We start from the raw sequence: 144,179 nt of genomic DNA on the forward strand, positions 1-144,179 counted from the left end.
CGTGAATTCATGATGAGAAGGCTAATTACAATTAGCTAGAGTGGTCAATTAGTTGTCACACGGACAATTAATTGCTCCCGAGACGTATCTCACTCAAGCTCAACACTGTTCTCTCATAACAGCCCTCACTCACTCCACAATACTAAGTGTGCACCCCTTATCCAGTTAATTACCCCTTACTTAATTAACTCACTGAATCCTTAAGTCCTCAACACAACTCAAAGAAACAAATTAACCCCAGCGTTACATAGGTCACACTACAATGGCATGCAACATCATAAAAGCATTGCCCACATATGGTTGTGGCTACTGCAACTCGCTAATTACTGTGCCCACACAATAATGACACACGGTTGTGCAACACACAAGAGTATACGAATATTACTGCCCCCCCCCCCTCTTTTCTTGCACCCGTTGCAAAGGACTACTGTGAACACACTTACCTCAGCAAGGCAATTAACCCATCAATTGCCTGTTCTCATTAAACACTGTGAATTCCCCTGAATAATCCTAGAGGTCCCTTAAACCCTCAACACAGTTCCTGGGGCAATAATATCGTATAAACTGATAACAATACTGCACAAACCTGCAACATAATGATGCCGTCAGCATACCCCACATGCTAATGACATCATTAGGCAGTCAGTCAGCCATCACATCTATTGACTCACCACACAACACAGTACATAGAGCATGCAAATGAACATATAGAAATGACATTCACATAATCAATGAAAATTATATCATCAAGTAAATGTAACTACACAGACCTCAGGGGCCCCCCATTGACATCCCTGCAACCGGGCCTGCTTACCTCTAATGATTATAATTTTACGGTACTCTATGGCATTAACCCAGTCTGAACGATTATATAGAATCGACAGGCTGGATCACTTATATGGTAAATCTCTACACTGACCGGTTACATACTCTAGTCAGTCTACTATATATACATTATGATACTACAGTGTGGTCCCGTGTATAATATCTATCTCCAGGTACCGCCCTATCAATCACCTGGACCCTACTGACAGCTGTCACTCAGCTGCTTCTCTAGCCTGGCGAGGCTCTGAGACAACTCTTACCGTGAATTTCCACCGGTACCCATCACACTGTACACAATGATAATAGTCCTATCACAACCCTTATTTTTTTCACAACTACCACACTAGCTGTCAACACTTAGCTTGCTTGCTCCTCATGCGTCGACAAGATGTGGCCCTAGGCTGTCCCGGGAAAGTGGCCAAGGCATGTGGCCACCGCGTGGCCTACAGCGCTCCCGAGCTGAGAGGGGGGGGATGGGGTGGTGGTAGCCGGCGCGCGGGCAGGCGGCTGGGTGGCCTGGGGGTGGCCACGGGTAGCGCATGACGTCATAGCACCCCACCCGGCTGAGCGGGCGCGCGGGGTGGGGTTGGGTTTGGCCGCGCGGGTGGCCCCCCCAAGCAGCTGGCCAAGGTGGGCGGCGCGGGTGGCCGCGGGCGGGCGCGCACATGGGTGCCTCAGGCTGGCAGGCTGCCGCCCACAGGAGTACCGATGCGGCTGGGGAATCACTAACAACCCCATCAAACCAGAGCCTGCCTTGCTCTACACTGGGGTGACAATGGCCGGCGGCGTCCCCACACAGACGCAGCCTGGCGGAATGCAAAGTCCAACATGGGCCTGTAATATCACACTCACTTACACTGCCCAACACCAATTGTCCATTGCCACTAGACAGGATACTCGACCCACCTGTTACACCATGAGGGTCGGCCAGCTGCCTCATGGGTGAACACTGTCAACTGTCTCTTTAGCATTTTACTGTTCCTTCCGTAAATCCTTGGCCCCAATGCACCTAATTGGGCCTTGACACAACCCCTGATGGCAGGAGTGCCATATTCGATGAGTAATTTGGACGACAGAAGCGATTAACGGGAGGTGGAGGTGGCCAGCCCGCCACCTCCACCAGGCACTTCTTCCTCCGCTGGCCGCCCAATTCAAACTGACTCCCTGGCGGGCAGGGAAACTCAAATACCCATACCTCCTCCCTACTTTGTCTTGACCAATCAGCTCGAAGCCGGCACGGCTCCTCGTGCCTAAACCAATCACAGGCCTCCGTCACCCTTGGGCGTCCTGTGACGTCACAAGGAGGGGGGAGGCCTAAAACAAAGGTGCCATGTCTCCCATGGGGGGGGGGGGGCAACGTTCACTCCACTCTCCCCCCCCCCCTAACGGTTTTAGTCAAGTACCTCCTCGTCCTATTTCACAGAAACAGGAAAATTTCTGTAATTCTCTCTACAGAGCAATCACAGACCTCTAACTACTCACAAATGATAGTCCATAACATAAGCTTTCATTCAACACCCAACAAGCATATGTTATTTTGAAAGCTTCAGTTTCTAGAGTGACTAGCCTAATCTAGAAACTAGGAAAACTAGATGAGGGATCTAGATCTCTCACAAGTGCCAATAACGGTTCTGCCACTGTTACTAACAGTGATGAGGTATGTAAGGTTCAGGGAGGACATCGTAATCAAAGAAGATATCATGGCAAACCTAACAGTAAATTGAGCCGAGAACCACATCACAACTGGGGTCAAGGAACAAGATTCAAGCAGTCACAACGATTCACATCAGAGGGTGTCAACAATAAATGTTACAATTGTGGAGGAGACTACCCACACCAAGATAATGTTTGTCCTGCTCAAGGTAAGAAGTGCTATGAGTGTGGAAAACTAGGTCATTTTGGTGCTATGTGTCGTTCCGCACTAAAGAAACCACAGTCAATGAATAAAAGCACTGTACGAGGATCAGGTCATAGGGGTCGAGGTGGTAAACACAATATTGCACCTCATATCCAGAATGTTAATAATGTACAAGACAACATTTCATTACAACCAGTCTCAGATGACAGTGAATGTGATTATACTTATGGAGTACAAGCAATCACAGAATGGAATGATCTTCCAAACAACCCAGAGACTATAGTATACATTGCTGGTATTTGTCTCAAAGTTCTCATTGACACTGGATCAAACATTGACACCATTGCTGAGTGCCACTATGAAAAATTTAAAAAACAGTTCCCAAAGCTTGAGAACTATAATGGCAAAGCCACTGCCTATGCTTCAAAGGTAGCCTTGCCAGTGATTGGAACTTTCACTGCAGAGATTAAGTCAAAGAATGCAATGCTCATTACTACATTCCATGTTGTTAGGAATGCAAAGGATTCTTTACTCAGTTACAAGACTTCAACCAAATTGGGGCTACTTCAGCTTTCTAATGCTGTAGCAGTGGAATCTGCAAACAATGTTGATGGTATTGTTGCTGAATTTTCTGATCGATTTAAATCCATACTGATAGCAAAGTACATCTGCATATCAACCCAGATGTAATTCCAGTTGCCCAACCACATCGCCGACAACCATTCCATACTCGTAAGAAAGTCGATGCCTAACTGGATAGGCTGATGGAACTAGATATCATTGAACCAGTAACAGGCCCAACACCATGGGTAAGCCCAATTGTCACTCCACCAAAGCCGAAGAATCCAGATGAGATACGCATTTGTGTGGACATGCGTGTTCCCAACAAGGCAATAATGCGTGAACGCCATCCTACACCGACAGTAGATGATATGATCTACCGCTTGAATGGTGCAACTGTATTCAGCAAGTTAGATTTAAACAAGGGCTATCATCAGCTTGAACTTGATGATGAGAGTCGCTTCATCACAACGTTTACGACACATCGAGGTCTGTATAGGTACAAGCGCCTGAGTTTTGGTATTAACAGTGCTGCCGAGGTATTCCAGCACATCATCAGCCAGGTATTGCAAGATATACCTAATGCTGACAACATGTCTGATGACATCATTGTTTATGGTCGTACCCAAGCTGAACACGACAAAGCTCTTCGTGCAACATTGCAACGCTTACGAGAAAAGAATTTGACGCTAAGCCGAGCAAAGTGTGAGTTCAATCAACATAAAATTGAATTCTTTGGACATGTACTTAGTGACAAAGGTCTGTCTCCAGATCCTAAGAAAGTTGCAGATATCAAGAATGCTGCACCTCCTTCAACGTCCACTGAAGTACATAGTTTTCTGGGAATGGCAAACTACTGTTCTCGCTTCATTCCAGATTTTGCTACCATTATGAAGCCTCTACGTGAGCTCCTGAAGAAAAATGCATCATGGTACTGGAGCGACATCGAGCAAAATGCATTTGATGCTGTGAAAGATGCACTAGTAGAGAATGCGACTGCTGCGTATTTTGATCCATCAATGGACATTGAGTTAACAGTGGATGCTAGTCCTGTTGGTTTAGGTGCTGTTTTAGCCCAACACAAACCTGGTCAACCAGATTCCAGAGTAGTAATTGCCTACGCCAGCCGTTCTCTCACAGATGTTGAGCAACGATACAGTCAGACAGAGAAGGAAGCTCTTGCTCTTGTATGGGGCTGTGAACACTTCAATGTGTATCTGCTTGGTGCACCCTTCACCACGATAGTCACTGACCACAAACCGTTGGAGACCATCTTCAATAATCCAAAGTCCAAACCACCAGCTCCATTGAGAGATGGGCTCTTCGTCTGCAACCATACAACTTTACGGTGAAATACAAGCCGGGTGCAGGCAATCCCGCTGATTACATCAGTCGACATCCTGCCAACAGTTTCACCATCACCAAGCATCAGCAAGTTGCCGAGGAATATGTACACTCTGTAACCTGTGATGCAGTCCCTAAGGCTCTCACTCTTGATGAAATCCGTACTGCAACCCTAGAGGACCCAACTCTGCAAGCAACAGTGGATGCATTGACTAAGAAAAAGTTTCCACGCATCCCACCCTCAGGAGTTGACCAAGATGCATTCAAAGCGCTTGAACGCATCCAGACAGAATTAAGTGTTACGCAACAACGCGACACCGTGCTGCGAGGTACTCGTATCGTCATTCCAGCTGTTCTCCAGCAACGTGCTCTGAAGCTTGCACATCAAGGACACCAAGGTCTTGTTAGGACCAAACAGCTGCAACGAGAAAAGGTGTGGTTTCCTGGCATTGATCGTCAAGCAAAGAACATGCATGATGCCTGTGTCCCTTGCCAAGCTGCAGTGGATACTTCAAGACCAACACCTCTACAACCTTCACCACTACCTGCTGCACCATGGACGGAAGTATCGATGGACTTCCGCGGACCACTACCAACTGGAGAGTACTTGATGGTAGTCATTGATGATCACTCACGTTATCCAGAAGTGGAAATCATCACTTCCACATCTGCAAAGGCCGTCATCCCGAAACTCGACAAGATCTTTTCAAATTTTGGCATTCCTGAAGTTGTCAAGACGGACAATGGACCGCCATTCAATGGACAAGACTTCGTCAACTTTGCTGAGCATATTGGATTCAAACACCGCCGTGTGATGCCACTACATCCTCAAGCAAATGGAGAAGTTGAGAGATTCATGCAACCTCTCATGAAAGCGGTACGCTGTGCTCATGCCGAAGGACGATCCTGGAAACAAGCTATGTATGCTTTTCTCAGGAACTACCGTGCAACACCGCATGGAACACTGGGCAAGTCACCTGGTGAACTTTTATTTGGACGTCCTATGAGGATCGCACTACCAGTCATGCAAGCCGAGGTAACGGATAATCGTCTCGCTCAGAAGGATGCACTAGCCAAGGGCAAAATGAAAATTGCTCATGATCAACGTGCAAAGGAACAAGTCATAAAGGTTGGAGACACTGTTCTCGTTAAAAAGAAAAATGAGGGAAAGTTAGATATGCCGTATGATACAAAACCATATAAAGTGTTAGTGTAAAAGGAACTATGGTAACAGCTAGTAATAGAGATCATAGTATAACACGTAATATGGCTTATTTCAAAGTGATTCCAACTAGTGTAGAAAATGATGAAGTGCAAAGTCGTATTTATTTGTATTAAAAAAAAAAAAAAGTATTTACCTATTATGCTAAACTAAATTTAATATTGTTTGAATAATGCAGATATCTCATTCAATATTTTGTAACTTTGTATTACAGTTTCTTTCATGTTTATTTAACATTGCATATGTATTTTTAACATTGAAATCCTTTGTGGTAAAGATTAAGTTGTTTAAATTCTTTGTGTGCTTAATTAATGTTAAATGTATGTAATATCTCTTGATATGTTAATAACTTACTTTGTGTCAATAACTTTGCTTTGTGCTACAAGCATGGTAGACATCCTGTATTCATTCTTTTTAAAGAAAAGGAGGGATGTCATGTTCACAAAAAATGGTACCATCCGTTTTCTATGTGTGGCGGAGCAGACACGAGAGAAGGTAAACAAGAGCGTACAGGACGCCCGCCAAGCTTGGTAGCTACTAGTCATGTATCAGTTTAACTATTAAAGTCAGTAACCAAGCGATGGCTTTATATCAACCCCATAACCACGACTTCCTCAGTAACACACAAACACCACAGGCATAATAGGCGTAGCTGCCTCAGGATTGGCTATACTCCAACCGTCTTACAATTTGAAAGCTAACACCGCTCAGACACGCTACCAAGTTGACGTCTCAAGTCTACAAAACTCTGACAAGCTTAATACAATGATTCTCAAGGACCTTGGTGGCATACAATAATAGTTAACATGTAAAATATAAGATTACACATTAAAATATGGATCAGGTGTGCGTTATGTTATGATCCCAGGCAGCCGAAAAAGGAGTCTCCCCCTTTGAGAATTATTCTATCAAGCCTGACCTGATTAGAAGGTCTAGGAAATATAGAGGTTAAGACACAGATGTAAAATAGTTGGTTGGATTTGATAAACAATTTGAGATTATGGGCAGTGAATAAGAAATTAGATAAATGACTGGTTATGAGATGTGGATAATTTGCTGGAGGTGTGAGGCTCGCTTAGAGAGGAGCTTAAGTCACTTGAGTACCAGACATCGCAAGGGGAAGCTGTGCTCCGTTTGAGCTCCCATTAGAAAGGAACCCGTGTGATATACCTTCAAGAGGAGGGAAGTGTGCAGACGTTCCAGCTGTGGAATCGAGCTGGGAACGTTTGGTCTCAAGTCCTGGACGGCGAGGAGAGTTTTTTAAGCCGCCCAGAGACATTATCGTAGGCCGTGGGAGCGCCCTGATCAAACGCCGTCAGAGGGATAGCGCCCTCGACTAGACAATTTGTGGTAAGCACGATTTAAGCCAGTTTATAGTGATTGCTTGTAGTTGGTCGTGTGCCCAGCGACAGTAGCGAATGTTTATTGATAAGTTAGACATGTTTTGGTAAGGCAGGAAGCCTAAATAAGAGGACAGAGATGAGAGAGACAGCTGGAGGGACGAGCAGCACGTCCTCTCCCGTCGACCGCCTGAAGCCAACTGACTGGCAGCAGGTCCCTCCCAGAGTGAGGAGGACCGCCTGGCCGGGTTTAGCATGGACCAGCCCAAACGGGGAAGTCCACTCTCACAGCATGTAGAGAGCAGATCTCTTCAGGTTCAATATGTTGGATGCAAACATATTGTGTGGATTATTTCGTCTATGTGTTTATAAGGAAATGTTTTTATTGGTGTGTCAATGGGTTGCAGGTTAGTCTTTAGAAGACGTTGCTGAGAACTTCGAGCCAGTAGAGTGAGCTAGTGGAAGAGACTCCAAGACTGTGGAAGGAGTAGTGTACTCCGAGGAAGAGTAGCCCCCACAGTGAAGAGTAGGACCTCGAGCTGTGAGGAGAAGCAGTGAAGAGGAGTGTCACGTGCTTCTGAAATACCAGTGGCGAAACTCCAGTTCTGTTCGAGGAAACTTCATGGTGTGGCAGCCAGGAGAGCGATGGAGGACCCTAGTAGAAGTGGTGAAGCACCATAGTTGCTCAAGGAAGACTTCATGGTGTAGCAGCCTGGAGGAGCTGCGGAGGATCCTGGTAGATAAACCCGGAAGAACCTGAAGAGATCAGGGTAGTGAGCTTACAGATGTGGAAGGGAAGTTCTGGTTGATTACTTGTAAGGAGTTGGTAGAGTGTTTGGTTGTCATTAGCGTGCAAGACGCAGTGAAAGGTGAGTGATTGTTTGCCTTTTTTGTGCCAAGGAGTACTTATACTGAAGTATAGAGTTACAGTCGTAGGCTGAATTACCTACAGATGTATGTGTTCTAGGACTGATAGGGTGATCGACTGATCATTGTTGTATATCAAGGAACATTTATACTAATATTTATGTTATTGCATTCATACGCTGATTTTCCTTGCACATGTTTATAGATATATATTATCTTGCTGATAGTACAACATTGTGTTATAAGACTTGACCTACTTGAGGAGGTTGGTAGCATTAGGTGGTGAATCAGGAGATAGGATACCACTTGATAAGCAGATGATAGAGTTCTGATGGTGTTGGAGTGCAACCTGACTGAAATAGTATAGAGTGTGGGATTCATTATTATTATTATTATTATATGTGTGTATGTATTGTGTATGTGCTTTGTCCAGTAAATGTATTCAAATTTGCTGGTGTTTGCCCTTGTCCTAGTGAGGCTTCCCAGGAAGTAGAAAAGAAGGAGGGAGAGAGAAAGAACCAAGAACCACAGCTGTGGACAGGATAGAACGGAAAACTAATATAACAAAGGAGGTTGAGGAGATCATATCACATAAGGAGAGAGTGGGGAGTCACAGCGGCTCAAGTGGGTGTGTGCACGTGACAACGAGGCTGAGTGTTGGAGCCGCATCCCCTAAACGTGTGACGTTGAGCCCCTCTCCAAGAGCCAGAAGCGCCCAGAGTGATCTCCTGGTAAAGTATAAGCATTCTACCGAATTTTGGGTTGGGTTGTCCGTAAAGAAGAATCAACGACAACACCCAACCCGCAATATAATAAGTTGGGGGGCCTGTGTCCGGGAGAGTGAACTGACACACCCACACCCTGTCCAAGAGTGGATTTGTACACCCCTGGTTGAAATATACACTGTGTGACTGCAGGTGTATATTCTCTCTCTTGGGAAGACTCACAGGACAAGATGGATAAGGTGCAAGCATTTGGTGAGTCAGGCAAGCCTAAGGACCTGGAAGGTTGCACGAGGGATCAATTAAAACAAATAGCAGAAAAATGTGGCATTAGGTTGAAAGCATCTAAAGTAGCTGGGATGAAGGATGAGATCCTGAGGCAGTTGAGAACCAAAAGTGAAGCGGCAGAACAAGGAGCCCAGAAAGAAGCTGAAAGTGGAAAGGAGGATGATGGGCAGGATGAAGTGAGATCCCAGGGATCGAGTAGAAGCAGTAAGAGTAGCCCCAGTAGCAGGAGTAGCCGAAATAGGAGCTTGGAGAGATTTCAGTTAGAGCTCCAGATGCAGCGTGAGGAGAGACAGTTCCAGCTGGAAAAGATGAAATTAGAACTCCAGATGAAAAAGGAAGCCGAGAAGGAAAAAGAGAAAGCCAGACTTGAAGTAGAAAAAGAGAAGACCAGGCTGGAAGTAGAAAAAGAGAAAACTAGACTGGAGGTAGAAAAAGAGAAAGCAAGACTAGAGATGGAGAAAGAAAAAGAGAAAGCAAGACAAGAGGTCGAAAAAGAAAAAGCCCAGGTCGAAAAAGAAAAAGAGAGAACAAAACAAATGCAGGTAGAAGCGAAATATTGAACATGGGTTGCCAGAGAGCACCACCAAGGTATTACACTCACCAGATGGGTTAGGGAGAAGGACATTCCCTTGTTTGTGCCCGAAGAGGCGGAGAGCTTTTTTTAGCACTTTGAAAAGGTAGCCAGCATCAAGGAGTGACCACAGGAGGAATGGGCCCAGCTGGTCCAGTTAAGATTGACCGGTGCAGCCAGGGAGGCATACACCCAATTGTCACTGGAAGAGTGCCAGGATTATGCCACAGTAAAGAGCAGCATACTACGCTCGTTTCAGCTAACCCCAGAAGCTTATAGGAAGCGCTTCAGAGAGATGATCAAAGTTGGAGCGTGTACTTTTGCTGAGACAGCAAGAGATCTGGAAAAACTATTCCAGAAATGGATTGAGGCTGCTGGAGTTGGATCTTACGCTGACCTGAAGCAATTGATGGTCATGAAAAAGTTCTTAGAAATGATGCATCCCGAAACAAAGTTCAAGATCCAAGAAGCGGGGGTAAAGGAGGTGAAAGATGCCACAGATAGAGCAAATATGATTACTGAAGCATACAAGAGCTTGAGGGAGAACAGAGTGAGAAGCGAGGCGAGACGCAGCAATAGAAGACCCGGTGGAGTCTGGGGAGGAAGAAGTTTTGGGGGGCAGACAAGCTAGTTTTAAGCCCCAGGAAGGAAAGTTGCCGAGTCTGCCTGCTGGAGGTAAGCAGGAAAATAAAAATGTGCAGAGGAGACAAGAGTCCAATAAAGCTCCACAGAGTACGAGTAGTACGTCTGGCCCAAGGAACTCCAATATGAGTGGGCAGAGTCAGAGCCATTCGCGGGCATATAGGAGAGATTTCTCCCACATGAGATGCTACAAGTGCAACAGATCGGGTCACATGATGCGAGATTGTCGGCAGGGCAAGAGAGTCGTGACCCTGACCACGTGTGATCCCGGAAGAAGGACGTTGATGTACAACAAGACAAACCACAGAAGGTACATTTGATGAACGAGCGGTATAGGCCGTTCATTAGTAAAGGTTGGGTCGGCATAGAAGGTCAACCCGAGGTGGAGGTTAGTATCCTCAGGGATACTGGAGCCAACCAGAGCTTGATTCTGAGAGGCCTAATAAGAAATGATCGACTGTTAGCTGGCAGTAGGAGGAAAAAGGTACATGGGTTGTTGTCTAAGAGTGACATGCCCGTGTGTGCTGTCAAGTTGAGGTCAGATTATTTGTAGGCGGAGGTGATGTTGGGAGTGTGCCCCAACATACCTGTTCCAGGAGTCCAAGTGATACTGGGTAACGACTTGTGTGGGTCCAAGGTGTTGCCAGAGCTGATAGTAAAAGCTGTGCCGGAGGAGTACCAGAAGGACCGCGGTACAAGTGGAACACCGGACAAGGTATATCTAGCCAGCATCCTCGAAGATGAAACAGAGGACAGTCAAGTCATTGTATACCCGGCCTGTGTAGTGACAGAGTCGGAAGTAGCCGCCGAGGTCGACACAGGAGATGATATGGCAGTGTCGACTCCACTAAGGGTCGACATGGACATGTCTGGCCTGTTCGGTGAAGATCCAGCTCAGAAGAATGAGGATTCGAGGAGACAGGAAGTGAAGATGACCCTACCTGAAAGGTTCAGCATGAACCGAGCGGACCTGATTAGGGCTCAGAAAGAGGAGTTTATAGATCTAATCAGGGAGGCAAAAGGGGGAAACTCATGTCCGGAGTCCCCCGTGTATTATTACTTGGACGATGACGTACTAATGAGGAAGTGGCAACCAAACAAAGCCGGCGCAGATAAGGTATGGTTGGAGAAGCACCAAGTGTTAGTGCCGAAGGAGTTTAGGGCGGCTGTGTTAGAACTAGCCCACTCCGTAGATATGGCAGGGCACTTAGGGGTGAAGAAGACCTTAAATAAGGTGCAGGAGCACTTCTACTGGCCGAACGTGTGGAAGGATGTAAAGAAGTATTGTAGGACATGTTTGGCATGCCAACGTGCAGGTAAGCCGGCTCCAGCTATACCGAAGGCACCTTTAAAGCCCATACCGGCATTTGGCGAACCTTTTGAGAGAGTCTTGATAGACTGTGTAGGTTTGTTGCCAAGGACCAGAAGAGGCCACGAGTATTTACTGACCATAATGTGCACAGCCACCCGTTTCCCCGAAGCGATCCCCCTGAGAAGAGTGACATCGAGAGCCGTTCTGGATAGAATACAGAACTACGTTGCATGGGTAGGAATGCCCAAGGTTATTCAGACGGACCAGGTGAGTGTCTTCCAGTCGAAGTTGTTTAGGGAAACTGTGAAAGGATGGAGGGTAGAGCAAGTGCGCTCGTCACCGTATCACCTTCAGTCGCAGGGAGCATTGGAACGTTTCCATGGAACGCTAAAGAGTTTGTTGAGGATATACTGCACTATGGAAGGGAGTAGTTGGGACGAGGCTTTACCATCTGTGTTGTTCGCCATCAGGGATGTGGTAGTAGAATCACTCGGATTCACCCCATTTCAACTGGTGTACGGACACTCCGTGAGGAGCCTAGTGGGCGCGCTGAAGGAGCAGCTCACCGTGGATAGGCCTAAGGTGGATGTGGGACAATATGTGAAAACTTTTAGGGTGCGACTCTCTAGGGGCAGAGATTTGCCCAAGGAAATTTTGAGAACGTCCCAGACAGAGATGGTAAGATATCACAACAGGAAGGCGAAGAGCAGGAGATTTCAAGATCAGGTGTTAGTCCTACTGCCGATGAAAGGAAGTATATCCGAGTCGAGATTTTGTGGACCATATACCATCCAGAAGGCGTTAGGGGATGTGAATTATGTAATCCACATGCCAGATCGTCCGAGGAAGTCACAGATTTGCCACGTGAACATGATGAAGAGGTACTATGACAGAGATAAGCCTCTAGGCGAGGAAGAACAGATGGAAACCCCGTCACTTACGTCTGTGCTTTGTGTGGGAGATGGCAAAGGAATAGAAAAGGAGAACTGTAAGTTAGAGAGGGCTTATGGCGCGAAGATATCGAATACGGAAAGCCTGGCCAAGATAGGTGAGCGTCTGGGTCATTTGGAGGATGACCAACGCCAGGAACTAGTGGAGATCCTATGGAGGAATAAGTCGTTATTCACGGACGTGCCCAGAAGACACCGCGGAATGGTGCATGAAGTAAATGTAGGGAGTGCTGACCCCATCAAGCAGTACCCATACAGAGTTAACCCGGAGAAAGCAGCGGCGATGAGAGCAGAAGTAAAGTATCTGCTAGATAACGACTTGGCAGAGGTTAACGACAGTGACTGGAGTTCGCCGTGCCTGTTCGTGAAGAAGAGTGATGACACATACCGGTTCTGCACCGATTATAGGAAAGTGAATGCCGTCACAGTCGCAGACTCGTTCCCAATACCACGCATAGATGATTGCATAGATCGGATTGGGAGTGCACGGTATGTCTCGAAAATAGACCTGCTGAAGGGATACTACCAGATAACCCTGTCCGAGGAGGCCAAGAGGATCTCAGCGTTCGTTACACCCGACGGCTTGTACCAATATAAAGTGGTGCCGTTCGGAATGAAGAATAGTGGTAGCTGTTTCCAACGAGTAATGAATCAGGTATTACAAGGCGCGACTGGATGTGCAGTGTACATCGATGATATTGTAGTGTTCGCTGATTCCTGGAAGGATCACGTGGATCGACTTTTAGATTTGTTCGATCGACTGGAGAAGTCCAACATGACGATCAACTTAGCAAAAAGCGAGTTTGGGAGAGTCCGCCTGGAGTACCTTGGATATATAGTAGGGCAAGGCGAGGTTGCTCCGGTAAGAACAATTCTCGCGTAGAGCAAAAGAGGCTATAACGTTAACGGGGAATCAGGGTTCGATTCCGGAGAGGGAGCCTGAGAATTCCAAGCCTGCACTAAAGAGGGACCCTTCGTGAGCCCAGATAGCTCTTTTGCTCTACGCGAGATTTCTGTCCACGCTGAGCTGGCCTTAGGACACCTGCGTTATCATTTGACAGATGTACCGCCCCAGTCAAACTCCCCACCTGATAATGTCCTCGGAGCGGATCGGGCCTTCTCGGTCCAGTCCTTGTAAATATCTTGTAAATATTATACAATATTTTTTTTGTTATCTAATTATAAATTCATTGTAATTGTTAGGTTATAACTCTTGTTCCATTAATTCACATAATTGTCTTGAATTATTTCCAAGCACATGTCATTGACACATGATGTTGATAATTTTGTTTTAAGCATTACTTTTTAAGTATGTATTGTTCTTATCTGATACTTAGAAATGCATATGTTCTTCATGCTCTGCTGCTATCTTAGTGATAGCAGTCAGGAATCACTGGCCTCAGTGTCGTTGCTAGAACACAAATAGAACTCTTGTTGGTATGCATTGTAAAAATGCAATTGGCACAGCAGACTTCACAATGGCATATGTTTACGAAACAAAACTAAGTTGAAATAAGTAGATGCATTGCATAATACAGTAATAATAGGACACATGGTAAAGCTACTAGGAAGTAACGAAAAAAACAAAAGAACTCATTTATCAAGGGGACAATAGTTTTCTTGCTTGACCTAAAAAACATGATGATAACTGAAAAATGCACTTAGTTATAGATTTTGCGAATGTCAACACCTAGTTCTTCAAGAGCACTATACAACACTTTCTCTGACTGAAGGTCAAGAACAGATGAAACTGCATGTGACCAGCTCTCATCGGGGTAGTTAATGTCATTAACATCAAGCCAGTAGAATTGTGGTGAGTGCATAGTTGAGACTAAAGGTCTAGATCTAAGATTATAGGTTCAGGCATGGGGTAGCTCTACGTCAAGTGGTCTGACAACCACAGTAGGAGGCGTTCCAGAATAAGAATCATTCTGGGAAGCTTCGTTGTCATCTTCTGCATCAGTCTCGTCAGCAGTCATTTTAGCTAACTTCATGTGGTCTAAATGTTAATTTAAAACTCTTCTGTTAAAAAATTCTTAAATTTCTACTTGTTACCCTTGATAAGCTCTATTACCTTACATGGACCCAAAAATTTCTTAGCTTGTACATAGGGCCAGACCTGTGTTGGTTAGGTACCATTAATACAGATCTGACAGTTATCTTACTGGGCTTCGCTCATGCATTCCTTGGTCGAGTAAAGTTCGCTGTTACCTTAGACAAGTGTTCTCGTATTTTCTTGAAACTAGTTGAATTGTCTATACTTGAACAAAATCCTCTAGCTTATACAAAAAAGCAAGAGGTACATTAATCAGTTCATTAGGAAGAATCTTATTTGTACCATAAAGAATAGCATGAGGAGTGTCTCCTGTAGAGGCATTAATGGAAGAATTTATGGCACACTGTACTAATGATATGAATTCATCCCAATTACTGTTATCAAAATTCAAAGTGACTCTCAAGGCATCTAACACTTTTCTGTTAGTATGCTCTGCTAACCCATTACTTGCTGGATTATATGGCATAATACTACATCTGTTAATGTTATATAAATCACACAAACTAGTTAAGATGCTATCACTGAATTCGAGGTCATTATCTGAGAGAATAACTTTTGGCATGCTGTATCTAAAAATTATTTGGTCATGGAATACACTGGCTATAGTTTCTGCTGTTTTGTTCGGGATAGGAACTAGTTCGCAATAGTGTGAAAAATTGTCAACCATTACAAGCAAGTGTTTGTTCCCATTTTCTGTTTCTGTAAAATTTGTCAGCAAATCCATTAATACTCATTCCCAAGGTACTTTAGTCGCTGGGTACACATGAATTGGGTTAGGTCCCAAGACATGTCCCTTGTGCTGTAAACAGGTTAAACATCTGTCAACATGATGAGCAATCTCTTTAGCCATCTTGGGCCAAAAATACTTCACTTGACCTTGCTGGAGTGTATGATTCTTTCCTGAATGTGCACCTGCATGGACTATTTTTAACACAGTTGGTACCAAAATAGCTGGAACGACTAACTGACAACACTTCCTAGGCAGTTCCCTAGCTTTACTACTCTACACAGTAAATTGTCTACCACCACTAACTCTTTCAATGGAACTGGGGGTTTGTGAATTGGCCGAGTATCTTGTTTATTCTGCAACTTAATGACAGGCATCAATATGAGGTCTTGTCTCTGTGCTGTCTCGACTTCTGTAGCATCTATTACTAGGTAATTTACATGAATTAAAGCTAAGTGTCGGGAAAAAGCATAAGCTACTATATTTTGCTTTCCTGGAATATAACCAAATGTGGGATTGAACTCTTGAATTGTGAGCAGATATCTAGCAAATTTTCCGATGGTGTTCTTATTTTTGAACAAAGGGGATAAAAGGTTGATAATCTGTAAGAACGTGAACAGGATAATTGTAAAATTTATCCCTGAAATGTTTTAGAACCCACACAACTGCTAAAGCTTCATGTTCTGTCACACTATAATTTTTATCTTCTTTAGAAAATATACGGCTAGCATAAGCTATTGTGTGATTTGTGTCCTTCTGTTTGGAGTAATCCAGCACCCAAGCTTCCATAACTAGCATCTGTGACCAACACAAAATGTTTAGACAAACCTGGGTACCTAAGGACAGGTGACAAGATCAATGCAGCTTTGAACTTATTGAATGACTGTTCTTGGGCTTCTTCCCAAACAAAGTGTTCATCTTTTCTTTGCAACTTGTAAAGTGGTGCGGCTATGATAGAGAATCCAGAAATAAATGAACAATAAAAATCCTACAAGACCTGTGAACTGTCTCACGGCTTCCGCGTTAGTGGCTTTGAAAAATCACAGGCAGCGATAATTTTTTATTCATTCAATATGTTTCCTGAAGGGGTAACTGTATGACTAAAAAAAATTATATTTTCCTTTAAAAATGAGCCCTTTGATAGTTTTATTGTTATATTTACTTCTGCAAGCTTTGCAAGTACTTCTGAAGGTTCTGGAAGTGAGTCTGAACATCTTGCGATATAATTATGAGATTATCAAGGTACACTAGAAGAGTACTACCTATCACTCTATGAAAGCGATTCATCATGAGCCTTGAAAACGTTATTGGACTACTCCATAGCCCAAACAACAATCTTTTGAAAAGAAAATGACCATTGGGAGTACTAAAGGCTGACAACTGTTTACTTTCCTCATCGAGTGGGATTTGCCAGAATCATTGCAACAAAGCTATAGTTGAGAATACTTTGTTTTGGCCTATACTTTGCAGCAAATTATTTAGGACTGGAAGTGGGAAAAGGTCACGACTGGGAGAGGGAAAATTATGTCCCTTCTCGTTTTAGTACGAGAATCAATGGATCATTCCATAATGATTTACTGGACTCGATCACATCACCCTGTAACACTTCCTCTATAAGTCTATCAGCTTCTGCTCTCTGCGAATGTGGTAAACGGTAAGCTGGTACATATATTGGTCTATTTCCTTGCACAAAGTAATTTTATGCATAAATATGAGGAATGGGACCTAACTTTTCTCCAGGTAGAGCTACAACTGCTCTATTTTTATTCAAAATTTCCAAACGTTAAACTATGGAGTCAGGGAAATCAGTAGGACTGAAGTGTTTTACGGAAACATCATCCACCACTCGCACCGGAAACCAGTAATGGGCAAAATCTACAACGTGGGCGCCAGACTGGAGATGGATTTCGGCAATGCTTGTGTTTGCAACATACAATGAAACGGTACCATCTTGCACTACTTATCAGGAGAATTCAACAAACGTACCTTTTACTTTACACGTTCTACTTTCTGCAATGACATCTGATAACTCAGGCATTCCCTGAGCCTTAACTCTTACTCTTGTAAGAGAATGAGAGTGCAGCTCATTGTCAGCAACTGTAGAACCACTGACCTCAGAGATGGAAGCCACTAGGCAAGCAACATAACAAGAATTCGTTAGTGCGCCCTCCCCCCTCCAGAAAGTTTTGATACTCACTCTCCTGAGCAACTGCATAACTACGATCCTTCAACTGAGTGCCTGTTTTCTCGGGTATGCGACTACGACAAGGAAGTCAGCAGCGCTTTTGTTGACGCTGCAAGTCAGCTGTCAACATGTATAACTGTATAACTGTGTCCTTTATACTGATATGCCAACGATGGGGAAAGTAACGCAATATTTTCATCCATTATACTGCACAAACTTAGGGGAATGTCACCAGGAAAATGGATACTGTACTCACCTAATTTTGCTTGCGGGGGTTGATCTCTGCCTCTTTGGTCCCGCCTCTCAACTGTAACTGTAAACTGCTAGGCATGTTACAGACAGAATGATGTCCTTTTACTTGAGTGGGAAGTCGATTTCCCGCTTGACTTTTACTTTATTTTCTAAAACACCACTCAGAAAAGATACGGGTGACTTTCTTACTGTGACAGAGTGCTTAATTGAAATGTCTCTATGAGCTGAAGGCTTGACTATATTTATTTTAGCACCTGAATCAACAAAGACTTTTAACCTCTACCATGTACAATGGCAGATACTAGAGGACCATTACTTGAAACTGTACAATTTACTGCCTGTGACCTATATTGCCTAGGATGTCTGCCTGGGTTAAATTCACTCAGGTTCCATCAACATCTACAATCGGTCTAGTGTCAGTGTCCTCCTTTGTCAGGTGTCCAAATCTATTTTGGGTAACCACTGAATACACAGAGACGGCACTAGAACTGGCTAACTTGAATTGGTTAGAAGGTTGCATTGGGATTCCCTGACAACATGGGGTGAACATTCTGAGCTCCATTGTTTTGTGACCGGATATTGTAATTCGATTGATTATTGTAATTACGGGAGTGCTGATACTGTGTTGGATGCTGTGCACCTCACCAAGACTGACCAAAGGAGCTACGAGGTGGGGATAACCTTTGCTGAGCTCTACAATCTGCAGTGTGGTGGCCAACTTTTTTATGATACTTGTGATATGGAAGCCTAGAGTTATTGAAATGATGAGAAGATCGAGAAAATTGTCTAGGGGTGATGACCTAGCAGTGGGCCAGCAATACTTTGCTAGGTAGTTGTTCTTACCACAGTGCCAACACGAGGCAGTGGTTGGTCGTGGACTATAGCATCTCAGCAACTTATGAGGATGAGAATTTGACTGTGGGTTTCTACCATTAGTGCTGTTCTGAGACCAAGAATTTTGTTAGTTTGTGAAAGGCAGCTTCCCTGTGGGTGGCAGCGCATACCAACTGCTTGCCATTCTTCCAGGGATTCACTGTGATACCATCCGGGCGACCAATAAGAGCATCAGAGTTACGGGGCGTTAGGTAACGGGGCTCTCTTTCAGCTGGGCATCCAGCTGTGGTGAGGCTCCTCTTGATGATGTCGTTAACTTCACTGTGCCTCGAGTGCCATCCCCCTGTGCTTTGGCAGAGTAGGCCATGGTGGCCGTACCTGTCAGCCACCACCTCGCCGCAAATACACATATACCCAGGCACTCTGCAGCAACTTGGTCTACAATGGGGCCATCCCAGCTGGATTGCTTGTGGGCTTTTGGGGATGGTGGTTGAGGTGATTGGCCTGCACGAGAGGTCCACTCTGTGGCACAGCGTGTAAAATTGGGATCATGTACACCTGCCAGCTGATGTAAGTGGGCAGGTAAAATTTCCTTCACAAGGTCGTCGGAAACTGATAAAGAGGACAGGAAGGCTGGAACAGCGATTTGCGTTGCTGTTCGAACTCCGAGGCCCCCAAGTCTTACGGGAAGAGAGGCTTGTTTCCACTGTAGGGCATCAAGAGAGAAGTTAAGGGCTTTTTCTAGCATTGATTTCAGTAACCGGTCATACTCACTTATATATATATATATATATATATATATATATATATATATATATATATATATATATATATATATATATATATATATATTAGTATATTTTGGTAGCAGTCTTTCCTGTAGACATATATTATTAAATATGACCGAAAAAGTAAGATCAATAATTCTAACACGAATTTTCTCAATCTTTCGTGCATTTCTTTTCACTGTTGGTGGTAATTGAAAAATCTATTCTCCAAAATTCACTATTATTTCTAGTCTGACGTGACACTTGAACGCGTTTCATAAAACTTATTACATTTTCAAAGACTTTAGTTTACACACACACAACTATAACTGAACAGAGTTTAAACATCTTCGATTTTATACCTGCATTTGGGTGAGGTGATATGTTACAACAATTTTGGATGAAGTGAAAACAAACTTTCAACACAAGACAGAACACAAAACAATGGGTATAATATTTTATAAGTTAAAGGAAAGAATGGAAGTAACTGCAGAGGGCCTATTGGCCCATATTTCTTGATGCTTCTATATTGGTGCAGAGTCTTGAAGTGGGTAGAATATAGTTGTGCATTAATTGGCTGTTGATTGCTGGTGTCGACTTCTTAATATGTAGTGCCTCACAGATATCAAGTCGCCTGCTATCGCTGTATCTATCGATGATTTCCGTGTTTTTTGTTAAGACTTCTCTGTTTGCGAACTTCTACATGGGTACCATCGAACAAAAGGTCTTAGTCGACATGAACTTGAAACCGGCCATATACTGCAGGTATGTTGATGACATTTTTACACAGGTACCTGATGTCAGATATCTGCAGGAGCTGAAGGAGGCATTTGAGCGGTATTCTGTGTTGCGTTTACTTACGAGATGGAGAAGGATGGGAAGCTGCCCTTTCTGGATGTAACAGTCATGGAAAGGAGCGGAGGTTTTCACACTGCAGTCTACACTAAGGAAACAAACATAGGAATGTGCCTCAATGCCAACAGTGACTGCCCAGACAGGTACAAGAGGAGTGTCGTTAACGCTTATGTCGACCATGCTCTCAGCCACAGCTCGGGAAAGAAGCAAGTCGATGAAGAACTCTGTAGGGTATGGCAGGTCCTAGTCAACAACGGCTTCTCCAATGGTTTCGGTGAAGACATCATAAGAAGGAAGGTGAAACGCCATGCAACCTCTGAAGAGACAACTAACACAACACCTGTACCCCCTATTAGACTGTTTTACAGGAACTACTTTTCCACAGCTCATAAAACGGAGGAAAGGGTCCTGAAAGATATTGTTAATAGAAACGTTATGCCTACAGACAAAAATCAGAAGATACAATTGACGATCTAATATAAAACCAAGAAAACGGCCAACCTACTCATGAGAAACTCTCCAGACACAAAGCAGAACGCTTTAAAAGAGACCAATGTCGTCTATGCCTTCAAATGCCCACTTGGGGACTGTAAACCTCAAAGAATTCAGTATATAGGCAAGACAACAACATCTCTTTCCAGGCGATTAACGATGCATAAGCAACAGGGCTCCATTAAGGAACATATAATCTCTTCCCATAACCAGACCATCACCAGAGAAGTCTTAACAAAAAACACGGAAATCATCGATAGATACAGCGATAGCAGGCGGCTAGATATCTGCGAGGCCCTACACATTAAGAAGTCGACACCAGCAATCAACAGCCAATTAATGCACAACTATATTCTACCCACTTCAAGACTCCGCACCAATATAGAAGCATCAAGAAATATTGGCCAATAGGCCCTCTGCAGTTACTTCCATTCTTCCCTTTCCTTCAAAATATTATACCCATTGTTTCGTGTTTTGTCTTGTGTTGAAAGTTTGTTTTCACCTCATCCAAAACTGTTGTAACATATCACCTCACCCAAATGCAGGCTGACTCCATACACAGTTTCAAGTGTAGATATGATAGAGCCCAATAGGCTCAGGAATCTGTACACCTGTTGATTGACGGTTGAGAGGCGGGACCAAAGAGCCAGAGCTCAACCCCCGCAAACACAACTAGGTGAGAACTAGGTGAGTACAGCGTCCCCAACAACACAGTTCAGTTCAGCCAGCCATGCGAGGGTCGAGGGTCGAGGGTCGCAGGGGTCATGCGCTACAATAAACACCAATATTTTTGGGTTAATTAAGGCTACAGTGACAGATCACAGATCTTGGGGTATCACAAAGCGTATAACTGCCACGAATAGGAAAGAAAAAATACAGTGCTATCACTAGAACTTTGTGTTAAACAGTGAATTCACCAGACAGGCCACGTGGGAGGGCCCACGAGGCCTTTGTTTACATATTGGGGCAAGTGATCAGTGGTACAGTGAATTGGTGGACTGTAACACAACAGACACACCGATACAGTGACTGACTCCAGAGATTTGTGTTAGATAGAGAAGAACCGCCATCATCAATCTACTGGATTAGTGAATCACCACGTGGGAGGCGACGACGGATCACTTCGTCATCCAGCATCGTAATTATTCACCTGGTTGTGTGAGCGGGAGGCTGACAGGTAGGTACACCTCTCTGGTCAATTCTTCAGGTGTACAGAGGTAAAATATTACCAAATTCTTGTTTAGTATATCAGATACATTTAAAATATCAAAGTGGTGCATTTTGGGTTGAGGTTGACATTTTAAGGGATCCCCATAACACACGCACACACACACGTTCTCTCTGTTCTCTCTCTCTCTCTCTCTCTCTCTCTCTTGCTCTCTCTCTCTCTCTTTCTCTCTCTCTCTTGTTCTCTCTTGTTCTCTCTCTCTTGCCCTCTCTCTCGCGCTCTCTGTCTCTTGCTCTCTCTTTCTCTCTCTCTCTTACTCTCTCTCTTGACAAGGGGCAAAATGGCAGGAGGCCGCAACAGGGACACAGGAAACAGCCAGAGTGACCAGACGAAGGAAATGTTAACCCAAGTTCTGGAGGAGTTCAGGAGGGAGATGCATGAAATGAGGATTACAATTAACAATCTGCAAAGTGAGCTAGCATCAGCAAGGGAGGAGATCAAATCTCTCACCGAGAAAAATAAAGAGACCGAGCATCAGATTATCATCCAAAGGGAAGGTGGGAATGTTACATTGGAAGGAAATGCCCCTGTACCTGAAACATTTGTGGAAAGACTGAAAAAGAGCTCAGACGCAATGGACACAGTGGGGGAAGTAGCGATGCAAGCAGCTACCTTACAGGAAGCAGCAAGGTGCACCACTCAGCTGCTGGAGAGAAAAAGATCAGTGGTAGTTGTAGGCATCAAAGAACAGGAAGGATCCAACAGGCAAGGATAAAGAGGCAGTACATGGGCTACTGAAGGGGTTACAGATGGAAGGGGCTGAACAAAACATTGAGAAGGTTTTTAGGTTGGGCTGGTACAACAAGGACAGAAACCGACTTGTAAAGGTGGTGTTTACAAACGAAACCATGAAGGAGGATATTCTTGAAAGGAAGAGTCGTCTGCAGCATGTGGAGGGATGCAAAAAAGTATTCCTGCAGAGGGACAGGACAAAGGAGGAGAGAGCCAGGGCAGCAGAGGCAAGGAGGAAGCACAGGGAAATCAGAGCCCCCAACACAACAGTCTCAGAGACAAGAGGGGAACCCAAAACCAGCATTCCAGCAACACCAGGGAGGGCAACATCACCACCCCCCTCTGCAAAGAAACCCTCCCTTCCCCTCACCCTACCTGCCCCCACCCAAAACCCACCCCATTCTGACCCTGTCACCCCTTCCCCATTCCCATCATGTCCCCCCCTCCTACCTTCCCCCCCTTCATCCCAAATCCCTCCTCCCCCCTCACCCCGTATCCTCCATGTCCCCCTTATCTCCTTAACCCACACCCTACCTGTCCCCCCTTCTCTTAAACCCCCTCCCCCTCACCCCAAAATCCTCTGAGACCCTGCAAACTACCTCACAGATCTTCTCACCCATGGAACAGCTTCCCACACCAGCAGAATGCTCGCCAAGAAAGGGACAAGAAAATGAACAGAAGAAAGTGAGCTTCAAGGCGATGTACACTAACATAGATGGGATTACAAATAAAACAAGTGAATTCAGAGAATAGGTACTAGAAGAAAACCCAGACATAATAGCACTCACAGAAACAAAGCTAACGAAAATCATACCAACCTTGAGGTTACCTTGAGGTGCTTCCGGGGCTTAGTGTCCCCGCGGCCCGGTCGTCGACCAGGCCTCCTGGTTGCTGGACTGATCAACCAGGCTGTTAGACGCGGCTGCTCACAGCCTGACGTATGAGTCACAGCCTGGTTGATCAGGTATCCTTTGGAGGTGCTTATCCAGTTCTCTCTTGAGCACTGTGAGGGGTCTGCCAGTTATGCCCCTTACGTGTAGTGGAAGCGTGTTGAACAGTCTCGGGCCTCTGATGTTGATAGAGTTCTCTCTCAGAGTACCTGTTGCACCTCTGCTTTTCAACGGGGGTATTCTGCACATCCTGCCATGTCTTCTGGTCTCATGAGATGTTATTTCTGTGTGCAGGTTTGGGACCAGCCCCTCAATTATTTTCCACGTGTAAATTATTATGTATCTCTCCCGCCTACGCTCAAGGGAGTACAGATTTAGGCTCTTTAGTCGGTCCCAGTAATTTAGATGTTTTACTGAGTGGATTCTAGCAGTAAAGGATCTCTGCACGCTCTCCAGGTCAGCAATTTCTCCAGCTTTGAAAGGGGCTGTCATTGTGCAGCAGTACTCCACTCTAGAGAGCACAAGCGTTTTGAAAAGTATCATCATCGGTATAGCATCTCTAGTGTGAAAAGTTCTTGTTATCCAACCTGTCATTTTTCTTGCAGTTGTGACGGCTACTTTATTGTTCTTTAAAGGTAAGGTCTTCCGACATGAGTACACCCAGATCCTTTACATTGCCTTTTCGTTCTATGTTATGATTTGCCTGAGTTTTGTACGTGGTTTCTGTTTATATATTTTCAATTTTTCCGTAGCGCATGAGCTGGAACTTATCCTCGTTAAACACTATATTATTTTCTGTAGCCCATAGAAAGACCTGATCTACATCTGATTGGAGGTTTGCCGTGTCCTCTATGTTGCCAACTCTCATGAAAATCCTAGTGGCATCTGCAAAGGATGATACAGTGCTATAGGTTGTGTTCTTGTCTATGTCCGATATGAGGATGAGAAAAAGTACTGGAGCAAGCACAGTACCCTGGGGGACTGAGCTCTTCACGGTTGATGGGCTGGATTTTATTTTATTGACTATTACACATTGGGTTCTGTTAGTCAGGAAATTGTAGATCCATCTGCCTATTTTCCCGGTAATTCCTTTTGAACGCATTTTATGTGCAATAACACCATGGTCACATTTATCAAATGCTTTTGCGAAATCTGTGTAAATTACATCAGCGTTTTGTTTGTCTTCCATAGCATCTAATGCCATATCATAGTGGTCCAGCAACTGCGACAGGCAAGAGCACCTTGTTCTGAAACCATGTTGTCCGGGGTTATGGAGATGCTGTGATTCCATGTATTTTGTGATCTTACTTCTTAGCACTGTCTCCAAATTTTTTATGATGTGCGATGTTAGTGCTATCGGTCTGTAATTTTTTGCCTCTGCCTTATTTCCTCCTTTATGGAGTGGTGCTATCTTGATTCTTGTAGCTTGAGTTCAATTGTTTCTATTTCTCTACCTAACCTTCTTCGCCGTTCTTGAGATAGGGTGCGACTCTCAAGTTGTTCTGCGATTCGTTTTCTTCGTCTATATAGGGAACGATGTTCCCGTTCTTGAGATAGGGTGCGACTCTCAAGTTGTTCTGCGATTCGTTTTCTTCGTCTATATAGGGAACGATGTTCCCGTTCCAATCTGCATCTCTTTCTCTTTTTTCTTAGGAGTATGCGGTTTGAACATATTTCTAGTGCTACTGAGCTTATTTTTTCCAAGCACTGGTTCAGGTTTGCATTTTCTAGCTGTTCTTCCCAGTTTATTTCTGTGAAGTCCTGGTTTATTTGCTCCCAGTTTATCTGTTTATTATTGAAGTTGAATTTGATGAAATCTCCTCCACCGGAAATCTGAACTGGTTTTGAAGGTCCATTCCCCATGGTTGTCAGAACTTCAATTAAGTTGTGATCTGAGTAACAGGTATTTGTAATCATTATGTTCCCGATCAACTCATCATTATTAGTGAAAATGAGGTCCAGCGTGTTCTCCTTCCTAGTTGGTTCTACTATTTGCTGGTTTAAGGCAAACCTATCGCACACACGTAGCAGGTCATTTGCATGTGCCTGTTCATTTAGGCTACTTCCTGGTATTCTTTCTGATATTACTGTATTAGCCAGGTGCTTCCATTTCAGGTGCCGTAGGTTGAAGTCCCCAAGCAGGATGATGTTCGGAGCTGGATTTGTGAGGTTTTTCCAAGCAGTGTTCTATTTTCATTAGTTGGTCTTTAAACTGCTGAGGGTTTGCCTCCGGTGACTTATATACAAGGACAACAACTACGTTTAGGATCTCTATTTTGACTATCAGCACTTCCACCATATCATTTGAGGTGTTTAGCAGCTCAGTACAGATGAGTGTGTCTTTGATGTAGAGGCTGACCCCACCCCTGAAGCCGGTGTTTCCTATCACATCTGAAGAGATTGTACTCTGAGATGCATATTTCGCCATCAAGGTAGTCCTTTGTGTGAGTTTCCGTTAGGGCTGCAAACACTGCATTTGCCTCATGAAGGAGACCATCTATAAAGTGAACTTTGTTGGATTTGCGTGTTTTTATACCCTGGATGTTGGCAAATATAAATGATGTTATCGTGTTAGTGGAAGTGCTGGATGCTTTACTTGGTGTTAATATCTGAGGCTCTGGTAAGGAGGCCACTGTGTTTGGGTCCTCTCTAGCATTTGACCGAGTTGGTGGTAGAGTCTGGTCATTTTTAGCCATTCTTCTCCTCCTCTTGCTAAAAAATTATCCAGGTCGATGGAGTAGGGGCTGTTTTCATAGTGGTAGTCTGTCGGTTTTATTCGCCTGGTACCTCTTATATGAAAAGCTGGACATTCAGCATTGAAGCACTCTTTCCTGTCCAAAGAGTTCTTGCAAATTTCTGGGTGAAAGAATTCACAGCTTTTGGTACATTTACCTGAATTGAGGAGGTGTCTGCACTTTCTAGGGTGATCGTATTTACATGTTCCATTTGTTCTTCCCGATTCCCCATGCTTACAGGTAGCCCATCTGTAATACCAACAGATTTTGAGGCCTTGTTTTGTTTCCCTTTGCCAAGGACCGCACTCTGCTGCGGCGTCCCCGACACTGTGCTCTGCTCCGGTGCCTGTGACACCGCGCTCTGCTCCGGGGCCTGTGACACCGCGCTCCGCTCAGGCGTCCTCGACTCCGTGCTCCGCGCCCTGCTCAAGCGTCCTCGACTCCGCACTCCGTTCAGGCGTCCTCGACTCCGCGCTCCGCTCAGGCGTCCTCGACTCCGCGCTCCGCTCAGGCGTCCCCGACTCCGCGCCCTGCTCAGGCGTCCCCGACCTCGCACCCTGCTCAGGCATCCCCGACTCCGCGCCCTGCTCAGGCGCCGCTGCCACCGAGCTCTGTGCCACAGCTGGTTGTACCTTGGTGTCATGTACAGTTTGTTTGAAGACATTAGAAATTGCTATGCAGGCATTAATTAGTAATTCTTTGTTTTCGGCGGGAGTTTTATCCAGGATTTCCATCAACTTCAAAAAAGTTACAACATCCTTTTTGCAGAGCCAGTACACAGAGTGGTCACTGGGACCATTTCTCCTTGAATTATTAGTCATGTTGGCACATTTTTTGTGTATGGCTGCTGAACAGAGTTGGCATTGAAAGCTCTGTTGGTAATCAACCTTCATGTTGCATTTTATGCACGTTTTCATCAAAGCCATTTTTTGAACACTTCTGTTCAGTGGTGATGATCTTACGAGGTCTTACAAGGTGGGGTGTTGACCGGTGGGGGGGTTGACCGTGGGTGCTGGCAGTGGGTGCTGGCAGTGGGTGCTGGCCGTGTGTGCTGGCCGTGGGTGTTGATCGTGGGTGTTTACTAACTTGAGACAGGCCCGGAGGGGCAGTATGGACGGCCAGTGTTGCTACCAAGTGTCGCACTCTTAATTTGTTTTGTTCACTTGTTAGATTACATTACTTGCATTTTCCCACTAGTTATCTTACAGCGGAGGCGTCTAGTTTCTGTGTCTGGGCACTAATTACCTGAGCCAAACCTTACCTGAGTCTGAGCCTAACCAAATGCAGTGTTTCCACAGGGCTACTATTTAGTGAGGAAAGAGAGAGAAGGGAGAGGAGGAGGTGGTGTAGCTTTGCTACTAAGAGAAGGTTGGATTTTCGAAGAGATGGTAATTCAGAACTGTGAAGGTTTCAGTGACTACATATCAGGAACCATAGCAACTGGAGGACAGAAAATTATAGTAGTAGTCATATATAACCCCCCACCGAATGACAGAAGATCCAGACAGGATTATGATAGAAACAACTTGGCTACCATCAATATAATAGAGAGAGCAGCTTCTGTGGCTAGCAGGAACGGATCCAGACTACTAATCATGGCGACTTCAACCATGGGAAGATAGATTAGGGGAACAGAGACCCACATGGAGGCCCAGACACATGGAAAGCTAAGCTGCTGGATGTGAAAACAAGGAACTTTCTAAGTCAACAAGTCAAAGGACCGACAAGAATGAGAGGAGGGAATGAACCAGCCTTGCTTGATCTGATATTTACCCTAAATGAATCGGATATAAGGGAAGTTAAGTTGGAAGCCCCCTTGGGAATGAGTGATCACAGTGTATTGAGCTTTGAGTACCTGGTTGAGCTGGGAATTATCACCCCCAAAAAAGAACTGGGAACCAAAGGGCTGGCGTACCGAAAGGGAAACTATGAGGAAATGAATAAATTCCTATGGGATATACATTGGGACACAGAACTCGGAACCAAGTCCGTACAAGACATGATGGACTATGTCACCCAAAAATGTCAGGAGGCTGTAAGCAGGTTTGTCCCAGCCCCACAGGAAAAAACAGAGAAGCAAAGGAAGAATCCGTGGTTTAATAGGGAATGTATGAAAGCAAAGGAGCTGAACAAAAGGGCATGGAGGAACTTCCGTAATAACAGAACACTAGAAAGTAGAGAGAGATACCAGAGAACCAGGAACGAGTATGTTAGTGTGAAAAGAGCAGCTGAAAAAAGGTATGAAAAGGATATAGCTAATAAAGCCAAGACCGAACTAAAGCTACTACAGTCACATCAGGAGGAAGACAACAGTGAAGGAACAGGTGATGAAACTTAGGGTGGGCGAGGACAGGTACACAGAGAATGACAAAGAGGTGTGTGAAGAACTCAACAAAAGGTTCCAGGAGGTCTTTACAATAGAACAGGAAGAAGTCACGGCGCTACGAGAGGTGGCAGCAAACCAGGTGACCTTGGATATGTTCGAAATTACAAGAGATGAGGTCAAGAAGCACCTATTGGAGCTGGATGTGAGAAAAGCTGTTGGGTCGAACGGAATCTCACCATTGGTATTGAAAGAGTGTGCAGGAACACTTTGCTTGCCACTCTCCATAGTGTATAGTAGGTCACTGGAAACGGGAGACCTACCAGAAGTATGGAAGACTGCTAATGTAATACCAATATACAAAAAGGGTGACAGACAAGAGGCACTGAACTACAGGCCAGTGTCCTTAACTTGTATACCATGCAAGGTGATGGAGAAGATTGTGAGAAAAAACCTAGTAACACATCTGGAGAGAAGAGACTTCGTGACAACCCATCAACATGGGTTCAGGGAGGGTAAATCTTGCCTTACAGGCTTCATAGAATTCTACGATCAGGTGACAAAGATTAAGCAAGAAAGAGAAGGATGGGCGGACTGCATTTTTTTGGACTGTCGGAGAGCCTTTGACACAGTACCCCATAAAAGGTCGATGCATAAGCTGGAGAAACAGCCAGGAGTAACTCTCACTGGAGTAGCGCTCCAGTGGATAAGGGAGTACCTAAGCAATAGGAAGCAGAGAGTTACAGTGAGGGGTGAGACCTCAGAATGGCGTGAAGTCACCAGTGGAGTCCCACAGGGCTCTGTTCTTGGACCTATCCTGTTTCTGATATACGTAAATGATCTCCTAGAGGGAATAGACTCATTCCTCTCAATGTTTGCTGAAGACGCCAAAATTATTAGAAGGATTAAGACAGAGGAGGACAGCTTGAGGCTTCAAGAAGACCTGGACAAGCTGCAGGAATCGTCGAATAAATGGCTGTTAGAGTTTAACCCAAGCAAATGTAATGTAATGAAGATAGGGGTAGGAAGCAGGAGACCAGATACAAGGTATCATTTGGGAGATAAAATACTTCAAGAGTCAGAGAGAGAAAAAGACCTGGAGGTTGATATCACGCCAGACCTGTCCACTGAAGCTCATATCAAGAGGATAACATCAGCAGCATATGCCAGGTTGGCTAACATAAGAACGGCCTTTAGAAACTTGTGTAAGGAATCTTTCAGAACATTATATACCACATATGTCAGACCAATCCTGGAGTATGCGGCTCCAGCATGGAGTCCATATCTAGTCAAGAATAAGACAAAACTGGAAAAGGTTGAAAGGTTTGCCACCAGACTAGTACCCGAGCTAAGAGGTATGAGCTACGAGGAGAGACTACGGGAATTAAACCTCACTTCGTTGGAAGACAGAAGAGTTAGGGGGGACATAATCACCACATTCAAGATTCTAAAGGGAATTGATAGGGTAGATAAAGACAGGCTATTTAACACAAGGGGCACACACACAAGGGGACACAGGTGGAAACTGAGTGCCCAAATGAGCCACAGAGATATTAGAAAGAACTTTTTTAGTGTCAGAGTGGTTGACAAATGTAATGCATTAGGAAGTAATGTGGTGGAGGCTGACTCCATACACAGTTTCAAGTGTAGATATGATAGAGCCCGATAGGCTTAGGAATCTGTACACCTGTTGATTGACGGTTGAGAGGCGGGACCAAAGAGACGGAGCTCAACCACCGCAAACACAACTAGGTGAGTACAGCGTCACCAACGCCCTCAACACCAGACAGCGTCACCAACACCCTCAACACCACACAGCGTCACCAACACCCTCAACAACACACGGCGTCACCAACGCCCTCAACACCACACAGCGTCACCAACACCCTCAACAACACACAGCGTCACCAACGCCCTCAACACCACACAGCGTCACCAACACCCTCAACAACACACAGCGTCACCAACGCCCTCAACACCAGACAGCGTCACCAACGCCCTCAACACCAGACAGCGTCACCAACACCCTCAACACCAGACAGCGTCACCAACACCCTCAACACCACACAGCGTCACCAACACCCTCAACAACACACAGCGTCACCAACACCCTCAACACCAGACAGCGTCACCAACGCCCTCAACACCAGACAGCGTCACCAACACCCTCAACACCAGACAGCGTCACCAACACCCTCAACAACACACAGCGTCACCAACACCCTCAACACCAGACAGCGTCACCAACACCCTCAACACCAGACAGCGTCACCAACACCCTCAACACCAGACAGCGTCACCAACACCCTCAACACCAGACAGCGTCACCAACACCCTCAACAACACACAGCGTCACCAACACCCTCAACACCACACAGCGTCACCAACGCCCTCAACAACACACAGCGTCACCAACACCCTCAACACCAGACAGCGTCACCAACACCCTCAACAACACACAGCGTCACCAACACCCTCAACACCAGACAGCGTCACCAACACCCTCAACACCACACAGCGTCACCAACACCCTCAACAACACACAGCGTCACCAACACCCTCAACAACACACAGCGTCACCAACACCCTCAACACCACACAGCGTCACCAACACCCTCAACACCACACAGCGTCACCAACACCCTCAACACCACACAGCGTCACCAACACCCTCAACACCACACAGCGTCACCAACACCCTCAACAACACACAGCGTCACCAACACCCTCAACACCACACAGCGTCACCAACACCCTCAACAACACACAGCGTCACCAACACCCTCAACAACACACAGCGTCACCAACACCCTCAACACCAGACAGCGTCACCAACACCCTCAACAACACACAGCGTCACCAACACCCTCAACAACACACAGCGTCACCAACACCCTCAACAACACACAGCGTCACCAACACCCTCAACACCAGACAGCGTCACCAACGCCCTCAACACCAGACAGCGTCACCAACACCCTCAACACCAGACAGCGTCACCAACACCCTCAACAACACACAGCGTCACCAACACCCTCAACACCAGACAGCGTCACCAACGCCCTCAACACCACTCAGCGTCACCAACACCCTCAACACCACTCAGCGTCACCAACGCCCTCAACACCACACAGCGTCACCAACACCCTCAACACCACTCAGCGTCACCAACGCCCTCAACAACCCACGGCGTCCCCAACGCCTTCAACATATTTAAGTATTTGATCTAAGTATGCGGAAACCTTTTCAGAGTGTCTGTGATGGTGGTTGCACACAACTCATTATCCTACGCGTCAATGTCTCGTCTCCTTCCTCTGTCCTGATCTTAATCCCTTTGTTTCTTATTTTATCTCAATTTGTGAAATTCCTTAAAACTACGTCTTCGTTTTCTGTGAAAATGTCTCAGTGAACAAATCCTCCCTAACTTTCAACAGTGCACTTTAACTATGAGATGCCGCTTGTTATCCAGAATAGTGCATGAGAAAAATATCAATTCACTTAAATTTGGAGTTCCTGAATGTTATAATGTGTTCAACAGATGTAAGTATGCTTTACCTCCTGAATGGAACCGCTCAATGATGGATTACTGTCATACAGCTATGAGGTCAGCCTGCAGGGACTATGAGGTCAACCTGCAGGGACTATGAGGTCAGCCTGCAGGGACTATGAGGTCAACCTGCAGGGACTATGAGGTCAGCCTGCAGGGACTATGAGGTCAACCTGCAGGGACTATGAGGTCAACCTGCAGGGACTATGAGGTCAACCTGCAGGGATTATGAGGTCAACCTGCAGGGACTATGAGGTCAGCCTGCAGGGACTATGAGGTCAGCCTGCAGGGACTATGAGGTCAGCCTGCAGGGACTATGAGGTCAACCTGCAGGGACTATGAGGTCAACCTGCAGGGACTATGAGGTCAACCTGCAGGGATTATGAGGTCAACCTGCAGGGATTATGAGGTCAGCCTGCAGGGACTATGAGGTCAGCCTGCAGGGACTATGAGGTCAACCTGCAGGGACTATGAGGTCAGCCTGCAGGGACTATGAGGTCAACCTGCAGGGACTATGAGGTCAACCTGCAGGGATTATGAGGTCAACCTGCAGGGATTATGAGGTCAGCCTGCAGGGACTATGAGGTCAACCTGCAGGGATTATGAGGTCAACCTGCAGGGATTATGAGGTCAGCCTGCAGGGACTATGAGGTCAGCCTGCAGGGATTATGAGGTCAGCCTGCAGGGACTATGAGGTCAACCTGCAGGGATTATGAGGTCAACCTGCAGGGATTATGAGGTCAGCCTGCAGGGACTATGAGGTCAGCCTGCAGGGATTATGAGGTCAGCCTGCAGGGATTATGAGGTCAGCCTGCAGGGATTATGAGGTCAGCCTGCAGGGATTATGAGGTCAGCCTGCAGGGACTATGAGGTCAGCCTGCAGGGATTATGAGGTCAGCCTGCAGGGATTATGAGGTCAGCCTGCAGGGATTATGAGGTCAGCCTGCAGGGACTATGAGGTCAGCCTGCAGGGATTATGAGGTCAGCCTGCAGGGACTATGAGGTCAGCCTGCAGGAACTATGAGGTCAGCCTGCAGGGATTATGAGGTCAGCCTGCAGGGACTATGAGGTCAGCCTGCAGGGATTATGAGGTCAGCCTGCAGGAACTATGAGGTCAGCCTGCAGGGACTATGAGGTCAGCCTGCAGGGATTATGAGGTCAGCCTGCAGGGATTATGAGGTCAGCCTGCAGGAACTATGAGGTCAGCCTGCAGGGACTATGAGGTCAACCTGCAGGGATTATGAGGTCAGCCTGCAGGGATTATGAGGTCAGCCTGCAGGAACTATGAGGTCAGCCTGCAGGAACTATGAGGTCAGCCTGCAGGGACTATGAGGTCAGCCTGCAGGGATTATGAGGTCAGCCTGCAGGAACTATGAGGTCAGCCTGCAGGGACTATGAGGTCAGCCTGCAGGGATTATGAGGTCAGCCTGCAGGGATTATGAGGTCAGCCTGCAGGGATTATGAGGTCAGCCTGCAGGGACTATGAGGTCAGCCTGCAGGGATTATGAGGTCAGCCTGCAGGGATTATGAGGTCAGCCTGCAGGGATTATGAGGCCAGCCTGCAGGGATTATGAGGTCAGCCTGCAGGAACTATGAGGTCAGCCTGCAGGGATTATGAGGTCAGCCTGCAGGAACTATGAGGTCAACCTGCAGGGATTATGAGGTCAGCCTGCAGGGACTATGAGGTCAGCCTGCAGGGATTATGAGGTCAGCCTGCAGGGACTATGAGGTCAGCCTGCAGGAACTATGAGGTCAGCCTGCAGGGACTATGAGGTCAGCCTGCAGTGTTAGGTAATATAAGCACTTACTATAGTCAAAGTTAGGTAATATAAGCACTTACTATAGTCAAAGTTAGGTAATATAGGCACTTACTATAGTCAAAGTTGGGTAATATAAGCACTTACTGAAGACACTGACAGATAAGAGACACAGCTACACTGAGGGTGAGGTCTCAGACTGGCGGGGCGTCACCAGTGGAGACTCACAGGCTCCACTATATTTATATCCACAGGATATAAATATATCCTTCATATATAGCCTATGGTACTCCACTGGTGACGCCACTCTGGACCTCACCCCTCACAGTCCTTGGACCTCTCCTGGTGCTGATTTATGTAAATGATCTGCTAGAAGAAGCAAGGAACAATAAGTTCCACTTAATGATTGCTGTTGATGCAAACATTTTGGAGGCGATTAAGACCGAGGAAGATAGCAAGAGTTTGCAAGATGTCCTAGACATACTGAAGGAAGTGTCCAACACAAGGCTACTAATGTTCAACCCAAGTAAATGTAAGGTAATTAAACTACGCGGAGGGAACAGGAGGACAGACACTGGATTCCGAATGGGAACGAAGTCCTGGACGAAACGGACAGAGAGATTGATTGATTGATGAAGATTAAGCAACCCAAAAGGTGGTACGGGCATGAATAGCCCGTAAGTGGTGGCCCTTTTGAGCCTTTACCAGTATCACGAGCTGATACTGGAGATCTGTGGAGGTGCAACTGCACCCTGCGTGACGGGAGATGTCTCCTGTGGACAGAGAGAAAGATCTGGGGATAGATATCACGGCGAACCTGTCTCCAGAAACCCACACCAAGAGTATAACATCAGCAGCTGTTGAATGGCTGCCTAACATCAGAACTGCTTTTAAAAACTTGTGTAAGGAATCATTCAGGAGCTTGTATCCTTGTATACTACATATGTAAGTCTTAAAGGCCTGGAGTATGTGGCTTAAACATTGAGTCGATATCTTGTCAAGCACAAGACGAAGCAGGAGGAGGTTCAAAGGTATGTCACTAGACTAGTTCCGAAACTAAGAGGCAAGAGTTACGAGGCTGTGTGAATTGCACCGCACGTCGCTGGAAGACAGCAGAGTTCGGAGAGACATGATCACAATGTACAAAGTTCCCAAGGCAATTGACAGGGTAGATGCAGACAGATTATTTAACACGGGAGGTACACGAACAAGGTGACAGGTGGAAGCTGAGTACCCAAATGAGACATTGGAAAGAACTTTTTAAGTTTCAGAGTAGTTAACAGATGGGATACATTAGGCAGTGATGTGGTGGAGGCTGACTCCATTCATAGTTATAAATGTAGATATGATAGAGCCCAATAGGCTCAGGAATCTGTACACCAGATGATTGACAATTGAGAGGCGGGACCAAAGAGCCGAAGCTTAACCCCCGCAAGCACAAATAGGTGAGTTTTTAATATAGACACTGTTAGGTAAGCACTGTGAGGTAAGATAAGCAATTATCATAGACATAAAAGATAGGTAAGATAAACACCGTAAACACTGTTAGGTAAGCACATTGATTTAATATAAACACATCCTGTAGATGCCGTTTGGTAAGCACTGTGAGGTAAGCACTGTGAGGTAAGCACTGTGAGGTAAGCACTGTGAGGTAAGCACTGTGAGGCAAGCACTGTGAGGTAAGCACTGTGAGGTAAGGTGAGCACTCACTGGATAATAAACACCACCGTTCTGGGAACTCCAGTATTGTCAGAGGTCACCTTGGGGAGTCATGGGGGTGGGGGGAAGCGGCCGGGAAGTTTTGGGGGGTAGGGGGGCGTTGTTTGGGGGGGGGGAGTAAGGATATATGTGTCTCCCAACGCCAGCCGCTGGTCAGTCATCTCCACCTCCACCACCCCAGCTGTCGTCTCCACCTCCACCACCCCAGCAGTCGTCTCCACCTCCACCACCCCAGCTGTCGTCTCCACCTCCACCACCCCAGCAGTCGTCTCCACCTCCACCACCCCAGCAGTCATCTCCACCTCCACCACCCCAGCAGTCGTCTCCACCTCCACCACCCCAGCAGTCGTCTCCACCTCCACCACCCCAGCAGTCGTCTCCACCTCCACCACCCCAGCTGTCGTCTCCACCTCCACCACCCCAGCAGTCGTCTCCACCTCCACCACCCCAGCAGTCATCTCCACCTCCACCACCCCAGCAGTCGCCTCCACCTCCACCACCCCAGCTGTCGTCTCCACCTCCACCACCCCAGCTGTCGTCTCCACCTCCACCACCCCAGCTGTCGTCTCCACCTCCACCACCCCAGCTGTCGTCTCCACCTCCACCACCCCAGCTGTCGTCTCCACCTCCACCACCCCAGCAGTCGCCTCCACCTCCACCACCCCAGCTGTCATCTCCACCTCCACCACCCCAGCTGTCATCTCCACCTCCACCACCCCAGCAGTCGCCTCCACCTCCATCTCTGCATCAGAAGCCATGATGAAGCTGCTGCAGTTGACAGCTGTGTTGTTTGGGGTGAGTAATTGCCCTTTAATTTTGAATACGTATGGGTGTTCACTTCTCCTACCATCCCCCTTTTTATGTTGTACACTTTATTATACAAGGTTATAACGGTTAAATATATGATTGTTTACAAAAAATGAACATTAAGAGGACATTAGGGGAAGTTTGTTTCCTAGAGGCTGTAGATTTCTTCGAACTCCTCCGACGCCGTGCAGGAACCGAGGACGCAGCGGGCATTCCCCATCTGGATCACTACACTGAGGCGCTAGAAGAGAAAACTTGCCGATCTAGGGGTCTCTTGTAGTGTAAATGAGCCTGGAACAAAGATCTTGGTTCTGGAAGCAAGAAACCTTTTTGCACTCTCTCCCCATGGGCCAAGGGTCTCAGATCCTATTGGAACGAAGTTGTACCGGTGATCTAATTCCCTGTACTTGGTTGATTTGTATCTTTCTCTGTGTGTCGCCGCAGGACCTACTTGGCCAGCAGAGAGGTTGATGCATGTGGTTGCCAGGGGTGGATATGCAAGTATAGTCCCATGCCAATTGACTGCCACCCCTCCAAGGGTGCAGCGTGATTCCGTCTGTTTGGCCGGCAAAGCTAACAGAGTCACGGTTCAATAGATAGCGGGGCTCTCTCTCCGCTGGACACTGGGCAGAGGCAAGCCTACTCCTAATGATGTCATTGACTTCGTGTGTTTAGAGTGTGTTTAAAGAACTCAGTATATAGGCAAGACAACAACATCTCTTTCTAGGCGATTAACAATGCATAAGCAACAGGGCTCCATCAAGGAACATATAATCTCTTCCCACAACCAGACCATCACCAGAGAAGTCTTAACAAAAAACACAGAAATCATCGATAGATACAGAGATAGCAAGCCGCTTGATATCTGCGAGGCACTGCACATCAAGAAGTCAACACCAGCAATCAACAGCCACCAATCAATCAACATATTCTACCCACTTCAAGACTCCGTACCAATATAGAAGCAACAAGAGGAAGTATGGGACCAATAGGCCCTTTGCAGTTACTTCCATTCTTCCCTCTCATTTATCCAATTAATACCCAATGTTCCGTGTTCTGCCTTGTTCTTGTATTGGTCAAAAGGTTTGTTCACCTCATCCAAAACTGTTGCAACAAATCACCTCACCCAAATGCGAGTATATAAGACAAGCTGTTTAAGTGTTTAGCATAAGTAAAACTCTGTTTAGTGTTTTCAGGTTACAGTTGTGTGTGTGTAAACTAAAGTCTTTGAAAATGTAATAAGCTATTACGAAACGCGTTCAAGCATCGCGTCAGACTAGAAATAAAAATGCACTTTTTATTATTATGATGGTAACTGATTTTTCAATTACCATCGACAGTAAAAAGAAACATAAGAAATAATGAGAAAATTCGTGTTAGAATTATTAATCATCCTTTTTCGGTCATATCTAAGAACATATGTTTACAAGAAAAACTGCTACCAAAATATACTAATATATGTATATACACACACACACACACACACACACACACACACATATATATATATATATATATATATATATATATATATATATATATATATATATATATATATATATATGAGGCACAACTCTCCTAAACACAAGAGTGAAGTTATACAACTTTAGAACACTTTCCCACCAGGAGACTCGAACCCTAGCCAGCACAGAAGCCTTCCAGCTTCCATATTAACAGGGACTTGATGAAAAACGTAAAATGACCCCTCACTTGCTCTAGTGCTCTTGGGAGATGGTGGTCATTGGTGTGTATAAATACTCCGAAATTACCATCTCTTTTAAGGGTCTGAGCGGTGGTGCAGTGGGTTAAGGCGTACCTGTTATGCCAGTTGCTGGAAGGCTTCTGTGCTGGCTAGAGTTCGAGTCTCCTGGTGGGAAAGTGTTCTAAAGTTGTATATATATATATATATATATATATATATATATATATATATATATATATATATATATATATATATATATATATATATATATATATATATATATATATGTCATACCTAGTAGCCAGAACGCACTTCTCAGCCTACTATGCAAGGCCCGATTTGCCTAATAAGCCAAGTTTTCCTGAATTAATATATTTTCTCTAATTTTTGTCTTATGAAATGATAAAGCTACCCATTTCATTATGTATGAGGTCAATTTTTTTTTATTGGAGTTAAAATTAACGTAGATATATGACCGAACCTAACCTAACCTAACCTATCTTTATAGGTTAGGTTAGGTTAGGTAGCCGAAAAAGTTAGGTTAGGTTAGGTTAGGTAGGTTAGGTAGTCGAAAAACAATTAATTCATGAAAACTTGGCTTATTAGACAAATCGGGCCTTGCATAGTAGGCTGAGAAGCGCGTTCTGGCTACTAGGTACAACATATATATATATATATATATATATATATATATATATATATATATATATATATATATATATATATATATATATATATATATATATATATATATGTCGTACCTAGTAGCCAGAATGCACTTCTCAGCCTACAATGCAAGGCCCGATTTGCCTAATAAGCCAAGTTTTCCTGAATTAATATATTTTCTCTAAATTTTTTCTTATGAAATGATAAAGCTACCCATTTCATTATGTATGAGGTCAATTTTTTTTTATTAGAGTTAAAATTAACGTAGATATATGATCGAACCTAACCAACCCTACCTAACCTAACCTAACCTATCTTTATAGGTTAGGTTAGGTTAGGTAGCCGAAAAACAATTAATTCATGAAAACTTGGCTTTTATATATATATATATATATATATATATATATATATATATATATATATATATATATATATATATATATATATATATATATATATATATATATATATATATATATATATATATGTATATATATGTCGTACCTAATAGCCAGAACGCACTTCTCAGCCTACTATGCAAGGCCCGATTTGTCTAATAAGCCAAGTTTTCATGAATTAATTGCTTTTCGACTACCTAACCTACCTAACCTAACCTAACCTAACTTTTTCGGCTACCTAACCTAACCTAACCTATAAAGATAGGTTAGGTAGGGTTGGTTAGGTTCGGTCATATATGTACGTTAATTTTAACTCCAATAAAAAAAAAATTGACCTTATACATAATGAAATGGGTAGCTTTTTCATTGCATAAGAAAAAAAATAGAGAAAATATATTAATTCAGGAAAACTTGGCTTATTAGGCAAATCGGGCCTTGCATAGTAGGCCGAGAAGTGCGTTCTGGCTACTAGGTACGACATATATATATATATATATATATATATATATATATATATATATATATATATATATATATATATATATATATATATATATATATATATATATATATATATATAATAGATAGATAGCAGCAACCAAGAAAGCACAGTTGCTTTCCATCAACTGTCATAACTAGTACGCCTTAACCCACTACACCAAACTCAGACCCTTAAAAGAAATGGAAATTTCGAGGTATACCCCATATATCTCCCCCCCCCCCCCAAGAGCACCAGAGAGGTGAGAGGCACTCCGGGAGAGGTTCCAGGAGAGTCATTAACCTTTTTCAAGAGGCTGGATAGTTTGGCTGCTGCTTGAGAGCGAGCAGCTTTGGGAAAGTGCTGCAAGGTTCCAACTGATATCGCTTTGATGGCTTCTAGTAGGTTCTCAGTCGAAATGAATCTGTTGAAGGTGGTTTCCCTGACTGCTGGCGTGGGGCGCTGATTGATACTGTCTTTGGGAGGGCGCCAACTACCCGGACATTGGGCTCCATTGTGGGAATGTTTGCGCACATCCCCGTTGGTCTTGAGACCACACACCTTATTGTTTTACACTGGACATGTGCCGTCCCTGTCACTGATTGATGGCTTCTCTTGGCTGAGAGAAGCCTGGCTGTCAGTTGTGACCTTCGACATCGGCGGACGCTGGGTGGACGCTGGGCAGGCGCTGGGTGGACGCTGGGCAGGCGCTGGGTGGACGCTGGGCAGGCGCTGGGTGGACGCTGGGCAGGCGCTGGGTGGACGCTGGGCAGGCGCTGGGTAGGGGCTTGGCGGGCGCTGGGCGAGCACTGGGGCCAGTGCTGGGTGGGCGCTGGGCGGGCACTGGGCGGGTGATGGGTGGATTCTGGGTGGGTGCTGGGCGGACGTAGCGTGTGGGTGGACACAGAGGGGTGGGGGTCGCGGTGTGGTTGGGCAGGGGGGAAGGAGACAGGCACCTTTCGACTCGTGGGTTGGGTGACGGTACACACTTGAGGGCATAGGGGGGGGCGGGTCAGAAGGGTGACACTAACACATATGTATAATTTCGTGGTAAGTCACTGCATACACTTGTAATCTGGTTCACTGTGGGCTCGATGCACTTAAAACACGATATCTGTTACTCGAGAGACGAGGTATCTATTTTTCAAGGATATTTTCATAAACACTTACACACGGGTCACCCCCCTCGACTGACCACACAACAACACCCCATCCCCCACCCCCATAACCGAGGGAGCCCCTCAGGGCGCCCTTGTTAGCCCTCACTGCAGTTCAGACGATTCCACACTGCCAATCCACTTGTTTGATTGCTTTTGGTTGCGATAGTTCACCCTGGACACTTCCCGCCACTCTCACACCTTCCCAGGATGTTCACACTGCACACTGTTGAGTTTGGGCCCCGGTGGGGTCAGGATATCACTAGATAATGGCAGAGTTGCTGGCAGAGCCTCCTCCCTGCCTCCCGTTTCCTGTGGCGTCCTCAGAATATATATATATATATATATATATATATATATATATATATATATATATATATATATATATATATATATATAACTGAAAACTCACACCCCAGAAGTGACTCGAACCCATACTCCCAGGAGCAACGCAACTGGTATGTACAAGACGCCTTAATCCACTTGACCATCACGACCGGACATAATGAGGTGATAGCCGAGGCTATTTGAACCACCCCACCGCCGGCACTCGGATAGTAATCTTGGGCATAGCATTTTACCAAATCACCTCATTCTTTGGGGCACACGTGAGGAACACAAATGCGAACAAGCCTGAATGGTCCCCAGGACAATATGCAACTGAAAACTCAGTTGACATATGCAACAGTGATGGTCAAGTGGATTAAGGCGTCTTGTACATACCAGTTGCGTTGCTCCTGGGAGTATGGGTTCGAGTCACTTCTGGGGTGTGAGTTTCTGGGGTGTGATTCCTAGGAATCACATGAGACAAGCCCATGACATTACTCTAACAAGAGAAATGTTGAACAAGAATACTTGCATAATAGACAAAACCCAAGGTTCAAGAAGATTACAAATTCTTGAGGCAATTCACATAAGAATAGAGCGACCAACCATGAACACCCAAATCACGGAACTATTTACTCTACCCACCATGAGAGTAAGGACAAGACAAGAACATATCGATGCCAACACAGAAGACAATGTCCAACATAACAGGCCAATTACACTGGATTAATCTTTGTGTTTAGATAGGAGATGCCTCGTATGGGCCAATAAGACTTCTGCAGCCTCTATGTTTCACCTCACATTTATCCCTTATGTATCCCCCCATGTTTTCACCTTCATTGTATTATCACCTGACCTAATGCGGGTATAAAATCAACTAGTATTGTAAGATCTGTTCACTTGAGAATGAACCATGGAGGTTCGAAACGTCGTGCAAATTATACAAATAAGTGTAATACACTCTATAGTAAATCACTTCTTTTCTTCACCTTAAAAGTACGAAAATGAGTTTTGGAGAACTCCTATTTCAATTAAGCCCTGATGCTAAGAAAATAGTTAGAGGGATAGAAGCCCTAAACCAGAAAATAATAAATACAGAATATGCGGTCATATTCAATGAAACATGTTTGAAAGAAAACCTGCTGCCAGTATACACCAATATATATATATATATATATATATATATATATATATATATATATATATATATATATATATATATATATATATATATATATATATATATATATATATATATATATGTCGTACCTAGTAGCCAGAACGCACTTCTCAGCCTACTATGCAAGGCCCGATTTGCCTAATAAGCCAAGTTTTCCTGAATTAATATATTTTCTCTATTTTTTTTTCTTATGAAATGATAAAGCCACCCATTTCATTATGTATGAGGTCACTTTTTTTTAATGGAGTTAGAATTAACGTAGATATATGACCGAACCTAACCAACCCTACCTAACCTAACCTAACCTATCTTTATAGGTTAGGTTAGGTTAGGTAGCCGAAAAAGTTAGGTTAGGTTAGGTTAGGTAGGTTAGGTAGTCGAAAAACAATTAATTCTTGAAAACTTGGCTTATTAGGCAAATCGGGCCTTGCATAGTAGGCTGAGAAGTGAGTTCTGGCTACTAGGTACGACATATATATATATATATATATATATATATATATATATATATATATATATGTCGTACCTAATAGCCAGAACGCACTTCTCAGCCTACTATTCAAGGCCCGATTTGCCTAATAAGCCAAGTTTTCATGAATTAATGTTTTTTCGTCTACCTAACCTACCTAACCTAACCTAACCTAGCTTTTTTTGGCTACCTAACCTAACCTTACCTATAAATATAGGTTAGGTTAGGTTAGGTAAGGTTGGTTAGGTTCGGTCATATATCTACGTTAATTTTAACTCCAATAAAAAAAAATTGACCTCATACATAGAGAAAAGGGTTGCTTTATCATTTCATAAGAAAAAAATTATAGTAAATATATTAATTCAGGAAAACTTGGCTTATTAGGCAAATCGGGCCTTGAATAGTAGGCTGAGAAGTGAGTTCTGGCTACTAGGTACGACATATATATATATATATATATATATATGTCGTACCTAGTAGCCAGAACACACTTCTCAGCCTACTATGCAAGGCCCGATTTGCCTAATAAGCCACGTTTTCATGAATTAATTGTTTTTCGACTACCTAATCTACCTAACCTAACCTAACCTAACTTTTTCTGCTACCTAACCTAACCTAACCTATAAAGATAGGTTAGGTTAGGTTAGGTAGGGTTGGTTAGGTTCGGTCATATATCTACGTTAATTTTAATTCCAATAAAAAAAAATGACCTCATATATAATGAAATGGGTAGCTTTATCATTTCATATGAAAAATATTAGAGAAAATATATTAATTCAGGAAAACTTGGCTTATTAGGCAATTCGGGCCTTGCATAGTAGGCTGAGAAGTGCGTTCTGGCTACTAGGTACGACATATATATATATATATATATATATATATATATATATATATATATATATATACATATATATATATATATATATATATATATATATATATATATATATATATATATATATACATATATATATATATGTATGTTGTACCTAGTAGCCAGAACGTCGTACTCGGCCTGCTATGCAAGGCCCGATTTGCCTAATTAGCCAGTTTTCCTGAATTAATATATTTTCTCTATTTTTTTTCTTATGAAATGATAAAGCTACCCATTTCATTATGTATGAGGTCAATATTTTTTTATTGGAGTTTAAATTAACGTAGATATATGACCGAATATATATATATATATATATATATATATATATATATATATATATATATATATATATATATATATATATATATATATATATATATATATATATATATATATATATATATATATATATATATATATATATATATATATATATATATATATATATATATATATATATATATATATATATATATATATTGTGGAACTCCACTTGCGTTTCAACTTTACATTGAAGGGACTCCTGTTCTCTCGAGTACAGTGTTGTAGGTGACGTGGTGTTTCCACATGATGTCAAGGATGCGTCTCAGGTTCCGCATGTGAAAGGTAGTGAGCCGTCTCTCCTGGCGAGAGCGCAGGGTCCAGGAATCCGAGCCGTAGAGGAGTGTACTCACCACACATGCCATGTTGACTTGTTCCTTGGTGTGTACTGTTAGTTCGACATTTTCCCAAACGCGCTTTGTGAGCCTGGCTAGTGTTGTTGCGGCCTTCATGATGCGCCTGTTGAGCTCAGTGTCCTGAGAAAGTGTGTCTGAGGTTGTGGAGCCCAGGTACACAAACTCGTGAACTGCCTCCAGCACAAAGACTGCGATGTTCATACAGGGTAGCTCAATGGCGTCTTGTCCCATTACCTGGGTCTTCTTCAGGCTGATTGTCAGGCCGAATGCTTAACAGGCTGCGGCAAAGCTTTTGTGTAGCTGCTGTAGGCCACCTGCTGTTTGTGTGGTGATCGCTGTGTCGTCGGCGAAGAGGAACTCCCTGAGGATTCGCATCTGTACTTTCATCTTTGCTCGGAGTCTGGATAGATTATAAAGCTTTCCATCAGATCTTGTACGGGGATAGATGCCCTCTGTGGTTGTTCCAAAGGCATGCTTGACGAGGATCGCAAAGAAGATGCCGAACAGGGTTGAAGCAAGAACACACCCCTGTTTAACACCACTCTTGATGTTGAATGGTTCAGAAGTTGAGCTGTTGCACGCGACTGTTCTCTTCATGGCCTTGTGGAACGATTGTATCATGCTGAGTAGGCTGGGTTGGCCGGCAATTTGGCCAAGATCTTGAAGAGTCCGTCCCTGCTCACGAGGTCGAAGGATTTTGTAAGGTCAATGAAAGCGATGTACAAGGCTTTTCTCTGCTCCCTGCACTTTTCTTGAAGCTGTCTCAGGGTGAACACCATGTCAGTGGTCGACCTCTCTGCTCGGAAACCACACTGTGATTCAGGGCTCACTCTTACAGCAAGAATCTGATGCCTCACCAAGACGACCCTAGCAGAGTTGGCCGACTACGCTGAGGAGGGAGATGTCGTGATAGTTGTTGACATCGCTTCTGTTACCATTATTTTTGTTAATTGATGATGTTTGCATCTCTCATGTCTTGTGGCACCGAGCCCTCCCTCCAGCACTGGCACAGAAGTTCATGAAGCTCAGTTTTAAGTGTTCCACGAGCGCACTTGAGAACTTCAGGCGGAATTCCGTTGTCTCTTGGGGCCTTCCCTGAGGAAAGTGAATCTAGTGCTTTCTCAACTTCTTCCACAGTTGGTTCAAGATCAAGTTCTTCCATGACCAAGTTCTCTCTGGAGTACAGTTCGGAGTAATGTTCCACCCAGTGAATCATCTGTTGATCACAGTCTTTCATGATCTCTCCAGTTGCTGACTTCAGAGGAGCCGTCCTGTTTTGTGTAGGGCTTGTTGCCTGTTTGATCCTTTCGTGCATGCCTCCTATGTTGCCGACAGTGGCCGCGGTCTGGATGATGGAGCAGAGTCGGAGCCAGTAATCGTTACCACAGCACCTCACAGTTTGTTGAACTCTACTGTGAGCAGTATGGAGGGCCTGTAGGTTCCTTTCTGAGGGCAGGTTCTTGTAGGATGTGATAGCTTGTCTCTTTTCCTCTATGAGGGGTAGCAGTTCCTCTGCACTAGCCTCGAACCAATCTGCTGACTTGTTCTGCCTCTTACCGAAGGTGGACATGGCAGTGTTGAAAATAGTGCCCCTGAGATGTGACCACCTTTCACTTGCGCTATCGCAGGGTGGTACAGGAAGGTCATTTACTAGCGCAGCAGTGACTTCTTCCACCTTGTGAAGGTCATGGGCCTTGTTTACGTTAATGCTTGGTCTTCCCTCCATCTATGCTCTGTGGATTTTCCCCGGGGCGGGAACTTTACTCGACGAGAGAGTGGTCTTTGAACTTTGCATACGACGAGAGAATGGTCAGTGTCACAATCTGTGCTCTGAAAGCTATTGGTCAGGTTGATGCTTTTCAGATTGCTATGCCCCGTAAGCACCAGGTCGAGTTGGTGCCAATGCTTAGACCTCGGGTGTCTCCAGGAAACCTTATGCTGGGGCTTGGTGTCGAAGAAGGTATTGATGATGCAGAGATCATGACGACAGCAGAACTCCAGGAGGCGCTGCCCACTCTCATTCACCTTCCCAAATCCAAACTGGCCCAGGAAGGAAGGCCAAGAGCTGTGATCAGAACCAAATCTTGCAATAAAGTCTCCCAGGAAGAAGACTGGCTCTTGTTGAGGCATGTCTCTGAGAGTTAGGCCGAGGTCATCATAGAACTCGTCCTTTGCTTCGGTAGAGAAGGTCAGTATGGTGTGTAGGTATTGATGAGGCTGACCATTCCTGCTGCTGCATGAACCTGAAGTTTGATCATCCTTGCAGACTTCTTCGTGGGCGGTACTATGGACCCTAACAATCTGTTCCTGATAGCAAAGCCAACGCCATGCTCCCTTACCTCTTCTGGTTGTTTGCCCTGCCAGAAGAAGGTAAAGTCCATCTCCCGTATGCTGCCGGTTGTGGGCAGACGTGTCTCCTGCAGGGCGACTATGTCCATCTGCAGCCAGCGCAGTTCATTGTTGATCACAGCTGTCTTGTGGGCATCGTTCACTTCCAGTAGATCATCCGAGAGACCCGGTGTCATTGTCCATACAAAATCACTTGCCTGGTTTGAGAGCTGGGTGGCTCTGTGTTTGTTTTCTTTTGCCTGGTGTATGGTTGATGATCCGCTTGTTGGATTGTGGCCTAAGCCCCATGCACCCAGTGGAGCAAGTGGACCGTGGTGGGACAGCACACTATTGGCTGGGGGCTGCCCAGCTTGAGGCGGGCGGTAGCTGTCCCATGAAATTGGATGATTTCTCCCACCGACGGAAGCAACCCCTGGCGCCTCACAGATCCATGCTAATTGAGTGGTAGGCTTATCACCGGTAACTGTCACTTCCCGTGTTGAGCCATCGCCAAGGCGATGCTGGAGTGTTCTCTCCAGGGCACAGGCTTGGGCAGTAATTACGGAGAACCGGTTGTTGCCCATGTAGCAGATCCACCCTCTCCACGCCACCGATGTGATCCAAGGGAAGGGCAGGCGCCGATACGCTTGGCACCAGTGTCGTCGCAGGAGTTGCCAGAATGTAGCTGTAAACAGCAGCAAGCTGCTTTAGGGACTCCAACCCTGATTTTCCCTCGGGGTTGACTCCCAAAGTCAAGTTTTCCTGAATTTGAATATTTTTCAATTTTTTTTCTTTTGAAATGATAAAGCTATCCATTTCGTTATGTATGAATTATTATTTTTAACTTGAATTAAAACTAATGTAGATATATGACCGAACCTAACCAACCCTACTTAGCCTAACCTAACCTATCATAACCTAACCTAAACTTACATAACTAATTCATTAATTTATGTTCTTAATATAATATAATAATAATTCAAATAAACCGATTGGAAATTTTGTTGGTTCCAATTAGTTCATTTGGAATTATTCATTCTTTATTTCAGTCGTCAGACCAGAAATAAAGAATGAATTTTGGAGAGTTAATTTATCAATTACCCTTGACAGTGAAGAAACCGTAAGAAATATTGAGAAGATTCGTGTTAAAATTATTAATCTTACCCTTTCGGTCATATTCAACAACATATGTTTACAAGAAAGACTGCTACCAAAATATATTAATATTAAAATGCACGACGCAGCAGCAAGAAACCAAGCCTTCACGATAAAATATCGCCAAGATCTGATTCAAAATCAGATACACAAGGCAGAAAATGAGATCAACGACAGAAAAACGCAACTACTTCATGCTACAGACCAGTGGAGAAACAGCAACATCGACGAAAACCTCCGTACTCGAATCGACCAGCACCTCGACATCTTTACAGATTGACATCGCCACAGCACCGAAACCAGGATCATCAATAAAATGACAGCATTATTTGGAGGACCCATGGCGATCCCACGACCCAGAGATGGTTTCTTAAACCTTGCTGGAATCAACCTCACTGAGGACTAAATCACTCTTTTAAATCTGGGTATAAACTGTAACGTTATGCCCAGATCAAGTGAGATGGCCCGGAAAGTGGAGTTGGAGATCCTATTGGACGACATATTCGACCTCGAGACGCAAAAGAAGATTACCATTAAAGTCACCTTGCATGTGATACTTATTGCAGAAGGAGGAAAGACTCGAGGCAACTACAGAAGCACCATACTGTCCCCCGAGCTCAAAGCGGCAGCTAACAGCTTTCGTGAGAATAAAGAGATCGTCAGGAAAGGTGACAAGTCGCCAATATATGCTATTCTTAAAAAAGACGAATAGCTGGCATAAATGAACCTCATACTCCCCGACCAAACTAAATTCCAAAGGTTAACGAAGGACACTACAGCCGAATTGAAAACGAAGGTAAACAGATTGATCGAAACTGTGAGCACCAAGAAATCCGGATTCCATCTGCGAAAGGTTATTGGGGAATACAAACCTGGTATGGCATATGGGAATGTCAAGACCCAGAAGCCTGGAAACCCACTTCGGCCAATCATCAGCCAGATACCCACACCCACGTACAAACTGGCTAAGCGACTCAACTGCTTGCTGACTCTTATGTACCTTGCACTTTCAGCCTGAAGTCTCCAAAGGAATTTGTCGACCGACTGCAGGGAGCACGGGCCACGGGGGATAAGAGCCTCGTTGGATGTAGAGTCACAGTTTACCAACGCACCTGTGGTTGAAACAATCGGGAGGATAGCGGATAGAGTGTATCGTGATCCAGTTTGTACTCCTCTTGACATACTAGAAAGCATACTAAGGAAGCTACCCCCAAGTCTGCACTAAAGAGGCACCCTTCTTGAGCCCGGATGGGCACATGTATAAGCAAGTAGATGGGGTCGCCAGGGGTTCTCTCCTAGGTGTCCTGTTTGCGAACTTCTACATGGGTACCATGGAGCAGAGGGTCTTAGTTGACATGGACTTGAAACCCATCATATACTGCAGGTATGTTGACAACATTTTTATGCAGGTACCTGATGTCAGACATCTGCAGCAGCTGAAGGAGGCATTCGAGCAGAATTCTGTGTTGAGTTTCATGCACGCGATGGAGAATGATGGGAAGTTGCCCTTTCTGGATGTAACAGTCACGGAAAGGAACGGAGGCTTCTACACTGCAGTCTACACTAAGGAAACAAACATAGAAATGTGCCTCAATACTAATAGTGACTGCCCAGACAGGTACAAGAGGAGTGTTGTCAACGCTTACATCGACTGGGCTCTCAGCCACTGCTCAGGATGAAAGCAAGTCGATGAAGAACTCTGTAGGGTACGGCAGGTCCTAGTTAACAATGGCTTCTTTAACGGCTTTGTTGAAAACATCATAAAAAGAAAGGTGAAATGCCATGTAACCTTTGAAGAGTCAACTAACACAACACTCGTACCCCTATTAGACTGTTTTACAGAAACTTTTTTCAACGACTCATAAAACAGAGTAAAGGGTTCAGAAAGACATTATTGATAGGAACGTTATCTCTACAGACAAAAATCGGAAAATACAATTGACAATTTACTACAAAAACAGAACAACGGCCAACCTATTCATGAAAAACTCCCAAGACACCAAACAGAACGCTCTGAATGAAACTATCGTCTTCTATGCCTTCAAATGCCCACTTGGGGACTGTAAGCCCCAAAGAACTCAGTATATAGGCAAGACAACAACGTCTCTTTCTAGGCGATTAACTATGCACAAACAGAGCTCCATCAAGGAGCATATAATCTCTTCTCACAACCAGACCATCACCAGAGAAATATTAACAAGTAACACAGAAATCATCGATAGATACAGAGATAGCAGGAGACACGACATCAGCGAGGCACTACACGTCAAAAAGTCAACACCAGCAATCAACAGCCAATTAACGCACAACTATATTCTACCCACTTCAAGACCCCGAACCAACGTAGAAGCAACAAGAGGAAGTATGGGACAATAGGACTTCTGCAGTTACTTCCATTCTTATGTTTTCATACCCATTAATTCATGTTCTGGCATAGCTCAGTCACCTCACCCAAAGCTTTTGTGCCATATCACCTCACCCAGAACGAGTATAGGTATGAATTTTTTGTGTAAACTAAGTGTTTGAAAATGTAATAAGCATTACGAAACGCATTTAGGTGACAGACCAGAAATAAAGAATTAATTTTGTAGAGTTAATTTATTAATTACCCTCGACAGTGAAGAAGAACGTAAGTAATATTGAGAAGATTCATGTTAGAATTATTAATCCTACCCTTTTGGTCATATTCAACAACATATACTTACCTGGCACAGGAGCGGGGCAAGTAGCACAAGCTATGGTGAGCCCGTAGTGGACTTACCTGGCACAGGAGCGGGGCAAGTAGCACAAGCTATGGTGAGCCCGTAGTGGACTTACCTGGCACAGGAGCTGTGCTATGTGAAACACACTAATCCGTCATACTTATACTCGCATTTGGGTGAGGTGATATGGTGCAACAGTTTTGGATGAGGTGAACAAATTTGTGACAAACACAAGACACAACACGAAACTATGGGTATTGTGACGGTAACGCGTTGGTGTTCGGCTGTTCAAAGCTAGGGGTATGGCCTCGTCACATAGTATAAAAAAAAATAGAAAATCTGGAACTTCGTCTGTGGTAAGGTAAGGAGAAGACACACAAAACACAAGTAAACTTTAACAATGAAATTTTAATTACGTTAAATAAATCAAAACATGAATAAAATGGACTTACAAATTCGTATAATAAAATCAATCAATCAAAATAATGAGAATAATTAAATGACACAATGAAAAGTTACGTTAAGACAAAATAACAAGAAGTGCAATATAAAAGTAAATGAAAGGTGCTGGAATATTGGCTTTAAGCTATCACCTCTCTCAGTATACGTACGCTAAAGCTTACGTCTAGCAGGGAGAAGTGTTAACTGTGAAAGCACGGAATATTCTGAGGACTGAGGTCGTGGCGGCCCCAGACATCAAGTAGTATGGGGGGTGGAGTGCAGTTGCAGCCCGACCGGCGACCAATCAGAGGAGCCGGCAGCAAGACGGGTAGTTTGGCGGTTTGAGTCTGAGCAGGTGTCCCTGGCTGCATACGTTTTGCTCTCTGGCAAACCTTGCTGGTGTTGTTGTCGTTGTTGGACATTTCTTCCATAGTAGTTTTATATAGTTGTATCGACGTAATTGTGGAGGGAAGAGCAGGCTCAATCTCTTGAAGGAGATTATCGTCACAGTATTAATTGGATATGGGAGCATAAGAATGGAAGTAACTGCAGAGGGCCTAATGGCCCATACTTCCTCTTGATGCTTCTATATTGGTGCGGAGTCTTGAAGTGGGTAGAATATAGTTGTGCATTAATTGGCTGCCAATTAATGCACATGCCCTTTACTTATCTGGAAGCTTTATATTTATAGTGACCGATCGATTTTTCGTTTATTAATCGAAAAAGGATCGTTTATTGAGCATAGGAATGGATGAAAATTTCTATCTTCCATTCGTATGAAACAAGGGGAGCAACACAGAGCATGAACTAACTTGTATCTACTTGCGTCAGCGTTCAACCCTGTTACCGAGCCAGTATATATCCGGGTATTTTTCCTAAATCTAAAACTTATCCAATTTATACCAATTGTGTCGTGTTCTGTCTCGTGTTAATACTTTTAATAGCCAATTAATATTTCCTTTGTTGTGTACAATCATCCACTTGAACACCTCTATCATGTCACCCCCTAACTATTCACATTTCTATAGAATGTAATTTAAAATGTGTCAATCTTTCTTCATATGACATTTTTTAAATTTAGGCCGATTAACTTTGCCATCCTAAATAGGAATACTACTGAAACCTCTCCAAGTACATGTTGGAGTCTCCAAGTACATGCGAATATGATATATAATTTTCAAAACCGAAGCTATAACAGCACTCAGACATTTTCATTTATTACACACAGAAATCACAATAGTGTTATGCATCAAATGAACAAATCAACAAGGGCCGTGACGAGGGTAGCCAACCTGGCATATGCCGCTGATGCTATTCTCTTGATATGGGCTTTGGGGACAGGTCTGGCTTGATATCCACCCCCAGGTCTTTCTCTCTCTCTGACTCTTGAAGAATTTCATCTCCAAAATAATACCTTGTATCTGGCCTCCTGATCCCTACACCTAGCTTCATTACATTACAATTGCTTCGGTTGAACTCTAACAACCATTTGTTCGACCATTCCTTCAGTTTGTCCAGCTCTTCTTGAAGCCTCAGGCAGTCCTCATCTGTCTTATTCTTTCTCATAATTTTGGCGTCGTCAGCAAACATTGAGAGGAATGAGTCTATACCCTCTGGGAGATCATTTACTTATATCAGAAACAGGGTAGGTCTGAGTACAGAGCCCTGTGGGACTCCACTGGTGACTTCACGCCAATCTGAGGTCTCACCTCTCAATGTAACTCTCTGCTTTCTATTGCTTATGTACTCCCTTATCCACTGGAGCGCCCTACCAGTTATTCCTGCCTGTTTCTCCAGCTTATTTACCAGCCTCTTATGTGTCAAAGGCTTTCCAACTGTCCAAGAAAATGCAGTTCGCCCAACCTTCTTTTTCTTGCTTAATCTTTGTCACCTGATCGTAGAATTCTATTAAGCCAATGAGTCAAGATTTATCCTCCTTGAACCCATGTTGGGGGTTTGTAACGACGTCCCTTCTCTCCAGATGTGTTACTAGGTTCTGTGTGTAGATTCTTTAAAAATGAAGTGTGAGGAATGTCGAGAAATCATTCTCGAGGACTGAGTACAGAATCAATGTGGTCTCTCTAGCTTTCAAAGTCACATCCCCCCTGACTAGTCATAGTTACTGGACTCCAGGATATTCAACTAACTACTCCAGTTAATCAACTCCCGAGATGGAGGGGTTGAAACTTCAGTGGTGAAGATGAGTTACCTTAGCAGTGAGCTCATTCACGATGGCGGGAAGAGTGACTATACATTCACACGCATGTGAAAGTATAGTCAGCCATGACTATACATATATATCCATGTGAATGTTAATGTGTGACTGTTATCTGTTTTCTGTTGAATAAGTACTTTCAATTTGCATATGCATATTTTATCACAGTAGTGGTGCTCAAGTGGAACCCAGTAGAGACTGGAGGAGTGCTTGACTCAGTACTGGTGGAGCCATATTCAGCAAGTTAATGTATCTGGTTTATTTCATGCACTTGTCAGACTTCATGTGTGTGCAATTTTCTCCCGAGAATCAATGGATCTCTTATAATTGTCCTTTGACCAATACCATAGTGGTGTTAGGCAGCTGTGATTTTTAGAAGTGTATCACAGTCAACGTGTTCAGCTTAGGGAGTGACGACTACGGGTGTTGTCGTGTATGTTGCTTCATAACGTAATGACAATTATCACCAATCATGTGTAAATATTGTCTACATGTTTAAGTTTAATACACTAGTTGTTGTATGAAATATATGATTTTATCAGTGAATCCCTTCTCCCTCATATATAAATCTATCGACCCTATAAACACGATCCATATTATACTAGCAAACATTATCAATGTTGATGGAGCGACCATACGAGTCATAAATACTCATACTCCGCCCAAGTAAAACAGAAACAAGCAACACTTAGTGGGCCAGCCAGAGGCTTAGGGCCCGCGCAGTGGGCCAGCCAGAGGCTTAGGGCCCGCGCAGGAATATCCCTGCAAAAAAAAAAAAAATGTTGATGGAACCGATTCTCAGACTGCTTGCCTCACCATATTGAGACCGACACGGCCAGTAATCTGACAGGTTTCACTTTGATTGTTATGCTGATTCTCTTGGCAGTTGTCAATTGTTGATAACCGCTGTGAGCAGCTTGCCCTTATGCTTTGGCACCGCTGCTCACAGAGGTGCTCCAAACAAAGTCATATTCGATATCTGTAATGCTTCCAGTACGACTATTGTTCTATCATTGGGGCTATCTTTGGTGCTAGTAGTGTGGTGACTGACTGTTGTAATGTTTGTTCCGCTGCCTCTTGTGGTAACTTTGGGACCGTCTGGTGTTACCAGCTGGACCATCTGTGGTGTTACCAGCTGGACCATCTGTGGTGTTACCAGCTGGACCGTCTGTGGTGTTACCAGCTGGACCATCTGTGGTGTTACCAGCTGGACCATCTGTGGTGTTACCAGCTGGACCATCTGTGGTGTTACCAGCTGGACCATCTGTGGTGTTACCAGCTGGACCATCTGTGGTGTTACCAGCTGGACCGTCTGTGGTGTTACCAGCTGGACCATCTGTGGTGTTACCAGCTGGACCATCTGTGGTGTTACCAGCTGGACCATCTGTGGTGTTACCAGCTGGACCATCTGTGGTGTTACCAGCTGGACCGTCTGTGGTGTTACCAGCTGGACCATCTGTGGTGTTACCAGCTGGACCATCTGTGGTGTTACCAGCTGGACCATCTGTGGTGTTACCAGCTGGACCATCTGTGGTGTTACCAGCTGGACCGTCTGTGGTGTTACCAGCTGGACCATCTGTGGTGTTACCAGCTGGACCGTCTGTGGTGTTACCAGCTGGACCGTCTGTGGTGTTACCAGCTGGACCATCTGTGGTGTTACCAGCTGGACCATCTGTGGTGTTACCAGCTGGACCATCTGTGGTGTTACCAGCTGGACCGTCTGTGGTGTTACCAGCTGGACCATCTGTGGTGTTACCAGCTGGACCATCTGTGGTGTTACCAGCTGGACCATCTGTGGTGTTACCAGCTGGACCGTCTGTGGTGTTACCAGCTGGACCATCTGTGGTGTTACCAGCTGGACCGTCTGTGGTGTTACCAGCTGGACCGTCTGTGGTGTTACCAGCTGGACCATCTGTGGTGTTACCAGCTGGACCATCTGTGGTGTTACCAGCTGGACCATCTGTGGTGTTACCAGCTGGACCATCTGTGGTGTTACCAGCTGGACCGTCTGTGGTGTTACCAGCTGGACCGTCTGTGGTGTTACCAGCTGGACCATCTGTGGTGTTACCAGCTGGACCATCTGTGGTGTTACCAGCTGGACCGTCTGTGGTGTTACCAGCTGGACCGTCTGTGGTGTTACCAGCTGGACCATCTGTGGTGTTACCAGCTGGACCATCTGTGGTGTTACCAGCTGGACCGTCTGTGGTGTTACCAGCTGGACAGTCTGTGGTGTTACCAGCTGGACCGTCTGTGGTGTTACCAGCTGGACCATCTGTGGTGTTACCAGCTGGACCGTCTGTGGTGTTACCAGCTGGACCGTCTGTGGTGTTACCAGCTGGACCATCTGTGGTGTTACCAGCTGGACCATCTGTGGTGTTACCAGCTGGACCGTCTGTGGTGTTACCAGCTGGACCGTCTGTGGTGTTACCAGCTGGACCATCTGTGGTGTTACCAGCTGGACCGTCTGTGGTGTTACCAGCTGGACCGTCTGTGGTGTTACCAACTGGACCGTCTGTGGTGTTACCAGCTGGACCGTCTGTGGTGTTACCAGCTGGACCATCTGTGGTGTTACCAGCTGGACCGTCTGTGGTGTTACCAGCTGGACCGTCTGTGGTGTTACCAGCTGGACCGTCTGTGGTGTTACCAGCTGGACCATCTGTGGTGTTACCAGCTGGACCGTCTGTGGTGTTACCAGCTGGACCATCTGTGGTGTTACCAGCTGGACCGTCTGTGGTGTTACCAGCTGGACCGTCTGGTGTTACCAGCTGGACCGTCTGTGGTGTTACCAGCTGGACCATCTGTGGTGTTACCAGCTGGACCATCTGTGGTGTTACCAGCTGGACCATCTGTGGTGTTACCAGCTGGACCGTCTGGTGTTACCAGCTGGACCGTGTGTGGTGTTACCAGCTGGACCGTCTGGTGTTACCAGCTGGACCATCTGTGGTGTTACCAGCTGGACCGTCTGGTTTTACCAGCTGGACCATCTGTGGTGTTACCAGCTGGACCGTCTGTGGTGTTACCAGCTGGACCGTCTGTGGTGTTACCAGCTGGACCGTCTGTGGTGTTACCAGCTGGACCATCTGTGGTGTTACCAGCTGGACCATCTGTGGTGTTACCAGCTGGACCGTCTGTGGTGTTACCAGCTGGACCATCTGTGGTGTTACCAGCTGGACCGTCTGTGGTGTTACCAGCTGGACCATCTGTGGTGTTACCAGCTGGACCGTCTGTGGTGTTACCAGCTGGACCGTCTGGTGTTACCAGCTGGACCGTCTGTGGTGTTACCAGCTGGACCATCTGTGGTGTTACCAGCTGGACCATCTGTGGTGTTACCAGCTGGACCATCTGTGGTGTTACCAGCTGGACCGTCTGGTGTTACCAGCTGGACCGTGTGTGGTGTTACCAGCTGGACCGTCTGGTGTTACCAGCTGGACCATCTGTGGTGTTACCAGCTGGACCGTCTGGTTTTACCAGCTGGACCATCTGTGGTGTTACCAGCTGGACCGTCTGTGGTGTTACCAGCTGGACCGTCTGTGGTGTTACCAGCTGGACCGTCTGTGGTGTTACCAGCTGGACCATCTGTGGTGTTACCAGCTGGACCATCTGTGGTGTTACCAGCTGGACCGTCTGTGGTGTTACCAGCTGGACCATCTGTGGTGTTACCAGCTGGACCATCTGTGGTGTTACCAGCTGGACCGTCTGTGGTGTTACCAGCTGGACCATCTGTGGTGTTACCAGCTGGACCGTCTGTGGTGTTACCAGCTGGACCGTCTGTGGTGTTACCAGCTGGACCATCTGTGGTGTTACCAGCTGGACCGTCTGTGGTGTTACCAGCTGGACCGTCTGTGGTGTTACCAGCTGGACCATCTGTGGTGTTACCAGCTGGACCGTCTGTGGTGTTACCAGCTGGACCGTCTGTGGTGTTACCAGCTGGACCGTCTGTGGTGTTACCAGCTGGACCATCTGTGGTGTTACCAGCTGGACCATCTGTGGTGTTACCAGCTGGACCGTCTGTGGTGTTACCAGCTGGACCGTCTGTGGTGTTACCAGCTGGACCATCTGTGGTGTTACCAGCTGGACCGTCTGTGGTGTTACCAGCTGGACCGTCTGGTGTTACCAGCTGGACCGTCTGTGCTGCTATCAGTCGTGCTGTCTGTGGTGCTACAAGAGAGACTGTCTGTGCTGCTACAAGAGAGACTGTCTGTGCTGCTACAAGAGAGAATGTCTGTGGTGCTACAAGAGAGACTGTCTGTGCTGCTACAAGAGAGACTGTCTGTGCTGCTACAAGAGAGACTGTCTGTGCTGCTACAAGAGAGACTGTCTGTGCTGCTACAAGAGAGACTGTCTGTGCTGCTACAAGAGAGACTGTCTGTGCTGCTACAAGAGAGACTGTCTGTGCTGCTACAAGAGAGACTGTCTGTGCTGCTACAAGAGAGACTGTCTGTGCTGCTACAAGAGAGACTGTCTGTGCTGCTACAAGAGAGACTGTCTGTGCTGCTACAAGAGAGACTATCTGTGCTGCTACAAGAGAGACTGTCTGTGCTGCTACAAGAGAGACTGTCTGTGCTGCTACAAGAGAGACTGTCTGTGGTAGCTATCAGTCGTGCTGTCTGTGCTGCTACAAGAGAGACTGTCTGTGCTGCTACAAGAGAGACTGTCTGTGCTGCTACAAGAGAGACTGTCTGTGCTGCTACAAGAGAGACTGTCTGTGCTGCTACAAGAGAGACTGTCTGTGCTGCTACAAGAGAGACTGTCTGTGCTGCTACAAGAGAGACTATCTGTGCTGCTACAAGAGAGACTGTCTGTGCTGCTACAAGAGAGACTGTCTGTGCTGCTACAAGAGAGACTGTCTGTGGTAGCTATCAGTCGTGCTGTCTGTGCTGCTACAAGAGAGACTGTCTGTGCTGCTACAAGAGAGACTGTCTGTGCTGCTACAAGAGAGACTGTCTGTGCTGCTACAAGAGAGACTGTCTGTGGTATCTATCAGTCGTGCTGGTCGGAACTGTAAACACGAACTACGACTTGGAACGAGAGACAGCGGGCATGAGCTAAACTTTGTAAATATTTCATTTGTAGTTAACGTGACTGAAATAATTATACTATAAATTTCAGGAAAATTTAATAGTTAATAATGAAATAATTTGAGGCCACTAATTCTGGGGACGGACACGGGAGACACTAAGGCCGCACCGACGACTTTTTTATTTATTGATGTATATGTACAAGAGTTCTTGCACTCTTATACAGCCACAAGTAAGCATAGCGTGTCGGGCGAGTCCCTCATCCTGTTTTTCCCGGAATACGACCCGCCTAATTGCTTTAAAAAACAGCTGGTTCCCTCTTTGCTGTTGGGTAACCAGAGGCTACAATTAGGGATTTACTGCCGGTAAATCCTTCCCGACTAGGATACGAACCAAGGACAAAGCGCTCTCCAAACTCCTGGCGAGTGTCTTGCCACTAATACAGATTTTTTCTCCATAACAATTCCTTACAAACGCAGTGACGATTTTTCGTCACTGGTGTGTTCTGAACGTGTCTGTCTGTATAGTGGCCATAGGACGTGTTCTGAACGTGTCTGTCTGTATAGTGGCCATAGGACGTGTTCTGAACGTGTCTGTCTGTATAGTGGCCATAGGACGTGTTCTGAACGTGTCTGTCTGTATAGTGGCCATAGGACGTGTTCTGAACGTGTCTGTCTGTATAGTGGCCACAGGACGTGTTCTGAACGTGTCTGTCTGTATAGTGGCCACAGGACGTGTTCTGAACGTGTCTGTCTGTATAGGGGCCACAGGACGTGTTCTGAACGTGTCTGACTGTATAGGGGCCATAGGACGTGTTCTGAACGTGTCTGTCTGTGTAGGGGCCACAGGACGTGTTCTGAACGTGTCTGTCTGTATAGGGGCCACAGGACGCGTTCTGAACGTGTCTGACTGTATAGTGGCCACAGGACTTGTTCTGAACGTGTCTGTCTGTATAGTGGCCACAGGACGTGTTCTGAACGTGTCTGTCTGTATAGTGGCCACAGGACGTGTTCTGAACGTGTCTGTCTGTATAGGGGCCACAGGACGTGTTCTGAACGTGTCTGTCTGTATAGTGGCCACAGGACGTGTTCTGAACGTGTCTGTCTGTATAGTGGCCACAGGACGTGTTCTGAACGTGTCTGTCTGTATAGGGGCCACAGGACGCGTTCTGAACGTGTCTGACTGTATAGTGGCCACAGGACTTGTTCTGAACGTGTCTGTCTGTATAGTGGCCACAGGACGTGTTCTGAACGTGTCTGTCTGTATAGTGGCCACAGGACGTGTTCTGAACGTGTCTGTCTGTATAGGGGCCACAGGACGTGTTCTGAACGTGTCTGACTGTATAGTGGCCACAGGACGTGTTCTGAACGTGTCTGTCTGTGTAGGGGCCACAGGACGTGTTCTGAACGTGTCTGTCTGTGTAGGGGCCACAGGACGTGTTCTGAATGGTGTCTGACTGTATAGTGGCCACAGGACGTGTTCTGAACGTGTCTGTCCGTATAGTGGCCACAGGACGTGTTCTGAACGTGTCTGTCTGTATAGGGGCCACAGGACGTGTTCTGAACGTGTCTGACTGTATAGTGGCCACAGGACGTGTTCTGAACGTGTCTGTCTGTATAGTGGCCACAGGACGTGTTCTGAACGTGTCTGTCTGTATAGTGGCCACAGGACGTGTTCTGAACGTGTCTGTCTGTATAGGGGCCACAGGACGTGTTCTGAATGATAATGATGTTACGAAAAAAAATTCTGATATTGTTTATGATTTTTTTTTAACAAACCGTTAAAACGTTTTGGTGAAGCTGAAGCTGTAAACTGTGTCAGGGTGAAGGTTGGTGCTGTAAACTGTGTCAGGGTGAAGGTTGGTGCTGTAAACTGTCAGGGTGAAGGTTGGTGCTGTAAACTGTGTCAGGGTGAAGGTTGGTGCTGTAAACTGTGTCAGGGTGAAGGTTGGTGCTGTAAACTGTGTCAGGGTGAAGGTTGGTGCTGTAAACTGTGTCAGGGTGAAGGTTGGTGCTGTAAACTGTGTCAGGGTGAAGGTTGGGGCTGTAAACTGTGTCAGGGTGAAGGTTGGTGCTGTAAACTGTGTCAGGGTGAAGGTTGGGGCTGTAAACTGTGTCAGGGTGAAGGTTGGTGCTGTAAACTGTGTCAGGGTGAAGGTTGGTGCTGTAAACTGTGTCAGGGTGAAGGTTGGTGCTGTAAACTGTGTCAGGGTGAAGGTTGGGGCTGTAAACTGTGTCAGGGTGAAGGTTGGGGCTGTAAACTGTGTCAGGGTGAAGGTTGGTGCTGTAAACTGTGTCAGGGTGAAGGTTGGTGCTGTAAACTGTGTCAGGGTGAAGGTTGGTGCTGTAAACTGTGTCAGGGTGAAGGTTGGTGCTGTAAACTGTGTCAGGGTGAAGGTTGGGGCTGTAAACTGTGTCAGGGTGAAGGTTGGTGCTGTAAACTGTGTCAGGGTGAAGGTTGGTGCTGTAAACTGTGTCAGGGTGAAGGTTGGTGCTGTAAACTGTGTCAGGGTGAAGGTTGGTGCTGTAAACTGTGTCAGGGTGAAGGTTGGTGCTGTAAACTGTGTCAGGGTGAAGGTTGGTGCTGTAAACTGTGTCAGGGTGAAGGTAGGGGCTGTAAACTGTGTCAGGGTGAAGGTTGGGGCTATAAACTGTGTCAGGGTGAAGGTTGGTGCTGTAAACTGTGTCAGGGTGAAGGTTGGTGCTGTAAACTGTGTCAGGGTGAAGGTTGGGGCTGTAAACTGTGTCAGGGTGAAGGTTGGTGCTGTAAACTGTGTCAGGGTGAAGGTTGGTGCTGTAAACTGTGTCAGGGTGAAGGTTGGTGCTGTAAACTGTGTCAGGGTGAAGGTTGGTGCTGTAAACTGTGTCAGGGTGAAGGTTGGTGCTGTAAACTGTGTCAGGGTAAAGGTTGGTGCTGTAAACTGTGTCAGGGTGAAGGTTGGTGCTGTAAACTGTGTCAGGGTGAAGGTTGGTGCTGTAAACTGTGTCAGGGTGAAGGTTGGTGCTGTAAACTGTGTCAGGGTGAAGGTTGGTGCTGTAAACTGTGTCAGGGTGAAGGTTGGGGCTGTAAACTGTGTCAGGGTGAAGGTTGGTGCTGTAAACTGTGTCAGGGTGAAGGTTGGTGCTGTAAACTGTGTCAGGGTGAAGGTTGGTGCTGTAAACTGTGTCAGGGTGAAGGTTGGTGCTGTAAACTGTGTCAGGGTGAAGGTTGGTGCTGTAAACTGTGTCAGGGTGAAGGTTGGTGCTGTAAACTGTGTCAGGGTGAAGGTTGGGGCTGTAAACTGTGTCAGGGTGAAGGTTGGGACTGTAAACTGTGTCAGGGTGAAGGTTGGTGCTGTAAACTGTGTCAGGGTGAAGGTTGGTGCTGTAAACTGTGTCAGGGTGAAGGTTGGTGCTGTAAACTGTGTCAGGGTGAAGATTGGTGCTGTAAACTGTGTCAGGGTGAAGGTTGGTGCTGTAAACTGTGTCAGGGTGAAGGTTGGTGCTGTAAACTGTGTCAGGGTGAAGGTTGGTGCTGTAAACTGTGTCAGGGTGAAGGTTGGTGCTGTAAACTGTGTCAGGGTGAAGGTTGGGGCTGTAAACTGTGTCAGGGTGAAGGTTGGTGCTGTAAACTGTGTCAGGGTGAAGGTTGGGGCTGTAAACTGTGTCAGGGTGAAGGTTGGGGCTGTAAACTGTGTCAGGGTGAAGGTTGGTGCTGTAAACTGTGTCAGGGTGAAGGTTGGTGCTGTAAACTGTGTCAGGGTGAAGGTTGGTGCTGTAAACTGTGTCAGGGTGAAGATTGGTGCTGTAAACTGTGTCAGGGTGAAGGTTGGTGCTGTAAACTGTTTCAGGGTGAAGGTTGGTGCTGTAAACTGTGTCAGGGTGAAGGTTGGGGCTGTAAACTGTGTCAGGGTGAAGGTTGGTGCTGTAAACTGTGTCAGGGTGAAGGTTGGTGCTGTAAACTGTGTCAGGGTGAAGGTTGGTGCTGTAAACTGTGTCAGGGTGAAGGTTGGGGCTGTAAACTGTGTCAGGGTGAAGGTTGGGGCTGTAAACTGTGTCAGGGTGAAGGTTGGTGCTGTAAACTGTGTCAGGGTGAAGGTTGGTGCTGTAAACTGTGTCAGGGTGAAGGTTGGTGCTGTAAACTGTGTCAGGGTGAAGGTTGGTGCTGTAAACTGTGTCAGGGTGAAGGTTGGTGCTGTAAACTGTGTCAGGGTGAAGGTTGGGGCTGTAAACTGTGTCAGGGTGAAGGTTGGGGCTGTAAACTGTGTCAGGGTGAAGGTTGGGGCTGTAAACTGTGTCAGGGTGAAGGTTGGTGCTGTAAACTGTGTCAGGGTGAAGGTTGGTGCTGTAAACTGTGTCAGGGTGAAGGTTGGGGCTGTAAACTGTGTCAGGGTGAAGGTTGGGGCTGTAAACTGTGTCAGGGTGAAGGTTGGGGCTGTAAACTGTGTCAGGGTGAAGGTTGGTGCTGTAAACTGTGTCAGGGTGAAGGTTGGTGCTGTAAACTGTGTCAGGGTGAAGGTTGGTGCTGTAAACTGTGTCAGGGTGAAGGTTGGTGCTGTAAACTGTGTCAGGGTGAAGGTTGGTGCTGTAAACTGTGTCAGGGTGAAGGTTGGGGCTGTAAACTGTGTCAGGGTGAAGGTTGGTGCTGTAAACTGTGTCAGGGTGAAGGTTGGTGCTGTAAACTGTGTCAGGGTGAAGGTTGGTGCTGTAAACTGTGTCAGGGTGAAGGTTGGGGCTGTAAACTGTGTCAGGGTGAAGGTTGGGGCTGTAAACTGTGTCACGGTGAAGGTTGGGGCTGTAAACTGTGTCAGGGTGAAGGTTGGGGCTGTAAACTGTGTCAGGGTGAAGGATGGTGCTGTAAACTGTGTCAGGGTGAAGGTTGGGGCTGTTAACAATAATATTTAAAACAAAATTTGTTTACAAATAATTGTAAATTATTTACTCCTGTGTCGACACTAATTTGAATGTTCCTCACAGGTTGTCGTCATCACAGGAGCAGATCCTTCACCCAACACACAGCTCCCACCGTGAGTACCTGGTTCACACTCACCTTCACACTGGTCCCTCAGTGAGTACCTGGTTCACACTCACCTCACACTGGTCCCTCAGTGAGTACCTGGTTCACACTCACCTTCACACTGGTCCCTCAGTGAGTACCTGGTTCACACTCAACCTCACACTGGTCCCTCAGTGAGTACCTGGTTCACACTCAACCTCACACTGGTCCCTCAGTGAGTACCTGGTTCATACTCAACCTCACACTGGTCCCTCAGTGAGTACCTGGTTCACACTCACCTTCACACTGGTCCCTCAGTGAGTACCTGGTTCACACTCAACCTCACACTGGCCCCTCAGTGAGTACCTGGTTCACACTCACCTCACACTGGTCCCTCAGTGAGTACCTGGTTCACACTCACCTCACACTGGTCCCTCAGTGAGTACCTGGTTCACACTCATCTTCACACTGGTCCCTCAGTGAGTACCTGGTTCACACTCAACCTCACACTGGTCCCTCAGTGAGTACCTGGTTCACACTCAACCTCACACTGGTCCCTCAGTGAGTACCTGGTTCACACTCACCTTCACACTGGTCCCTCAGTGAGTACCTGGTTCACACTCACCTCACACTGGTCCCTCAGTGAGTACCTGGTTCACACTCACCTTTACACTGGTCCCTCAGTGAGTACCTGGTTCACACTCACCTCACACTGGTCCCTCAGTGAGTACCTGGTTCACACTCACCTTCACACTGGTCCCTCAGTGAGTACCTGGTTCACACTCACCTTCACACTGGTCCCTCAGTGAGTACCTGGTTCACACTCACCTTCACACTGGTCCCTCAGTGAGTACCTGGTTCACACTCACCTTTACACTGGTCCCTCAGTGAGTACCTGGTTCACACTCACCTCACACTGGTCCCTCAGTGAGTACCTGGTTCACACTCACCTTCACACTGGTCCCTCAGTGAGTACCTGGTTCACACTCACCTTCACACTGGTCCCTCAGTGAGTACCTGGTTCACACTCACCTTCACACTGGTCCCTCAGTGAGTACCTGGTTCACACTCACCTTCACACTGGTCCCTCAGTGAGTACCTGGTTCACACTCACCTTCACACTGGTCCCTCAGTGAGTACCTGGTTCACACTCACCTTCACACTGGTCCATCAGTGAGTACCTGGTTCACACTCACCTTCACACTGGTCCCTCAGTGAGTACCTGGTTCACACTCACCTCACACTGGTCCCTCAGTGAGTACCTGGTTCACACTGATGACAGTAGGGGTTTTGGTGGTTGTAGCACCCATCAAATGTACTCAGTAATTATGGGGTGAAAGTGGGATAATGATGGGTATTGAGGCCATCAGAGGCGGGGATGCCGGCAACGACCACCAAAGAGTAGATGGGATGACAGTAGATGCCACTAGGGAGTACCGTGAGGAAGTGGGGGGGGGGGGGTCTGTTCATGGATATCCTCCCCTTGGGGTATATATATATATATGTATATATATGCATATATATATATATATATATATATATATATATATATATATATATATATATATATGTATATATATATATATATATATATATATATATATATATATATATATGTCGTACCTAGTAGCCAGAACACACTTCTCAGCCTACTATGCAAGGCCCAATTTGCCTAATAAGCCAAGTTTTCATGAATTAATGTTTTTTCGTCTACCTAACCTACCTAACCTAACCTAACCTAGCTTTTTTTGGCTACCTAACCTAACATTACCTATAAAGATAGGTTAGGTTAGGTTAGGTAGGGTTGGTTAGGTTCGATCATATATCTACGTTAATTTTAAATCCAATAAAAAAAAATTACCTCATACATAATGAAATGGGTAGCTTTATCATTTCATAAGAAAAAAATAGAGAAAATATATTAATTCAGGAAAACTTGGCTTATTAGGCAAATCGGGCCTTGCATAGTAGGCTGAGAAGTGAGTTCTGGCTACTAGGTACGACATATATATATATATATATATATATATATATATATATACCGCCCGCCCGCCCGTAAGGCAAAACACCTCCCAGACCTTCATTCCCACAGAAAATTTATTAGAAGCTATCAAAGCAACATCGGCCAGAACCTTGCAACACATCCCTAAAGCAGCCCGCCCCCATGCAGCAGCCAAATTATCTGCCCTCCTGAGAAAGGTCAACGACTCTCCTGGAACGACCCAAGCATGGCACAACCTCCTAATGTTTGGCAACATATGTCTAGCCACCCCTGCAAGGAGAGACAAAACCTTAGCTGCCTCAGTCATCAAAGCTATAAATGATTTTCCCAGGGAGGACAACCAGGTGCGCCTTCCCACTCGCGCGAGAAACACCCACGGCAGGAAGAGCAACAGTGGCATATCCGAGACATCAAAAATCAGAACATCAGTCACCAAGAAAATAGAAGAAGGAAACACTATTGGCGCAATACGAGTCATCACCAGTGAGGACTCAATTGCCGACAGAGATGCCACAACAGCTCAAGCCCTAAGGGAATAACACCCACCCAAGGCTCCGCGTGAGGACGACATTGTACAAGTGGGGGCTACCGGAGCAGAACCTCTCTGGGTGGCTGAATCTGTGGTCCATAAAGCAGCCATGTCCTTCCCTACAGGATCAGCAGGTGGGTTCACAGGACTAAAACCCAACCACCTCAAGCAAATGCTCAACCCTGCACTGGGTGACATTGCAAAGAACCTCTTGGTGGAACTAACCAGATTCACCAACACATGTCTAGCTGGCAACATACCAGCGTCCATAAGACCTATCTTTTTTGGAGCATCTCTCTGTGCTCTAAAGAAAAAGGATGGAGGGATCAGGCCAATAGCTGTGGGCAATTCTCTCCGGCGTCTCGTCGCAAAGGCAGCTGCAAGAACAGTTAGTGATGCAGCGGCCAACATGCTGAAGCCAAAACAGCTCGGGTCCGGCATTCCACAAGGGTGTGAGGCGGCAGCCCATGCAGCTCGAGCCTTCATCGCCAACATCACAGACGAAAAGGCCCTTATCAAGCTAGATTTCAAAAATGCCTTCAATTTGGTGCGGAGGGATGCTGTACTCCGTGCGGTTCATAGTCATTTCCCTTCCCTCTACCCTTTTGTACATTCATGCTACAGTATGGATCTTAAGCTACTTTTTGGCGAACATGAAATTGACTCGCGAGAAGGCGTCCAACAGGGTGACCCTCTCGCTCCTCTCCTTTTCTGCTTAGTCATCAAACAAGTCACAGAGGTCCTGTCCAGCGAGCTTAACATCTGGTTCTTGGATGATGGTACCCTAGCTGGTTCCCAAGACTCCCTCCTGGAGGACATCAGAAAAATCCAGGAGCAAGGTGCAGTTTTAGGCCTCACCCTGAACCCTTCTAAATGTGAAATAATATGTTCCAACCAGGGCATCGTAGAGAGAATAGAGGTTCTTCTGCCAAATATCCATAAAACTAAACCTGAAGACAGCACACTCCTAGGAGCTCCCCTGGGGTTGAAAGCCATCGATGAGGTCCTTGATAAGAAAATCGCCGACCTTAAGAGGATGGATGGGAGGATTGAGGATATTGATGCTCATGATGCACTCTACCTCATCACCAGATGTCTGTCCCTCCCCAGGTTAACCTACTTTCTGAGGTGTTCACCATCTTACAGTAGCAAAAAACTAAGTGAGTATGACCGGTTACTGAAATCAATGCTAGAAAAAGCCCTTAACCTCTCTCTCGATGACCTACAGTGGAAACAAGCCTCTCTTCCCGTAAGACTTGGGGGCCTCGGAGTTCGAACAGCAACGCAAATCGCTGTTCCAGCCTTCCTGTCCTCCTTATCAGCATCCGACGACCTTGTGAAGGAAATTCTACCTGCCCACTTACATCAGCTGGCAGGTGTACATGATCCCAATTTTACACGCTGTGCCACAGAGTGGGCCTCTCGTGCAGGCCAATCACCTCAACCACCATCCCCAAAATCCCACAAGCAATCCAGCTGGGATGGTCCCATTGTAGACCAAGTTGCTGCAGAGTGCCTGGGTGCTGCAACAACACAACACGACATTGCTCGCCTTACAGCAGTAGCAGCACCACATGCAGGGGATTTCCTGTTAGCAACCCCAATGTCGGCAACTGGCACGCGTCTCACACCACACGCCCTCCGAATTGCTGTGGCCCTCCGCCTTGCTGCCCCAATCCACACCAGATATAGGTGTATTTGCGGCGAGGTGGTGGCTGACAGGTACGGTCACCATGGCCTACTCTGCCAAAGCACAGGGGGATGGCACTCGAGGCACAGTGAAGTTAACGACATCATCAAGAGGAGCCTCACCACAGCTGGATGCCCAGCTGAAAGAGAGCCCCGTTACCTAACGCCCCGTAACTCTGATGCTCTTATTGGTCGCCCGGATGGTATCACAGTGAACCCCTGGAAGAATGGCAAGCAGTTGGTATGGGACTACACGTGCGTATCAACCCTGGCTAACACCTACATTAACCTCAGTGTTGCACAACCAGGTGGCGCTGCCACCCACAGGGAAGCAGCCAAATCCCGTAAGTATAGAGAACTGGATCACCACTACAATTTTGTCCCCATTGCTTCTGAGACGCTCGGCGCCTGGGGTAAAAGTGCTACTAGTTTTTTGAAGGAACTGGGTTCTAGGCTCATTGAAACAACAAGGGACCCGAGAGCTGCAAGCTTTCTTTTCCAGCGCCTCAGTGTGGCGATACAGAGGGGAAATGCGCACTGCATCCAGGGTTCCTGCCCGCCATCTGAGGAGCTGGAGGAACTCGACAACCTATGACAACCATCTTTGTAACACATATGTAACTCCTTTTTTGTAACAAAGTTCAAATAAAGTAAATATATATGTGTACATACAAAAGAATGGGGGTGGTAGGAGAAGATAATATTAGTGTTCAGTGAGAAACCACAAGGTCTCCTCTGAATACTTTTTATTTTCTTCTCCGAGGCTATGGGTCCCCACATTGGCACCAGAGGTGGTACCCTCACAAACTTTATTAAAAAAATATATATATATATATATATATATATATATATATATATATATATATATATATATATATATATATATATATATATATATATATATATATATACATATGTCGTGCCTAGCAGCCAGAACGCACTTCTCAGCCTACTATGCAAGGCCAAATTTGCATAATAAGCCAAGTTTTCATGAATTATTTGTTTTTCGACTACCTAACCTACCTAACCTAACTTTTTCGGCTACCTAACCAAACCTAACCTATAAAGATAGGTTAGGTTAGGTTAGGCAAGGTTGGTTAGGTTCAGTCATATATCTACGTTAATTTTAACTCCAATAAAAAAAATTGACCTCATACATAATGAAATTAGAGAAAATATATTAATTCAGGAAAACTTGGCTTACTAGGCAAATCGGGCCTTGCATTGTAGGCTGAGAAGTGAGTTCTGGCTACTAGGTACGACACATATATATATATATATATATATATTATTAATATATATATATATATATATATATATATCTACAGGAAAGACTGCTACCAAAATAAACATATATATATATGTAGTACCTAGTAGCCAGAACGCAATTTTCAGCCTACTATGTAAGGCCCGATTTGCCTAATAAGCCAAGTTTTCATGAATTAATTGTTTTTCGACTACCTAACCTACGTAACCTAACCTAACCTATCTTTTTCGGCTACCTAACCTAACCTAACATATAAAGATAGGTTAGGTTAGGTTAGGTAGGGATGGTTAGGTTCGGTCATATATCTACGTTAATTTTAACTCAAATAAAAAAAAATTGACCTCATACATAATGAAATGGGTAGCTTTATCATTTCATAAGAAAAAAAATTGAGAAAATATATTAATTCAGGAAAACTTGGCTTATTAGGTAAATCGGGCCTTGCATAGTAGGCCGAGAAGTGCATTCTGGCTACTAGGTACGATATATGTATATATATATATATATATATATATATATATATATATATATATATATATATATATATATATATATATATATATATATATGTCGTACCTAGTAGCCAGAACGCACTTCTCGGCCTACTATGCAAAGCCCGATTTGCCTAATAAGCCAAGTTTTCCTGAATTAATATATTTTCTCTAATTTTTTCCTTATGAAATGATAAAGCTACCCATTTCATTATGCATGAGGTCATTTATTTTTTATTGGAGTTAAAATTAACGTAGATATATGACCGAACCTAACCAACCCTACCTAACCTAACCTAACCTAGCCTATCTTTATAGGCTAGATTAGGTTAGGTAGCCGAAAAAGTTAAGTTAGGTTAGGTTAGGTAGGTTAGGTAGTCGAAAACCAATTAATTCATGAAAACTTGGCTTATTAGGCAAATCGGGCCTTGCATAGTAGGCTGAGAAGTGCGTTCTGGCTACTAGGTACGACATATATATATATATATATAATATATATATATATATACATATATATATATATCTATATATATATATATATATATATATATATATATATATATATATATATATATATATATATATATATATATATATATATATATATATATATAAGATATATGTATCAGCATCCTTGGGCAGTATAAAGCTCTAAATGATGGTTTTAACTAATTGTAATTATCCCCAGGGGGAAGATATCCTTGAACGGACACCCTGCACTTCCTCACGGTACTCCCTAGTGGCATCTACTGTCATCCCATCTACTCTTTGGTGGTCGTTGCCGGCATCCCCGCCTCTGATGGCCTCAATACCCATCATTATCCCACTTTCACCCCATAATTACTGAGTACATTTGATGGGTGCTACAACCACCAAAACCCCTACTGATGACGTCTGAACACTTCCGGAACAAGTTATTTGCTCATGTACTCTGTTCAAACCACAATTCTATAAATGGTTCACACATGTAATTTACATTATCTAACACAGTGCACAGTTACAAACCCATTAAGATTTCAACTTAGATTCAACAGAGCAGAAGAAGTTGTTAAACACATATGGCAAAATCTTACTGAAGAGACCATACGAGTCATAAATACTCATACTCCGCCCAAGTAAAACAGAAACAAGCAACACTTAGTGGGCCAGCCAGAGGCTTAGGGCCCGCCCAGTGGGCCAGCCAGAGACTTAGGGCCCGCCCAGTGGGCCAGCCAGAGACTTAGGGCCCGCCCAGTGGGCCAGCCAGAGACTTAGGGCCCGCCCAGTGGGCCAGCCAGAGACTTAGGGCCCGCCCAGTGGGCCAGCCAGAGACTTAGGGCCCGCCCCGTGGGCCAGCCAGAGACTTAGGGCCCGCCCAGTGGGCCAGCCAGAGACTTAGGGCCCGCCCAGTGGGCCAGCCAGAGACTTAGGGCCCGCCCAGTGGGCCAGCCAGAGACTTAGGGCCCGCCCAGTGGGCCAGCCAGAGACTTAGGGCCCGCCCAGTGGGCCAGCCAGAGACTTAGGGCCCGCCCAGTGGGCCAGCCAGAGACTTAGGGCCCGCCCAGTGGGCCAGCCAGAGACTTAGGGCCCGCCCAGTGGGCCAGCCAGAGACTTAGGGCCCGCCCAGTGGGCCAGCCAGAGACTTAGGGCCCGCCCAGTGGGCCAGCCAGAGACTTAGGGCCCGCCCAGTGGGCCAGCCAGAGACTTAGGGCCCGCCCAGTGGGCCAGCCAGAGACTTAGGGCCCGCCCAGTGGGCCAGCCAGAGACTTAGGGCCTTCCCAGTGGGCCAGCCAGAGACTTAGGGCCCGCCCAGTGGGCCAGCCAGAGACTTAGGGCCCGCCCAGTGGGCCAGCCAGAGACTTAGGGCCCGCCCAGTGGGCCAGCCAGAGACTTAGGGCCCGCCCAGTGGGCCAGCCAGAGACTTAGGGCCCGCCTAGTGGGCCAGCCAGAGACTTAGGGCCCGCCCAGTGGGCCAGCCAGAGACTTAGAGCCCGCCCAGTGGGCCAGCCAGAGACTTAGGGCCCGCCCAGTGGGCCAGCCAGAGACTTAGGGCCCGCCCAGTGGGCCAGCCAGAGACTTAGGGCCCGCCCAGTGGGCCAGCCAGAGACTTAGGGCCCGCCCAGTGGGCCAGCCAGAGACTTAGGGCCCGCCCAGTGGGCCAGCCAGAGACTTAGGGCCCGCCCAGTGGGCCAGCCAGAGACTTAGGGCCCGCCCAGTGGGCCAGCCAGAGACTTAGGGCCCGCCCAGTGGGCCAGCCAGAGACTTAGGGCCCGCCCAGTGGGCCAGCCAGAGACTTAGGGCCCGCCCAGTGGGCCAGCCAGAGACTTAGGGCCCGCCCAGTGGGCCAGCCAGAGACTTAGGGCCCGCCCAGTGGGCCAGCCAGAGACTTAGGGCCCGCCCAGTGGGCCAGCCAGAGACTTAGGGCCCGCCCAGTGGGCCAGCCAGAGGCTTAGGGCCCGCCCAGTGGGCCAGCCAGAGGCTTAGGGCCCGCCCAGTGGGCCAGCCAGAGACTTAGGGCCCGCCCAGTGGGCCAGCCAGAGACTTAGGGCCCGTCCAGTGGGCCAGCCAGAGACTTAGGGCCCGCCCAGTGGGCCAGCCAGAGACTTAGGGCCCGCCCAGTGGGCCAGCCAGAGACTTAGGGCCCGCCCAGTGGGCCAGCCAGAGACTTAGGGCCCGCCCAGTGGGCCAGCCAGAGACTTAGGGCCCGCCCAGTGGGCCAGCCAGAGACTTAGGGCCCGCCCAGTGGGCCAGCCAGAGACTTAGGGCCCGCCCAGTGGGCCAGCCAGAGACTTAGGGCCCGCCCAGTGGGCCAGCCAGAGGCTTAGGGCCCGCCCAGTGGGCCAGCCAGAGACTTAGGGCCCGCCCAGTGGGCCAGCCAGAGGCTTAGGGCCCGCCCAGTGGGCCAGCCAGAGGCTTACGGCCCGCCCAGTGGGCCAGCCAGAGACTTAGGGCCCGCCCAGTGGGCCAGCCAGAGACTTAGGGCCCGCCCAGTGGGCCAGCCAGAGACTTAGGGCCCGCCCAGTGGGCCAGCCAGAGGCTTAGGGCCCGCCCAGTGGGCCAGCCAGAGGCTTAGGGCCCGCCCAGTGGGCCAGCCAGAGACTTAGGGCCCGCCCAGTGGGCCAGCCAGAGACTTAGGGCCCGCCCAGTGGGCCAGCCAGAGACTTAGGGCCCGCCCAGTGGGCCAGCCAGAGACTTAGGGCCCGCCCAGTGGGCCAGCCAGAGGCTTAGGGCCCGCCCAGTGGGCCAGCCAGAGACTTAGGGCCCGCCCAGTGGGCCAGCCAGAGGCTTAGGGCCCGCCCAGTGGGCCAGCCAGAGGCTTAGGGCCCGCCCAGTGGGCCAGCCAGAGACTTAGGGCCCGCCCAGTGGGCCAGCCAGAGGCTTAGGGCCCGCCCAGTGGGCCAGCCAGAGACTTAGGGCCCGCCCAGTGGGCCAGCCAGAGGCTTAGGGCCCGCCCAGTGGGCCAGCCAGAGGCTTAGGGCCCGCCCAGTGGGCCAGCCAGAGACTTAGGGCCCGCCCAGTGGGCCAGCCAGAGGCTTAGGGCCCGCCCAGTGGGCCAGCCAGAGGCTTAGGGCCCGCCCAGTGGGCCAGCCAGAGGCTTAGGGCCCGCCCAGTGGGCCAGCCAGAGACTTAGGGCCCGCCCAGTGGGCCAGCCAGAGGCTTAGGGCCCGCCCAGTGGGCCAGCCAGAGGCTTAGGGCCAGCGCAGTGGGCCAGCCAGAGGCTTAGGGTCAGCGCAGTGGGCCAGCCAGAGGCTTAGGGCCCGCCCAGTGGGCCAGCCAGAGGCTTAGGGTCCGCCCAGTGGGCCAGCCAGAGGCTTAGGGCCAGCGCAGTGGGCCAGCCAGAGGCTTAGGGCCCGCCCAGTGGGCCAGCCAGAGGCTTAGGGCCCGCCCAGTGGGCCAGCCAGAGGCTTAGGGCCCGCCCAGTGGGCCAGTTAGAGGCTTAGGGCCCGCCCAGTGGGCCAGCCAGAGGCTTAGGGCCCGCCTAGTGGGCCAGCCAGAGGCTTAGGGCCCGCCCAGTGGGCCAGCCAGAGGCTTAGGGCCCGCCGTGTGGGCCAGCCAGAGGCTTAGGGCCCGCCCAGTGGGCCAGCCAGAGGCTTAGGGCCAGTGCAGTGGGCCAGCCAGAGGCTTAGGGCCCGCCCAGTGGGCCAGCCAGAGGCTTAGGGCCCGCCCAGTGGGCCAGCCAGAGGCTTAGGGCCCGCCCAGTGGGCCAGCCAGAGGCTTAGGGCCCGCCCAGTTGGCCAGCCAGAAGCTTAGGGCCCGCCCAGTGGGCCAGCCAGAGGCTTAGGGCCAGCGCAGTGGGCCAGCCAGAGGCTTAGGGCCCGCCCAGTGGGCCAGCCAGAGACTTAGGGCCAGCGCAGTGGGCCAGCCAGAGGCTTAGGGCCCGCCCAGTGGGCCAGCCAGAGACTTAGGGCCCGCCCAGTGGGCCAGCCAGAGACTTAGGGCCCGCCCAGTGGGCCAGCCAGAGACTTAGGGCCAGCGCAGTGGGCCAGCCAGAGGCTTAGGGCCCGCCCAGTGGGCCAGCCAGAGACTTAGGGCCCGCCCAGTGGGCCAGCCAGAGACTTAGGGCCCGCCCAGTGGGCCTGCCAGAGACTTAGGGCCCGCCCAGTGGGCCAGCCAGAGACTTAGGGCCCGCCCAGTGGGCCAGCCAGAGACTTAGGGCCCGCCCAGTGGGCCAGCCAGAGACTTAGGGCCCGCCCAGTGGGCCAGCCAGAGACTTAGGGCCCGCCCAGTGGGCCAGCCAGAGACTTAGGGCCCGCCCAGTGGGCCAGCCAGAGACTTAGGGCCCGCCCAGTGGGCCAGCCAGAGACTTAGGGCCCGCCCAGTGGGCCAGCCAGAGACTTAGGGCCCGCCCAGTGGGCCAGCCAGAGACTTAGGGCCCGCCCAGTGGGCCAGCCAGAGACTTAGGGCCAGCCCAGTGGGCCAGCCAGAGACTTAGGGCCCGCCCAGTGGGCCAGCCAGAGACTTAGGGCCCGCCCAGTGGGCCAGCCAGAGACTTAGGGCCCGCCCAGTGGGCCAGCCAGAGACTTAGGGCCCGCCCAGTTGGCCAGCCAGAGACTTAGGGCCCGCCCAGTGGGCCAGCCAGAGACTTAGGGCCCGCCCAGTGGGCCAGCCAGAGACTTAGGGCCCGCCCAGTGGGCCAGCCAGAGACTTAGGGCCCGCCCAGTGGGCCAGCCAGAGACTTAGGGCCCGCCCAGTGGGCCAGCCAGAGGCTTAGGGCCCGCCCAGTGGGCCAGCCAGAGACTTAGGGCCCGCCCAGTGGGCCAGCCAGAGACTTAGGGCCCGCCCAGTGGGCCAGCCAGAGACTTAGGGCCCGCCCAGTGGGCCAGCCAGAGACTTAGGGCCCGCCCAGTGGGCCAGCCAGAGACTTAGGGCCCGCCCAGTGGGCCAGCCAGAGACTTAGGGCCCGCCCAGTGGGCCAGCCAGAGGCTTAGGGCCCGCCCAGTGGGCCAGCCAGAGACTTAGGGCCCGCCCAGTGGGCCAGCCAGAGACTTAGGGCCCGCCCAGTGGGCCAGCCAGAGACTTAGGGCCCGCCCAATGGGCCAGCCAGAGACTTAGGGCCCGCCCAGTGGGCCAGCCAGAGGCTTAGGGCCCGCCCAGTGGGCCAGCCAGAGACTTAGGGCCCGCCCAGTGGGCCAGCCAGAGACTTAGGGCCCGCCCAGTGGGCCAGCCAGAGGCTTAGGGCCCGCCCAGTGGGCCAGCCAGAGACTTAGGGCCCGCCCAGTGGGCCAGCCAGAGACTTAGGGCCCGCCCAGTGGGCCAGCCAGAGACTTAGGGCCCGCCCAGTGGGCCAGCCAGAGACTTAGGGCCCGCCCAGTGGGCCAGCCAGAGACTTAGGGCCCGCCCAGTGGGCCAGCCAGAGACTTAGGGCCCGCCCAGTGGGCCAGCCAGAGGCTTAGGGCCCGCCCAGTGGGCCAGCCAGAGACTTAGGGCCCGCCCAGTGGGCCAGCCAGAGACTTAGGGCCCGCCCAGTGGGCCAGCCAGAGACTTAGGGCCCGCCCAGTGGGCCAGCCAGAGACTTAGGGCCCGCCCAGTGGGCCAGCCAGAGACTTAGGGCCCGCCCAGTGGGCCAGCCAGAGACTTAGGGCCCGCCCAGTGGGCCAGCCAGAGGCTTAGGGCCCGCCCAGTGGGCCAGCCAGAGACTTAGGGCCCGCCCAGTGGGCCAGCCAGAGACTTAGGGCCCGCCCAGTGGGCCAGCCAGAGGTTTAGGGCCCGCCCAGTGGGCCAGCCAGAGGTTTAGGGCCCGCCCAGTGGGCCAGCCAGAGGTTTAGGGCCCGCCCAGTGGGCCAGCCAGAGACTTAGGGCCCGCCCAGTGGGCCAGCCAGAGACTTAGGGCCCGCCCAGTGGGCCAGCCAGAGACTTAGGGCCCGCCCAGTGGGCCAGCCAGAGACTTAGGGCCCGCCCAGTGGGCCAGCCAGAGACTTAGGGCCCGCCCAGTGGGCCAGCCAGAGACTTAGGGCCCGCCCAGTGGGCCAGCCAGAGACTTAGGGCCCGCCCAGTGGGCCAGCCAGAGACTTAGGGCCCGCCCAGTGGGCCAGCCAGAGACTTAGGGCCCGCCCAGTGGGCCAGCCAGAGGCTTAGGGCCCGCCCAGTGGGCCAGCCAGAGACTTAGGGCCCGCCCAGTGGGCCAGCCAGAGACTTAGGGCCCGCCCAGTGGGCCAGCCAGAGACTTAGGGCCCGCCCAGTGGGCCAGCCAGAGACTTAGGGCCCGCCCAGTGGGCCAGCCAGAGGCTTAGGGCCCGCCCAGTGGGCCAGCCAGAGACTTAGGGCCCGCCCAGTGGGCCAGCCAGAGGCTTAGGGCCCGCCCAGTGGGCCAGCCAGAGACTTAGGGCCCGCCCAGTGGGCCAGCCAGAGGCTTAGGGCCCGCCCAGTGGGCCAGCCAGAGGCTTAGGGCCCGCCCAGTGGGCCAGCCAGAGACTTAGGGCCCGCCCAGTGGGCCAGCCAGAGGCTTAGGGCCCGCCCAGTGGGCCAGCCAGAGGCTTAGGGCCCGCCCAGTGGGCCAGCCAGAGGCTTAGGGCCCGCCCAGTGGGCCAGCCAGAGACTTAGGGCCCGCCCAGTGGGCCAGCCAGAGGCTTAGGGCCCGCCCAGTGGGCCAGCCAGAGGCTTAGGGCCAGCGCAGTGGGCCAGCCAGAGGCTTAGGGTCAGCGCAGTGGGCCAGCCAGAGGCTTAGGGCCCGCCCAGTGGGCCAGCCAGAGGCTTAGGGTCCGCCCAGTGGGCCAGCCAGAGGCTTAGGGCCAGCGCAGTGGGCCAGCCAGAGGCTTAGGGCCCGCCCAGTGGGCCAGCCAGAGGCTTAGGGCCCGCCCAGTGGGCCAGCCAGAGGCTTAGGGCCCGCCCAGTGGGCCAGTTAGAGGCTTAGGGCCCGCCCAGTGGGCCAGCCAGAGGCTTAGGGCCCGCCTAGTGGGCCAGCCAGAGGCTTAGGGCCCGCCCAGTGGGCCAGCCAGAGGCTTAGGGCCCGCCGTGTGGGCCAGCCAGAGGCTTAGGGCCCGCCCAGTGGGCCAGCCAGAGGCTTAGGGCCAGTGCAGTGGGCCAGCCAGAGGCTTAGGGCCCGCCCAGTGGGCCAGCCAGAGGCTTAGGGCCCGCCCAGTGGGCCAGCCAGAGGCTTAGGGCCCGCCCAGTGGGCCAGCCAGAGGCTTAGGGCCCGCCCAGTTGGCCAGCCAGAAGCTTAGGGCCCGCCCAGTGGGCCAGCCAGAGGCTTAGGGCCAGCGCAGTGGGCCAGCCAGAGGCTTAGGGCCCGCCCAGTGGGCCAGCCAGAGACTTAGGGCCAGCGCAGTGGGCCAGCCAGAGGCTTAGGGCCCGCCCAGTGGGCCAGCCAGAGACTTAGGGCCCGCCCAGTGGGCCAGCCAGAGACTTAGGGCCCGCCCAGTGGGCCAGCCAGAGACTTAGGGCCAGCGCAGTGGGCCAGCCAGAGGCTTAGGGCCCGCCCAGTGGGCCAGCCAGAGACTTAGGGCCCGCCCAGTGGGCCAGCCAGAGACTTAGGGCCCGCCCAGTGGGCCTGCCAGAGACTTAGGGCCCGCCCAGTGGGCCAGCCAGAGACTTAGGGCCCGCCCAGTGGGCCAGCCAGAGACTTAGGGCCCGCCCAGTGGGCCAGCCAGAGACTTAGGGCCCGCCCAGTGGGCCAGCCAGAGACTTAGGGCCCGCCCAGTGGGCCAGCCAGAGACTTAGGGCCCGCCCAGTGGGCCAGCCAGAGACTTAGGGCCCGCCCAGTGGGCCAGCCAGAGACTTAGGGCCCGCCCAGTGGGCCAGCCAGAGACTTAGGGCCCGCCCAGTGGGCCAGCCAGAGACTTAGGGCCCGCCCAGTGGGCCAGCCAGAGACTTAGGGCCCGCCCAGTGGGCCAGCCAGAGACTTAGGGCCCGCCCAGTGGGCCAGCCAGAGACTTAGGGCCCGCCCAGTGGGCCAGCCAGAGACTTAGGGCCCGCCCAGTGGGCCAGCCAGAGACTTAGGGCCCGCCCAGTGGGCCAGCCAGAGACTTAGGGCCCGCCCAGTGGGCCAGCCAGAGACTTAGGGCCCGCCCAGTGGGCCAGCCAGAGACTTAGGGCCCGCCCAGTGGGCCAGCCAGAGACTTAGGGCCCGCCCAGTGGGCCAGCCAGAGACTTAGGGCCCGCCCAGTGGGCCAGCCAGAGACTTAGGGCCCGCCCAGTGGGCCAGCCAGAGGCTTAGGGCCCGCCCAGTGGGCCAGCCAGAGACTTAGGGCCCGCCCAGTGGGCCAGCCAGAGACTTAGGGCCCGCCCAGTGGGCCAGCCAGAGACTTAGGGCCCGCCCAGTGGGCCAGCCAGAGACTTAGGGCCCGCCCAGTGGGCCAGCCAGAGACTTAGGGCCCGCCCAGTGGGCCAGCCAGAGACTTAGGGCCCGCCCAGTGGGCCAGCCAGAGGACTTAGGGCCCGCCCAGTGGGCCAGCCAGAGACTTAGGGCCCGCCCAGTGGGCCAGCCAGAGACTTAGGGCCCGCCCAGTGGGCCAGCCAGAGACTTAGGGCCCGCCCAAGTGGGCCAGCCAGAGACTTAGGGCCCGCCCAGTGGGCCAGCCAGAGGCTTAGGGCCCGCCCAGTGGGCCAGCCAGAGACTTAGGGCCCGCCCAGTGGGCCAGCCAGAGACTTAGGGCCCGCCCAGTGGGCCAGCCAGAGGCTTAGGGCCCGCCCAGTGGGCCAGCCAGAGACTTAGGGCCCGCCCAGTGGGCCAGCCAGAGACTTAGGGCCCGCCCAGTGGGCCAGCCAGAGACTTAGGGCCCGCCCAGTGGGCCAGCCAGAGACTTAGGGCCCGCCCAGTGGGCCAGCCAGAGACTTAGGGCCCGCCCAGTGGGCCAGCCAGAGACTTAGGGCCCGCCCAGTGGGCCAGCCAGAGGCTTAGGGCCCGCCCAGTGGGCCAGTCAGAGACTTAGGGCCCGCCCAGTGGGCCAGCCAGAGACTTAGGGCCCGCCCAGTGGGCCAGCCAGAGACTTAGGGCCCGCCCAGTGGGCCAGCCAGAGACTTAGGGCCCGCCCAGTGGGCCAGCCAGAGACTTAGGGCCCGCCCAGTGGGCCAGCCAGAGACTTAGGGCCCGCCCAGTGGGCCAGCCAGAGGCTTAGGGCCCGCCCAGTGGGCCAGCCAGAGACTTAGGGCCCGCCCAGTGGGCCAGCCAGAGACTTAGGGCCCGCCCAGTGGGCCAGCCAGAGGTTTAGGGCCCGCCCAGTGGGCCAGCCAGAGGTTTAGGGCCCGCCCAGTGGGCCAGCCAGAGACTTAGGGCCCGCCCAGTGGGCCAGCCAGAGACTTAGGGCCCGCCCAGTGGGCCAGCCAGAGACTTAGGGCCCGCCCAGTGGGCCAGCCAGAGACTTAGGGCCCGCCCAGTGGGCCAGCCAGAGACTTAGGGCCCGCCCAGTGGGCCAGCCAGAGACTTAGGGCCCGCCCAGTGGGCCAGCCAGAGACTTAGGGCCCGCCCAGTGGGCCAGCCAGAGACTTAGGGCCCGCCCAGTGGGCCAGCCAGAGACTTAGGGCCCGCCCAGTGGGCCAGCCAGAGACTTAGGGCCCGCCCAGTGGGCCAGCCAGAGACTTAGGGCCCGCCCAGTGGGCCAGCCAGAGACTTAGGGCCCGCCCAGTGGGCCAGCCAGAGACTTAGGGCCCGCCCAGTGGGCCAGCCAGAGACTTAGGGCCCGCCCAGTTGGCCAGCCAGAGACTTAGGGCCCGCCCAGTGGGCCAGCCAGAGACTTAGGGCCCGCCCAGTGGGCCAGCCAGAGACTTAGGGCCCGCCCAGTGGGCCAGCCAGAGACTTAGGGCCCGCCCAGTGGGCCAGCCAGAGACTTAGGGCCCGCCCAGTGGGCCAGCCAGAGGCTTAGGGCCCGCCCAGTGGGCCAGCCAGAGACTTAGGGCCCGCCCAGTGGGCCAGCCAGAGACTTAGGGCCCGCCCAGTGGGCCAGCCAGAGACTTAGGGCCCGCCCAGTGGGCCAGCCAGAGACTTAGGGCCCGCCCAGTGGGCCAGCCAGAGACTTAGGGCCCGCCCAGTGGGCCAGCCAGAGACTTAGGGCCCGCCCAGTGGGCCAGCCAGAGGCTTAGGGCCCGCCCAGTGGGCCAGCCAGAGACTTAGGGCCCGCCCAGTGGGCCAGCCAGAGACTTAGGGCCCGCCCAGTGGGCCAGCCAGAGACTTAGGGCCCGCCCAATGGGCCAGCCAGAGACTTAGGGCCCGCCCAGTGGGCCAGCCAGAGGCTTAGGGCCCGCCCAGTGGGCCAGCCAGAGACTTAGGGCCCGCCCAGTGGGCCAGCCAGAGACTTAGGGCCCGCCCAGTGGGCCAGCCAGAGGCTTAGGGCCCGCCCAGTGGGCCAGCCAGAGACTTAGGGCCCGCCCAGTGGGCCAGCCAGAGACTTAGGGCCCGCCCAGTGGGCCAGCCAGAGACTTAGGGCCCGCCCAGTGGGCCAGCCAGAGACTTAGGGCCCGCCCAGTGGGCCAGCCAGAGACTTAGGGCCCGCCCAGTGGGCCAGCCAGAGACTTAGGGCCCGCCCAGTGGGCCAGCCAGAGGCTTAGGGCCCGCCCAGTGGGCCAGCCAGAGACTTAGGGCCCGCCCAGTGGGCCAGCCAGAGACTTAGGGCCCGCCCAGTGGGCCAGCCAGAGACTTAGGGCCCGCCCAGTGGGCCAGCCAGAGACTTAGGGCCCGCCCAGTGGGCCAGCCAGAGACTTAGGGCCCGCCCAGTGGGCCAGCCAGAGACTTAGGGCCCGCCCAGTGGGCCAGCCAGAGGCTTAGGGCCCGCCCAGTGGGCCAGCCAGAGACTTAGGGCCCGCCCAGTGGGCCAGCCAGAGACTTAGGGCCCGCCCAGTGGGCCAGCCAGAGGTTTAGGGCCCGCCCAGTGGGCCAGCCAGAGGTTTAGGGCCCGCCCAGTGGGCAAGCCAGAGGTTTAGGGCCCGCCCAGTGGGCCAGCCAGAGACTTAGGGCCCGCCCAGTGGGCCAGCCAGAGACTTAGGGCCCGCCCAGTGGGCCAGCCAGAGACTTAGGGCCCGCCCAGTGGGCCAGCCAGAGACTTAGGGCCCGCCCAGTGGGCCAGCCAGAGACTTAGGGCCCGCCCAGTGGGCCAGCCAGAGACTTAGGGCCCGCCCAGTGGGCCAGCCAGAGACTTAGGGCCCGCCCAGTGGGCCAGCCAGAGACTTAGGGCCCGCCCAGTGGGCCAGCCAGAGGCTTAGGGCCCGCCCAGTGGGCCAGCCAGAGACTTAGGGCCCGCCCAGTGGGCCAGCCAGAGACTTAGGGCCCGCCCAGTGGGCCAGCCAGAGACTTAGGGCCCGCCCAGTGGGCCAGCCAGAGACTTAGGGCCCGCCCAGTGGGCCAGCCAGAGACTTAGGGCCCGCCCAGTGGGCCAGCCAGAGGCTTAGGGCCCGCCCAGTGGGCCAGCCAGAGACTTAGGGCCCGCCCAGTGGGCCAGCCAGAGACTTAGGGCCCGCCCAGTGGGCCAGCCAGAGGCTTAGGGCCCGCCCAGTGGGCCAGCCAGAGGCTTAGGGCCCGCCCAGTGGGCCAGCCAGAGACTTAGGGCCCGCCCAGTGGGCCAGCCAGAGACTTAGGGCCCGCCCAGTGGGCCAGCCAGAGACTTAGGGCCCGCCCAGTGGGCCAGCCAGAGACTTAGGGCCCGCCCAGTGGGCCAGCCAGAGAGTTAGGGCCCGCCCAGTGGGCCAGCCAGAGACTTAGGGCCCGCCCAGTGGGCCAGCCAGAGACTTAGGGCCCGCCCAGTGGGCCAGCCAGAGACTTAGGGCCCGCCCAGTGGGCCAGCCAGAGACTTAGGGCCCGCCCAGTGGGCCAGCCAGAGACTTAGGGCCCGCCCAGTGGGCCAGCCAGAGAGTTAGGGCCCGCCCAGTGGGCCAGCCAGAGACTTAGGGCCCGCCCAGTGGGCCAGCCAGAGACTTAGGGCCCGCCCAGTGGGCCAGCCAGAGGCTTAGGGCCCGCCCAGTGGGCCAGCCAGAGGCTTAGGGCCCGCCCAGTGGGCCAGCCAGAGACTTAGGGCCCGCCCAGTGGGCCAGCCAGAGACTTAGGGCCCGCCCAGTGGGCCAGCCAGAGGCTTAGGGCCCGCCCAGTGGGCCAGCCAGAGACTTAGGGCCCGCCCAGTGGGCCAGCCAGAGACTTAGGGCCCGCCCAGTGGGCCAGCCAGAGGCTTAGGGCCCGCCCAGTGGGCCAGCCAGAGACTTAGGGCCCGCCCAGTGGGCCAGCCAGAGGCTTAGGGCCCGCCCAGTGGGCCAGCCAGAGACTTAGGGCCCGCCCAGTGGGCCAGCCAGAGGCTTAGGGCCCGCCCAGTGGGCCAGCCAGAGACTTAGGGCCCGCCCAGTGGGCCAGCCAGAGACTTAGGGCCCGCCCAGTGGGCCAGCCAGAGACTTAGGGCCCGCCCAGTGGGCCAGCCAGAGACTTAGGGCCCGCCCAGTGGGCCAGCCAGAGACTTAGGGCCCGCCCAGTGGGCCAGCCAGAGACTTAGGGCCCGCCCAGTGGGCCAGCCAGAGACTTAGGGCCCGCCCAGTGGGCCAGCCAGAGGCTTAGGGCCCGCCCAGTGGGCCAGCCAGAGGCTTAGGGCCCGCCCAGTGGGCCAGCCAGAGACTTAGGGCCCGCCCAGTGGGCCAGCCAGAGACTTAGGGCCCGCCCAGTGGGCCAGCCAGAGACTTAGGGCCCGCCCAGTGGGCCAGCCAGAGACTTAGGGCCCGCCCAGTGGGCCAGCCAGAGACTTAGGGCCCGCCCAGTGGGCCAGCCAGAGGCTTAGGGCCCGCCCAGTGGGCCAGCCAGAGACTTAGGGCCCGCCCAGTGGGCCAGCCAGAGACTTAGGGCCCGCCCAGTGGGCCAGCCAGAGGCTTAGGGCCCGGCCAGTGGGCCGGTGTAATTTTAATACAAATAATCGCCAACAGAACCTAAACATCTATCCTGACCTACGCCTAATTTACATAGAATTTTTATGTATACTAATAATAATTTATATATGAGAACAAACAAATATTTAATACACAGTATATTAAAATTGATGAATGCGTCTGGGGAGGATGGCCGCTGCTTTAACCAGCCTAGTGTGAGGACGGGTTGGAGGATCACGGCTGTTTCTATGGTATAAAGTCAGGTGTCCTGGGGTGAGGTGTAAGCAGTAGGTTAACCTCCCAACCTGAGCAATAGATTATGTAACCTCCTTGTACATAATCGCTCGCTAAATCTGGTAATCGCACCCTGGTTCGCCCCCTAATATCCCTCTGGAGATATTAACATTTGAATTATTGTTCATAAAAATAGATTTAAATATTATTCTTTTGAACCGACAGTGTTGTGGATAAATTATGCATGAGTTACCCCATACAATTGTGTGATCGGTCTTACATAATTATAGTGTTGTGTTATGTATGTTTATGTGTTCCCAAGTTATAGGAAACACTTGTATGTCCTGCTATAATACACTTTAACATCATGGGAACACTTGTATGTCCTGCTATAATACACTTTAACATCATGAGAACACTTGTATGTCCTGCTATAATACACTTTAACATCATGAGAACACTTGTATGTCCTGCTATAATACACTTTATCATCATGGGCACACGTGTATGTCCTGCTATAATACACTTTAACATCATGGGCACAAGTGTATGTCCTGCTATAATACACTTTAACATCATGGGCACAAGTGTATGTCCTGCTATAATACACTTTAACATCATGGGCACAAGTGTATGTCCTGCTATAATACACTTTAACATCTATATATATTTCTGTAAATAGTTTTAGTTAAATTATAAGTTTGATCCACAAAATTTCCACCAGAAGACCACATCACCTGAACTACTTTCCCTAAATTAAATGATAAATGTTTAGTGCACAAGTATACTTGGTGCAGTGTAAACATCACACACAACATGACCAGCTTCAACATTTGGTGCAAATTGCAGTGTAAACATCACACACATGATGCTCAGCTTCAACATTTACCAAAAAGTTTCCCCGGTGAAAACAGTGTTCGCTGAGCATGTGTACAGCCTGGCCACTCTGCACATTGTTGTTCCTGGCCACTCTGCACATTGTTGTTCCTGGCCACTCTGCACATTGTTGTTCCTGGCCACTCTGCACATTGTTGTTCCTGGCCACTCTGCACATTGTTGTTCCTGGCCACTCTGCACATTGTTGTTCCTGGCCACTCTGCACATTGTTGTTCCTGGCCACTCTGCACATTGTTGTTCCTGGCCACTCTGCACATTGTTGTTCCTGGCCACTCTGCACATTGTTGTTCCTGGCCACTCTGCACATTGTTGTTCCTGGCCACTCTGCACATTGTTGTTCCTGGCCACTCTGCACATTGTTGTTCCTGGCCACTCTGCACATTGTTGTTCAACTCTCTCGCCCAGAGACATATAATCATGTACCAATTTATTTATAGAATATAATTGAATGATGTGAGCTTGGCGCTTCCATCAGAACAGATATAACAGGTTCATGTCCCACACAGCATGATGTGGATTTTCTCTCCTGAGAAAGTAAATTTATCATATCACCGATGCATTGGCTGAAGCAGCTGATTTATAATTATATTGTTCGTGTCTTCAGTCGACTCATTCCTGTGAGGCTCACTCATACAGCCTATACACCTATTACATTATTGAGACTGGATTCAAACATTTAATATTCGGAAACCGTATATATTGATTTAAACATTGCCATCCTTCACCAACCTATCCTCACACTAGGCTGGTAAAAGCAGCGGCCGTCCTCCCTAGACGCATTCATCACTTTTAACATACAGTACTGTGTATTAAACATCGGTTTGTTTTAATATTTAAATTAATATTATTATAAATACCAACTCTACGTATAGTTAGGCGTAGGTCAGGATAGGTGTTTAGGTTCTGTTGGCGATTATTTGTATTTGAAATACTTTGGTGAAGCATTTATAGAATTGTTGTTCGAACAGAGGACGTGAGCGAAGCACTTGTTCCGGAAGTGTTCGGACATCATCAGTTGTAAGTCGTGAGTAAACCGCTTGATATTCATAAGCAGGTAGATTTGGCGGCTGGATTATCGACCTTGAATCTTTGAATGTGAGGTCGTAGAAAGTGCACTTTTATCACTATTGAAGAACACACTTAATATTGATCCCCCAAGACTTTGTGAAGAATTTATGTGGAGGTGAAGCTATGAACGACACTTTCATCATGGTTAGTCTTCCTGAACGACACTTTCATCACGGTCAGTCTTCCTTCGCTTTGGTGACAATTGTAGTACACCATTAGTCGTTCCCTCGGCTAATTGTGCCACTATTACTCACCTTATAATGGTTCTTCTTATATAGATATTATTAATTTTAACTTCAATAACAATAGATATTATTAATTTTAACTTCAATAACAGATATAATTAATTTTAACTTCAATTAACAGATAATGTTTAATGCTTATTGACTGACTTTGATCTTTGAGTTTCTCTCTGTAAGGGTCAGTAGTTTTAACTGTTCTTGACTGATGAATAAAATTATACTCTTGAAAACGTTTGGCTAAGAATTTTCTTTCTTGATGTTTATGTTTGTATTTCACAGTTATGTTTTCCATTTATAATGTTATTTTTCACATGTGTTCTCTCGTAGTGATTTCCATTTATAATATAATTTTTCACATTTACAGCTGTTAACAACCAACATTTCCTTGGCAGGACGCCGGTGTGTCCTCCCAGGGACTCTCCCGGCTTCTTCTGCAGGGAAAAATGTGTAGAGAACGCGGACTGTGGGCCCAACCTGTTCTGCTGTGAGGTGCACTGTGGCAAGATGTGCATGACCAGATACCAGCACACTCAGTCGTGAGTCTATGTAACGTTTCTTGTAGCACAGTCGTGAGTCTATGTAACGTTTCTTGTAGCACAGTCGTGAGTCTATGTAATGTGTCTTGTAGCACAGTCGTGAGTCTATGTAACGTTTCTTGTAGCACAGTCGTGAGTCTACGTAATGTGTCTTGTAGCACAGTCGTGAGTCTATGTAACGTTTCTTGTAGCACAGTCGTGAGTCTATGTAATGTGTCTTGTAGCACAGTCGTGAGTCTATGTAACGTTTCTTGTAGCACAGTCGTGAGTCTACGTAATGTGTCTTGTAGCACAGTCGTGAGTCTATGTAACGTTTCTTGTAGCACAGTCGTGAGTCTATGTAACGTTTCTTGTAGCACAGTCGTGAGTCTATGTAACGTTTCTTGTAGCACAGTCGTGAGTCTACGTAATGTGTCTTGTAGCACAGTCGTGAGTCTATGTAACGTCTCTTATAGCACAGTCGTGAGTCTATGTAACGTCTCTTATAGCAGAGTCGAGAGTCTATGTAACGTCTCTTATAGCAGAGTCGAGAGTCAATGTAACGTCTCTTATAGCAGAGTCGAGAGTCTATGTAACGTCTCTTATAGCAGAGTCGAGAGTCAATGTAACGTCTCTTATAGCAGAGTCGAGAGTCTATGTAACGTCTCTTATAGCATAGTCGTGAGTCTATGTAACGTTTCTTGTAGCACAGTCGTGAGTCTATGTAACGTTTCTTGTAGCAGAGTCGAGAGTCTATGTAACGTCTCTTATAGCAGAGTCGAGAGTCTATGTAATGTGTGTCTAGTCAAGATGTGGCTCTTGTCTATGTTTGGTGTAGGTCAAGAATGGGTTACATTATAAGTTTAAAAATGTTTTCGATCTGAGAAAAAGATCGAATCGTTTTGCATATATCTGGAAATATTTAGAGAATTTTTCTTATATTAATTTTGAGTAAAATTTAACCTTGAGAAAATAAAGGCAATAAATGACAATGTTTATAATAATTTTATTTTCTGAGGCCTCAGTTTTATTTCTTACTTGCTGTTCCCAGCCAAGCGTTGCTGAGGCTCCGCAACGCTTGTGCGTTGTTAAGCCACAGCAACCTTCCCTTGTCTCTCAGTCCTCCCCACCATTCTCCCCTTCCCTGTCCCTTCGTCCTCCCAACCATTCCTTACTCCCCCATCCCCTCATGTCCTCAAACATTTCCCCCCCCCCTCCCCCGTCCTGTCCTCCTCCCCACCATAACCCCCTCCCCTGTCCCCCTCGTCCTCAACACCGTCTCCTACTCTCATCCCCCTCGTCCTCCCCACCATTCTCCACTCCCTCGTGTGATGCATTCCCAAATGATCTGATGTTCCCATTATTGAAATATAAGAAAATCAGTTAAAAAAACGAAATAAAAAATAAATGAAAAATAAAAAAATAACTATACTCACGAAGTGAACGGTATGGTAAACAGCATAGCTCAGTTCGAAAGCAATATCATACTAAATATTTAAATCAAAATGAAAATAAATCAAAATCCATGAAAATTCAATTTATCAATGAAATCGGAAACATTGAAATGGAATCGTAACATATTTTGCACAGCGTGTGTTGCTCTTACATGCAACATGGTGCTGTTTTTAAAATAAACATGTTTTTACCTGTCACAGGTGTGGCATCCATACTTATACTCACGAAATGAACGATATGGTAAACAACACAGCTCAGTTCCAACGCAATGTTACACAAAATAATTAAATCAAAATGAAAATAAATTGAAATCTATGAAAATTCAATTTGTCATTGCATTCGGAATTATTGAAATGGAATCGTAACATATTTAGAATAGTGTGTGTTGCTCGTATATGCAACAGATGGTGATGTTTCTAAAAACAGAATGTTTTACCTGTCACAGGTGTGTGTGGCATCAATACTTATACTTACAAAATGAACAGTATGATAAACAATACAGCTCTATTCAAACACCATGTTACACAAAATCATTAAATGAAAATGAAAATAAATTTAAATCTATGAAAACTCAATTTATCAATGCAATTGGAAACATTGAAATGGAATCGTAGCATATTTAGTATAGCAAGTGTTGCTATTACGTGCAAGAGATGGTGCAGTTTAAAAAAAAAAATTATGTTTTTACCTGTCACAGGTATGGGATCTATATAGTAGATATATAAAAACACGCGCCTATTCAAATGCAACGTTGTGTCAAAATTTCAAAGCAATTGGTAAAGAGGTTGCGTAGATTTTCCTCTCATGAAAAACACACGAAAAACACAGTTTTTCAGAAAAAAAACATTTTTTTTGCCGTCACAGACGTGACATCTATATAGTATGGATATAAAAATCTGCTCTGATGCGAATGGAACGTTGTGTGAAAATTTCAAAGCAATCGGTGAAGAACTTTCGGAGATTAGCGATTTTGAACAAACGAACATTTCCAATTTTATTTATATTGATTTATAGAACACATTTTGTGGGCCCAGTTCGCCCATTTTGAGTACTGGTGACACATATAAGTTTTTGTTTATAAATATTTGAATGGTAGTTGTCATCCACTGACCATCATCCAATATACTATTACAATCTAATCTAAAGAAACATACAAATGTTATCACTAGATTTTGTCAAATAAAATTTAATCAAAATTACATATTTATTTATAAACATAATTTTTAATATTATATATTAAATGTCTATATCTAAAATACGTCCAACAGTTTAGTGTATATTTGACTTATTGTATGTAACATTAACAATTGTGTAATTAGCTTCAAGAGATTGTCCCTTGCTTAGGTGAACGAAGTAGGGTTCAGTTGCTGTAGCCATTATGTGCCTCTGTATCCCGTTCATCACTACCCACGGCATGGGGATGGGGTGCATAATAAAGAAAGAAATTGAAAATTGCCGGGTTTAATGATTACGATGAAGCTGTTGAGGAATATTAAGGGAACCACAAGTGCTTATTGACCAACCAGCAAGATTATTTTTATATGAATATAGTATAGAGGAAAACTGCACTCTTAAGTATATGTGCTCCGAGAAGCACATATCTCCGAGAGATATGTATCTCTCGGAGATACATATCTCTCGGTGAGTATATCTCTTAAGTATATGTTGTTGTTGTTGTTTAAGATTCAGCTACTTGGAACAAAAGTACTAAGTAGCACGGACTATGGTGATCCCGTAGTGGACTTGTCAAAGGTGTAAATACTGCTTAAATTATAAAAAATTTGATTTGAATATTTGATTTGATTGCAGATTTGAATAATTAATTTGTCCTAATTACATAATACTAATTTTGATTTTGATATAATAACTTATATTTGTCGTTATTAAATTTGTAAAATCATTGTAATTGTTAAATTAATTGTTTAAATTGTTTCTTCTTCCTCAAGATAAGTTGTACATGGAAATGTTGAGTAAAAGTTGCATAACACCAGTTTGTGATTAGTAGTAGTAGGCATCCATCAGTCTCAGGAGACTATGGAGTGGCGCTCTGGTTGTCGGTCTGGAGTGGCCTCATCAGGGCACAAAGCCAGGGGTAGGTTGATACGGGGGAGAAGCTGTTACCCAGGCAGCAGGTCCCCCTCTCCACGGCGCTGAAAGTCTCCAATGGAAAGGCACACGCCAATACGCTTGGTTCCAGCGCCGTCGCAGGAACTGGGAGTTCCGGGGTTGACCTCGAATGTGGTGAAGAAGGGTACAGGGACCAATCACCAAGGGCACTCCCCTTGGTGATTGGTGCATCAATAATGACCAAATTCTCTCACTGCAGGGCGAGTAAATATCATTTATTTGTGCAAATATCGCTGCCTTGGTAAATAATGGAGTTTATACACACACAGAAATCACAATAGCGTGATATAACAGATGAATAAATCCACAAGGGACGTGATGAAGGTTCGAACTTACATCCAGGACGATCATCCTGGACTGGGATTTGGGTGCTGGATCATCCTGGACGTAAGTTCGAACCCCTCATCACGATTCTTGTGGGTTTATTCATTTAATAGAGTTTGTTCATATCATTACAGCAAGACGTTTCCCAGTAATGGAGTCTGACGTGATTAGAACATGACGAAGCAAAAATAAATAATAATTGTTTTGAAATCTGATTAAATTATTGTTTCATTAATACTATGGGAACCCAATGGTATTCAATATTTTGTATTCAGTATTCGTACTTCTTGCCAAACCGTCCTCCTAAGGGTTCCCAACATCAAGAAAATATCGTACTAAAGTGCCCTTCTTCTCATCAAAAAGAGGACCCAAAACAGAAAACGGGATATTATGTCAATTCCACGAGCCGGTACCATTGTCTAGTACGAATAAATTTTTGGCCTTCGGTAAAGTATACGTCAAAATGCGACATTCTATTTGGAGGACTGGTTGGTTCATTGATGTTATTGTTTCCTTGTGGGGAAAAGTTGTGTATTGAGACTGAGAGGTGTTAGGAAGGTGGTGTTGTTTAGAGTTATGGCATCTGTGGCCCGTGAGGTGTGGCCACAACACTGCTGGTATACAGTTTAATCGTTTCGTTTCATGCCCGAAACGCTTTGCGTAATAGTGGCTTTAGGCATTGTATGTACTAGCTATACCTATAAGTTAAACAATCCTTGTAAATATTTATTGTATGTATGTACCTTACCTAAATAAAATTGTATTGTATTGTATTGTATTGTAATGACATCTGTGCCCCGATGTCGACTCGCAATGTGGCACTTGTCTTGGTATTTAGAGTTAGTTATCGTATCCTAATACTTTGTAATGATAAATTATCGTACACCATAGCACATTCATTTGCGTTATTTTGATTTCCTTGACCAAATACTGTTTTCTTTGTCAGTAAAACAAAAGTTAATGATGTGTGACGAACAAGGTCTTCCCCAGGCCCACCTGCCCGCCCCCTAACCCGTTGATCAGATGTTTCGCCTTCGTCCATAGCTGCAACAACGACCAGGAGTGCAAGAAGATTGGCCCTCATGGCCACTGCTGTTTGGAACCTGCGTGTGGCAGGCGTTGTGTTGACACTTCAACACAACACTAATTGCCTCAGTGTTCCACAACTTGCCACTATAACGCAAGAGTAAGTCTCACAGTGTTCCACAACTTGCCACTACCACACAACAGCAAGTCCTACAATGTTCCACAACTTGACACTACCACACAACAACAAGTCCTACAAGTCCACAACTTGACACTACAACACTACAGTAAGTCCTACAATGTTCCACAACTTGCCACTACTACACAACAACAAGTCCTACAATGTTCCACAACTTGACACTACCCCACAACAGTAGGTCCTACAATGTTCCACAACTTGCCACTACCACACAACAGCAAGTCCTACAATGTTCCACAACTTGACACTACCACACAACAACAAGTCCTACAATGTTCCACAACTTGACACTACAACACTACAGTAAGTCCTACAATGTTCCACAACTTGCCACTACTACACAACAACAAGTCCTACAATGTTCCACAACTTGACACTACCACACAACAGTAAGTCCTACAATGTTCCACAACTTGACACTACTACACAACAGTAAGTCCTACAATGTTCCACAACTTGCCACTACTACACAACAGTAAGTCCTACAATGTTCCACAACTTGACACTACTACACAACAGCAAGTCCTACAATGTTCCACAACTTGCCACTACTACACAACAGCAAGTCCTACAATGTTCCACAACTTGCCACTACTACACAACAGTAAGTCCTACAGTGTTCCACAACTTGCCACTACCACACAACAGTAAGTCCTACAATGTTCCACAACTTGACACTACTACACAACAGCAAGTCCTACTTTGTTCCACAACTTGACACTACCACACAACAGCAAGTCCTACAGTGTTCCACAACTTGCCACTACCACACAACAGTAAGTCCTACAGTGTTCCACAACTTGCCACTACCACACAACAGCAAGTCCTACAATGTTCCACAACTTGCCACTACTACACAACAGCAAGTCCTACAGTGTTCCACAACTTGCCACTACCACACAACAGTAAGTCCTACAATGTTCCACAGCTTGACACTACCACACAACAGCAAGTCATACAGTGTTCCACAACTTGCCACTACTACACAACAGTAAGTCCTACAAAGTTCCACAACTTGCCACTACCCCACAACAGCAAGTCCTACAATGTTCCACAACTTGCCACTACTACACAACAGTAAGTCCTACTTTGTTCCACAACTTGCCACTACCACACAACAGCAAGTCCTACAGTGTTCCACAACTTGCCACTACCACACAACAGTAAGTCCTACAATGTTCCACAACTTGACACTACTACACAACAGCAAGTCCTACTTTGTTCCACAACTTGACACTACCACACAACAGCAAGTCCTACAGTGTTCCACAACTTGCCACTACCACACAACAGTAAGTCCTACAATGTTCCACAACTTGCCACTACTACACAACAGTAAGTCCTACAATGTTCCACAACTTGCCACTACTACACAACAGTAAGTCCTACAATGTTCCACAACTTGACACTACTACACAACAGCAAGTCCTACTTTGTTCCACAACTTGCCACTACCACACAACAGCAAGTCCTACAGTGTTCCACAACTTGCCACTACCACACAACAGTAAGTCCTACAATGTTCCACAACTTGACACTACTACACAACAGCAAGTCCTACTTTGTTCCACAACTTGACACTACCACACAACAGCAAGTCCTACAGTGTTCCACAACTTGCCACTACCACACAACAGTAAGTCCTACAGTGTTCCACAACTTGCCACTACCACACAACAGCAAGTCCTACAATGTTCCACAACTTGCCACTACTACACAACAGCAAGTCCTACAGTGTTCCACAACTTGCCACTACCACACAACAGCAAGTCCTACAATGTTCCACAACTTGCCACTACCACACAACAGTAAGTCCTACAGTGTTCCACAACTTGCCACTACCACACAACAGCAAGTCCTACAGTGTTCCACAACTTGCCACTACCACACAACAGCAAGTCCTACAATGTTCCACAACTTGCCACTAACACACAACAGTAAGTCCTACAGTGTTCCACAACTTGACACTACCACACAACAGTAAGTCCTACAGTGTTCCACAACTTGACACTACTACACAACAGCAAGTCCTACTTTGTTCCACAACTTGCCACTACCACACAACAGCAAGTCCTACAGTGTTCCACAACTTGCCACTACCACACAACAGTAAGTCCTACAATGTTCCACAACTTGACACTACTACACAACAGCAAGTCCTACTTTGTTCCACAACTTGACACTACCACACAACAGCAAGTCCTACAGTGTTCCACAACTTGCCACTACCACACAACAGTAAGTCCTACAATGTTCCACAGCTTGACACTACCACACAACAGCAAGTCCTACAGTGTTCCACAACTTGCCACTACTACACAACAGTAAGTCCTACAGTGTTCCACAACTTGCCACTACCACACAACAGCAAGTCTTACAGTGTTCCACAACTTGCCACTACCACACAACAGCAAGTCTTACAGTGTTCCACAACTTGCCACTACCACACAACAGCAAGTCTTACAGTGTTCCACAACTTGCCACTACCACACAACAGCAAGCCTTACAGTGTTCCACAACTTGCCACTACCACACAACAGTAAGTCCTACAGTGTTCCACAACTTGCCACTACCACACAACAGCAAGTCCTACAGTGTTCCACAACTTGCCACTACCACACAACAGCAAGTCCTACAGTGTTCCACAACTTGACACTACCACACAACAGCAAGTCCTACAATGTTCCACAACTTGCCACTAACACACAACAGTAAGTCCTACAGTGTTCCACAACTTGCCACTACTACACAACAGTAAGTCCTACAAAGTTCCACAACTTGCCACTACCCCACAACAGCAAGTCCTACAATGTTCCACAACTTGCCACTACTACACAACAGCAAGTCCTACAATGTTCCACAACTTGCCACTACTACACAACAGCAAGTCCTACAATGTTCCACAACTTGCCACTACTACACAACAGTAAGTCCTACAATGTTCCACAACTTGACACTACTACACAACAGTAAGTCCTACAATGTTCCACAACTTGCCACTACTACACAACAGCAAGTCCTACAATGTTCCACAACTTGCCACTACTACACAACAGTAAGTCCTACAATGTTCCACAACTTGCCACTACTACACAACAGTAAGTCCTACAATGTTCCACAACTTGACACTACTACACAACAGCAAGTCCTACTTTGTTCCACAACTTGCCACTACCACACAACAGCAAGTCCTACAGTGTTCCACAACTTGCCACTACCACACAACAGTAAGTCCTACAATGTTCCACAACTTGACACTACTACACAACAGCAAGTCCTACTTTGTTCCACAACTTGACACTACCACACAACAGCAAGTCCTACAGTGTTCCACAACTTGCCACTACCACACAACAGTAAGTCCTACAGTGTTCCACAACTTGCCACTACCACACAACAGCAAGTCCTACAGTGTTCCACAACTTGCCACTACCACACAACAGTAAGTCCTACAATGTTCCACAGCTTGACACTACCACACAACAGCAAGTCCTACAGTGTTCCACAACTTGCCACTACTACACAACAGTAAGTCCTACAGTGTTCCACAACTTGCCACTACCACACAACAGCAAGTCTTACAGTGTTCCACAACTTGCCACTACCACACAACAGTAGTCCTACAGTGTTCCACAACTTGCCACTACCACACAACAGCAAGTCCTACAGTGTTCCACAACTTGCCACTACCACACAACAGTAAGTCCTACGGTGTTCCACAACTTGCCACTACCACACAACAGTAAGTCCTACGGTGTTCCACAACTTGACACTACCACACAACAGCAAGTCCTACAGTGTTCCACAACTTGACACTACCACACAACAGCAAGTCCTACAATGTTCCACAACTTGCCACTACCACACAACAGCAACTCCTACAGTGTTCCACAACTTGCCACTACCACACAACAGCAAGTCCTACAGTGTTCCACAACTTGCCACTACCACACAACAGCAAGTCCTACAGTGTTCCACAACTTGCCACTACCACACAACAGCAAGTCCTACAGTGTTCCACAACTTGCCACTACCACACAACAGCAAGTCCTACAGTGTTCCACAACTTGCCACTACCACACAACAGCAAGTCCTACAGTGTTCCACAACTTGCCACTACCACACAACAGTAAGTCCTACAGTGTTCCACAACTTGCCACTACCACACAACAGCAAGTCCTACAGTGTTCCACAACTTGCCACTACCACACAACAGCAAGTCCTACAGTGTTCCACAACTTGACACTACCACACAACAGCAAGTCCTACAGTGTTCCACAACTTGCCACTACCACACAACAGCAAGTCCTACAGTGTTCCACAACTTGCCACTACCACACAACAGTAAGTCCTACAGTGTTCCACAACTTGACACTACCACACAACAGCAAGTCCTACAGTGTTCCACAACTTGACACTACCACACAACAGTAAGTCCTACAGTGTTCCACAACTTGACACTACCACACAACAGCAAGTCCTACAGTGTTCCACAACTTGCCACTACCACACAACAGTAAGTCCTACAGTGTTCCACAACTTGACACTACCACACAACAGTAAGTCCTACGGTGTTCCACAACTTGACACTACCACACAACAGCAAGTCCTACAGTGTTCCACAACTTGACACTACCACACAACAGCAAGTCCTACAATGTTCCACAACTTGCCACTACCACACAACAGCAAGTCCTACAGTGTTCCACAACTTGACACTACCACACAACAGCAAGTCCTACAGTGTTCCACAACTTGCCACTACCACACAACAGTAAGTCCTACAGTGTTCCACAACTTGACACTACCACACAACAGTAAGTCCTACGGTGTTCCACAACTTGACACTACCACACAACAGCAAGTCCTACAGTGTTCCACAACTTGACACTACCACACAACAGCAAGTCCTACAATGTTCCACAACTTGCCACTACCACACAACAGCAAGTCCTACAGTGTTCCACAACTTGCCACTACCACACAACAGCAAGTCCTACAGTGTTCCACAACTTGCCACTACCACACAACAGCAAGTCCTACAGTGTTCCACAACTTGCCACTACCACACAACAGCAAGTCCTACAGTGTTCCACAACTTGCCACTACCACACAACAGCAAGTCCTACAGTGTTCCACAACTTGACACTACCACACAACAGCAAGTCCTACAGTGTTCCACAACTTGCCACTACCACACAACAGCAAGTCCTACAGTGTTCCACAACTTGACACTACCACACAACAGTAAGTCCTTCAGTGTTCCACAACTTGCCACTACCACACAACAGCAAGTCCTACAGTGTTCCACAACTTGCCACTACAACACAACAGTAAGTCCTACAGTGTTCCACAACTTGCCACTACCACACAACAGCAAGCCCTACAGTGTTCCACAACTTGACACTACCACACAACAGCAAGTCCTACAGTGTTCCACAACTTGCCACTACCACACAACAGTAAGTCCTACAATGTTCCACAACTTGCCACTACCACACAACAGTAAGTCTCTTATCTTTCATGTCTTTCAGTGTTCCACAAACCTTTATCTTTAAATTTCAACCTCTAATTAAACAGCTGTTATTGTTTAATATTACAGCTTTTGATGATTGAGAGCAAATTGGCTTGTAAGTATAGTTTGATCATAAATTAAGTTATTAACCTAATCATCAGTGTTATTTTTACTATTTGCTATAAAACATTCCACAGGAAAAACTGCCCGAACCCAAATTGGTTTGGAATAGTCTGCAAGCAGGTTATTAACCAGTGTAGATCATCTCTAGCCGCCAGTGGTGGTGGAGGGCAAGGGCCGCCGGTGTTGTTGTGTGGCAGGCTGAGGCAGGCTGCGGTCTGGAGTGTGTGAACTAGCCTGTAGCAGCAGGTGAAGAGCAGGCTGCAGGCTGGTCTGGATGAAAGCCAACTGATGCCCTTAAAAACAGCGCAACACTTCACACCTTCATTGTCGAACTCACAACACATGAATTCTCAATGAGCCGAATGTGATGTATTATATTAAATATTAGTGTTACTTTCAGCCAGGTCTCATAACTTTATTCACTATAATCTTTATATTTTATTTTATTTAACATAAAACATTATAAGTTATATATATAGCTAACCCTATATAGGTAAGTTATCTAAGTAAATTAGTTTCTTATATCTGAAAAGTATGCACATTTTTGACACTTCATTGTAATAAAGAAAAAAAATATAATACAAAACCTACTGAAGACGATGAATTATATTAAATTTATGTAGGTAAGTTTTTGGAGAAAAGATATTCTAGTGAAGAAATATACTTATTGGTACGAAACAAACCAAAACTCGACTTGACCATTAACGATCAAAATATACGAATGCCAATATCTACATATGGAAACTTACCCTCAATACTTGCTTGTACAATAATTTTCTTAAGTTATGAGTGCTGAATCTTGTGTTGACAAATGTTGTTGCACTGAACTTATGGCGCATAAGCAAGAGATTGGTGGTGGTTTAATAGTTGCCAAAAAGAAAAGTTATAGAATGAGATTTAGGCTCCACTTGTCAGCATAAGTGTGTCATGAAGGCTTGTGGAAATTTCATATCAAGTTAAGTGTCCCTCCTCTCGATCAATGCACCAACCACCAATCTCATGTTATTATTGTTGTGTGTGTAATTGCTGCTCTGGCCATAACCCACTGTTATTGTGTTGTATGGGTTTAACGCCAGAGAGGATTTCTCATGTACCGAGGGCTAAGGGATAATTCAAAGTGTTCACCTCCTTCTGAGGTGGTAGGCCTGCCTATAGTATTTTGTTTGAAAGTCATACTCCTTCCTATATGGAGTCTTGTCCATAATATAAAGGAAGATAGTTATTGCACCAGGCTTTGTAATGGGGAGGTCTGTGGTGAAATAAAATAATAGAAGATACGAGTATGTTTCTATGTCCAGTGTGGAGTGAAATAATCATATCTCATAACAGGAAACTTTTAGAAGCAACTTCCCTGGGAACCGGCCCTTCCCCTCACTCTAACTGCGGGCTTGCTTCATTATCACTTAATTTACTATTGCAGTCCAGTAGCACGGTGGACTGATCATTTTAAATAAAAGAAGTGACCCCAATAAGAGAACAAGGACCCCATAACAGGAGTTATAACAGGTGTAACCCATGACAGGAGCATCACTTAGCTCTAGACAACACTGGGCGTAGCTTGTAGCCTCAGCAGGTGTTGAAGTGATATTATTTGGCACGTCACTTAGGAAAGGAAATATGTCCACTATTTGTTCGTTGGACCTCTTCTTTTCACCTGACATTCCAGTTGATTAATAATTGTGTCAAGATTCAGGCCATCCTACTGTTTAGGAAGTACTTATAGTAACGATAAGCACCATCGTACATATATTGACGTAAAAGGCCATTAGAAAGAAGAAATCGGTACTGCTGAATTTGGACAAACCCAAAAAGGGTTTGTATTTATGTTGCAAAGAAAACCTTAACTAGCCTAAGCTAGCCTTCCTAGGCTTAATGCATGCTGTCTGAGGCCTAATGTAGCACTTGTGTGCTATATTAGGCCTAGCAGTATTTAAGTTGGGTTTTATAGTTTATTTTTTCGGAATCTATAAAGTGAATATTACCAAATTCTACTTTACTTTATGTCAATAGACGTATCAAAGTCCACATAGTTACAGGAAGACGGGTTGAAACATTGGTGATGTGGTGATGTCTTGTGTGGTGTGTCTCCCTCTCGTGTAGTGTCTCCCTCTTGTGTGGTGTGTCTCCCTCTTGTGTGGTGTGTCTCCCTCTTGTGTGGTGTGTCTCCCTCTTGTGTAGTGTCTCCCTCTTGTGTGGTGTGTCTCCCTCTTGTGTGGTGTGTCTCCCTCTTGTGTGGTGTGTCTCCCTCTTGTGTAGTGTCTCCCTCTTGTGTGGTGTGTCTCTCCTTGTGTGGTGTGTCTCCCTCTTGTGAGGTGTGTCTCCCTCTTGTGTAGTGTCTCCCTCTTGTGTAGTGTGTCAACCTCTTGTGTGGTGTGTCTCCCTCTTGTGTGGTGTGTCTCCCTCTTGTGTAGTGTCTCCCTCTTGTGTGGTGTGTCAACCTCTTGTGTGGTGTGTCTCCCTCTTGTGTGGTGTGTCTCCCTCTTGTGTAGTGTCTCCCTCTTGTGTAGTGTCTCCCTCTTGTGTAGTGTGTCTCCCTCTTGTGTGGTGTGTCTCCCTCTCGTGTAGTGTCTCCCTCTTGTGTAGTGTCTCCCTCTTGTCTGGTGTGTCTCCCTCTTGTGTAGTGTGTCTCCCTCTTGTGTGGTGTGTCTCCCTCTTTATGGTGTGTCTCCCTCTTGTGTAGTGTCTCCCTCTTGTGTAGTGAGTCTCCCTCTTGTGTAGTGTCTCCCTCTTGTGTGGTGTGTCAACCTCTTGTGTGGTGTGTCTCCCTCTTGTGTAGTGTCTCCCTCTTGTGTGGTGTGTCTCCCTCTCGTGTAGTGTCTCCCTCTTGTGTAGTGTCTCCCTCTTGTCTGGTGTGTCTCCCTCTTGTGTAGTGTGTCTCCCTCTTGTGTGGTGTGTCTCCCTCTTTATGGTGTATCTCCCTCTTGTGTAGTGTCTCCCTCTTGTGTAGTGAGTCTCCCTCTTGTGTAGTGTCTCCCTCTTGTGTGGTGTGTCAACCTCTTGTGTGGTGTGTCTCCCTCTTGTGTGGTGTGTCTCCCTCTTGTGTAGTGTCTCCCTCTTGTGTGGTGTGTCTCCCTCTCGTGTAGTGTCTCCCTCTTGTGTAGTGTGTCTCCCTCTTGTGTGGTGTGTCTCCCTCTTGTGTGGTGTGTCAACCTCTTGTGTGGTGTGTCTCCCTCTTGTGTGGTGTTTCTCCCCTTGTGTGGTGTGTCTCCCTCTTGTGTAGTGTGTCTCCCTCTTGTGTGGTGTGTCTCCCCTTGTGTTGTGTGTCTCCCTCTTGTGTAGTGTGTCTCCCTCTTGTGTAGTGTGTCTCCCTCTTGTGTGGTGTGTCTCCCTCTTGTGTAGTGTGTCTCCCCTTGTGTGGTGTGTCTCCCCTTGTGTTGTGTGTCTCCCTCTTGTGTAGTGTGTCTCCCTCTTGTGTAGTGTGTCTCCCTCTTGTGTGGTGTGTCTCCCTCTTGTGTAGTGTGTCTCCCTCTTGTGTGGTGTGTCTCCCTCTTGTGTGGTGTGTCTCCCCTTGTGTTGTGTGTCTCCCTCTTGTGTAGTGTGTCTCCCTCTTGTGTAGTGTGTCTCCCTCTTGTGTGGTGTGTCTCCCTCTTGTGTGGTGTGTCTCCCCTTGTGTTGTGTGTCTCCCTCTTGTGTAGTGTGTCTCCCTCTTGTGTAGTGTGTCAACCTCTTGTGTGGTGTGTCTCCCTCTTGTGTGGTGTGTCTCCCTCTTGTGTAGTGTCTCCCTCTTGTGTGGTGTGTCAACCTCTTGTGTGGTGTGTCTCCCTCTTGTGTGGTGTGTCTCCCTCTTGTGTAGTGTCTCCCTCTTGTGTAGTGTCTCCCTCTTGTGTAGTGTGTCTCCCTCTTGTGTGGTGTGTCTCCCTCTCGTGTAGTGTCTCCCTCTTGTGTAGTGTCTCCCTCTTGTCTGGTGTGTCTCCCTCTTGTGTAGTGTGTCTCCCTCTTGTGTGGTGTGTCTCCCTCTTTATGGTGTGTCTCCCTCTTGTGTAGTGTCTCCCTCTTGTGTAGTGAGTCTCCCTCTTGTGTAGTGTCTCCCTCTTGTGTGGTGTGTCAACCTCTTGTGTGGTGTGTCTCCCTCTTGTGTAGTGTCTCCCTCTTGTGTGGTGTGTCTCCCTCTCGTGTAGTGTCTCCCTCTTGTGTAGTGTCTCCCTCTTGTCTGGTGTGTCTCCCTCTTGTGTAGTGTGTCTCCCTCTTGTGTGGTGTGTCTCCCTCTTCATGGTGTATCTCCCTCTTGTGTAGTGTCTCCCTCTTGTGTAGTGAGTCTCCCTCTTGTGTAGTGTCTCCCTCTTGTGTGGTGTGTCAACCTCTTGTGTGGTGTGTCTCCCTCTTGTGTGGTGTGTCTCCCTCTTGTGTAGTGTCTCCCTCTTGTGTGGTGTGTCTCCCTCTCGTGTAGTGTCTCCCTCTTGTGTAGTGTGTCTCCCTCTTGTGTGGTGTGTCTCCCTCTTGTGTGGTGTGTCAACCTCTTGTGTGGTGTGTCTCCCTCTTGTGTGGTGTTTCTCCCCTTGTGTGGTGTGTCTCCCTCTTGTGTAGTGTGTCTCCCTCTTGTGTGGTGTGTCTCCCCTTGTGTTGTGTGTCTCCCTCTTGTGTAGTGTGTCTCCCTCTTGTGTAGTGTGTCTCCCTCTTGTGTGGTGTGTCTCCCTCTTGTGTAGTGTGTCTCCCCTTGTGTGGTGTGTCTCCCCTTGTGTTGTGTGTCTCCCTCTTGTGTAGTGTGTCTCCCTCTTGTGTAGTGTGTCTCCCTCTTGTGTGGTGTGTCTCCCTCTTGTGTAGTGTGTCTCCCTCTTGTGTGGTGTGTCTCCCTCTTGTGTGGTGTGTCTCCCCTTGTGTTGTGTGTCTCCCTCTTGTGTAGTGTGTCTCCCTCTTGTGTAGTGTGTCTCCCTCTTGTGTGGTGTGTCTCCCTCTTGTGTGGTGTGTCTCCCCTTGTGTTGTGTGTCTCCCTCTTGTGTAGTGTGTCTCCCTCTTGTGTGGTGTGTCTCCCTCTTGTGTGGTGTGTCTCCCTCTTGTGTGGTGTGTCTCCCTCTTGCGTGGTGTGTCTCCCTCTTGTGTGGTGTGTCTCCCTCTTGTGTAGTGTGTCTCCCTCTTGTGTGGTGTGTCTCCCTCTTGTGTAGTGTGTCTCCCTCTTGTGTGGTGTGTCTCCCCTTGTGTAGTGTGTCTCCCTCTTGTGTGGTGTGTCTCCCTTTTGTGTGGTGTGTCTCCCTCTTGTGTGGTATGTCTCCCTCTTGTGTGGTGTGTCTCCCTCTTGTGTGGTGTGTCTCCCCTTGTGTGGTGTGTCTCCCCTTGTGTGGTGTGTCTCCCCTTGTGTAGTGTGTCTCCCCTTGTGTGGTGTGTCTCCCCTTGTGTGGTGTGTCTCCCTCTTGTGTGGTGTGTCTCCCTCTTGTGTGGTGTGTCTCCCTCTTGTGTGGTGTGTTCTCCCTCTTGTGTAGTGTGTCTCCCTCTTGTGTGGTGTGTCTCCCTCTTGTGTAGTGTGTCTCCCTCTTGTGTGGTGTGTCTCCCCTTGTGTAGTGTGTCTCCCTCTTGTGTGGTGTGTCTCCCTTTTGTGTGGTGTGTCTCCCTCTTGTGTGGTGTGTCTCCCTCTTGTGTAGTGTGTCTCCCTCTTGTGTAGTGTGTCTCCCTCTTGTGTGGTGTGTCTCCCTCTTGTGTAGTGTGTCTCCCTCTTGTGTGGTGTGTCTCCCTCTTGTGTGGTGTGTCTCCCCTTGTGTTGTGTGTCTCCCTCTTGTGTAGTGTGTCTCCCTCTTGTGTAGTGTGTCTCCCTCTTGTGTGGTGTGTCTCCCTCTTGTGTGGTGTGTCTCCCCTTGTGTTGTGTGTCTCCCTCTTGTGTAGTGTGTCTCCCTCTTGTGTGGTGTGTCTCCCTCTTGTTTGGTGTGTCTCCCTCTTGTGTAGTGTGTCTCCCTCTTGTGTGGTGTGTCTCCCTCGTGTGTGGTGTGTCTCCCCTTGTGTTGTGTGTCTCCCTCTTGTGTAGTGTGTCTCCCTCTTGTGTGGTGTGTCTCCCTCTTGTGTGGTGTGTCTCCCCTTGTGTGGTGTGTCTCCCTCTTGTGTGGTGTGTCTCCCCTTGTGTTGTGTGTCTCCCCTTGTGTGGTGTGTCTCCCTCTTGTGTGGTGTGTCTCCCTCTTGTGTAGTGTGTCTCCCTCTTGTGTGGTGTGTCTCCCCTTGTGTGGTGTGTCTCCCTCTTGTGTGGTGTGTCTCCCTCTTGTGTGGTGTGTCTCCCTCTTGTGTGGTGTGTCTCCCTCTTGTGTGGTGTGTCTCCCTCTTGTGTAGTGTGTCTCCCTCTTGTGTGGTGTGTCTCCCTCTTGTGTAGTGTGTCTCCCTCTTGTGTGGTGTGTCTCCCCTTGTGTAGTGTGTCTCCCTCTTGTGTGGTGTGTCTCCCTTTTGTGTGGTGTGTCTCCCTCTTGTGTGGTGTGTCTCCCTCTTGTGTGGTGTGTCTCCCTCTTGTGTGGTGTGTCTCCCTCTTGTGTGGTGTGTCTCCCCTTGTTTGGTGTGTCTCCCCTTGTGTGGTGTGTCTCCCCTTGTGTAGTGTGTCTCCCTCTTGTGTGGTGTGTCTCCCTCTTGTGTAGTGTCTCCCTCTTGTGTGGTGTGTCAACCTCTTGTGTGGTGTGTCTCCCTCTTGTGTGGTGTGTCTCCCTCTTGTGTAGTGTCTCCCTCTTGTGTAGTGTCTCCCTCTTGTGTAGTGTGTCTCCCTCTTGTGTGGTGTGTCTCCCTCTCGTGTAGTGTCTCCCTCTTGTGTAGTGTCTCCCTCTTGTCTGGTGTGTCTCCCTCTTGTGTGGTGTGTCTCCCCTTGTGTTGTGTGTCTCCCTCTTGTGTAGTGTGTCTCCCTCTTGTGTGGTGTGTCTCCCTCTTGTGTGGTGTGTCTCCCTCTTGTGTAGTGTGTCTCCCCTCTTGTGTGGTGTGTCTCCCTCGTGTGTGGTGTGTCTCCCCTTGTGTTGTGTGTCTCCCTCTTGTGTAGTGTGTCTCCCTCTTGTGTGGTGTGTCTCCCTCTTGTGTGGTGTGTCTCCCCTTGTGTGGTGTGTCTCCCTCTTGTGTGGTGTGTCTCCCCTTGTGTTGTGTGTCTCCCCTTGTGTGGTGTGTCTCCCTCTTGTGTGGTGTGTCTCCCTCTTGTGTAGTGTGTCTCCCTCTTGTGTGGTGTGTCTCCCCTTGTGTGGTGTGTCTCCCTCTTGTGTGGTGTGTCTCCCTCTTGTGTGGTGTGTCTCCCTCTTGTGTGGTGTGTCTCCCTCTTGTGTGGTGTGTCTCCCTCTTGTGTAGTGTGTCTCCCTCTTGTGTGGTGTGTCTCCCTCTTGTGTAGTGTGTCTCCCTCTTGTGTGGTGTGTCTCCCCTTGTGTAGTGTGTCTCCCTCTTGTGTGGTGTGTCTCCCTTTTGTGTGGTGTGTCTCCCTCTTGTGTGGTGTGTCTCCCTCTTGTGTGGTGTGTCTCCCTCTTGTGTGGTGTGTCTCCCTCTTGTGTGGTGTGTCTCCCCTTGTTTGGTGTGTCTCCCCTTGTGTGGTGTGTCTCCCCTTGTGTAGTGTGTCTCCCTCTTGTGTGGTGTGTCTCCCTCTTGTGTAGTGTCTCCCTCTTGTGTGGTGTGTCAACCTCTTGTGTGGTGTGTCTCCCTCTTGTGTGGTGTGTCTCCCTCTTGTGTAGTGTCTCCCTCTTGTGTAGTGTCTCCCTCTTGTGTAGTGTGTCTCCCTCTTGTGTGGTGTGTCTCCCTCTCGTGTAGTGTCTCCCTCTTGTGTAGTGTCTCCCTCTTGTCTGGTGTGTCTCCCTCTTGTGTAGTGTGTCTCCCTCTTGTGTGGTGTGTCTCCCTCTTTATGGTGTGTCTCCCTCTTGTGTAGTGTCTCCCTCTTGTGTAGTGAGTCTCCCTCTTGTGTAGTGTCTCCCTCTTGTGTGGTGTGTCAACCTCTTGTGTGGTGTGTCTCCCTCTTGTGTAGTGTCTCCCTCTTGTGTGGTGTGTCTCCCTCTCGTGTAGTGTCTCCCTCTTGTGTAGTGTCTCCCTCTTGTCTGGTGTGTCTCCCTCTTGTGTAGTGTGTCTCCCTCTTGTGTGGTGTGTCTCCCTCTTTATGGTGTATCTCCCTCTTGTGTAGTGTCTCCCTCTTGTGTAGTGAGTCTCCCTCTTGTGTAGTGTCTCCCTCTTGTGTGGTGTGTCAACCTCTTGTGTGGTGTGTCTCCCTCTTGTGTGGTGTGTCTCCCTCTTGTGTAGTGTCTCCCTCTTGTGTGGTGTGTCTCCCTCTCGTGTAGTGTCTCCCTCTTGTGTAGTGTGTCTCCCTCTTGTGTGGTGTGTCTCCCTCTTGTGTGGTGTGTCAACCTCTTGTGTGGTGTGTCTCCCTCTTGTGTGGTGTTTCTCCCCTTGTGTGGTGTGTCTCCCTCTTGTGTAGTGTGTCTCCCTCTTGTGTGGTGTGTCTCCCCTTGTGTTGTGTGTCTCCCTCTTGTGTAGTGTGTCTCCCTCTTGTGTAGTGTGTCTCCCTCTTGTGTGGTGTGTCAACCTCTTGTGTGGTGTGTCTCCCTCTTGTGTAGTGTGTCTCCCTCTTGTGTGGTGTGTCTCCCTCGTGTGTGGTGTGTCTCCCCTTGTGTTGTGTGTCTCCCTCTTGTGTAGTGTGTCTCCCTCTTGTGTGGTGTGTCTCCCTCTTGTGTGGTGTGTCTCCCCTTGTGTGGTGTGTCTCCCTCTTGTGTGGTGTGTCTCCCCTTGTGTTGTGTGTCTCCCCTTGTGTGGTGTGTCTCCCTCTTGTGTGGTGTGTCTCCCTCTTGTGTAGTGTGTCTCCCTCTTGTGTGGTGTGTCTCCCCTTGTGTGGTGTGTCTCCCTCTTGTGTGGTGTGTCTCCCTCTTGTGTGGTGTGTCTCCCTCTTGTGTGGTGTGTCTCCCTCTTGTGTGGTGTGTCTCCCTCTTGTGTAGTGTGTCTCCCTCTTGTGTGGTGTGTCTCCCTCTTGTGTAGTGTGTCTCCCTCTTGTGTGGTGTGTCTCCCCTTGTGTAGTGTGTCTCCCTCTTGTGTGGTGTGTCTCCCTTTTGTGTGGTGTGTCTCCCTCTTGTGTGGTGTGTCTCCCTCTTGTGTGGTGTGTCTCCCTCTTGTGTGGTGTGTCTCCCTCTTGTGTGGTGTGTCTCCCCTTGTTTGGTGTGTCTCCCCTTGTGTGGTGTGTCTCCCCTTGTGTAGTGTGTCTCCCTCTTGTGTGGTGTGTCTCCCTCTTGTGTAGTGTCTCCCTCTTGTGTGGTGTGTCAACCTCTTGTGTGGTGTGTCTCCCTCTTGTGTGGTGTGTCTCCCTCTTGTGTAGTGTCTCCCTCTTGTGTAGTGTCTCCCTCTTGTGTAGTGTGTCTCCCTCTTGTGTGGTGTGTCTCCCTCTCGTGTAGTGTCTCCCTCTTGTGTAGTGTCTCCCTCTTGTCTGGTGTGTCTCCCTCTTGTGTGGTGTGTCTCCCCTTGTGTTGTGTGTCTCCCTCTTGTGTAGTGTGTCTCCCTCTTGTGTGGTGTGTCTCCCTCTTGTGTGGTGTGTCTCCCTCTTGTGTAGTGTGTCTCCCTCTTGTGTGGTGTGTCTCCCTCGTGTGTGGTGTGTCTCCCCTTGTGTTGTGTGTCTCCCTCTTGTGTAGTGTGTCTCCCTCTTGTGTGGTGTGTCTCCCTCTTGTGTGGTGTGTCTCCCCTTGTGTGGTGTGTCTCCCTCTTGTGTGGTGTGTCTCCCCTTGTGTTGTGTGTCTCCCCTTGTGTGGTGTGTCTCCCTCTTGTGTGGTGTGTCTCCCTCTTGTGTAGTGTGTCTCCCTCTTGTGTGGTGTGTCTCCCCTTGTGTGGTGTGTCTCCCTCTTGTGTGGTGTGTCTCCCTCTTGTGTGGTGTGTCTCCCTCTTGTGTGGTGTGTCTCCCTCTTGTGTGGTGTGTCTCCCTCTTGTGTAGTGTGTCTCCCTCTTGTGTGGTGTGTCTCCCTCTTGTGTAGTGTGTCTCCCTCTTGTGTGGTGTGTCTCCCCTTGTGTAGTGTGTCTCCCTCTTGTGTGGTGTGTCTCCCTTTTGTGTGGTGTGTCTCCCTCTTGTGTGGTGTGTCTCCCTCTTGTGTGGTGTGTCTCCCTCTTGTGTGGTGTGTCTCCCTCTTGTGTGGTGTGTCTCCCCTTGTTTGGTGTGTCTCCCCTTGTGTGGTGTGTCTCCCCTTGTGTAGTGTGTCTCCCTCTTGTGTGGTGTGTCTCCCTCTTGTGTAGTGTCTCCCTCTTGTGTGGTGTGTCAACCTCTTGTGTGGTGTGTCTCCCTCTTGTGTGGTGTGTCTCCCTCTTGTGTAGTGTCTCCCTCTTGTGTAGTGTCTCCCTCTTGTGTAGTGTGTCTCCCTCTTGTGTGGTGTGTCTCCCTCTCGTGTAGTGTCTCCCTCTTGTGTAGTGTCTCCCTCTTGTCTGGTGTGTCTCCCTCTTGTGTAGTGTGTCTCCCTCTTGTGTGGTGTGTCTCCCTCTTTATGGTGTGTCTCCCTCTTGTGTAGTGTCTCCCTCTTGTGTAGTGAGTCTCCCTCTTGTGTAGTGTCTCCCTCTTGTGTGGTGTGTCAACCTCTTGTGTGGTGTGTCTCCCTCTTGTGTAGTGTCTCCCTCTTGTGTGGTGTGTCTCCCTCTCGTGTAGTGTCTCCCTCTTGTGTAGTGTCTCCCTCTTGTCTGGTGTGTCTCCCTCTTGTGTAGTGTGTCTCCCTCTTGTGTGGTGTGTCTCCCTCTTTATGGTGTATCTCCCTCTTGTGTAGTGTCTCCCTCTTGTGTAGTGAGTCTCCCTCTTGTGTAGTGTCTCCCTCTTGTGTGGTGTGTCAACCTCTTGTGTGGTGTGTCTCCCTCTTGTGTGGTGTGTCTCCCTCTTGTGTAGTGTCTCCCTCTTGTGTGGTGTGTCTCCCTCTCGTGTAGTGTCTCCCTCTTGTGTAGTGTGTCTCCCTCTTGTGTGGTGTGTCTCCCTCTTGTGTGGTGTGTCAACCTCTTGTGTGGTGTGTCTCCCTCTTGTGTGGTGTTTCTCCCCTTGTGTGGTGTGTCTCCCTCTTGTGTAGTGTGTCTCCCTCTTGTGTGGTGTGTCTCCCCTTGTGTTGTGTGTCTCCCTCTTGTGTAGTGTGTCTCCCTCTTGTGTAGTGTGTCTCCCTCTTGTGTGGTGTGTCTCCCTCTTGTGTAGTGTGTCTCCCCTTGTGTGGTGTGTCTCCCCTTGTGTTGTGTGTCTCCCTCTTGTGTAGTGTGTCTCCCTCTTGTGTAGTGTGTCTCCCTCTTGTGTGGTGTGTCTCCCTCTTGTGTAGTGTGTCTCCCTCTTGTGTGGTGTGTCTCCCTCTTGTGTGGTGTGTCTCCCCTTGTGTTGTGTGTCTCCCTCTTGTGTAGTGTGTCTCCCTCTTGTGTAGTGTGTCTCCCTCTTGTGTGGTGTGTCTCCCTCTTGTGTGGTGTGTCTCCCCTTGTGTTGTGTGTCTCCCTCTTGTGTAGTGTGTCTCCCTCTTGTGTGGTGTGTCTCCCTCTTGTGTGGTGTGTCTCCCTCTTGTGTGGTGTGTCTCCCTCTTGCGTGGTGTGTCTCCCTCTTGTGTGGTGTGTCTCCCTCTTGTGTAGTGTGTCTCCCTCTTGTGTGGTGTGTCTCCCTCTTGTGTAGTGTGTCTCCCTCTTGTGTGGTGTGTCTCCCCTTGTGTAGTGTGTCTCCCTCTTGTGTGGTGTGTCTCCCTTTTGTGTGGTGTGTCTCCCTCTTGTGTGGTGTGTCTCCCTCTTGTGTGGTGTGTCTTCCTCTTGTGTGGTGTGTCTCCCCTTGTGTGGTGTGTCTCCCCTTGTGTGGTGTGTCTCCCCTTGTGTAGTGTGTCTCCCCTTGTGTGGTGTGTCTCCCCTTGTGTGGTGTGTCTCCCTCTTGTGTGGTGTGTCTCCCTCTTGTGTGGTGTGTCTCCCTCTTGTGTGGTGTGTCTCCCTCTTGTGTAGTGTGTCTCCCTCTTGTGTGGTGTGTCTCCCTCTTGTGTAGTGTGTCTCCCTCTTGTGTGGTGTGTCTCCCCTTGTGTAGTGTGTCTCCCTCTTGTGTGGTGTGTCTCCCTTTTGTGTGGTGTGTCTCCCTCTTGTGTGGTGTGTCTCCCTCTTGTGTAGTGTGTCTCCCTCTTGTGTAGTGTGTCTCCCTCTTGTGTGGTGTGTCTCCCTCTTGTGTAGTGTGTCTCCCTCTTGTGTGGTGTGTCTCCCTCTTGTGTGGTGTGTCTCCCCTTGTGTTGTGTGTCTCCCTCTTGTGTAGTGTGTCTCCCTCTTGTGTAGTGTGTCTCCCTCTTGTGTGGTGTGTCTCCCTCTTGTGTGGTGTGTCTCCCCTTGTGTTGTGTGTCTCCCTCTTGTGTAGTGTGTCTCCCTCTTGTGTGGTGTGTCTCCCTCTTGTGTGGTGTGTCTCCCTCTTGTGTAGTGTGTCTCCCTCTTGTGTGGTGTGTCTCCCTCGTGTGTGGTGTGTCTCCCCTTGTGTTGTGTGTCTCCCTCTTGTGTAGTGTGTCTCCCTCTTGTGTGGTGTGTCTCCCTCTTGTGTGGTGTGTCTCCCCTTGTGTGGTGTGTCTCCCTCTTGTGTGGTGTGTCTCCCCTTGTGTTGTGTGTCTCCCCTTGTGTGGTGTGTCTCCCTCTTGTGTGGTGTGTCTCCCTCTTGTGTGGTGTGTCTCCCTCTTGTGTGGTGTGTCTCCCCTTGTGTGGTGTGTCTCCCTCTTGTGTGGTGTGTCTCCCTCTTGTGTGGTGTGTCTCCCTCTTGTGTGGTGTGTCTCCCTCTTGTGTGGTGTGTCTCCCTCTTGTGTAGTGTGTCTCCCTCTTGTGTGGTGTGTCTCCCTCTTGTGTAGTGTGTCTCCCTCTTGTGTGGTGTGTCCTCCCCTTGTGTAGTGTGTCTCCCTCTTGTGTGGTGTGTCTCCCTTTTGTGTGGTGTGTCTCCCTCTTGTGTGGTGTGTCTCCCTCTTGTGTGGTGTGTCTCCCTCTTGTGTGGTGTGTCTCCCTCTTGTGTGGTGTGTCTCCCCTTGTTTGGTGTGTCTCCCCTTGTGTGGTGTGTCTCCCCTTGTGTAGTGTGTCTCCCCTTGTGTGTGTGTCTCCCCTTGTGTGGTGTGTCTCCCCTTGTGTAGTGTGTCTCCCCTTGTGTGGTGTGTCTCCCCTTGTGTGGTGTGTCTCCCTCTTGTGTGGTGTGTCTCCCTCTTGTGTGGTGTGTCTCCCTCTTGTGTATTGTGTCTCCCTCTTGTGTGGTGTGTCTCCCTCTTGTGTGGTGTGTCTCCCTCTTGTGTAGTGTGTCTCCCCTTGTGTGGTGTGTCTCCCCTTGTGTTGTGTGTCTCCCCTTGTGTGGTGTGTCTCCCCTTGTGTAGTGTGTCTCCCCTTGTTTGGTGTGTCTCCCTCTTGTGTGGTGTGTCTCCCCTTTTGTAGTGTGTCTTTTCTTGTTTGGTGTGTCTCCCTCTTGTGTGGTGTGTCTCCCCTTGTGTAGTGTGTCTCCCCTTGTTTGGTGTGTCTCCCTCTTGTGTGATGACTCCTGGGCGTCATTTTTTATCTGAATTCAGGCCCTCTGCCCCTATATACAGTTTACAATTATGAATGTTTTTACTGAAAGTATGCCAATTACTAAAAACGGCGATGGGTCATATTTTACGCAACCCCTTCCCCCTGTAGTTTTCAAAATATCTGAAATATCGAAAATTTGACACCTGGTCGTCATTTTTGAACAATTCTGGCCCTCTACTCCTATTTGTAGTTTCCAATTACGAATTTTTATATCGAAAATATGGCAAATACTAAAATCAGCGATGGGTGTTATTTCCCCCCTCCCCTCCCCTGCAGTTTTCAAAATATCTGAAATATCGGAAATTTGACTCCTGGACGTCATTTTTGAGCCGAATTATGACTCTCTGCACTGATTTGTAGTTTTCAATTACGAGTTTTTATACAGAAAATATGCCAATTACTGAGAACGACGATGGTCATATTTTGCCCGCGCCCCAGCAAACACAGAACGTTTGTGGGCGTGTTTAAATGGTGCCACAAAGGTAATACTGTAACTTTTGACATAAATACGTATTTCTGACGTCCATAAAACCATTAGACATAACTAAAAACATATATTTTTGAGACACAGTTTTTTAAGATTTATGTAAAAATTTAAAAATAATAGTGAATGCTATGGAATTATAATGTTTTTATGATTTACATTTAAGAATAAATAATTATCAGTCAACATTTTGTTTTTTAGTTTATGTAAACCTATCTAATTTACGTTCCTAAAACATAAATATAACTTTTATATGACGTCAATATAACGTTATTTACACGACATCATTACGTTATTATGATGTTATATTAACGTATAATTCCTGTATGAAAACTTGTGGAATTTTATCATAAACAATAATCTCAACAAAATTCACATATTTCTCAGAGGTGATTTCAATATTGATCTAGGGCTACAAAATAACCCTCAAGTAGACTATTTCCTCAACAGCATGAATTCCTTTATGCTCATCCCCGCAATCACCAGGCCCACCCGATTCACTCGAACATCTGCGACTACCCTGGATCACTGATGGACCAACATAACAGCTCCTCTTACATCAAGTATAATCACTGACAGAACAACTGACCACTATCCTACCTTCCTTGTAGCGAACATGGCCATAACACCACCAGGTAACAAGTAAATTACCATTAGGTTACAAAGTGAAGCGGCAATAGGCAATCTCACAAATGCTCTCCACAATGTAAACTGGGAATCAGAATTTATCAATACACAGGATAATAATTCGTTAACTAGCCTCTTCCTTTCCAAAATTCTAAGCCTTTACAATACTTATTGTCCTCTCCTCACCAAGCAAGTAACTGGCAAAAGGTTAAATAATCCCTGGCTCACTAATGGCATACTTAAAGCAATCGACAAGAAACATGAATATGAAAAAAACTTAGGATTGGTCTAGTTGCAAAAGGAGTAGTTAAGAGGTACTCATCAGTGCTTACCAGTATAATAAGAAGAGCAAAGCGTTCCTATTACGAGAATAGATTCAAAGAAGCAAAAGGCAACATGGAGAGCCATCTCTATCATCCTAGGAGCTAAACAACATTCACATAATAAAATAAAAATCTCCAAGGATGGTTATACACCTGCAACAGATCTTGAAACAGCAACTGAATTTAATAGCTTCTTTTCATCGATTGGTGCTAACCTTACCCGAAAAATCCCAGAGACTCAGACACATGTTACCACATATCTTTCACGCAACTATCCAAACTCTCTTCTCCTCTCTCCCGTCAGCCCTACAGATGTTGTGTCCATCATTCACTCGTTAAAAACCAAAGCTGGGAACAGCAGTGAAATACCATCGATGGTATACAGGAGTGCCTCCCATGCCCTTGCACTACCCATAGCATTGCTGTTCTATAAATCCCTAGAGTGTCATACTTCCTTCATATCCTTAAAAAGCAAGAGTAACGCCAGTTCATAAAGGAGGTAACACGGCAGACATAAATAATTACAGACCCATATCGAATCTACCTATATTATCAAAAATATTTAAAAACAAAATTACAAACATCTCTACTCATATCTTGTAAAATTCAATATACTAAGTTCCTGTCAGTTTGGCTTCCGCTTCCAAAAGAGTACCAGTGATGCTATTGTTAGTCTGCTTGACTTAATCTTCTCAGCCCTTGACAAAAGTGAGTTTCCGATTGGACTCTTCATCGATCTGAGAAAGGCCTTTGATACTGTTAACCATAACTACCTCTTACTTAAACTCCACCATTATGGAATCCGAGGCCTTGCCCTGAACTATATCCGATCCTATCTTAGTGACTGACACCAATATGTAGCCATCAATGACGTAACCTCTCCTACTCTACCACTAACAGTAGGGGTGCCACAGGGCAGCATCCTAGGACCCCTCCTGTTTCTTATATACATCAATGATCTCCCTAATGTCTCTAACATACTTAAACCTTTATTGTTTGGTGATGATACTACTCCTCTACTCTGACCCCAACCCACTCATGTTAAATAATGTTGTAAACAATTAATTTAAAAAAGTCTACTTGTGGTTGTCAACCAACAAACTCACACTAAACATAGAAAAGACCTACGTTATCTTATTTGGAAACAAATCAACAAATGCAATTCAGCTTCAGATAGATAATGTAAACATTAGCAATAAAAATGATGGAAAGTTTCTTGGCCTGTACTTAGACAAGAGACTCAACTTCAGCACACATAACTAAAAAGGTTTCTAAAACAGTTGGTATACTCTCTAAGATCAGATATTATGTACCCTACTCTGCTCTCCTCTCATTCTATTATGCACTTATCTATCCCTATCTTTCTTATAGTGTCTGTGCTTGGGGTTCAACCTCTGCAAACTACCTCAAGCCCATCATCATCCAGCAAAAATCTGCTATCAGGACAATAACTAACTCTGCCTTCAGACAACACACAGCTCTCTTGTTCAAATCCCTAAACATGCTAAACATAAATTCACTCCATACATTCTCCTGTGTAAATTACGTTTATAAAACCCTTTTTCTCAGTGCAAACCCTGTTCTGAAACTCTTCCTGGACAGATGTAATGGAACATATGCCCACCACACCAGACATAAATATCTCTTTGATATCCCCAGAGTCAAACTTAATCTATGTAAACACTGTATGTAAATAAAGGGACCTAGTCTATGGAACTCACTCCCTAATGATTTAAAAAGCTGTCCAACTTTTGCCTTAGTCAAAAATAAAACCAAAAAGTACCTAATTTCATCTTCATAGTTTTCTACCATGGGCTTTATCTTCTCTCTGTATCTAGTGCTACTCAATCCCGCAATATTTGTACCTAAGCCATATTACTTTAACATTGTAATCTTAGATATCATCTGATATCATGGTTGTTGTATTGAGTGCATTTTCTACTGCATTATTCCTTGAAACATTTCCTCAAAATGATCCTCATATTGTGCTTCAGTGAACCAATGTATAACCCTGAAATGTTATCCTCATGTACCTAGTAATCCTTGTTTCTTTATTGTGTATTGTTATTATTGTCTATTATTCTGATCTGCTTTTGTGTCAAAATTTCTTCTAACTATCTTTATACATTTTTGTTGATTTTACTGTAATTTTTCTACTTAATATTATCTGTACCTGAAAAGAAAAGCTGTAAAATACCTGATAACATTTTTTTTTAATTTTACTGTTAATTTATCAAATAAAATTCTATTAGTTTAAGGACTTAACCGAAACGCTATGCGTGCTAGTGGCTCTACAAGAATGTTAATTGAACTTATTTTCTATATTCTCTATGAACCCCCAATGTAACTTCTTGTATATAAATAAATAAAAATAAAATAATAAAAAAAACTATTAATGGTGGGTTCAAACGACGAGGGAGTAATGTGCAAAGCTTCCCTCACCTGTGACGTCAGAGTGTCGTCTGACGCCAATATCAACACAGCGGCCATTTTGTCGTCAGTGCAGTCACGGCGAGGACAAACCCTTCATCCAAACTACACCTACTATCAAGAAGATTTTGTGCTCCACCGATAGCATTATCATAAGTAAACACTTATATTTTATATTTTATTATTAGATTCTATTTTTCTATAATAAAGGTCCAAAGGGGTGTTCAGTAAGGAACAAGGGTACTGTGTGGGGAGGTGAGGATGTGATACTGGTGTCTGTGGGGGGTGAGGGCTGGTACTGGTGTTTGTGGGGGGTGAGGGCTGGTACTGGTGTCTGTGGGGGGTGAGGGCTGGTACTGGTGTTTGTGGGGGGTGAGGGCTGGTACTGGTGTCTGTGGGGGGTGAGGGCTGGTACTGGTGTCTGTGGGGGGTGAGGGCTGGTACTGGTGTTTGTGGGGGGTGAGGGCTGGTACTGGTGTCTGTGGGGGGTGAGGGCTGGTACTGGTGTTTGTGGGGGGTGAGGGCTGGTACTGGTGTCTGTGGGGGGTGAGGGCTGGTACTGGTGTCTGTGGGGGGTGAGGGCTGGTACTGGTGTTTGTGGGGGGTGAGGGCTGGTACTGGTGTTTGTGGGGGGTGAGGGCTGGTACTGGTGTTTGTGGGGAGGTGAGGGCTGGTACTGGTGTCTGTGGGGGGTGAGGGCTGGTACTGGTGTCTGTGGGGGGTGAGGGCTGGTACTGGTGTTTGTGGGGAGGTGAGGGCTGGTACTGGTGTTTGTGGGGAGGTGAGGGCTGGTACTGGTGTCTGTGGGGGGTGAGGGCTGGTACTGGTGTCTGTGGGGGGTGAGGGTTGGTACTGGTGTCTGTGGGGGGTGAGGGCTGGTACTGGTGTTTGTGGGGAGGTGAGGGCTGGTACTGGTGTTTGTGGGGAGGTGAGGGCTGGTACTGGTGTTTGTGGGGAGGTGAGGGCTGGTACTGGTGTCTGTGGGGGGTGAGGGCTGGTACTGGTGTTTGTGGGGAGGTGAGGGCTGGTACTGGTGTTTGTGGGGAGGTGAGGGCTGGTACTGGTGTTTGTGGGGGGTGAGGGCTGGTACTGGTGTCTGTGGGGGGTGAGGGCTGGTACTGGTGTCTGTGGGGGGTGAGGGCTGGTACTGGTGTTTGTGGGGAGGTGAGGGCTGGTACTGGTGTTTGTGGGGAGGTGAGGGCTGGTACTGGTGTCTGTGGGGGTGAGGGCTGGTACTGGTGTTTGTGGGGGTGAGGGCTGGTACTGGTGTTTGTGGGGAGGTGAGGGCTGGTACTGGTGTTTGTGGGGAGGTGAGGGCTGGTACTGGTGTCTGTGGGGGGTGAGGGCTGGTACTGGTGTCTGTGGGGGGTGAGGGCTGGTACTGGTGTCTGTGGGGGTGAGGGCTGGTACTGGTGTCTGTGGGGGTGAGGGCTGGTACTGGTGTCTGTGGGGGGTGAGGGCTGGTACTGGTGTCTGTGGGGGTGAGGGCTGGTACTGGTGTATGTGGGGGTGAGGGCTGGTACTGCTGTCTGCGGGGTGTGAGGGCTGGTACTGGTGTCTGTGGGGGTGAGGGCTGGTACTGGTGTCTGTTTGGTGTGAGGGCTGGTACTGGTGTCTGTGGGGTGTGAGGGCTGGTACTGGTGTCTGTGGGGGGTGAGGGCTGGTACTGGTGTCTGTGGGGGTGAGGGCTGGTACTGGTGTCTGTGGGGGTGATGGCTGGTAAAGGTGTCTGTGGGGTGTGAGGGCTGGTACTGGTGTCTGTGGGGGTGAGGGCTGGTACTGGTGTCTGTGGGGGTGAGGGCTGGTACTGGTGTCTGTGGGGGTGAGGGCTGGTACTGGTGTCTGTGGGGGTGAGGGCTGGTACTGGTGTCTGTGGGGGTGAGGGCTGGTACTGGTGTCTGTGTCGGGTGAGGGCTGGTACTGGTGTCTGTGGGGTGAGGGCTGGTACTGGTGTCTGTGGGGGTGAGGGCTGGTACTGCTGTCTGTGGGGGTGAGGGCTGGTACTGGTGTCTGTGGGGGTGAGGGCTGGTACAGGTGTCTGTGGGGTGTGAGGGCTGGTACTGGTGTCTGTTGGTGTGAGGGCTGGTACTGGTGTCCGTGGGGTGTGAGGGCTGGTACAGGTGTCTGTGGGGGTGAGGGCTGGTACTGCTGTCTGTGGGGGTGAGGGCTGGTACTGGTGTCTGTGGGGTGTGAGGGCTGGTACTGGTGTCTGTGGGGGTGAGGGCTGGTACTGGTGTCTGTGGGGGTGAGGGCTGGTACTGGTGTCTGTGGGGGTGAGGGCTGGTACTGTTGTCTGTGGGGGTGAGGGCTGGTACTGTTGTCTGTGGGGGTGAGGGCTGGTACAGGTGTCTGTGGGGTGTGAGGGCTGGTACTGGTGTCTGTGGGGTGTGAGGGCTGGTACTGGTGTCTGTGGGGTGTGAGGGCTGGTACTGGTGTCTGTGGGGATGAGGGCTGGTACAGGTGTCTGTGGGGGGGTGAGGGCTAGTACTGGTATCTGTGGTGGGGTGAGGGCAGGTAGTGGTGTCTGTGGGGTGTGAGGGTTGGTACTGGTGTCTGTGGGAGGTGAGGGCTGGTACTGGTGTCTGTGGGGGTGAGGGCTGGTACAGGTGTCTGTGGGGGGGGGGTGAGGGCTCGTACAGGTGTCTGTGGGGGGGTGAGGGCTGGTACTGGTGTCTGTGGGAGGGTGAGGGCTGGTAGTGGTGTCTGTGGGGGGTGAGGGCTGGTAGTGGTGTCTGTGGGGTGTGAGGGTTGGTACTGGTGTCTGTGGGGGTGAGGGCTGGTACTGGTGTCTGTGGGGGGTGAGGGCTGGTAGTGGTGTCTGTGGGGGGTGAGGGCTGGTACAGGTGTCTGTGGGGGGGGGTGAGGGCTGGTACTGGTGCCTGTGGGGGGTGAGGGCTGGTAGTGGTGTCTGTGGGGGTGAGGACTGGTACTGGTGTCTGTGGGGGTGAGGGCTGGTACTGGTGTCCGTGGGGGTGAGGGCTGGTACTGCTGTCTGTGGGGGTGAGGGCTGGTACTGGTGTCTGTGGGGGTGAGGGCTGGTACTGGTGTCTGTGGGGGTGAGGGCTGGTACAGGTGTCTGTGGGGTGTGAGGGCTGGTACTGGTGTCTGTGGGGTGTGAGGGCTGGTACTGGTGTCTGTGGGGTGTGAGGGCTGGTACTGGTATCTGTGGGGGTGAGGGCTGGTACAGGTGTCTGTGGGGTGTGAGGGCTGGTACTGGTGTCTGTGGGGTGTAAGGGCTGGTACTGGTGTCTGTGGGGTGTGAGGGCTGGTACTGGTGTCTGTGGGGGTGAGGGCTGGTACTGGTGTCTGTGGGGTGTGAGGGCTGGTAGTGGTGTCTGTGGGGGTGAGGGCTGGTACCGGTGTCTGTGGGGTGTAAGGGCTGGTACTAGTGTCTGTGGGGTGTGAGGGCTGGTACTGGTGTCTGTGGGGGTGAGGGCTGGTACTGGTGTCTGTGGGGTGTGAGGGCTGGTAGTGGTGTCTCTGGGGGTGAGGGCTGGTACCGGTGTCTGTGGGGGTGAGGGCTGGTACTGGTGTCTGTGGGGGGTGAGGGCTGGTAGTGGTGTCTGTGGGGGTGAGGGCTGGTACTGGTGTCTGTGGGGGGTGAGGGCTGGTACCAGTGTCTGTGGGGGGTGAGGGCTGGTACCGGTGTCTGTGGGAGGTGAGGGCTGGTACTGGTGTCTGTGGGGGGTGAGGGCTGGTAGTGGTGTCTGTGGGGTGTGAGGGTTGGTACTGGTGTCTGTGGGGGTGAGGGCTGGTACAGGTGTCTGTGGGGGGGTGAGGGCTGGTACTGGTGTCTGTGGGGGGTGAGGGCTGGTAGTGGTGTCTGTGGGGGGTGAGGGCTGGTACTGCTGTCTGTGGGGTGAGGGCTGGTACTGGTGTCTGTGGGGGGTTAGGGCTAATACTACTGTCTGTGGGGGTGAGGGCTGGTACTGGTGTCTGTGGGGGGTGAGGGCTGGTACTGCTGTCTGTGGGGGGTAAGGGCTGGTACTGGTGTCTGTGGGGGTGAGGGCTGGTACTGCTGTCTTTGGGGGTGAGGGCTGGTACTGGTGTCTGTGGGGGTGAGGGCTGGTACTGGTGTCTGTGGGGGGTGAGGGCTGGTACTGCTGTCTGTGGGGGGTAAGGGCTGGTACTGGTGTCTGTGGGGGTGAGGGCTGGTACTGCTGTCTTTGGGGGTGAGGGCTGGTACTGGTGTCTGTGGGGGTGAGGGCTGGTACTGCTGTCTTTGGGGGTGAGGGCTGGTACTGGTGTCTGTGGGGGTGAGGGCTGGTACTGGTGTCTGTGGGGGTGAGGGCTGGTACTGCTGTCTGTGGGGGTGAGGGCTGGTACTGCTGTCTGTGGGGTTGAGGGCTGGTACTGGTGTCTGTGGGGGGTGAGGGCTGGTACCAGTGTCTGTGGGGGTGAGGGCTTGTACTGGTGTCTGTGGGGGTGAGGGCTGGTACTGGAGTCTGTGGGGGTGAGGGCTGGTACTGGAGTCTGTGGGGGTGAGGGCTGGTACCGGTGTCTGTGGGGGTGAGGGCTGGTACCGGTGTCTGTGGGGGTGAGGGCTGGTACCGGTGTCTGTGGGGGTGAGGGCTTGTACTGGTGTCTGTGGGGGTGAGGGCTTGTACTGGTGTCTGTGGGGGTGAGGGCTGGTACTGGTGTCTGTGTGGGGTGAGGGCTGGTACTGGAGTCTGTTGGGGTGAGGGCTGGTACTAGTGTCTGTGGGGGGTGAGGGCTGGTACTGGTGTGTGTGGGGGGTGAGGGCTGGTACTGGAGTCTGTGGGGGTGAGGGCTGGTACTGGTGTCTGTGGGGGATGGGGGCTGGTACCGGTGTCTGTGGGGGGTGAGGGCTGGTACCGGTGTCTGTGGGGGTGAGGGCTGGTACTGGTGTCTGTGGGGAGTGAGGGCTGGTACCGGTGTCTGTGGGGGATGAGGGCTGGTACCGGTGTCTGTGGGGTGTGAGGGCTGGTACTGGTGTCTGTGGGGGTGAGGGCTGGTACCGGTGTCTGTGGGGGATGAGGGCTGGTACTGGTGTCTGTGGGGAGAGTGAGGGCTGGTACTGCTGTCTGTGGGGAGAGTGAGGGCTGGTACTGGTGTCTGTGGGGGTGAGGGCTGGTACCGGTGTCTGTGGGGGGTGAGGGCTGGTACTGGTGTCTGTGGGGGTGAGGGCTGGTACTGGTGTCTGTGGGGGGGGGTGAGGGCGGGTACTGCTGTCTGTGGGGGTGAGGGCTGGTACTGGTGTCTGTGGGGAGTGAGGGCTGGTACTGCTGTCTGTGGGGAGAGTGAGGGCTGGTACTGGTGTCTGTGGGGAGGTGAGGGCTGGTACTGGTGTCTCTGGGGAGAGTGAGGGCTGGTACTGGTGTCTGTAGAGGTGAGGGCTGGTACTGGTGTCTGTGGAGGGGGGTGAGGGCTGGTACTGGTGTCTGTGGGAAGGTGAGGGCTGGTACTGGTGTCTGTGGGGAGGTGAGGGCTGGTACTAGTGTCTGCGGGGGGGGGGTGAGGGCTGGTACTGGTGTCTGTGGGGGTGAGGGCTGGTATTGGTGTCGGGGGGGGTGAGGGCTGGTACTGGTGTCAGTGGGGAGAGTGAGGGCTGGTACTGGTGTCTGTAGGGGTGAGGGCTGGTACTGGTGTCTGTGGGGGGTGAGGGCTGGTACTGGTGTCTGTGGGGAGAGTGAGGGCTGGTACTGGTGTCTGTAGAGGTGAGGGCTGGTACTGGTGTCTGTGGAGGGGGGTGAGGGCTGGTACTGGTGTCTGTGGGGAGGTGAGGGCTGGTACTGGTGTCTGTGGGGAGGTGAGGGCTGGTACTGCTGTCTGTGGGGAGAGTGAGGGCTGGTACTGGTGTCTGTGGGGAGGTGAGGGCTGGTACTGGTGTCTGTGGGGAGGTGAGGGCTGGTACTGCTGTCTGTGGGGAGAGTGAGGGCTGGTACTGGTGTCTGTGGGGAGGTGAGGGCTGGTACTGGTGTCTGTGGGGGGTGAGGGCTGGTACTGGTGTCTGTGGGGGGTAAGGGCTGGTACTGGTGTCTGTGGGGAGAGAGAGGGCTGGTACTGGTGTCTGTGGGGAGGTGAGGGCTGGTACTGGTGTCTGCGGGGGGTGAGGGCTGTTACTGGTGTCTGTGGGGAGAGTGAGGGCTGGTACTGGTGTCTGTGGGGGGGTGAGGGCTGGTACTGGTGTCTGCGCGGGGGGTGAGGGCTGATACTGGTGTCTGTGGGGGTGAGGGCTGGTATTGGTGTCTGTGGGAGGTGAGGGCTGGTACTGGTGTCTGTGGGGAGAGTGAGGGCTGGTACTGGTGTCTGTAGGGGGTGAGGGCTGGTACTGGTGTCTGTGGGGTGTGAGGGCTGGTACTGGTGTCTGTGTGGGGTGAGGGCTGGTACTGGTGTCTGTGTGGGGTGAGGGCTGGTACTGGTGTCTGTGTGGGGTGAGGGCTGGTACTGGTGTCTGTGTGGGGTGAGGGCTGGTACTGGTGTCTTTGGGGGGTGAGGGCTGGTACTGGTGCCTGTGGGGTGTGAGGGCTGGTACTGGTGTCTGTGGGGTGTGAGGGCTGGTACTGGTGTCTGTGGGGTGTGAGGGCTGGTACTGGTGTCTGTGGGGTGTGAGGGCTGGTACTGGTGTCTGTGTGGGGTGAGGGCTGGTACTGGTGTCTGTGGGGGGTGAGGGCTGGTACTGGTGTCTGTGGGGGGTGAGGGCTGTTACTGGTGTCTGTGGGGGGTGAGGGCTGGTACTGGTGTCTGTGGGGGGTGATGGCTGGTACTGGTGTCTGTGGGGGGTGAGGGCTGGTACTGGTGTCTGTGGGGGGTGAGGGCTGGTACTGGTGTCTGTGGGGGGTGAGGGCTGGTACTGGTGTCTGTGGGGGTGAGGGCTGGTACTGGTGTCTGTGGGGGGTGAGGGCTGGTACTGGTGTCTGTGGGGGTGAGAGCTGGTACTGGTGTCTGGGGGGGTGAGGGCTGGTACTGGTGTCGGTGGGGGTGAGGGCTGGTACTGGTGTCTGTGGGGGGTGAGGGCTGGTGCTGGTGTCTGTGGGGGGTGAGGGCTGGTACTGGTGTCTGTGTGGGGTGAGGGCTGGTACTGGTGTCTGTGGGGGGTGAGGGCTGGTACTGGTGTCTGTGGGGGGTGAGGGCTGGTACTGGTGTCTGTGGGGGGTGAGGGCTGGTACTGGTGTCTGTGGGGGGTGACGGCTGGTACTGGTGTCTGTGGGGGGTGAGGGCTGGTACTGGTGTCTGTGGGGTGTGAGGGATGGTACTGGTGTCTGTGGGGGGTGAGGGCTGGTACTGGTGTCTGTGGGGGGTGAGGGCTGGTACTGGTGTCTGTGGGGGGTGACGGCTGGTACTGGTGTCTGTGGGGGGTGAGGGCTGGTACTGGTGTCTGTGGGGGTGAGGGCTGGTACTGGTGTCTGTGGGGGGTGAGGGCTGGTACTGGTGTCTGTGGGGGGTGACGGCTGGTACTGGTGTCTGTGGGGGGTGAGGGCTGGTACTGGTGTCTGTGGGGGGTGAGGGCTGGTACTGGTGTCTGTGGGGGGTGAGGGCTGGTACTGGTAACATACTGGTTCTGGTGTCATATCATTATTCCTATCAACAACCGCTAGGTAATAAATTTATTATTATTAAGATACAACACACCTATTCATTCACCATAACTTTAACACTGCACATACTGTATATAAAAACAGCATAATATTTTAATCACAAGTATGGTTTCCTAATGGCTCCTTAAGACTTGTGTGCAAAGTACTTTCCCCAGTTGTAAGTTCCAAATCATGTGTGTCGTATTAAGCATCTCTTTAGAAAGCTGATTTATGTAATTTTCTAGTGTTCACTACTACTAGGTAATGAGAAATATGTTTCTCACTGATATATTATTAATTATATATAATTATTACATATGATTTTGATGCTGCAAACCGGAGATGGATAGCTGTGGAAGACATGTCTAATGTGGAAACTGAAAACGAAGCTTCATATATGAAGCAAAGAATGCCGAGAATAACAAATGTAAGCATTGAAACCCTAGTTCAGTAATTTAAAAAATGTTGTAACCTGAAAAATGTCATTCAATACTTTAAACAATTTAAATAATATCAGGCAATCAACACAACCCTCTCATGTTGGCTAACCCTCTCTCTCATGTTGGCTCACCCTCTCTTATGTTGGCTCACCCTCTCTCTCATGTTGGCACACCCCCTCTCTCATGTTGACTCACCCCCTCTCTCATGTTGGCTCACCCCCCTCTCTCATGTTGACTCACCCCCTCTCTCATGTTGGCTCACCCCCTCTCTCATGTTGGCTCCCCCCCTCTCTCATGTTGGCTCACACCCTCCCTCATGTTAGCTCACCCACTCTCTCATGTTGGCTCACCTCCTCTCTCATGTTGGCTCACCCTCTCTCTCATGTTGGCTCACCCCCTCTCTCATGTTGGCTAACCCTCTCTCATGTTGGCTCACCCTCTCTCTCATGTTGGCTCACCCTCTCTCTCATGTTGGCTCACCCTCTCTCTCATGTTGGCTCACCCCCTCTCTCATGTTTGCTCACCCTCTCTCTCATGTTGGCTCACCCCCTCTCTCATGTTGGCTAACCATCTCTCATGTTGGCTCACCCTCTCTCTCATGTTGGCTTACCCCCTCTCTCATGTTGGCTCACCCTCTCTCTCATGTTGGCTCACCCTCTCTCTCATGTTGGCTCACCCCCTCTCTCATGTTAGCTCACCCCCTCTCTCATGTTGGCTCACCCTCTCTCTCATGTTGGCTCACCCCCTCTCTCATGTTGGCTAACCCTCTCTCATGTTGGCTCACCCCCTCTCTCATGTTGGCTCACCCTCTCTCTCATGTTGGCTCACCCTCTCTCTCATGTTGGCTCACCCCCTCTCTCATGTTGGCTAACCCTCTCTCTCATGTTGGCTCACCCTCTCTCTCATGTTGGCTCACCCTCTCTCATGTTGGCTCATCCCCTCTCTCATGTTGGCTCACCCCCTCTCTCATGTTGACTAACCCTCTCTCATGTTGGCTAACCCTCTCTCATGTTGGTTTACCCTCTCTCATGTTGGCTAACCCTCTCTCATGTTGGCTAACCCTCTCTCATTTTGGCTCACTTCCTCTCACATGTTGGCTCACCCTCTCTCTCATGTTGACTCACCGCCTCTCTCATATTGGTTTACCCTCTCTCATGTTGGCTCACCCCCTCTCTCATGTTGGCTAAACCTCTCTCATGTTGGCTCACTTCCTCTCACATGTTGGCTCACCCTCTCTCTCATGTTGATTCACCCCCTCTCTCATGTTGGTTTACCCTCTCTCATGTTGGCTCACCCTCTCTCTTATGTTGACTTTCCCCCTCTCTAATGTTGGTTTACCCTCTCTCATGTTGGCTCACCTCCTCTCTCATGTTGGCTCACCCCCTCTCTCATGTTGGCTCACCCCCTCTCTCATGTTGGCTCACCCCCTCTCTCATGTTGGCTCACCCCCTCTCTCATGTTGGCTCACCCCCTCTCTCATGTTGGCTCACCCCCTCTCTCATGTTGGCTCACCCGGGGAGCCGGTCGGCCAAGCGGACAGCACGCTGGACTTGTGATCCTGTGGTCCTGGGTTCGATCCCAGGCGCCGGCGAGAAACAATGTGCAGAGTTTCTTTCACCCTATGCCCCTGTTACCTAGCAGTAAAATAGGTACCTGGGTGTTAGTCAGCTGTCACGGGCTGCTTCCTGGGGGTGGAGGCCTGGTCGAGGACCGGGCCGCGGGGACACTAAAAAGCACCGAAATCATCTCAAGATAACCTCAAGATAACCCTCTCTCATGTGGGCTCACCCTCTCTCATGTTGGCTCACTCCCTCTCTCATGTTGGCTAACCCTCTCTCATGTTGGTTTACCCTCTCTCATGTTGGCTCACAACCTCTCTCATGTTGGCTCACCCCCTCTCTCATGTTGACTCACCCCCTTTTTCATGTTGGCTCACCCCCTCTCTCATGTTGGCTCACCCTCTCTCATGTTGGCTCACCCTCTCTCTCATGTTGGCTCGCCCTCTCTCTCATGTTGGCTCACCCCCTCTCTCATGTTGGCTCGCCCTCTCTCATGTTGGCTCACCCTCTCTCTCATGTTGGCTCACCCCCTCTATCATGTTGGCTCACCCTCTCTCTCATGTTGGCTCACCCTCTCTCTCATGTTGGCTCACCCTCTCTCTCATGTTGGCTCACCCTCTCTCTCATGTTGGCTCACCCCTCTCTCTTGTTGGCTCACCCCCCTCTCTCATGTTGGCTCACCCTCTCTCATGTTGGCTCACCCTCTCTCATTTTGGCTCACCCCCTCTCTCATGTTGGCTCACCCCTCTCTCATGTTTGCTCACCCTCTCTCTCATGTTGGCTCACCCCCTCTCTCATGTTGGCTCACCCTCTCTCTCATGTTGGCTCACCCTCCCTCTCATGTTGGCTCACCCTCTCTCTCATGTTGGCTCACCCCCTCTCTCATGTTGGCTCACCCCCTCTCTCAGGTTGGCTCACCCTCTCTCTCTTGTTGGCTCACCCTCTCTCTCTTGTTGGCTCACCCTCTCTCTCATGTTGGCTCACCCCCTCTCTCATGTTGGCTTACCCCCTCTCTCATGTTGGCTCACCCTCTCTCTCATGTTGGCTCACCCCCTCTCTCATGTTGGCTCACCCCCTCTCTCATGTTGGCTCACCCTCTCTCTCATGTTGGCTCACCCTCTCTCTCATGTTGGCTCACCCCCTCTCTGATGTTGGTTCACCCTCTCTCTCATGTTGGCTCACCCCCTCTCTCATGTTGGCTCACCCTCTCTCTCATGTTGGCTCACCCTCTCTCTCATGTTGGCTCACCCCTTCCCTCATGTTGGCTCACCCTCTCTCTCATGTTGGCTCACCCCCTCTCTCATGTTGGCTCACCCTCTCTCTCATGTTGGCTCACCCCCTCTCTCATGTTGGCTCACCCCCTCTCTCATGTTGGCTCACCCTCTCTCTCATGTTGGCTCACCCTCTCTGTCATGTTGGCTCACTCCCCTCTCTCATGTTGGCTCACCCCCTCTCTCATGTTGGCTCACCCCCTCTCGCATGTTGGCTCACCCTCTCTCTCATGTTGGCTCACCCACTCTCTCATGTTGGCTCACCTTCTCTCTCATGTTGGCTCACCCCTCTCTCATGTTTGCTCACCCCCTCTCTCATGTTGGCTCACCCTCTCTCTCATGTTGGCTCACCCCCTCTCTCATGTTGGCTCACCCCCTCTCTCATGTTGGCTCACCCCCTCTCTCATGTTGGCTCGCCCCCTCTCTCATGTTGGCTCACCCCCTCTCTCATGTTGGCTCACCCCCTCTCTCATGTTGGCTTACCCCCTCTCTCATGTTGGCTCACCCTCTCTCTCAGGTTGGCTCACCCCCTCTCTCATGTTGGCTCACCCCCTCTCTCATGTTGGCTCACCCCCTCTCTCATGTTGGCTCACCCCCTTTCTCATGTTGGCTCACCCTCTCTCTCATGTTGGCTCACCCTCTCTCTCATGTTGGTTCACCCCCTCTCTCATGTTGGCTCACCCCCCTCTCTCATGTTGGCTCACCCCCTCTCTCATGTTGGCTCACCCCCTCTCTCATGTTGGCTCACCCTCTCTCTCATGTTGGCTCGCCCCTTCTCTCATGTTGGCTCACCCCCTCTCTCATGTTGGCTCGCCCCCTCTCTCATGTTGGCTCGCCCCCTCTCTCACGTTGGCTCAACCCCTCTCTCATGTTGGCTCACCCCCTCTCTCATGTTGGCTCACCCCCTCTCTCATGTTGGTTTACCCTCTCTCTCATGTTGGCTCGCCCCCTCTCTCATGTTGGCTCACCCTCTCTCTCATGTTGGCTCACCCTCTCTCTCATGTTGGCTCACCCCCTCTCTGATGTTGGTTCACCCTCTCTCTCATGTTGGCTCACCCCCTCTCTCATGTTGGCTCACCCTCTCTCTCATGTTGGCTCACCCTCTCTCTCATGTTGGCTCACCCCCTTCCCTCATGTTGGCTCACCCTCTCTCTCATGTTGGCTCACCCCCTCTCTCATGTTGGCTCACCCTCTCTCTCATGTTGGCTCACCCCCTCTCTCATGTTGGCTCACCCCCTCTCTCATGTTGGCTCACCCTCTCTCTCATGTTGGCTCACCCTCTCTGTCATGTTGGCTCACTCCCCGTTCTCATGTTGGCTCACCCCCTCTCTCATGTTGGCTCACCCCCTCTCGCATGTTGGCTCACCCTCTCTCTCATGTTGGCTCACCCCCTCTCTCATGTTGGCTCGCCCCTTCTCTCATGTTGGCTCACCCCCTCTCTCATGTTGGCTCGCCCCCTCTCTCATGTTGGCTCGCCCCCTCTCTCACGTTGGCTCACCCCCTCTCTCATGTTGGCTCACCCCCTCTCTCATGTTGGCTCACCCCCTCTCTCATGTTGGTTTACCCTCTCTCTCATGTTGGCTCGCCCCCTCTCTCATGTTGGCTCACCCTCTCTCTCATGTTGGCTCACCCCTCTCTCTCATGTTGGCTCACCCCCTCTCTGATGTTGGTTCACCCTCTCTCTCATGTTGGCTCACCCCCTCTCTCATGTTGGCTCACCCTCTCTCTCATGTTGGCTCACCCTCTCTCTCATGTTGGCTCACCCCCTTCCCTCATGTTGGCTCACCCTCTCTCTCATGTTGGCTCACCCCCTCTCTCATGTTGGCTCACCCTCTCTCTCATGTTGGCTCACCCCCTCTCTCATGTTGGCTCACCCCCTCTCTCATGTTGGCTCACCCTCTCTCTCATGTTGGCTCACCCTCTCTGTCATGTTGGCTCACTCCCCGTTCTCATGTTGGCTCACCCCCTCTCTCATGTTGGCTCACCCCCTATCGCATGTTGGCTCACCCTCTCTCTCATGTTGGCTCACCCACTCTCTCATGTTGGCTCACCCTCTCTCTCATGTTGGCTCACCCTCTCTCTCATGTTGGCTCACCCCCTCTCTGATGTTGGTTCACCCTCTCTCTCATGTTGGCTCACCCCCTCTCTCATGTTGGCTCACCCTCTCTCTCATGTTGGCTCACCCTCTCTCTCATGTTGGCTCACCCCTTCCCTCATGTTGGCTCACCCTCTCTCTCATGTTGGCTCACCCCCTCTCTCATGTTGGCTCACCCTCTCTCTCATGTTGGCTCACCCCCTCTCTCATGTTGGCTCACCCCCTCTCTCATGTTGGCTCACCCTCTCTCTCATGTTGGCTCACCCTCTCTGTCATGTTGGCTCACTCCCCTCTCTCATGTTGGCTCACCCCCTCTCTCATGTTGGCTCACCCCCTCTCGCATGTTGGCTCACCCTCTCTCTCATGTTGGCTCACCCACTCTCTCATGTTGGCTCACTCTCTCTCTCATGTTGGCTCACCCCTCTCTCATGTTTGCTCACCCCCTCTCTCATGTTGGCTCACCCTCTCTCTCATGTTGGCTCACCCCCTCTCTCATGTTGGCTCACCCCCTCTCTCATGTTGGCTCACCCCCTCTCTCATGTTGGCTCGCCCCCTCTCTCATGTTGGCTCACCCCTTCTCTCATGTTGGCTCACCACCTCTCTCATGTTGGCTTACCCCCTCTCTCATGTTGGCTCACCCTCTCTCTCAGGTTGGCTCACCCCCTCTCTCATGTTGGCTCACCCCCTCTCTCATGTTGGCTCACCCCCTCTCTCATGTTGGCTCACCCCCTTTCTCATGTTGGCTCACCCTCTCTCTCATGTTGGCTCACCCTCTCTCTAATGTTGGCTCACCCCCTCTCTCATGTTGGCTCACCCCCCTCTCTCATGTTGGCTCACCCCCTCTCTCATGTTGGCTCACCCCCTCTCTCATGTTGGCTCACCCTCTCTCTCATGTTGGCTCGCCCCTTCTCTCATGTTGGCTCACCCCCTCTCTCATGTTGGCTCGCCCCCTCTCTCATGTTGGCTCGCCCCCTCTCTCACGTTGGCTCACCCCCTCTCTCATGTTGGCTCACCCCCTCTCTCATGTTGGCTCACCCCCTCTCTCATGTTGGTTTACCCTCTCTCTCATGTTGGCTCGCCCCCTCTCTCATGTTGGCTCACCCTCTCTCTCATGTTGGCTCACCCTCTCTCTCATGTTGGCTCACCCTCTCTCTCATGTTGGCTCACCCCCTCTCTGATGTTGGTTCACCCTCTCTCTCATGTTGGCTCACCCCCTCTCTCATGTTGGCTCACCCTCTCTCTCATGTTGGGTCACCCTCTCTCTCATGTTGGCTCACCCCTTCCCTCATGTTGGCTCACCCTCTCTCTCATGTTGGCTCACCCCCTCTCTCATGTTGGCTCACCCTCTCTCTCATGTTGGCTCACCCCCTCTCTCATGTTGGCTCACCCCCTCTCTCATGTTGGCTCACCCTCTCTCTCATGTTGGCTCACCCTCTCTGTCATGTTGGCTCACTCCCCTCTCTCATGTTGGCTCACCCCCTCTCTCATGTTGGCTCACCCCCTCTCGCATGTTGGCTCACCCTCTCTCTCATGTTGACTCACCCACTCTCTCATGTTGGCTCGCCCCTTCTCTCATGTTGGCTCACCCCCTCTCTCATGTTGGCTCACCCCCTCTCTCATATTGGCTCACCCCCTCTCTCATGTTGGCTCGCCCCTTCTCTCATGTTGGCTCACCCTCTCTCTCATGTTGGCTCACCCCTCTCTCATGTTGGCTCACCCCTCTCTCATGTTTGCTCACCCCCTCTCTCATGTTGGCTCACCCTCTCTCTCATGTTGGCTCACCCCCTCTCTCATGTTGGCTCACCCCCTCTCTCATGTTGGCTCACCCCCTCTCTCATGTTGGCTCGCCCCCTCTCTCATGTTGGCTCACCCCCTCTCTCATGTTGGCTCACCCCCTCTCTCATGTTGGCTTACCCCCTCTCTCATGTTGGCTCACCCTCTCTCTCAGGTTGGCTCACCCCCTCTCTCATGTTGGATCACCCCCTCTCTCATGTTGGCTCACCCCCTCTCTCATGTTGGCTCACCCCCTTTCTCATGTTGGCTCACCCTCTCTCTCATGTTGGCTCACCCTCTCTCTCATGTTGGCTCACCCCCTCTCTCATGTTGGCTCACCCCCCTCTCTCATGTTGGCTCACCCCCTCTCTCATGTTGGCTCACCCCCTCTCTCATGTTGGCTCACCCTCTCTCTCATGTTGGCTCGCCCCTTCTCTCATGTTGGCTCACCCCCTCTCTCATGTTGGCTCGCCCCCTCTCTCATGTTGGCTCGCCCCCTCTCTCACGTTGGCTCACCCCCTCTCTCATGTTGGCTCACCCCCTCTCTCATGTTGGCTCACCCCCTCTCTCATGTTGGTTTACCCTCTCTCTCATGTTGGCTCGCCCCCTCTCTCATGTTGGCTCACCCCCTCTCTCATGTTGGCTCACCCCTCTCTCATGTTGGTTTACCCTCTCTCTCATGTTGGCTCGCCCCCTCTCTCATGTTGGCCCACCCCCTCTCTCATGTTGGCTCACCCCCTCTCACATGTTGGCTCACCCCCTCTCTCATGTTGACTCACCCCCTCTCTTATGTTGGCTCACCCCCTCTCTCATGTTGGCTCACCCCCTCTCTCATGTTGACTCACCCCCTCTCACATGTTGGCTCACCCCCCTCTCTCATGTTGACTCACCCCCTCTCACATGTTGGCTCACCCCCTCTCTCATGTTGACTCACCCCCTCTCACATGTTGGCTCACCCCCCTCTCTCATGTTGGCTCACCCCCCTCTCTCATGTTGACTCACCCCCTCTCTCATGTTGGCTCACCCCTCTCTCATGTTGACTCACCCCCTCTCTCATGTTGGCTCACCCCCTCTCTCATGTTGGCTCACCCCCTCTCTCATGTTGGCTCACCCCCTCTCTCATGTTGGCTCACCCCCTCTCTCATGTTGGCTCGCCCCCTCTCTCATGTTGGCTCACCCCCTCTCTCATGTTGGCTCACCCCCTCTCTCATGTTGGCTTACCCCCTCTCTCATGTTGGCTCACCCTCTCTCTCAGGTTGGCTCACCCCCTCTCTCATGTTGGCTCACCCCCTCTCTCATGTTGGCTCACCCCCCTTTCTCATGTTGGCTCACCCTCTCTCTCATGTTGGCTCACCCTCTCTCTCATGTTGGCTCACCCACTCTCTCATGTTGGCTCACCCACTCTCTCATGTTGTCTCACCCCCTCTCTCATGTTGGCTCACCCCCTCTCTCATGTTGGCTCACCCCCTCTCTCATGTTGGCTCACCCCCTCTCTCATGTTGGCTCACCCTCTCTCTCATGTTGGCTCGCCCCTTCTCTCATGTTGGCTCACCCCCTCTCTCATGTTGGCTCGCCCCCTCTCTCATGTTGGCTCGCCCCCTCTCTCATGTTGGCTCATCCCCTCTCTCATGTTGGCTCACCCCCTCTCTCATGTTGGCTCACCCCCTCTCTCATGTTGGTTTACCCTCTCTCTCATGTTGGGTCGCCCCCTCTCTCATGTTGGCTCACCCCCTCTCTCATGTTGGCTCACCCCCTCTCTCATGTTGGCTCACCCCCTCTCTCATGTTGGTTTACCCTCTCTCTCATGTTGGCTCGCCCCCTCTCTCATGTTGGCCCACCCCCTCTCTCATGTTGGCTCACCCCCTCTCACATGTTGGCTCACCCCCTCTCTCATTTTGACTCTCCCCCTCTCTTATGTTGGCTCACCCCCTCACTCATGTTGGCTCACCCCCTCTCTCATGTTGGCTCACCCCCTCTCTCATGTTGGTTTACCCTCTCTCTCATGTTGGCTCGCCCCCTCTCTCATGTTGGCCCACCCCCTCTCACATGTTGGCTCACCCCCCTCTCTCATGTTGGCTCACCCCCTCTCTCATGTTGGCTCACCCCCTCTCTCATGTTGGCTCACCCCCTCTCTCATGTTGACTCACCCCCTCTCTCATGTTGGCTCACCCCTCTCTCATGTTGGCTCACCCCCTCTCTCATGTTGGCTCACCCCTCTCTCATGTTGGTTTACCCTCTCTCTCATGTTGGCTCGCCCCCTCTCTCATGTTGGCCCACCCCCTCTCTCATGTTGGCTCACCCCCTCTCACATGTTGGCTCACCCCCTCTCTCATGTTGACTCACCCCCTCTCTTATGTTGGCTCACCCCCTCTCTCATGTTGGCTCACCCCCTCTCTCATGTTGACTCACCCCCTCTCACATGTTGGCTCACCCCCCTCTCTCATGTTGACTCACCCCCTCTCACATGTTGGCTCACCCCCTCTCTCATGTTGACTCACCCCCTCTCACATGTTGGCTCACCCCCCTCTCTCATGTATGCTCACCCCCCTCTCTCATGTATGCTCACCCCCCTCTCTCATGTTGACTCACCCCCTCTCTCATGTTGGCTCACCCCCTCTCTCATGTTGGCTCACCCCCTCTCTCATGTTGGCTCACCCCCTCTCTCATGTTGGCTCACCCCCTCTCTCATGTTGGCTCACCCTCTCTCTCATGTTGGCTCGCCCCCTCTCTCATGTTGGCTCACCCCCTCTCTCATGTTGGCTCACCCCCTCTCTCATTTTGGCTTACCCCCTCTCTCATGTTGGCTCACCCTCTCTCTCAGGTTGGCTCACCCCCTCTCTCATGTTGGCTCACCCCCTCTCTCATGTTGGCTCACCCCCTTTCTCATGTTGGCTCACCCTCTCTCTCATGTTGGCTCACCCTCTCTCTCATGTTGGCTCACCCACTCTCTCATGTTGGCTCACCCACTCTCTCATGTTGGCTCACCCCCTCTCTCATGTTGGCTCACCCCCTCTCTCATGTTGGCTCACCCCCTCTCTCATGTTGGCTCACCCCCTCTCTCATGTTGGCTCACCCTCTCTCTCATGTTGGCTCGCCCCTTCTCTCATGTTGGCTCACCCCCTCTCTCATGTTGGCTCGCCCCCTCTCTCATGTTGGCTCGCCCCCTCTCTCATGTTGGCTCATCCCCTCTCTCATGTTGGCTCACCCCCTCTCTCATGTTGGCTCACCCCCTCTCTCATGTTGGTTTACCCTCTCTCTCATGTTGGCTCGCCCCCTCTCTCATGTTGGCTCACCCCCTCTCTCATGTTGGCTCACCCCCTCTCTCATGTTGACTCACCCCCTCTCTCATGTTGGCTCACCCCCTCTCTCATGTTGGCTCACCCCCTCTCTCATGTTGGCTCACCCCCTCTCTCATGTTGGCTCACCCCCTCTCTCATGTTGGCTCACCCCTTCTCTCATGTTGGCTCACCCCCTCTATCATGTTGGCTCACCCCCTCTCTCATGTTGGCTCACCCCCTCTCTCATGTTGGCTCACCCCCTCTCTCATGTTGGCTCACCCCCTCTCTCATGTTGACTCACCCCCTCTCTCATGTTGGCTCACCCCTCTCTCATGTTGGCTCACCCCCTCTCTCATGTTGGCTCACCCCTCTCTCATGTTGGTTTACCCTCTCTCTCATGTTGGCTCGCCCCCTCTCTCATGTTGGCCCACCCCCTCTCTCATGTTGGCTCACCTCCTCTCACATGTTGGCTCACCCCCTCTCTCATGTTGACTCACCCCCTCTCTTATGTTAGCTCACCCCCTCTCTCATGTTGGCTCACCCCCTCTCTCATGTTGACTCACCCCCTCTCACATGTTGACTCACCCCCCTCTCTCATGTTGACTCACCCCCTCTCACATGTTGGCTCACCCCCTCTCTCATGTTGACTCACCCCCTCTCACATGTTGGCTCACCCCCCTCTCTCATGTATGCTCACCCCCCTCTCTCATGTTGACTCACCCCCTCTCTCATGTTGGCTCACCCCCTCTCTCATGTTGACTCACCCCCTCTCTCATGTTGGCTCACCCCCTCTCTCATGTTGGCTCACCCCCTCTCTCATGTTGGCTCACCCCCTCTCTCATGTTGGCTCACCCCCTCTCTCATGTTGGCTCGCCCCCTCTCTCATGTTGGCTCACCCCCTCTCTCATGTTGGCTTACCCCCTCTCTCATGTTGGCTTACCCCCTCTCTCATGTTGGCTCACCCTCTCTCTCAGGTTGGCTCACCCCCTCTCTCATGTTGGCTCACCCCCTCTCTCATGTTGGCTCACCCCCTTTCTCATGTTGGCTCACCCTCTCTCTCATGTTGGCTCACCCTCTCTCTCATGTTGGCTCACCCACTCTCTCATGTTGGCTCACCCACTCTCTCATGTTGGCTCACCCCCTCTCTCATGTTGGCTCACCCCCTCTCTCATGTTGGCCCACCCCCTCTCTCATGTTGGCTCACCCCCTCTCACATGTTGGCTCACCCCCTCTCTCATGTTGACTCTCCCCCTCTCTTATGTTGGCTCACCCCCTCTCTCATGTTGGCTCACCCCCTCTCTCATGTTGACTCACCCCCTCTCACATGTTGGCTCACCCCCCTCTCTCATGTTGACTCACCCCCTCTCACATGTTGGCTCACCCCCTCTCTCATGTTGACTCACCCCCTCTCACATGTTGGCTCACCCCCCTCTCTCATGTTGGCTCACCCCCCTCTCTCATGTTGACTCACCCCGTCTCTCATGTTGGCTCACCCCCTCTCTCATGTTGACTCACCCCCTCTCTCATGTTGGCTCACCCCCTCTCTCATGTTGGCTCACCCCCTCTCTCATGTTGGCTCACCCCCTCTCTCATGTTGGCTCACCCCCTCTCTCATGTTGGCTCACCCCTTCTCTCATGTTGGCTCACCCCCTCTATCATGTTGGCTCACCCCCTCTCTCATGTTGGCTCACCCCCTCTCTCATGTTGGCTCACCCCCTCTCTCATGTTGGCTCACCCCCTCTCTCATGTTGACTCACCCCCTCTCTCATGTTGGCTCACCCCTCTCTCATGTTGGCTCACCCCCTCTCACATGTTGGCTCACCCCCCTCTCTCATGTTGGCTCACCCCCCTCTCTCATGTTGGCTCACCCCCCTCTCTCATGTTGACTCACCCCCTCTCACATGTTGGCTCACCCCCTCTCACATGTTGGCTAACCCCCTCTCTCATGTTGGCTCACCCCCTCTCTCATGTTGGCTCACCCTCTCTCTCATGTTGGCTCACCCCCTCTCTCATGTTCGCTCACCCCCTCTCTCATGTTGGCTCACCCCCTCTCTCATGTTGGCTCACCCCCTCTCTCATGTTGGCTCACCCCCCTCTCTCATGTTGACTCACCCCCTCTCACATGTTGGCTCACCCCCTCTCTCATGTTGGCTCACCCCCTCTCTCATGTTGGCTCACCCCCTCTCTCATGTTGGCTCACCCCCTCTCTCATGTTGACTCACCCCCTCTCTCATGTTGGCTCACCCCTCTCTCATGTTGGCTCACCCCCTCTCACATGTTGGCTCACCCCCCTCTCTCATGTTGGCTCACCCCCCTCTCTCATGTTGGCTCACCCCCCTCTCTCATGTTGGCTCACCCCCTCTCTCATGTTGGCTCACCCCCTCTCTCATGTTGGCTCACCCCCCTCTCTCATGTTGAATGTTGGCTCACCCCCTCTCTCATGTTGGCTCACCCCCTCTCTCATGTTGACTCACCCCCTCTCTCATGTTGGCTCACCCCTCTCTCATGTTGGCTCACCCCCTCTCACATGTTGGCTCACCCCCCTCTCTCATGTTGGCTCACCCCCCTCTCTCATGTTGGCTCACCCCCCTCTCTCATGTTGACTCACCCCCCTCTCTCATGTTGGCTCACCCCCCTCTCTCATGTTGACTCACCCCCTCTCACATGTTGGCTCACCCCCTCTCTCATGTTGGCTCACCCCCTCTCTCATGTTGGCTCACCCCCTCTCTCATGTTGGCTCACCCCCTCTCTCATGTTGGCTCACCCCCTCTCTCATGTTGACTCACCCCCTCTCTCATGTTGGCTCACCCCTCTCTCATGTTGGCTCACCCCCTCTCACAAGTTGGCTCACCCCCCTCTCTCATGTTGGCTCACCCCCCTCTCTCATGTTGGCTCACCCCCCTCTCTCATGTTGACTCACCCCCTCTCACATGTTGGCTCACCCCCTCTCTCATGTTGGCTCACCCCCTCTCTCATGTTGGCTCACCCCCTCTCTCATGTTGGCTCACCCCCTCTCTCATGTTGGCTCACCCCCTCTCACATGTTGGCTCACCCCCTCTCACATGTTGGCTCACCCCCCTCTCTCATGTTGGCTCACCCCCTCTCTCATGTTGACTCACCCCCTCTCTCATGTTGGCTCACCCCCTCTCTCATGTTGGCTCACCCCCTCTCTCATGTTGGCTCACCCCCTCTCTCATGTTGGCTCACTCAGTATACTGTGTTCCCTTAATCATTATATTTATTATAATTATCGCTATTTTTTTGTAGGGTTACTTTTTCTTGACTTCATTTCTCCACACATTGACCTACAAGTTTCATGTACTTGAGTACGATGCCAAACAATGTTTATTACAACATATAAGTAAATTCATGAATTATGACTGCCTTATTCATTGTCAATAACTTCAACTTCAATTATATCTATAACTAGAATTTCAACTTACTTCAGTATCCAAAAATCTAGTTTCTGACCGATTCTCAACATTTTCACATATATTGTGCACAGCTGCCTGTCCTAAAATCCCAACAGAATGGATTTTTCATAAACTCTTAAAGTTTTGAGTTATAAATTTTTGTTCTCTAAATTTGCGGATATTTCAAATGCCATATTGAGTTTTTTTTACAGTAAAGAATATTGAAAACCTATATTCTAAATATATGAAAATGAAGATCATGTGCTGTTCTGAGAGCATATTAACACCAAATGAACAGTTGTGATATTATATATTTTTGCAGCTGATTTCAAAATCTGAAGTTTTTAATATTCAATTTTATATTTTTTTTATTTTCTTGTTTTTCAAGTTACACTGGTATCATTTAGACAAAGTTGGAGCATTTGTCTAGTAGATTATGCACAAAACATTTGAAAGAGTTTCAAATAATTTAAAAAACTGAGTTCAATGTCACACATCATATGACCTTTTGCGCAATTTAAGGTGAATATACACTCGATCACCTTCCCCATTTTTTCTCATGTGCTACCTATATGTACAAAACCTTGTTCCTAAATGCTAACCATGATCTGAAGTTTGTCCTTGATATGTTGAATATCACCATCTTTGGAGAGTTTTATCTGCTTGTTACGTAAATTACTTTTAATTTTACATAAAATTGTTATAGAATTTATTGTTATATAAATAACTTGTAATTTTACAGACTCATCTATTAGTGCATACTCTCAAGAGGAAGAGCAGGATGGGACGTTCCAGATTTCCGAAGTACTGAAACACGCACCAGAAACGTCCGGTAGATAAAGGTGCAAGGTAAAATAATTTACATTTACTTATATATATTTTTAGCTAATTATCTGTTTATATATGTATGTTTATAGATGTGTATATATGTATTTGTGTGTATATAGATTTGTATGTGTGTGTCATGAAAATTAACACGTGATGAAAAATGTGAACATCAGACCAGGAAGGAAGAATTGAAACAGGAATTTCCTTAAGTACTTTCATATTTCAATAATACATCTTCAGAAGGAGTTCATCTTCAGGAGGAATGATTCCTTCTGAAATTGTATTATTGAAATATGAAAGTACTTCAGGGGGCAAGATAATCAAATATGCAAAAAATAAAAACTGGTTCGATTTCAATCAAACTTTTTTTGACGAATTGTATATAAAAAGGGTTCCATCTGGTCCAAGTCTCAGCATCGTAGCATAAATAGGAAGGGAAAAAAAATGTTGAAGTAGGTGTCAAAATTTTCCAAAATGGTCAAAAACAATTATCAAACACAAGTGTCAACTGAAATCATGTTTATAACACTCAGCTATCACTATATCATTTATTATAAAATATATAATTAGTTTTATTAAAAAAAATTAAGTTAAAAAAAGTACAATTTTTCTTTTCTTTTTTTTCTTTTTTAAATTTTGTTTTCTTATATGTTTATTGGACGATTCGCATGAAACTTATACACCTGACGGCACGTAAGCCTATCTGTAAGGGTGCCAAGGGGGCCAGGAAATTGGTTGATGTCAACCACCACTTAGTAGCGTGTCTTTGCACCTTTTCCAGTTTGTTGATGTGCTTTTTAAGATAAGCTCACTATACAACCGCTGCATATCCTAGGTTTTGCCTAACAAAAGTAATGAATAATTTCTTTAGTATTTTACTATCCATGATACCTGCTTGATGGGGTTCTGGGAGTTATTCTACTCCCCAAGCCTGGCTCGAGGCCAGGCTTGACTTCTGAGAGTTTGGTCCACTAGGCTGTTGCTTTGAGAGGCCCGCAGGCCCACATACCCACCACAGCCCGGTTGGTCTAGCACCCTTTGGAGAAAATCGTCTCTTGAAGATGTCCACGGTTGTTCCGGCAATATTTCTTATGCTTGCTGGGAGGATGTTGAACAGTCGCAGACCTCTGATATTTATACAGTGTTCTCTGATTGTGCCTATGGCACCTCTGCTCTTCACTGGTTCTATTCTGCATTTTCTTCCATATCGTTCACTCCACTATGTTGTTATTTTACTGTGTAGATTTGGGACCTGGCCTCCAGTATCTTCCACGTTCATATTATTTGGTCTCTCTCTCGTCGTCTTTCAAGTGAGTACATTTGGAGGGCTTTTAGACGATGCTAATAATTTAGGTTCTTTATCGAGTCTATGTATGCCGTATATGTTCTCTGTACTCCCTCTATTTCTGCAGTCTTTCCCCGCTCCGAAGGGGGAAGCGAGTATTGAGCAGTACTCATGACGGGACAGCACAAGTGATTTGAAGAGAACAACCATTGTGATGGGATCCCTGGATTTGTAAGTTCTCGTAATCCATCCTATCATTTCTGGCTGACGCAATATTTGCTTGGTTATGCTGCCTAAACGTTAGGTCGTCAGACAAAATTAGAGTATTCCCAAATCCTTTACATGTTGCTTTCCTACTATGGGGAAATTTGATTGTGTTTTGTACCCTGTATTATGTTTAAAGTTCTCATCTTTACCGTATCTGAGTACTTAGAATTTATCGCTGTTAAACATCATGTTATTTTCTGCTGTCCACTTAAAAACTTTATTAATATCTGCTTGTAGCTTTTCATTGTCTTCAGCAGAGGTAATTTTCATGCTGATTTTTGTGTCATCTGCAAAGGATGGTTCGAAGCTGTGCCTTGTATTTGAGTCTATATCTGATATGAGAATAAAGAAAAGCAGTGGTGCAAGGACTGTACCTTGAGGCTCAGAGCTTTTAACTGCGCTTGGACTCGATTTTATATGTTTGACTGTTACTGTGTTCTGTTTGACAGAAAACTGAGTATCCAGCATCCTACTTTACCAGTTATTCCCATTGACCTCATTGACCACCTAATGCCTCAGTGATTTTGTCGTAATGGTCAAGTAGCTGTGAGAGGCATGATCTTCCCGCTCTAAATCCGTGTTGGCCTGCATTGTGAAGATCATTGATTTCCCTGAAACTAGTGACCTGACTCCTGATCACTCTCTCAAATACTTTTATTATGTGGGACGTCAGTGCAACTGGTCTATAATTCTTTGCCAATGCTTTGCTCCTTCCCTTCTGTAGGGATGGCTATGTCTGCTGATTTAACCGCATCTGGTATCTCCCCTGTGTCCACGCTCTTCCGTCACATTATACTGAGTGCCTGTGCCACTGGCACTTTGCATTTCTTTATAAATATATAATTCCATGAGTGGACCCGGGGCTGAATGCATAGGCATATTGTCAATTTCTCTTTCAAAATCTACCACACTCGTGTTGATATCAGTTATATTTACAGGAGTTTGGATATCACGCATAAAGAAATTGTCCGGATCTTCACTTTCATGCTGTGTATCAGAGTGCTAAACATGTCCTCATACTGCTTTTTTAGGATTTCACTAATTTCTTTGTCGTCTTCAGTGTATGAACCTTCACTAGTATGAATAACTCTGGCTCTTTTGGCCTGCCTCAATCAACATTTTTTTCATAACACCCTCCCCTCCACCCCCAGAAAACAGCCCATAACAACTGTCTAACTCCCAGGTATATATATTCTGCTAGGTAAACAGGAGCATCAGGGTGAAAGAAACTCTTTCCTTTGAAAGCAACTGGAAACTCAATATTTTGTTACCGTTATCGCCGGGGATTGATCCCTGGTTCCTTATCAGGAATCGTATGTAATTTATGTGTAATTTATATAAACTGGTGTGTGTGTAATTTGCATAAACAAATAATTAAATATTAATTTATATGTTAATATTTTTTCAGGGAAAACTTGCAATTGACGAAACTTCCTTTGAAGTTACTGCAGATGAGATGGGCAAGATGATGCCCTGGAAGTCTATTAGAAGCAAAATGACCTTCGTTTCTTTATCCTCTCACTCGCTTGTTATATGGTCTTCTCTGGTCTCATTATTTTCTCCTCTCACATATGTCCCTTTTTAATAATTTCTTCCGTTTCATTCCTCTCCTTTTATTCCGGTCTCATCTTATCTCTCTCTTCTTTCCTCCTCTCTTCTAACACCTCTCTTTTCTTGTCTCTTCTAGCTTCTCTCTCTTCCTTCACTTTTTACATTTGTAGTATTTACTTACTTCATTTTTCTCTTGTATCTTTTTCTTCTCTTCTCTTGTATTTCTTTTCCCCTTATTTTCAATCTTCTCTTCTCTCATCTCTCTCTCCCCCTCTCTTTCTCTCCTCTGTTGTTTCTGTTCTGTCTTCTCTCCCCTGCCTTAATTTAGTTCTCTTTCTATCTCTTTCTCTCTTTTTCTTTTTCTCTTTCTTACTCTTACTTTCTCTCTCTCTCTCTCTCTCTCTCTCTCTCTCTCTCTCTCTCTCTCTCTCTCTCTCTCTCTCTCTCTCTCTCTCTCTCTCTCTCTTTCTCTCTTTCTCTTTCTCTCTCTCTCTCTCTCTCTCTCTCTCTCTCTCTCTCTCTCTCTCTCTCTCTCTCTCTTTCTCTCTTTCTCTTTCTCTCTCTCTCTCTCTCTCTCTCTATTTCTTTTTCTTTCTTTCTTTCTCTCTTAATTTCTTTCTTTTTCTTTTTTCTTTCTCTTTCTTTATTTATTTATTTTCTTTCTCTCTTTCTATTTCTTTCTTTTTCTGTTTCTTTCTTTTTCTGTTTCTTTCTTTTTCTTCCTTTCTCTCTTTCTTTCTTTCTTTCTTTCTTTCTTTCTCTTTTTTCTTTCTTTCTTTCCTTTTCTCTTTCTCTTTCTTTCTTTCTTTCTCTTTTCTTTTCTTTCTTTTCTTTTTTCTTCTTTCTTTTCTCATGTTGGCCCTCCTCTCTCTCATGATAACCCCCCCCCCTCTCTGATGTTGGGTAGTTTAAATGTGATGTAGACAAGTAGTATAACTTATAATATTAGTATGCAGTAGTAGCAGTAGTAAAAGTAATGTGTTTTTAAAAGCTCATGAAATTTGTTGATTATACAATACAATAGTTAGATTTTAATAGGTAAATCTTGCAATCTTAAAGACAATGAGCTGGTCACGCCAAGTACATCAGTCTTTAGGACTCCAAGGTCAAGGAATTAATTCGACCCAAAGTCACCAGACAAGAACGATGGGAGTTTGAAAGAAATGATGCAGAATATGAGTACGTTTTGAAAGTTTAATTAATTTATTATGTAGCCTATATGTATACCTATATGTGTACCTATATGTCCCTATGGGTGATAGGCATAAGTTTCATGTTCAACTAGACTGCAAACTGAGCAGGTTAGATTGCTGAATTTGCTTCCCATTATATAATCAGTTTCATAATTACTAGACAATTATGAAATTGCTTCCCATTATCTATCACATCAGTCATTGCCTACTTTTTGGTTGCTTTCTCAGTGTCAGTTATTATAACATATACTTTATAATGCCTTTATTATAAATGTACACACAAGATATGTAATATAATAACATTTACACTTTCAATATACTGTATAAACTTCCAGGTAACATGTGGCAGGCCATATACACTGAAGTGAATGAACTGAAAACTAATAATGCTGAACTGAAAAGTGAACTGAAGATATTAAAAAAACCTTTAGTGAAGATGACTACAAAAGAAACAGACAAGATTATAGAAGATCTAATACCAAATCCTATTGCAGCAGAAGCTGATCTTATTGCTCTCAATAGGAAATTGAAAGCTGAATTGAGTTTCAGAACAAATTTTGTAAGTGATGTTTTAACAGTACTGTTTCCTTAAATTTTTAATCTTCTTAAATATTACAGATATTTGCTAATTTTCTAATTACAGTTTGTTGGTAGTTCATTCAGAAAAGATAAAATTGCTAAATAATAAGAATAATGATATAATCTAGTATATATAGGATAGGATAAAATCTAACACTTACGTATTGTAAATTATGTAATATTTACACCAAGTCTTTCACACTCTTCTGAGTGCTTTTTCAAGGTCTTTAGTGTATGGTTAAGATGAGGCTTACATTTCAACGACTATATTTCTCTTACTTGCTAATTTTTTTAGTCGTTGAGATGTATCTCTCTTCATAACCCACACACTTACCTGCTTGATGGAGTTCTGGGAGTTCTTCTACTCCTCAAGCCCGGCACGAGACTAGGCTTGACTTGAGAACTTTGTTCTAGTGCTTGACAAAGCACTCAGGTGAATGCAAAAGACTTGGTGTGGATGCTTACACAAATATCACAAATACATAAAAATAGGCATATTTTTATAGGGTAATGGATCATATTGCTTGGTTAGTATTAGGCCAATTATAATATATAATACCACATTCATCAACTTAAGCCAACTCTAGATATATATATATTTATTTATTTATTTATTTATTTATATATATACAACAAGGTACATTGGGTTTGTGAGAATACATAGCACAGTATTTACAATCTTGTAAAGCCACTAGTACGTGCAGCGTTTCAGGCAGGTCCTTAATCTAACAGATAATTTTAAGTAGGTAAATTCTAGCGGAATTAATTAAATGATTAGATACATTGCAAGAAAGAAAAAAAAGGAGTTGGCAGTGAGTGTTGTAGAGGCTTAGAGTTTTGGAGAGAAAGAGGTTAGTTGATGAGTTGCCTAAAGCTGATTCACTGTGTAGCTTGAATGAGAGTTTCTTGCTTTCTTTTGGTGTTGTGTCCATGTTTGCCGTGAGGAAGGTAGGATAGTGGTCAGTTGTTCTATCATAGATTATACCAGATGTAAGGGGAGTTGTCATATTAGTCCATAAGTGATCCAAGGTAGTGGCAGATGTTTGAGTGACTCGGGTGGACTTGGTGATTGTGGGGATTATCATACAGGAGTTTATGCTGTTATGGAAATAGTCAACTAGAGATCAATAGTCAATTTTGAAGACCCAGGTCAATATTGAAATCACCTCCTAGAATGACGTGATTTTTGTTGAGATGTTATATATGATAAGATTCCTTACGTTATCTGAGAATGAAGCTATGTTGGTATTGGGAAATCTATAGATGGCACCGATAGTCAGGGAGGATTTAAGGGATTTACTGGAGAACTTGGCAAAGGTATATTCACAATAGTCATCTCTATCACTAATGACACTATTGCCGATGAAGGTATCTTTGCAATATATTGTTGTGCCTCCCCCTTTTTTATTAGGCCTGCAGTTGTGAATGGCTTTATAACCAGCTAAGTTGTAGCATACAACATAGCATTTATATGTATATGGCATATATATATATATATATATATATATATATATATATATATATATATATATATATATATATATATATATATATATATATATATATATATATATATATATATATATATTAGTATATTTTGGTAGCAGTCTTTCCTGTAGACATATATTATTAAATATGACCGAAAAAGTAAGATTAATAATTCTAACACGAATTTTCTCAATCTTTCGTACATTACGCTTCACTGTTGGAGGTAAATCAAAAATCACTTCTCCAAAATTCATTTTTATTTCTAGTCTGACGCGACACGGGCGTGTTTCGTAAAACTTATTACATTTTCAAAGACTTCACAAATACACAACTGATTAGAACTTACGTATCTCTGATTTTATATCTACATTTGAGTGAGGTGGGAGGGGTGATGTGGCATTAACACAAGACAGAACAAGAGGGGATATTAATAGGGTATTAAAAGTATCAACACAAGAAAGAACAGAAACAATGGGTATTGAATAGAAGTGTTTGTAGAAAGCCTATTGGTCCATATTTCTTGATGCTTCTATATTGGAGCGGAGTCTTGAGGTGGGTAGAATATAGTTGTGCAATAATTGGCTGTTGATTGCTGGTGTTGACTTCTTGATGTGTAGTGCCTCGCAAACGTCAAGCCGCCTGCTATCGCTGTATCTATCGATGATTTCTGTGTTGTTTACTAGGATTTCTCTGGCGATGGTTTGGTTATGGGAAGAGATTATATGTTCCTTAATGGAGCCCTGTTGCTTATGCATCGTTAAACGCCTAGAAAGAGATGTTGTTGTCTTGCCTATATACTGGGTTTTTTGGAGCTTACAGTCCCCAAGTGGGCATTTGAAGGCATAGACGACGTTAGTCTCTTTTAAAGCGTTCTGTTTTGTGTCTGGAGAGTTTCTCATGAGTAGGCTGGCCGTTTTTCTGGTTTTATAGTAAATCGTCAGTTGTATCCTCTGATTTTTGTCTGTAGGGATAACGTTTCTATTAATAATATCTTTCAGGACCCTTTCCTCCGTTTTATGAGCTGTGGAAAAGAAGTTCCTGTAAAATAGTCTAATAGGGGGTATAGGTGTTGTGTTAGTTGTCTCTTCAGAGGTTGCATGGCTTTTCACTTTCCTTCTTATGATGTCTTCGACGAAACCATTGGAGAAGCCGTTATTGACTAGGACCTGCCTTACCCTACAGAGTTCTTCGTCGACTTGCTTCCATTCTGAGCTGTGGCTGAGAGCACGGTCGACGTATGCATTAAAAACACTCCTCTTATACCTGTCAGGGCAGTCGCTGTTGGCATTTAGGCACATTCCTATGTTTCCTTAGTGTAGACTGCAGTGTGGAAACCTCCACCCTTTTCCATGACCGTTACATCTAGAAAAGGCAGCTTCCCATCCTTTTCCGTCTCGTAAGTGAAACGCAGCACGGAACTCTGCTCAAATGCCTCCTTCAGCTCCTGCAGATGTCTGACATCAGGTACCTGTGTAAAAATGTCGTCAACATACCTGCAGTATATGGCCGGTTTCAAGTTCATGTCGACTAAGACTTTTTGCTCGATGGTACCCATGTAGAAGTTTGCAAACAGGACACCTAGGGGAGAACCCATGGCGACCCCATCTACTTGCTTATACATGTGCCCCTCCGGGCTCAAGAAGGGTGCCTCTTTAGTACAAGCTTGGAGTAGTTTCCTCAGAATATTTTCTGGTATGTCAAGAGGAGTACAGACTGGATCACTCAAATGTAGATATAAAATCGGAGATACGTAAGTTCTATTCAGTTGTGTATTTGTGAACTAAAGTCTTTGAAAATGTAATAAGTTTTACGAAACGTGCCCGTGTCGCGTCAGACTAGAAATAAAAATGAATTTTGGAGAATTGATTTTTGATTTACCTCCAACAGTGAAGCGTAATGTACGAAAGATTGAGAAAATTCGTGTTAGAATTATTAATCTTACTTTTTCAGTCATATTTAATAATATATGTCTACAGGAAAGACTGCTACCAAAATATACTAATATATATATATATATATATATATATATATATATATATATATATATATATATATATATATATATATATGTATATGTATATATATATATATATATATATATATATATATATATATAATATACATATATATATATATATATATATATATATATATATATATATATATATATATATATATATATATATATATATATATGCAACAATGATCACAAAAACACTGATCCAAGTATGCAGAATAACCACATATG

General features: G+C 48.6%; 1 protein-coding gene across 1 annotated transcript; it reads left to right on the plus strand.

The window, feature by feature from the left end:
• Positions 1–32,024: 32,024 nt before the first annotated feature.
• On the plus strand, positions 32,025–97,397 carry LOC123761589 (uncharacterized protein DKFZp434B061). The gene is made up of 7 exons (XM_069330306.1): positions 32,025–32,118; positions 34,163–34,408; positions 35,759–36,396; positions 63,154–63,203; positions 85,229–85,372; positions 90,248–90,443; positions 96,195–97,397. Exons 1-6 carry the CDS (start codon positions 32,025–32,027, stop codon positions 90,402–90,404), a joined length of 1,329 nt encoding a protein of 442 aa, XP_069186407.1. The 3' UTR covers positions 90,405–90,443; positions 96,195–97,397.
• The last annotated feature ends 46,782 nt before the right edge of the window (positions 97,398–144,179 follow it).

Source organism: Procambarus clarkii, chromosome 24 (assembly GCF_040958095.1).
Source record: "Procambarus clarkii isolate CNS0578487 chromosome 24, FALCON_Pclarkii_2.0, whole genome shotgun sequence".
Classification (NCBI taxonomy): domain Eukaryota; kingdom Metazoa; phylum Arthropoda; class Malacostraca; order Decapoda; family Cambaridae; genus Procambarus; species Procambarus clarkii.

What these genes read in the sequence shown, in the direction of transcription:
- LOC123761589 (XM_069330306.1), top strand. Translation starts at nt 32,025, where the DNA reads ATGAGATGCCGCTTGTTATCCAGAATAGTGCATGAGAAAAATATCAAT. An exon ending in GCTACTAATGTTCAACCCAA is followed by an intron (nt 34,409 to 35,758) that starts GTAAATGTAAGG and finishes GCCGCTGGTCAG; the next exon opens with TCATCTCCACCTCCACCACC. An exon ending in AGATACCAGCACACTCAGTC is followed by an intron (nt 85,373 to 90,247) that starts GTGAGTCTATGT and finishes GGTCTTCCCCAG; the next exon opens with GCCCACCTGCCCGCCCCCTA.